Source organism: Diadema setosum, chromosome 6 (genome assembly GCF_964275005.1).
Source record: "Diadema setosum chromosome 6, eeDiaSeto1, whole genome shotgun sequence".
Classification (NCBI taxonomy): Eukaryota; Metazoa; Echinodermata; class Echinoidea; order Diadematoida; family Diadematidae; genus Diadema; species Diadema setosum.
In genome coordinates, this window is record NC_092690.1 from 8,249,928 (window position 1) to 8,394,106 (window position 144,179).

Consider the following 144,179-nt stretch of genomic DNA (forward strand, 5'->3'; position numbering starts at 1 on the left):
TCTCACCTTCTGCGGGAGTACTTGTGACCCGACCATGCGCACAGCTCAATGACAGATGGTGCGGAATGTGTCGAACTGTGAAGAGTTTTTTTTTTTTTTTTTTTTGAGTGCCAGGCCTCTTAGAATCTTCATACAGTGCAGTCGTGCAAAGGCTTATGAATATGGCATTCTTGCAGTGATTTTTTCCCCCTCTTTTTTTTCCCTTTTCCTCTCATTTTTGTGCTTGAATTGGACATTACTGTGACCGTGTGTAAGAAATATTCCCTGAAGTGTTGTGGCTAGTCAAGTAATTACAGAAAAGTTTTGTTCATATTTTTGGAAATATTAATTGCATACTTCTTTTTTTCTAAACTATATATATATATATCATATAAATGCTAATTAGGGTTCCATAATGATGATAAAAATAGTATTAAAAAAAAAAACAAGATGAAGACCTCCAGTCAAAATCGTATGATCTGAGGTAGTTTTTAAACTTATTACCTGAGTAATTTAGTGACCTTATTGCATTTGAATACTCATACACATGACTACGCGTGCCTATCAGTGACCAAGGCAGGGTAGGGGTTAAATTTCGGCATGGATGAAGCCCCTTTTTCATTCAGCCATCTATCAGTACTCCCGTCAACCTCTCTGGCGTAATTTACATTTCAGGAACTCAGTCATTTGTCATTCCCATTTTTTTTTCCCAAAGTGGTCGACTCGGACGGGGAACGCAATGCATTTTTTGACATATGCAAAATGCTGATTATCATAGTCGATTCAAATCAAAATCCTTAAATTGATAGAGGAACTTGATAGATAGGTATCATTTTTCTGTTAAAAATCAAATATTTCAATCTTCCAACAACTTCAAGTGTTCACGTTTTTACATGTCTGTCTTGTACGTTAGATTTATTTAGAAGAGTGCCATAAAAGCTGAATATGTTAAGTGAGTATATTTCATTACATAAATTCACTCATTTAGCATTGCTTAACTTGAAGTATGTGTGTAGGATAGGTACGTACGCGCACTTTGTTTGTTTGTTCGTCCGTCAGAATGGTGTCGTTATCAGGGAAAAAGAGTCAAATTTTGTGGGTTTCAAAGATGAATGATTGAGACCTTGCGTGCACGGAATGTCGTCATGGCAGTGTGGTTGCGGGACTGAGGCATTTAATTTCCTGGCGTGTCTGCATTGCTCTGCTACAGCAATGCGGACAACTTTGCTTGTTACTGTGTCTCAGTAGGCAGCTACTTTAGGTATCAAAACATAGGATTATATGCAAGCATAGAACTCTACATCCATGTATCTTTGTTTTTATCATTTGATGGTATCTACTCTTGTATGTATACAAAACTATCCACACACCCACACACACACACACACATACATACATTGTACATGCATCTATTTGTACTATGAAGGCTGTGAATACATAGACAGATAAATGTCATTTTCAAAGTTTTTAAAGTAAGGTTCTCATCGAATAGAAAAAAATCAAATATTTTCAATTGCACTGCACTCATTACAAACAATATTATTTTCTTAATCTTTGAGCAGCTTCAATCTCAAGTATCTTCCGTTGTTAGAAATGGATGTATTGGTTTTTGCATTTTACATCTTCATGTGCTTGTTTTCTGTATAATGCTGTGGAAATATAGCTCAGAGGGGTGTTTGAAGGTCGTCTTTAATGATTAAGTACGATTTGCCACGTTTCCGTTAATTGCCCCACCTCCCCCTCGCCTCGATCGGCATCTCATTAAGGATGTATCCTGCATTCCATGAACATGCCAGCGCACTGCAATTCCCGTCACCTAGCTACCTCGCATCCTCAGGGGTCCCTACTCCTTTAGGGTGCTCTTTACCCCCCCCCCCCCTCCCCCTCCCCCCCCCCCCAGTCATTTTGGTCTTCCAATGTCAAAATCTTCCTTCAAAAAAAGGAAAGGAAACCCCCCCGCAAAAAAAAAAAAAAAATATATAAAAGCAACTATAACGATAATAATGGTAGTAATATTGGTAATGATAATGATAATAATGCATTCCTCTCCATTTTCCATGAAGATTTCTGCGCCGGCTGGGAGGTATATAAAGGTTAACTACATTGGTGATCGCAGTCGAAATTGCTGTTTATGTCCCGTGTTCATGTAGGCATACGGTATGCATGCTTTGATGATTTTTTTTTCCCACCCATACTCATGTCATGTTGGAGGCATTAACCATTAATTTTACTGAGCCTCGTGTGGGGCGCCCCTACTTACAGGGATTCTAAACTACCTACTGTCTGAATGCCATTTTTTCCTGCTCAAGTTGCGCAGATATCGACTGCCTCGAACATTACAGGGTGTGTCCGCCACGTGAATGCCTGACGATATATTTGAATGTGAGTTTACGTTTTTATCCCGACAATGTGTTTCCATGCGGATGTTTCATTTGGTCGGTGTGACCTTTAAGTTAGTATAGAATATTTGTTTGTTTGTTTTTCTCTCTTTTTTCATTTCTCTTCCACATGGCAGGGAGAAATGCCCGAATATTGTGAATAAAGAAAATAATTACTGAAAAGAAAAGAAAAGAAAATGAAACGTATATGATATATCTAGCACAAATGGCAAAGATAGGTTAAGAAGGATTTCTGATAAAGATTCTTGCTTCTTGTTGTCAATAGTGTAACTTCCTTATCTTGATCTGATTTGGAACAAAATTTTCCCAATACGTTAAAGTATGGATTAGATAATAAAATTCCACATTTAAAGCTCTTTTTCATGCAACACGATACTGCTGCACTCACAGTGACAAACTGGGACCAAAATGAATATTTACTTGGCCTCGAGCTGGTGCATAAACAACAAGATAGACCGTAAAAGATTGCTTTGCAAGAGCAATTACTTCACCTTTTGTAACATTTACTATATCTTCTCCTTTCCTTAAAGGACAATTCAGAGCCCAAAATATTTTGATTAAAACAAAAATCAAAATTGCATGACTTTCCTAATCTTTGTGTCATTTTGATCAAATTTGCCCTTTTAAAATTCATTGTTATTTTTAGACTAACTTTTATCTGGTCCAGAATTGTTCTTTGTGTTAATATCTTACCCGCCTCTAGAATCCTCATAGATTTTATGCAGCACTGGACAAATTCCCATTGGCAACCCGTTGAGAGAAACTTCCAAATATAAAAATGCCATCAACTGGCAGTCCGTGGCCTTGAATAAAACACTGAGCTTTGGTTTGTGTGTATAAACCTGATAATGTATTTATGAGGTTTTTGAGAGAGAAAAACGGAGAAGTCTCCATTCCAAAAAGGTACGCATGCATCGGGCAGATGAAACAAAATCCTCTACAAACCTGACGAACGCATTAGCTGATTTTATGCCCCGAGTATTTTGCGAAAACTACAACAAACAATGTGCCGTTTCGGGCTCGTAAAACCTTAATGAGACACTCTCTTCACGTTCCGACTGCGCTCTTTTATCTTCTTCTTCGTAGTCATAGTACAACAAAATGCATTGAATTAACAAGGAAGAACAGAAAAAAAAGAAGAAAAACCCTAGAAAATGTGTAATGCAATATTACGGTTTCATTTACCACCGTTGCCATGGCAATAATTGAAAGAACACCTGCATCTTGTCTCGCATCCCACCAGAACATCAGGAGGGAAATGGGAACGGTCATCCGATCCTCCTCGTAGAACTACCGGGGGCGCTCTGGTACGAATTGGTGCCGGGACATTGTCGTCGCGTGCATTTTTCTTCCTTTCCTTTCCCCAGTTTCATCTTTTCCACGTTTTACTCAGTGTCGCCTCTCTTTTTTTCTCTGTATACTTCCTTCTTTATAATGCAGATTGTTTATAACTACAACTGTTGTTGAAGTAGATAACATTTTTTGCATACAAAGTGTTTGCATAGATTAACATAATGTAGTGAAAGATTGGTGGAAAAGAAAATACAAAACAAAAAGGAAAAAGAAACCAAATGCCAAAGGACCAGTCATTTTGGAGTAGGAGAGTGAAGACCGAGGTCACAGAGCAGAACATTTCCCTAGATGTATCATTTCTGGATGTTGCTGATGTTGTTAGTTGTTGAGATAGTGAATTCTTCTTTTGGTATCAGATGGGCTGCAAAGGAGATGGGTGTGGTTGCATCTTGCTGTCTTGGAGATGGTTGTGCTGGTGTTATTGGATGATGGTTGCTGCATATTTGGTTGTTACTCAAGGTCATAAAAGCACTTTCACCTCTCATTATAAATGGCAGCAGTGATCAAAGATTTTTTTGTAAAGTTAAACAGAGCTAAGAATTACTAAGGTGGGGAGAAATTGTGATTGGCATAAATTAACAAGTAGCAATTAATTAATAGTAATGAGGATCTAAAATTACTCCAAACTGCTTAATATTTGATGTATCCTGAACTAAATTTAAACTTAAAAAAAGACTTTGGGGAAACACATTCTAAGGTTTGCTGGCGTGTGCACTTCTCACCAGTGAACCTTCTGTTTCCAGTTTGCTTTGATAGATTGTGTATGAAGTCGTCAAGAGTGCAAATAACCAAAACAGCGTCACGGATGGGGTGGCGAGAGATCGGCCAGTCTGTCATCGCGGCTCAACGATCCGTGAACCGGAGAAGTGCCGAACGCCCTCAACCCAGCCCTCCCCGTATTCCCTAAACCCCCTCCTCCTCCTCCCCCCCCCCCAACCATCTCCTCAGCCGCACACACTCTCTCTCGATCTCCCTCGATATAAATACCCATGATGCTTCGCCAGGAAACTTTGCAGCCGAGACCCTAAACCCCTTGACCTGGGCCTCCGAATAATGCTTTGTCTTTTGCTGTGGATGTACGCATGAGTAATTTCTTTCCCCCCAATGTTTTATAAGGCATGGATTGGCACCCGCGAGACTTGAACAGGCGCAAAGTCGATTTTATTTCCTTGAATAGCGAGCCATGCTCTCTGGATGGGGCAGGAAAAAACTGTGGTTCATTCGCAAGTAGTACACCTTTCTATTTTCCGTGGCTGTCTGAAATCCATGCACTTCATTGCAGCTAAAAATGCTAAGCATCTTTTTTGGAATTCTTTTTTTTTCCAAAATAATGGAGGAATGTAATGATGGTTACAGTGACATCTTGAGTTAAATTCATGCGAAATAGTCTCAGGGCATTTGATAGAAAGTTGGTTATGTCTAGGAAAATGCTTGTTAGAAAGAAAGAGCAAAACATTTTGTACAGTTACAGATTTAATAATACTTAATTTGATATTTTTTGAAAAGGAAAACAGACATGTGCTAAAGTGCAACCAAAGTTAAGATGACAGGATGGAAATAATCTATCCAGTGACCAGGGTAATAATAGTCTACAAAGCACATTGAGATACTTAACAAGTGTGAAATGCACTATATAAAAAACAGCTATTATTATTATTATCATAAGATGACAAGATTGACTTGAAACAATAAGTTGCTCAATAACCAGTCACTTGATTTAATCTATGGAGTTTATTTTATGCAAAGTACATGTACCATAAACGCTGGTCAAGCTCTATTTTCCTTGAGGGTCCTGCGTGAACATGCACCAAAATGACATAGTATGACAAAAGTATATATATGAGTTTGATAACAGAGTAATGTACATAACATAACTTAGCATAACATTCAATTTCAATTTCAGTTCATTTCAATTGTGCTTTTATTTCCATGCAACCGAAAGGTAATCCAAATACTAAGTGTACATTAATGAATAATATGCTGTTAATAATTCATAAGCAGTGGAGATTATAAAGTTTTTTTATACACTATTATATGTGACTGAATGAATAGAAACATTGTATACTTTGCAATGGCAACCAAAATTAAATATATCGAAGGGAAAGAGTGATCTACAGAAAAGCGGAGCTGGTAAAACATGGATCACTCAAAAGACAAATTCCAAAGCCATGTTATATATCTACATCTTTATACTTACAGTTGGAGCATTTTGGGACAAATATATGACATGATGTACCCTAAAACAGCATGACATAATGCGAGGAAAAACAAAGAAATAGACATAAAACATATAACTTATGAATGCAACAGAACATTCGGTTTCAGTTATTGTTTTCTCCCTTCCTGCTATTGAAAAAAAAAAAGTTATACAACATCTGAATCAATCAATCTCAGGGGAAAGGGCCATCTATCTCCCGTTTTGTCAAGATTTTCTTTGTAAATACTTTTATTTTTCTTTCTCTTTTGCCAGTCACACTGATCAGTCACCCCTGGTCAGACTTTATCCATCGTTTCGAGGCAGCAAAATCACCTCCACCTTAGTCTCGAGTAGTCTGTTTTTCTTTCTTTATAGATCCGTTCGACGTGCACTTCAGCAATCACGCGAATATTCTTTGTCTCAGTTTTATCTTTCTTTTTAAGCACTTTTCTGAGTGGAAAATTTGAAGTGCTTAAGGCACTCCGCTCTTCAGTGTTTTGTTATTGACTTGCTATTTTTCCGAAATTAAACACACCACGCACACACACAAATAAAGAAAATATACATCTGAGAGGAGAACTAATATTGGGCAACCGCTCATCTGAATTCCGATAGTTGAAGTCTTCGAGTTCTTTTCGCACCGTTCTCTTGGGAATTGTGGTGAACTCGAGATAAGAACATAAGGCAAAGAAGTGGGGAAGAGAAAAGACATGAAAAAATAAAACAAAAGAACAAAACAGACAGCCAAATTCACTTAACCAAACATTGCTCAGTGCAAAGCAGTAACCCCCTAACCTAAATTCTTGTTAGTAGCACATCCGGCTTTTTTTGTGTGTGTTTGTGTGTGTGTGTGTGTTTGTGGGGTTCCTCTTCTGTTTTATGTTTTTGTATGTTTTTTTTGTGTTTTTTTTTTTTCAATTCGTATTGCTTTTTTTGGTTTGGGGGCAACAGTAGGGCGACGTTGTCTCTGTGGACCCTGCGAGAGCACAGTTTCTTGTCGTGTGAAGTATTTGCCAAACGGTGCAACACGCATGCTTTTAGCGATTCAAAAGCCATCCGCGAGGAGCGAACTTCGAGTGCCCGGCTGAGAGAGAAAGAGAACAGAGAGTGTAGCTGTGAAAGATAGGTATAGAAAAAAAGAAGAGAAAAGGCAGAGGAAGAGAAATAGAAATATAGACATAGCAATAGAAAGGGAGAGAGAGAGAGAAATCTCAACAGTGAGAGATAGGTATGAAGAGAAAAAAGAAGGAGAGAGATATATATAAAAAGTATGGACATGGCAAAAGAAAGGGAGAGAGAGAGAGATGAATTATAGACATAGAAATAGAAAAGGAGAGAGATGGGATGGGGGGGGGGGGGTTACGGGTAACAGTCCTCCAAATAAACAGGATCTGGGCCTGCGTGAGCAAATACTATGGGGTGGATGCGAATGGGGGGGGGGGGATGCATTGCTTGACGGCAGCAAAGTTTGGATGATATTTGATTAAGCACCGATTAATGTTACCGGCGAGGGTTCTGCAAACGGAAGAGAGGAACGGAGGAGGAGGCGATAGGGGTGAGGAGTGGAAAATAGAAACTTTTTGGAAGGTTACTGTTGTTGTTTTCTTGTTCTCTCTGTTGTGTTGGATATTGTTTGTTCTTCCTTCGGTCACGAAGAGAGAGCTGGGGTGGAGGGCGACGGGTTTGGTTCGTGCTATGATCAGATCTGATAATGGATTGTCAAGTGGCCCTTAAACATGTATAATGACTCCCGTCTAGTGCTCAGTCAATATACCATGATTATTTGCCGACTGTGGGTTAGTTTTGTGATAGTGTCACACGGACAAAACGTGGCATGTTAGGATTCCACAATATTTCTCTTAATGTTCCTGTATCTCTTTTTTTTTATGAGACTAGCAATTTGAGCATTTCTTGTCTGTTGGTGTTTTGTTATGTATTGTTTTCCTCTCTCCACCACTTTTGTTTGTGTGTGGTTTATTTGTTGTGTTATGTTTTAGTCCAGTTTCTTAATATTTGTTTTATTTTTTTCTTGATGGTTCTGGTTTGTTTTTGAAGTGGACCCTATCTTGGAAGGGATTCATAGTTGTTATTGGTGATGAAAAAAAGGCTTTAATTTGTTAAGATAATATGATATTATGAATGAGACTGAAGGTCAATATACAAAGTTAGTGGTTTCTCTAGCCATTTACAACATTCTATGGTAAAATTGGCTGCAGAGATCACACAAATATAGACCTCATTTTGCACTGTAACTCCTTTTGGAAAATGTTTACTGTTTTTGTTACCAAATATGATAGAAATCATGCATGGGCATTCACATAGTGTAATCCTTGCTGTTTCCTAGGTTCTAATTTCAGTTTCAACACTGAAAGACTCGCACAGTTTATCCTTGGATCCCCTCACTCTCATTTGCCAAGAGAGATGTTTGTTGAGGGGATGGGGGTAACGCTAGACCGATCGCTAATGAAATGCACACCTGTATGCGGCATGTACTGTAGGCGTTGCCTGTTAACGACCCGTAGGTATCGAGCACAACTCGTTCAGCGGAGCCCCCCCGAAAAAAACGCCAGGGCGCGCGTTCACTCGACGACCTGTCATTCACCGTAGCCGCGATAATTGAAGTTTGGGTGGCCAACTTAAAGCCCCCCTATCCCAGCCCCCCTCCAACCCCATCCAATTACTTCCACCATCACCAAACTCATCCTATTCCCCTCCCTGCTTCTCATGCCCCCTTCCCCTTTACCTCTTGCTTCTTCTTCTTCTTTTTTTTTTCTTCGGCGCACTTATGATCCCAGCACTCAAAGGAACTCCGTGCCCTCAGCTAAGACATGATCCAAACTCCAGCCCCGTGATCGGAAGCGATTGTCAAAACCTTGTCTTTCACACATTCCTCTCATCACCACCCTCAAATTCATCACGGACGATTCATCTCTCTTCTTCCTCCTCCTCCTTGATTCCGGTCCTCCAAGAGTCGTCAGCGGCTCATTTCTACCGCCGATGTAATCTTCTTTCCAATAATCCCCGTTTTTCCCCACCGATCAACGCACATTTTCAGCCGTTGTCGGCAGCTTTGGCATTAAGTTTATGTTCTTAGTCGTACAACAATAAAAAATAAAAGGTAAGAAAAAATAATATACGCAATTGTAATAACATTGCCTAATCAAATCAGCCTTGGCCGTAGACTAAATATCATTAATTCACCATTGCTGTGCCACGTACTTCTCATTGAAAACATTGCTCTCTGGTTGGTTGATTAAAAAGTCTCGTAAATCAACAAGGATTTGAAGTGTTCTTTTTCTTACTTTCTTAAAACAAAAAATATAAGAATTAAAACATTTAATAAACCTTTTCGAAGTTCTTTGATTAGTTCGCCTTATACTGTCACTTGTATTGTTTAGTTGCGTGTTCTTGTTGGTTTTAAATTTTCTTGATAATGTATAGCAAGTCAGCAAATTGCCCTTTGACCTTCCTAGCAGTTAGTATTTGAGCATCAGTCTCAGTTATTGTAAGTTGTCGTAAAGCGAGTATTTGAAATGACAGTCCCCACATGCTTTGTCAGATGCATCAAAGCATTATATTGCCACCAAAAAACAAAGTATTTGTGAAACATTCACAAGAATATCATCATATTAGCTGTTTTCCACCTCTGCAGAAGAAATTTCAAGTGACACTCAAGTTTCGCCCTCTTCTTTAAAGTATCTATCTGTTTAGCTTTCCGACAAACGAGGGCTTATTGTATATGAATACATATTTACGAGGATTTATGGACAGAAGGTGACAATCTGTGGACGACGCCGGTACTTGGAATTAATTTTTTTTGAGCACTGCTGTCCACTTGTCTTCAAGTATGCCATGAGTGTTTCTCCAAGCGATAAGGCGGTCCGTAGTCCTGTTGGCTGGATTTTGTGTTGTTTGTTGGTGGGATGATGAGATGGGGAAGGGTTGGGGGAGGGGTTGGGGGTGGGGAGGGGATGGGGTGGGAGAGATGAGCCCGGCAGCTTTTGGCGACCCGGTCTCCATTGATCGGTTTTGTGAGATGGAGGTGAAACGCAAACCGTGCCGAAGAGGTGAACCCTCAGTTCATTATTCATCTGATCTTTTTTTTCTCTCTCTCTTTCATTAGTCCTTCTCCTCCTCCTCCTCTTCCTCCTCCTCTTCCTCCTCCCCCCTTCCTCCTTCCAGTGGAGTGTTTTTCACTTCGGGGGCTCAGCCCGTCTTGGCCATTCATGCATCTCTAACAGGGCCAAGAAACTTTCGTTCTAATACAGTCACCTTTCCTCAAAATCAGTACTTGCCTCACCTGCCCTTTGCCCTTAGAAGATTAAAGAAATATATGAATGATAAGTAAGTGAATAAATGAATAGATAAATAAAGAATATGTGTATTTTGAAAGCTTCACTATCAGTTATAAACTGGAAAAGAAAAAAGTGGTAGCCAGTCATGAGAGAATCTCTGAAGGAATTTTTAATATGGGCAGGAAAATATTTGATTAAATTGTATCATATTTCTGTGGGGATGGGATATCTTAGTGTGCTGTGGTGTCATGTGTACAATGTCTAAGTTAAACTTGATGGAATGTCAAGCAGTGTGTGATAAATTGTCCTGTTTCAGGTTCATCAGAAGTGATCAACACACTGAATGCATTAAACACTGGTTTGTATGGTTCTAAAATGTTGCATTGATTGAAAAAAAAAAAAAAACAATGTAAGAGTTGGAGTTTACATTACATTATTTTTTGCCTGTCAATATACACCTTCTTCTTTTTTGCAGATTACAATCAGATTAGTCATAGATTCATACTAAAGAGAGGTAATTTTTATGATTATATAAAAACAAAAGAAATACTCAAAAGATGTGGTTCAGTTGGTGGAGTACCATAAGAGCATCTCTCATAGATGTCAATTTTTGCTGTTGCTGCAGGTAAAACTGTATCAGTGGTGACAGGTATGCTTGCCGGAAAATAATCATAAAGTGGTTCGTGAGGCGGGACCGTTTTGAACATCTGAATGCGGTGCTTTGTGAAGAAAAGTTTCTTCAGTCCGACTTTTTCTTTTCAAGGATTCGGCGGAGAGAGATTTCTAGGTGTGGAGACGAGACCTGCTACCTGGAAGATTCCGCGTCTTGTGGACCGAAGTCTCCCGGGGGAGCGGCGGTGAGCAGCGTGCGATCACACGGGCAAATACGCTGTCCCCTTTCAGCTCGGAGACCATATTTTCTCAGGGTCCCTCTTTTGTATTCCCTCACCCCTGGACCTAGAGTTAAAACAGTTTTTTTTTTTTTTTTTTTTTTGGGGGGGGGGGGAGATGGGAGGGGGAATTAAGAGACAGAAAAGAAGAAGATGAAGAAAAGAATAAGACATGACATTATCACGAGGGTGCAAGCTCTAGGGTGAAGGAAATCTTTACCGGAGCAGCGGTTTGGGGACGGAAAAAGAATATCGTCGATAACTTATTGCCCGGAAGATGGCCGGTTATCGAAACGGGAGCGAAAGTGGGTCAAGAGGTGAAGGATGTTAATAAGTGAATGCACAAAAAAAAAGTGAAAAGGAACAAGAAATTCTCATGAGACTTTAACGAAGGGATGGGGGAGAAAAAAAACAATGACAAAAAAAAAAGTTAATGTCTGTTTAAGAGGGTTACGAGCAACTACGTGGGCACATCTATTTTGCGTGAAATGTGGAACCTCGGCGCGATTGACGTCGTCTTCGTATGGCCGGAGTGCTGGCTTACAGTTGTTGTCTTTTTTTTCCTTTCTCTTTTTCTCGAAGATTAGTATGTCTGCCCCCTTCCGAGCCTTCTTGCTGTCTCATGTGACTTCTACCTGCGTCATCAAATGGGTTCAACTCAATCAGAATTTCCTATCATTGACCCGGAATCTCTGTTGTATCTATTATACATATTTCTCTGCTGTGCATTCTGAGCAAAAAGCAAGCAAATCGTTACCTCTAAATCTCAAATGAAAATTGTGCTGACCCATTGAGGATGGTTTGATTTTGCTACAACATGCATTTCCCATAGACACCTGCCAGAGCTTACTCGTGACTCGTCCTCAACGGGTTTTGATAAAAATAGTGTCGTATCGTTATGAAGAGTTTGTCCCTCATATACATTTTTTTTTTTTAATCTTACACAAAGGTTAGAGAGATTCTTATCCTGTTGAGGATAAACTGATTTTGCTATAACATGTACTTCCCATAAACACCTGCCTGAGTATACTGTAGACCAGTCTTCGATGAATTGACCATTACAAATAACTGAAGATGCATGTTGTTCTGACCAGGGGCTTGGAAAAGGTTACCTTTCCCAGCCGAGATAATAAAAAAAAAAGTTACAGCGCCCTCGCTTGGAGAGAAGTGATAGCATAGGCTAGGTTATACCAGGGAAAAGAACACAATATATTCATTTTTCCTTGAGCAACCTATAATATATTATGAATAATTGTTCAACACTTTGAAAAGCTGTAATTAATCGCAGTGATGATGCAATAAGTAGTTTCCTGTAGGATTGAGAATTTTTCTGACCCCATATGTTGTTCTTTGATGCAATTTCTATATCAGCAATATTTTTTTTCTATTCATATGTTTTATTAAATCAAATCAAAATCACATTTTTTATACACAATTGGCAACAATTTGAAAAAAGACAAGAGAAACATTTGGGATAATCATACACATAACAACTCTTAACCTATGGAGACACCAGGGTAACTACCTTCCATGGTGACTAAATGACACGTAATTATTATTTGAACTCAATATCAGCAATACTTTTCTTTCGTCTGAATGTTCCTTTAAATAGTTTTGCGTATGTAGATGTGGAGACTAACTCGAGAGACAAAAATCAAGCGAGTGAAATGAGATCATGTGATAGTACAATTTGTTGTATACACATTTACATACAGACAGAATAAATAGCTTATGACAATCCACTCATAAATGTATAGACATATAAATGACTACTCTAAAATTGGAAATTTATGCAGTGTTTGAATTTTGTCACATTTTTGCATAATCAGTAACTAGCGTGAAAATAAAATCATGCAAATATTTTTGCTTACCATGTGTTCGAGTAGTTGATGTCTATGATTCTGCGATATCAAAAATATATGCGAAACTTGTCTTACTCGGCCAAGCGGGAAAAATTACTGATGCAAAAAAATCCACTTTTCCAGTATCCCATGTACACACTGTATGTATGTATGTGTATAGTGTGCATACACAGGTATTTTGTGAATAAATCAAATCAAATCAAATCTGATAGTGCTATAAATTATTGGGCCAGAAGTGCAGAATGTCTACATCCAAGCAGTGAAGTTGTAGTTGTTTATTAGTAAAATACTAGAAAAATTGGGTGGGGGGGGGGGGGTGGTGATGGATGACAAGCACAGAGGATGATGTGCAAGTTTATAGTAAAATGTTGAAACACATGGAGAAGGATGGCTGAATGCATCGTATCAAACGCTCATTACGAGACGCGTGTGTACGATCAGTCTGACCTGCCTCATTTGGGCAGTGATGCCCGGCGTGTCGCCGACGGCAACCTGGCATTTCAAACGCTCATTTAAGCTGAGCTGAGTTCTGTATGTGTGTGTATGCATGACAGTGTAGTTTGAGGAGGGAATGCATTCTTTGTATATTTGTCTGATTGTTTTTTCCCCCTCTTTTATCCCTGTGTGGATAGTTTCATATCTTGGTAAGATTGCATTCATTTTTAAAGTAGATTTTGTGTGTTTTAGGTACTTTTAAATGCTGTTTGTTATTTTTGTCTTGTATTAGTTGTGAGGTAGTGCAGGCCTGCCTGGGTGTATCAATAAGAAATCTTGGCAAGTAGCTGAATGCTATGCCAAGTGGCGGTACATTGCATAGATAGAGACGTACTTGGATGGGGAACATGGAGAATTAATTATCACGGGCTAAAGTCCTATTGAGGGAGATTTTGGATCCGTTTGCTTCAATTTCTTGACTTATGACCTCCCCAAAATAGCATTCCAAACAGTGAGCCTAGAATATCATGTGTATTCCCAGTCATTGTCTATTATAAATGCTAAATGATTTATTCATTTTGTTTTCAAAATAACGCAAACCATCAAATTTAATTATCTAGGGTAGGCATCCATGTTAACAAAATGTCTGTTTCATGAAAAATTGCACAGCAATGAAACTCCAGTAGCTTTTATATGGAATGATAATCAAGCTAGTTGATTTTAATAGTGAAATATGTTATTTTATGTACATAATATATATCACTTTTGTATAATTTTAGTGAAACTTGCATCATTCTGTGTATCTTTTCTGCTCTAATCAGCTTATAAATAACAAATAATGTACATGGAATGGCTTTACACTGTGTGTTACTCAGTTAGCTGGTAAGAACTACTAAAAATGAATAAAGATATGCTTGTTTAATTAAAACCTTACTGTGCCTAGTTTATCCATCAGCACAGATATTTGGGAATGCTTTCTGCACTGATTGACACAGATATCTGGAAACTAATTGTCTATGAATAGAGATCATTTAATTCCCCCCTCGTCCCTATTGCATCACCATGGCCTTCCTGTTGGACTTAGGCACATTGCCTAACCTGGGTTGGTTTGCTAATGTAACCCATTGAGGACAGGCTAATTTTGCTACAACATGCTTTTCCCATAAACACCTGCCCGAGTATACTCGGGACTCGTCCTCAACGGGTTAACAACCAGGTCAAGTTTGGATGGGTTACTGAATACTGAAGAAAAAGGTTGGCAAGTTATCCTGTTAAGGATGAGCCGATTTTGCTGTAACACACGTTTCCCATAGACTCCTGCTGCAGTATACTCTTGACTAATCTTCAGTGGGTTAAAGTGAAGTGCCTAGGCACTAAAAAGGGGTTGAATTAACAGCTTCTTTTGTCTTGAAAAGCTGAGAATTCCTAGTATTGCTGCAGACTCCCTTTCCCATCGTGGTACTCACTCCAGGGCAAGCATCCTGCCCCGACTGCAAGAGGGTGAATCTACCATGGGTCCAACCTCACAGGTGGCTTTGGAGACTGCGTTGCCATGGCAACTCGCAACTTGGAGGCGAGTCTCCCGTCGGATATCGCGTTCCACTCTAAATTTGTGAGAAATCAAATTTTTGCGCGGCTGCGGCGGGCTCGCTGGGGAAATATATCGATTCCCCGATAGGTTGATTTGATTTTGTTGCTCTGAGAAAGTCAACAGAATTACTTGTTTTTATAGGAGCAGACAATTTTTTCCCATGCTCTCTCTCTCTCTCTCTCTCTCTCATCTCAACTGTCACTTTCTTCCCTTTTCTTTCTCACTTTTCATCATTTTAACCTCCTTTTCAGCACAGGAGCTAAATATATATATTTTTTTCAGATGTGTTGAATATTTTGTGTCATTTTTTGAAAGCTGCTGTAACAGAAACTGCTTGTTTTATGCACCAGTGAATGTAACCATGCATTTCAAAAGGCATTGATTTCATTTTGTATGTTTCAACCATTCATGATATTTGTATCGGAATTATTGATGGACCAGATTGTTTTCATCCCGTAGTCATTTTTGTCGTCAAGAAAATTCAGTTCCATTCCCCTCTACTGTTCTCATGTTTTGCACAGAGTTATATTTCTTGATGCTTTTTTGCAGGCATACAAATGATTTTTAAAAAAATGTGCAGAACTGTAGCTTTGGAAATCACAGATGATTTTTAACATGTCTGATAACTTGTTGCTTCTTTTGCATCAATATCATAATGATGCCACATGAAAAAAAAAGGCTTAATTCTCAGGAATTGTATTCCTTCTTCCCCCCCCCCCTTCTCCACAAACAACAGCCAACTACAGCAAGGGAGAACTGAGCAAAACGAAATTGATCGTTAGGTATATCACTTTCTCACTCCTTCGCCCCTCCCCCCCCCCCCCACCCCTGAGATTCTGCGGAAATGTGTGTGTAATGTCTTGATGGATAGCAGAAAATCTAATAATGCCACCACTGGACTGAACCGACAAAATGCTTCCGTCCCGGGGTATTCCAATCCTTTTGTAGATACATGGAGCAATTGCTGAATATTCATTAAGCTTCTAACGTGAAGAATAGTATACCCGTGTATCCATCTCTTTGGTGGCCACTGATCGGCGAAAGAAGGAAGTCGTGGACAGTGACAAATGACGAAAGAACAAATCTTGATTTCTGCTTTGGCGGCACTCCCGACGGAAAACCTTGCTCCCTGTCCGGCGAGACGTGTTCTTTTCTTGTAATGCCGGGGCAGACCCCGGTGAAACAAATCGACCACACAATCGGTGCAGAGGCTTTCCGTGATTGATCGCGGTGGGCTTTGGGACTTCACGTTTTTGTCGCCACGCCGGCACCGAGCCCCCTTTGCGGGAGGATTCGAGCTTCGGCAAACACGGTGCGCCAAGGAGAAGATTGAGGAGGAAAAAACTTTTTTTCTGGGGAGCGGAAATTACGAGAATTAAACTCCGGTCTCAAATGTCTCGGATATCGCCCGTGGTTTAAATTCTTTCTTGTTGTGCATTGAAAGGGAAGTATAGGCATCATGCGACTTCGTGCAACAAAATGGCCGATAAGTTGGTATCAATTGAGTATCTTGTTTTGCAACAGGGTTCAATAGAGGTAAACTCTAAGCTGTAATATGTAATACAGCTTGCCTATTACGGAGGGCATAGACCCACTGCAGTATCTCTCAGAAGTGTTAACTCGTTACTGAAGATGTTGTTACAAGATGTTGTTACATTGATCAACAACATTGAGAATTAATCTGCTCTTCAGGCTTTTGGGCTTTGGAGTACATCACTTCGACCAGCACAGTGTGTTTTACACAGGATAGGATGACCGTGTTATCAAAACTGTTTTCATGTAAGGACTTTTTTCTTTGGTGAACTCGATGAAATTTAGTAGGTTGCTTAGATCCTGTTCATCCTCTTCTTCAACGAACATTGCAAAAGTTGAACATCTTCCTCACATAAAGGCATGTTATGCAAGATTGTCTGACGAATCCACCAACAACACACTCTTGCCCGTTGCTAGTGGCATGCAATGTGACTTTAAAAGTTGCGCGCTAACGAGAAGGGTTATTCGGATCTCACTTTCTACTCGCAAATTTTCCACGGGCAAGAGATGAATATTTCACTGTCGAGAAGATAGCCGCCGAGAGGAACGAGTGCTGATCATACCAAGCCGTATCATGTTCTGTAGCTTTTAACATGGAAATCATGCTCAGATACATGGATCCCTGACCATGCTTCTAAACTTCAGATTAAAGCCACTGTCTACCATTGGGAGCAGTGATTAAAAAAAAAAAGAATGTTCAAATTATCGCATTTGATGCATATGCATAGTTCACTTGTATCACAAAACATCCTACCATATAGAAATGTTGCAATAAAGCCACAAATATAAGGAGATATCTGTAATTTTCTCAATAAACCATTACTGTTGCTGATTTATTCCAGAAATTATCTTAATAAAACTATTATTCACATTTTGTATGTTATTCAAGAATACTTAACATTGATTAGACTGATTAACATCAGTTAACTGGCTGTCCGTCTGTTCAAGCACGGCTTATAACGGCGGCCCTCTGCATCATATGTATATATTATATATTGTACTGTGAATTAAGTCATTATTGGCCATATAAACATTTTGTATGTTATTTAACGTTTCATTTGTCTTTACATACAAAATATGACATACTATGTAATATGTCAATAATTTGCAGAATTGTATTTGTGTAATTGAACCTGCCTTTGTTATTTTTGTTATTCTGAAAGAAAATATGAAATGCAGAAAATAAAATCTTTTCAAACAAACGTTTTAACAGTGGTTGTTTCTTACATATTAGAACTATTTTGAAGTATATTGTACTACACCTGTTTCGTTTTGTTTTTTTCATCTGCAAATGGTAGATAGTGGCTTTAAGATAGGAGAGTGTGTACTGTGCCAGAAGGTGCAGAAAGCATATTTTCTATTAAATCAAACATTGCTGACACAAGAATCATATTATTGTAATTCTTTTGGTCAAAATGGTCATCATTTTGACTGATAATGATAGTTTCCTGTGTAGAATCATGTTGCTGGTATCTTTTTTTCTGTCCCAAGCAATATTACATGTGATAATGTAAAGTTTCCGTTTCTCGTTCATAAAGTCTATGTTTTTAAATGTAAGTCTATGACTCATCACCTTTTTGTGTTGGAAACGTATGAAAGGTATTGGTAACGGACTTAACGGAAATGTTGCATGTAGACACACCTCACACACACACACATACATACACACAACACACACACACACACACACACACACACACACACACACACACACCGTGGCAGAAGGGGGAACGATGATCCCTTGATTGACGTGGACCAAGTCTGCCATCACGAAAGCCAGCCACTTTAATTTGTCATTAACAGCCTCGGAGAAGATCCAGGGAATCCGCCACTTCATCCACCTTCCGCATCCCGCAGAAAAGCACAGGATCAGATGGCTTACCCCCCTTCAACTGCACTCTCTCTCTCTCTCTATCTATACTATCTCTTCCTCTCTCTCTCCCTATCTCTCTCCCCCTCTCTCTCCCTCTATATATCTCTGTGTATATCCCTCTCCCTATCTATTTATTTATATTTCCCTCGCTCTATCTCTCCATCTCCCCATCTCTCCCCCTCTCTCTTCCTCTATATATTTCTCTATATACCTCTCTCTATCTCCGCATTTCTCCCACTCATTTCCTCTATATATCTCTCTATATACCTTTCTCAGTCTCTCTCTCTCTCCCACAATCTCTCCCTCTATACTCTCTATATACCCCTCTCCATCTCTCACAAAATCTCTTCCTCTATATATCTCTCCATATATCCCTTTGCCCATCTCTCTATATTAATCTATCTTTCCATCTCCTTTTCTCTCTCTCGTTCATTCTCTCTCTCTCTCTCTCTCTCTCTCTCTCTGATGGGGGACGTGGGATAGATGGGGGGATATTGGGAAAATGTGTGGCAACATGAATTGCAATGGATGGGACTGAGATCGTGAGTGATTGCTAGATCCTTCTTTAACACTGGGAATCAGTGTTTGATACATGTGATTTATTTTAATTTGTCACCATGCCATTGTGTCTCTGCACACTTTATCAGTAATGGTGATGAGCTGTATGAGGGGAAGAAAAAATGGTGTATGTTGGAACATTTTTTTTTTTGAGGGATATGGCAAGAATGATGGCTGTCTTGTTGAGAAGAGCATGCACTTGCTTCATGTTGCTTATCATCCATTTGTTCCACTCTCAGCTTTGTGAACACATGTTGTCTCTCGTACGGCCTTGTAAGTAAACAAATTGTCGCCTCATGCAAGAAGGACGCACATCACACCCCCTCCTGTAAGTACAATAAAAAAAAAAAACACACACCACCGGGTGCTGTTGCAAAAACCTTCGAATAACGGCGAGGGATCGGGCGCACAAGACAGGAAGACCGCGAGACAGTCGTTTCTATTCTCGGCAGATGCTTGTATTTGATTGCCATTTTCTGATCAGCCGTGATGAAGGCTGAGAGAGAGAACTGGGAGAGGCAGGGGTGAATGAAAGACGGGAATATGTCCCCGAGGCGCAGCGTCAAGGAATGCCATATACAGACGAGAGAGAGAGAGAGGGGGGAAAAACAAAAACTAAAACAACAACAACACACACACAAAGACAGTAATATTGGATTTCTTACGCTGTTGCCGATGACATTTTAAATGTAGCTTCTGTTGACTACTTTTTCTCGTAGAACATCAAAATACAAAGAGAAATATGTAGAGAGAAAGATGGACAAAGTAGAGGTTGGAATGTACAAGAGTATGAAAGAATAAAAACTAACTTTGGACAATAGAAGGTTGACATTCTCCTCTTCTTCTTCTTCAGACCTTGTAAAAACTGCATCGCTTGACATGAAACTCTTTATTTTCTGCGAGATGACATAAGAGGGTGTGTTCGCTCGGCGGGCGAATAATGAATCTTCCGGGAAACAGCTTGTCTCTTTTGACACACCCATTTCATTCAATGCTGTTTTTCATTCCGATGGGCCTCATGGCAATCATAAATTTCCATGTAACTCGCTGTCTCCTTTCATGCAATCTACCTATGAATATGTTCGCTGCTGCTTCTGCTTACAATGATTAAAAGTCATAATGGCAATGATAACAAATATAATCAAATTTATAGTAAAATAATATTCATGATATCAATGACACTTGTGGGGAAAAAAAGCGAAAGAATGGATAAACATTTCACATGAATTTGTTTCATCTATGAATGATAATGGAAATTTGAAATTGCACCAGCATCTATTGATTATTCCAATCTCTGAATTACTCTCATGATATGCTCTTTTTTAACTGCACAGCTAGTTGTTATGTCATGATAATGCTCATGAAAGTAAAAATTCATAAAACAGATAGTGGTCAGTCTCTGTACAATGGAACAAGATTTTGCCTTTGAGAAAAAAAAAGAACTGCAATAGGCATCTATCACTTATTCTTATCTCTAATTTAGTCTCATGGTACATAAGAACTGTCTTTTATAAGTGCAGGGCTAGTAGTTTAATCATGATAATGCTTAAGAAAATAAGAATTTATAAAGCAAATAGTGATTAGTCTTTGTAAATGGAGGAGGATTTTTGCATTTGAGAAAAAAAGACCAACAACATTTTTTTTTTTGTTTTTCTGCCAGCTCTTGGTGATATGGCTTGGACCCATCATAGTTTTATTTCATATTTTTGGAAATTCAGAAAATTAAGTTGTCATTCATACTTGTGTCGGATAAGGAAGCCTAGAGAGTCAAAATGTGTTTTGCCACTTCCCATCAAAGTTGTGATATTTTCTATACAGTAGCAAAAACCAGACTAGGTTAATTTGGATGGAATTGATTTTTGCATTAGATTATTGCAAATATGTCTCAGTCCTAAAGGTGATGACAGAGATGTTTTTTTGTAGATTGATTCAAATATTGACTCTACTTGCCAATTCATTATATCAGTAATGATCAAGTTTTGGATGCAATTTTTCACATCACAGCTACAGTTTGAACCAAGAACCTGAAATATGGCAAGTTCCAGCGATTTTGTTTTCAGCGAAATTGGTGTTTACCAGCAGTCGCTGCTTTTTGACGGGAGTCGTTCACATGACGGTAGAGAGATGTTGTCAGTCGTTTGGGGCAAGGGTTGATTCTATTCATTTATTTATTTTGTTATTCATTTTCTCACCCCGCGGGCATGTTTTCGTATCTGATGAAGACGCGGGTCGTGTTGTTAAGGAAAGCGATGAGAATCGGCTTAGCCGGGGCTCTCCCTCTCTCTTTCTCTGTATCATCCCCTCCCCCCCCCCCTCCAACCACCTTCCTTTCCAGCCCCCTTCATTGCCGATCGAGGGCACGGAGTGTCACATCTTGTTGGTTGCCATGGCAACCCCTCCAGGGCTCTCATTAATGGATACTTGAGTCGATGAAGGACAGAGTAGAGATCCTCAGAGGTTAGGAGGAAGAAAAGAGTGAGATGTCTCTCTTTTTTCTCTCTTTCTTATCTCTTTTTCTTTGCCATTCTCTCTTTTGCGTGCTCTCTCTCTCTCTGTCTCTCTATCCATCTATCTGTCTCTCTCTCTATCTCTCATTCTTTTTATTCTAGCTAGTTCTCCTGTTTCCATGTATCTCCATCTTATTGTGTAACTATCAAAAGAAAAAAAAGGGGAAACATATTTCAAAGAAGAGAGTATTTCTACCAAGGCTTTCTTTTTCACTGAAGCATTAAGGTGTCAGACTGCCCTATCTCTTTCTCATTACTACACATTTCATCAAATCTTTCTTAGTTGCTTCATAGTCTCTCTGTCTCTTCTTTTTTTTTTCTCTACATTCCCTCCTTTTTATCTGTTTATCTTCAACCTCCCTGATGTGGAAATCATGGCCATGTTTAGCTCCTAACTCGCTTTTTCTGTTTTGTTTTTACGTAACGGCATGTTTACGCCTTACTGACAAACAAGGTTGTGCAAGTTGTGTAACGTAGTTCCAGAGTAAACACGTTGCAGTGCCGGGTTTCATAATGCATGCAGCGTAAACTCACTGCGTACCAGATCCTGTTGGTTCGTGTGTGAAGCCTATGAGGATATGATGCATCACGCGTTACCCGGGGGTACCGTAGTACCCTAAGTAACCGGGTTGTGTAGCGCCACCTCACATCCACTCGAGGACAGCCAGAGAAAAATGCATGCACTGTATTTACGTGTACATAGTCATTCCCATGCCACTGCATGTTATACTATGCGTGCATGGAAGCTGCGATACCACTAGCGTGTGCTTTAGTTTAGTGCAGTGCATGCAGTGGCTAGCGCACGCTAGCTCCAGCACCAAAATAATTTCCTCTTTTTGGCACCCAGGGTACAACCTTTTTTTAAAAAAAAAATAATAATTCAACAAAATGGCTGATTTTCATTTGGTACCCCGGGATACCATTTATGTCATCATATCAGAAGCTTGTAGAGCATGGGTTAATTGAAGTGACCCTGATGGCCCCATGTCAAAAGAAAAAAAAAAAAGAAAAGAAGTCAGGGCAATATACATGCACACAAACAAACACACACACAGATATATACGGAGATATATTGGATTTAAATGCATTATTACCACATTTTTTACATCATTTGTGTATATTCTTTATATTGTATTTAAAAAAAAAAAAACCTTCACCAGACGAGTGTAAGAGAAATGGAAAAAATTTTATCACTTTGGATTATGTCAACTTTTTCTTTTCTTTTCTTTTTGATGATGGAAATAAGTAAACTATTGAATTGAATAGTAATGGTGATGATTACATTCATGTAGCACTTTACACACTATTTCAAAGCACATTTGGAATATAATGATAAAAATTGATAAAAATTGATAAAAAATTGATAAAAAATGATAAAAATTTGCATGTTACGTCACTTCTGACATTGGTATACTGTACTAAAACCTATGTTATATTTTTGGAGCCCACATCCTACAAGCTTTGCTTTTTAGTGGGTTCCTCATATTTACACACCAATTATATGTCCTTATACATTTGTGCATTATTGGTTCAAACTGACCATTGTGTGTAAAACATTTCTGCTTCAAATCAAATGGAATATAAAACTTGTATGAAATGTGGAATATGGAACATGAATTTAAAAAAACAATAAAAAAATAGCAGTAAAATGCATTTATAGCACATAATACACTTATTGCTGTTGCCTCTTTCATATGTCTATAAATTACAATATTACTGTAAGATATCTATTCAGCCCTTTTATTGATGATTTCTTTTGAGGGAGGATAATATTTCTCCAATTTACTCTGACAGCTGAAAGAGTATATTACTGTTTAATGCAGCACACAGCCCTTATTTCACAATCAGTGCAAACCTCCACGCAGCCATGTTGACTGTTGTTTTTGTCTCAATGGACACAAGTGACCTTTTCCAAAGTCACCCCTGCTCACTTTACGCTCAAGAGTAAGTCTTGAATTTGCCAAATCATGGCTATGTCGATGCTTGCTCCTAAGGAACCAGTAATGGTCAGAGCTACAGGGCACAAAGTTCCCACTGGGATCAATGACATTGGCCAGCAACCATGCCTTGCTTCAGAGCTGTGAGAAAATAGGAGATATTTGTTCTGTTTTCAGCTTGTGTTTTTGTCTTTATGTATTAATTTTTTATTAGTGCATTGGAGGTCCTAGATGTGAAGCTTTATGTGGAATTATCTCTACCAGGTTTTTGATGATATCTTTCTTCTTTTTCAGAAAATAATGCTGGTTTATCTTTTTTTTAATGTATATACCATTAGGATTCATGTATGAAAGTGTTGTCTTTATTTCGCCACATAAACACAATAAGTTGAATCGTATTAAATCAAGTTCACCAACTAACACAAACATTGAACCGTATCTTCACTAGTAAGCGTGTGCCAACAGGGATTATACCACATCAGCGTTCCACTCTGATATAAGCGTTCACGGGGAATGCAGCTTGCTGAGGGTTAACGTCAGAACTAATCAGCAGCGAGGCGTACACAGTCATGTGCATGTAGCTACGCCGAGCAAACATCCACGCAGGGTGCGTGATTTTCACACGCTTTCCAGAAAGCGGCCAGCGTTGCCCGCCCCATAATTGCATCTGCTCCATTTTTTCCTCATTTTTCTTTTTTTTAGTGACTTTTACAGCAAGCCAAGGGAATGTTCTACTGTGTTTTTGGTGGAGGACCACAGCTCTGCCGTTCATCTGGTTACCATGGTGATGACCTTCATATTTTAAGGGAGCGTGCCAGATCTGGATCAAAAGAAAACAAAATGCACAGCCATGTTTGTCTTTGCAAAAGTCTCCAAAATTCAGGCGAAGAAAAGAAAATCTATGTTCAATACATGCTTTGTGTGTATCATGTATGGTGTAGTATGGCATCATTACCCTTCTACAGTGAGATGAATGCGATCTTAACCCTTTGCATCCAAGATTGTTTTAAGTAATCATAGGCTTAATCCTTTCTATGCCAGGGCCTTTGGACAGTATGCTATGGGGTTTTCTGTGCCAACCAACACTCAATGCACACAAAGGCCCAAATTCACGAAGGTGGTACAAATGTAACCATGGTTTAAACCATGGACAAAAACCATGGAGCGCCAAGTGTCGCATGGAATATTTCGTTATGAAATCAGTCATTTCGTCGATGAAATGATTATTTTGTAACGAAATGACATTTTGTAACTAAATGAACATTTCGTCCACAAAATGATAATTTTGTTAACAAAACGGTCATTTTGTCGACAAAATTACCAATTTCATAACGAAATATTCTATGCGACACTTGGCACTCCATTGTTTTTGTCCATGGTTTAAAACATGGTTTCATTTGTACCACCTTTGTGAATTTGGGCCAAAGGGTTAATTGAATGCACACCCTGTACCCTTACCCCTTCCTTATCCACACATGCAAACATGCTGGTGTAATTGGAGTACAAGCTATATTGGCAAATCGAGAACTTATCCTTAACTCGTTCTGTACCAGGGACTTTGGAATGTGTGTACAGTGATATGTGATTTCTGTGTCAGCCAGCACTCAAAGCACGTGAAGGTTTAAATCTTCTTTTCCTGTCTTCTATGAACCACATGATGAGAAAATGCAGGTGTAGTAATATTGACTGCACCCTACCTTCCATGCATACACTGAAAAATATTGCACAGACAGCTTTTGAATGCACACTATCACATGCAGTACATGACTACTCCTTGGAAGAGAACAGACATTTTTGTTGAAAGTATTCAAAGCCTGTGCCATTACTTTCATCAAAGCATCCAAATGCACTGAGACACCTACTGTATCGTGAGTACCGTTTGCCGTGTGATTACGGATGGATAACAAGCTTTTGTCTTTTATTTGCTTGCTTGCGTATGTGTTTGTGTGTGTGTGTGTGTGTGTGTGTGTGTGTGTGTGTTTGTTTGTTTGTCTTCTTCTTCTTTTGTCTAGTTACGGCGATCTAGAAACGTGAAAGTCATTTCATGGGACTGCGCTTTCCCTTTCACAGCATGTTCCAGTCTCTTTTCAAACCATTTTTTTTCTTTAGCTGAAAGCAACGACGACGCTCCTAGAAACAACAACAACAGCAAAAATAATGCAATGATTAGTCTTTTGACAGAAGTCTGCGAGCCATGCAGCCGTGAGACCCCATACCAGTAAATTGTTGGCGCGTGGCGGATAGCAAATTAAGGGCGAGGAAATTCAGGGTAATTACCATGCACTTAGGATGAAGTCGTCATGGTAACCACACCTCTTAGCACAAGGAAGGCTGTCTGTTATTTGAATTTTTTTGTTCCAATCTTTTTTTTTCTCTCTATTTCGTTTTTTTTTTTTTATAAAGGAAAGTCTTGAAAGCAATATTATATTTTATTAATACTCTGAAATAAGAGCAGTTAAATTGAATATGATATGACACTATTGATGGTCTTACGAAGAAGTGACATAGATATAGGATATTTTTTTTTTCCTTTTTTAATGGAATGTCCTTGTTCTTGTGTCGATCCTCAGAATGCTACAATGTAGTCCTCGGCAACATGAGCATTTCCTTTATTTTCCCATATTGATGTTGTGTTTCTGTTATGTTTTCATATGAAGAGTTTGTTCGCAAAAACCGATAAGTCCATTTTTGAAGATTTTGAAGCACGGTCTCTGTCATAAAGTACAAAATAATACCTTTTAAATGATATATTGGTCACTACGTATAAAGGTACATTCTTTAAGTTATGGTCAAAAGAAGCAAAAATTGTCTTATTATTCTCTTTATTTTTCTTGACCTTTAATCGCAAATATCCCCATTTGGCAAATATGGACTTATCGGTTTTTGCGAACAAACTCTTCATATATTCCCTTTGGTGGGACAAATATGGACACAGTTTCTTGAAGAACAAGCAGACGTCTACTTATGTTACATTCCCGTAAATAAAGAAAGTGAGCAAGCAATTGTTATAATTACAAATTTCAATAAGAAAAGAAGAGCATGCTTAATTTACAGCCCTGAGATAAGATCAAAAAGTAACTAAATAGACACAAGACTAATGTTTTGACAAAGAAAAAAAGAATGTACACTGAACAGGCAAACCTTACATGTATGTTATATATTTATGCTTAAAGGGAAGCAACAACTTATGAAAATTTTAGCACCTAACATCCTGTAGATGAAGTTGTGCACATTTACCCTGTGAGGCAAACTTAGCTGCTGCTCTCATACATTCCTCCCATTGCATATTGTAAAACGGCAACAGCGATTGCTTATGTGCCTTTGGTGTTTTCCTCGATAGATGAACAGAGGCATAATACTGGAATCTCTAAATTGTGACTTTTTAAACCCTTGAGGATGAGGTTAAGCTCTCTTTGTCACCATTTGACTTGAGAATGAAGAGTTTTACAAATGATATTTTGCTTGACTCAAGAGTCTACCGTATCTCCTGTGAAACTATTCAAGGACAAAAAAGAAATCAAATGGTAAAAAGTTTGCAGCGCCGATTCTTCCGCCAGCTCACAGCGAGTCGCGAGTCGCGCCCCCCGTGTTTGACGGATAGGCAGAGTTTCTCGGAATAGGATCCAAAACGTTGTGTAAATTGCATCCCCTCCTACGCATCGCCGCCAATCATTCGTTGCTTTTCCCCCTCCGGGGGGAAATCTTTTAATGGGTCAGCAGAATGTGTCAAATTGGCACTCTTTTCCTTAATGGAGTCAAAATGTAAAACAAGCTCATACAGCTCACATAGCAAACACATTTCATTCTGGTACAGAGCCTCTTGTGAGGGAGGCCTTTTTCCACTCGATTCCCCCCTCTTTACAAACTCAACATCCTCTAATAAAGCTGTTAGATCAAAAACCTTGCATCCAAATGATGTTGAGATGTTTATTTATCATTTCCAGGAGAAAGAAAAAAAAATAAGGCTGGTTAACATTTCTGCTCCCCCCAAAGAGGATAATTCATGTGAATCGAGTCTGCCAGTCAGCTCGAGTCTTGTTAAATTAACCATTCCAGATCTTAGGCGGAGTGAGCAGAGAGATACACCTGTTTGTTTTGCGCACACTTGTTTCCTCGTAATTTGCGAGTTAGCGCCCCAATGATCTGTCCCGTATATGCCACTGTTGATTTTTCATCCATAGAAAAAAGGGAGGAGGAAAGATTAACCAATGCCAGATGACATCCGTCTGTCTGATCGGAGTGGAACTGGGTGAAAACGTAATAGGGCCAAGCACTGAACATCAAAGAACATCTGAGAATGATGGCATAGGGAAAGGGAAATCAAAATAAAGTACATTTAGCCCTGATCATGTCACAAATTACTCTTGCATTCTTCTAATTCAATTCAATTCAATAGTTTATTTTATTGCCATTAAAGAAAAAAAAAACATGATTCAAAGCAATGCAAGTTGTCAATTTAACTTTCATTCATCTGACAAGGACAGTTCATCAAACACAATATGACGTATATGCAAGAATGATTTTATAACAAGAACAATTCAATTCAATTTATTTCCATCAATAAAAGAAAATACATAATACATGAAGTTGAAAAGCAAATATTATACATACAGTCAATAATTCTTTCGTCATTTCGAATTTCTGGTGTGTAAAAAAGGGGGGGGCATTGTTTATTCACTGTTATTCACTGTTTATTCACTGTTGGCAATATGTCACAAGATTGGACTCTGTTTATGGTTGACTGGTTTTAAACATATGAAGAGTTTGTTTGCAAAAACCGATAAGTCCATATTTGCCAAATGGAGATATTTGCGATTAAAGGTCAAGAAAAATAAAGAGAAAAATAAGAAAATTTTTGCTTCTTTTGAACATAACTTAAAAAAATATACCTTTATATGTAGTGACCAATATATCATTTAAAAGGTATTATTTTGTACTTTATGACAGAGATCGTACGTCAAAATCTTAAAAAATGGACTTATCGGTTTTTGCAAACAAACCCTTCATATGTTGCCTTTTTTTCCTTCCTTGACTATAGTTAAATGAACCGAACTGAAGGCTTAAAATCTGTAATCTCAAATAAGATTGCTTGTTGTCTTGTGATGTTTGACTTAATTATATTGCTTGAAAGAGAGACTAATACCATTTTCCCTTGATCCAATTGTGCTGCACTTATTCATTATTTATTTGGTGGTTTTTTTTTTTTTTTCGTTTTTGTTTTTGTTTTTTCTTTGTTTTTCACATGAATAGATCTATCATGGATGCCTGGCAAAATCTGTCCTTAAAAACCTGCCCATCTCTTTCAAAGGGCTCATATTAATTTTCATCCCCAATCCTCCTCCTGTGATATCAGGCCATATTTCCTCGTTTTACCATCACTCTGCTCCCCGGCTGTCTCCCGGATGACACCACCCCATTCCTCATCCCAAATTTTCTCCGCTGGTCCCTGGCTCCGTGCGTCCCCGTTTTCTCTCCATGTCTGCATGCATGCACCCCCCTCCCCTCCCCTTCCCCCTTTCAATATTCTTTATCAAGGCAATTTTGACTTCCAGAATGACCCATGCATTCGGCTCCATTCGTCTCCACTGCGATCTCGTTCCAGATATCTGTCCACCTTTATATATCATTGGCAAAGAGACTTTCCCACTGAGTATGATGGTAATAAAGTGCTTGATATAAACCTTGGAATGAAATCATTCCTCAAGAGTTATAGCTCCCCTCTGCGACTTTCTATGCCTCATATATGCCTCTTCCAATTACTCAAGAACTGCATATTTTATTCCCGTACCTATCCTATAAGCATATATCTTACCAGAGGAATGTGGTACCTCATTATAAAGCTTCCATAGCAACATGGAGGAGAATTCAGAAAAGCTCGGATTTTTGTTGCTATGGAAATTGCAATTATCATGAATTACAGTTAAAGAAAGTCCTTCAGGCAGCATTTCCAAGTAGTAAGCTCTAGGAAGATGAATTTGGAAGGAAGTTCCTTCTGGCTTATAAATGATTTACGATAATTTTCTTTTGTCCTTTTTTTCCCCCCTTTTTTTTTCCACATGTTTTGCTGTTTTGGGAATTCCCCTGCCCCCTCCCACTCTTATTGTCAGTCTCGTTAAAGGTCTCCTATGATCAAGTAACAAATTATATTTTATTTGAGCTGTTTCTTGTTCATATCGTTTGCAGTTTTTCATACTCTCGTAATTGCAAAATCTGTAACAGATTATTAAATTTACCCACACTTTTATTAAAAGATTGAAGTCTTTGTTTCTGTCTCAAAATTGGATTTTTTTTTTTAATTTCTTTGTGACTTCATGCAGATTTTATAGATATGACTACCTCCTTCCGACCTTTCTTCAGTATCGTCGCCTGACAAACCAGAATGGTGCTGTGGCATTCTAAGATTTCATCATATATTATATACAAGATGAAACAATCAATTATCATGAAGTCAAGAGTTTATTGTTCCAAATATCCAAGTAAAGTAGTGCCCTTGTGTGTGTATGTTTGTTTGTTTATGTGTGTGTTTTTTTTGTGTGTTTTTTTTTTTTTACATTTTACTGAAAATTGAAATGGTTGATATTGACACCATGATGTAGAGGAGATCAAACTTTACAATGTTAAACCAATTACTCAATAATCCCCCGAATTGTGATAATGCCCTCCTGGTTCTCAGTCGATGATATATGTTATACCATAGAATTTAGAGTTGCCAATTTAATGAGAAAGAAAAAATAATGATTTATGCAGCCCACGGGATTCCTTTGGGACGTGATGAACTTGTATGTCAGTGCACATTAGGAGGAACATGGGGGAAGAACTCCATGGTATTAACCCTGGTCTTCTTAGTGGTGTATGGTATGTCAGACAGGTAGCCAAACACAACTCTATGAGGTTGCCACCCGACTGGAGTGGTTGCTATCTACCAAAGATGTGAACTCAGTCTCAGTATTTTTTTTTTCAGTGCTGACATATTATGTTGCCAGTCTGTTGCTCTCTGTAATGTCAAGTTGAGGATTAATGCTATCACTACAAGTGCAATGACAGTGAGATCTCATTTCTTTGTTTTGTATTTCTGCTTGTCATGTACAACACATCAACATTTTCATTCACTCATTTATTCAGTTATTTGTCCACTCCCAACAGAAACATATCAATATGAATTTTTACACTTAATAAGTATATTTGAAGAGTTTGTTCACAAAAACCGATAAGTCCATTTTTGAAGATTTTGAAGTACGGTCTCTGTCATAAAGTACAAAATAATACCTTTTAAATGATAGAATATTGGTCACTACATATAAAGGTACATTTTTGAAGTTATGGTCAAAAGAAGCAACAATTTTCTTATTATTCTCTTCATTTTTCTTGACCTTTAATCGCAAATATCTCCATTTGGCAAATATGGACTTATCGGTTTTTGTGAACAATCTCTTCATTTATTGTATTAACTTTGCAATATGCAATGAATTATTTCAAATTTCTAAAGCATTTTTTGATATACAAAAATGCTGGAAATTGAAAAGCTAAAAAAAGCAAATTTTATATCAATTTCTGTCTTATCATTAATATATTGATGGAGTGGGCAAATATTGCTTCACGGAATTTTCCCTTTTATTGCTATTTTCATGCCCAGAGTTAGTTAAACTGTGGAAACTATTCATTAAAGGACAGGAAGGGGACTCTATCAATGCATTCATTGTCACAAACCAGTGCATCTTTCTTTTTTGGTGAACTCTTGGCTGTGTGAGGAGGCGCGATCGAACGATCGGGGGGTGACGGCGGCGGAAGACGGTGCTGTTTAAAATTGACGGATGCAGGATGCCCCGGCCACCTGCACCTCTGTGTCTTTGCTGCAGGCAAGAGAGAAAAGAAAAAGGAAAGAAAAAAAAAGGGAAAGAAGAAGGGGGGTCGTTAGCATCGCATGAATCTGCGATTAGGCGAGCTAAGCATGCTGTGAAGGTCACCTGTAGTGCCCAGAAGGGAGGTACATGTACACATGTATATTGAGTACTGACAAACATTTGAGATATAACAGTTTTGAAAGGAACATGTTTTCACTTTGATGTATGCCTCTTTTTTTTATTTCACCTTGCTATTCTTGACTAACAAAGTGAAATTATCACATCTGACATATTGTTATTTATGTATAAAATGCTTTGTAACCTTTGGAAAAAGGTGCTATGAAAATGTCTCAATATATGTGTGTATGTTAAGTCACCAAAAAAAAAAAACCCCAGTGTATCCCATGTTTGGTTTTATGTAACTCAGCTCAGTTATGTTTGTTTCTTGCTTTTGTGAACACAAAGTGACAATAGGTTTAAGTCATTCAATCAGTCAATGTTAATGTATGCACGAGAGCCAATATTACATTTGACATGCTACATTGAATTTCGTGATACATGCCACTGGTAGACTTGACTGCTATCTTCAGCCTTTTTCCCTTAGCCATAGAAGAAAAAGCAAATTAAATTAATTTTGATATGACAGAAATATCTGTAGGGTACACTGTGGGAACTTAGGTGATCGCAGATTACACGGATCCGGAAGCTGCACAAACATTGGACATGGGCATCGATCCATGCAGCCCAGCTATGGTGGTAGGGGCGTCAAATAATTACTCTTCCCAGCCCCCAATTTAGGAGTCGCTTATTGCATTTCTGGCAGAATTTTACCGTCACAACCTGTTTGGAGCACGCAAAGTCGACTGAGAGTCAAGTTTAGGTATGTTGATCAACCCACACGCGTCACATTGCGAAAGCCTCGATTAAACAATTGTTACATGAGCAAACGGCTTGACTTGCGGAAGCTTGGAAATGAGGCGTTCATCCACTTGATTTTGTTGTTGTTCTTGTTGCGACTAGCAAAATCAATATATAAAGGAACGAAAGAAGATCTTACTTAACTCCCACAAGATCTCATTTTATGCCGCCTAGCAAAAAAAAAATGGAGGAATTTAGTCATCCGATCTCTCAGGGCACTTAATTGCCTCGTTGCCGTCATGCACATTGTCGCATTAAGGAAGGTAGAGAAGTGATGGCTTGATTAATGTTGAGCTGGAGTGTCTGTCTATGGTATGCTGCCTTCTGTAGTATCTACTCAATTTGAGGATCTCTTTTTCTTCTTCTTTTTTGTGAGAGACATTGGCAAAACTCCATAGGCTGTTTTCCAATTTTATGGCTTGTATGCCTAACATCACAAAAGGGAACTTTCCTTGTCCTAAGATATGTCATATTTTCCACCTGGCAAACATGTACTTGCTACTGTAAAACATGATACATTCGTGGCAGGAAGTTTTCGCGAATTGCCACTGGAGTTCAATGCGTATAGTGTAGACAAGAATCTTGGTATCCGTGAAATTTGAAGGCACGCAAACATTCCTCGTTTTGCATTGTTCAAAGTACGACACAAATAATGTGCCAACAAAGGATGGTGATAGCTGGTCTCATCTAACCAATGTCACCGAAGTGGCTTCGTCAGTATTACCACTGCTCTTCTGTTCAGTTTTCAGTTCAACTGACATTAATTTGAAGGCCCCTGCCATTGTTTCTACCCCCCCCCCCCACATTTTCATTTACCTATTTATACACCTGGGTTGAGAGGAACATTGTTGTTTAAAAAAAAATAAATAAATAAATAAATAAATGGAAAAAAATCTGTCTGAGGATGAATGCATCAGACAGGATTTGATCCTCAGACCTTATGTTTACAGATCCAGAGCCTCAACCACTGTACCACTGTGCTCCACTTAAAAGATTTGATCAAACCAAAATCAAATTTCATCCCAAATCCTGATATAAGCACCTTTTGGAAAGATATATGTGCTTATTCGAGAATAATATTCTAAGGAAAACTTGATTTGATTCTCTGATGGTGATATATCATGATTAATGTTCAATATTTTGAAGGAGAAAAAAAAATAGATATGTTTTATCTTCGACACCATATGGGCACACGAATGTTGCGCAGTGCCATATGCAGTTAATATGTGTGTTTATTATTGTTGGTGTTGGTGTTGTTGTTGTTGTTGTTGTTGTTGTTGTTGTTTTTGCTTGTTAGTATTGTCAATAGATTAATGATGATGACCTTTCCAAAGCTTAAGAGACATTATTTCAAGATTGGGTATGTTAACCCGTTGAGGACGAGCTGATCTTGCTATAACACATAATTGCCATTGACATCTTCCCGAGTATACTTGGGACTCATGGTCTTCAAGGGGTTGAGAAAGTCTCTACAGCACGATTTCATCCAGCTTTTTAGTTTGGCAATCGGAGCAGTGGTGATCTCTATTAATCTTTGTCTCTGAATGCTTACCATTATCTACAAATCACCATGACAATGAGGCACTGGCTGATGCGCCACAAAATAAGACATCGCAACCACGAATTGGCTTGTGATAATGATAGAGCGTGATTCTGTTTTTAGACGAACCTTCTCCTGGTTGAAGCTAACTAATCCATGATGAACAGACAGTGTCTCAAGATGGAGGACTTATGGGAGGTGTGACCTACGTGAATCCATCACCGTCATCAAAAAACATGGTTGCCACGGCAACAGTCGATGGTGGCATCGAATATATATATATATATATATATACATCAAGGACGAGATGTTGCTAATGAGCAGTTGCCCGCGACGACCTTTCCTCACCTCCACATCCTGTTTCTCCTCTGCGCTTGACGATGATGTCGATGCAGAATGGAAGGGGAAAATGTTGTTTTCCATTTCCCACTCTCGAACATCCAGCTTCGCAATCAATGGAAATCTGTTTCATTTTTATTTTCTCTTCTTTCTTTTTTTTTTTTTTCATTTTCTTTGACGAAGAAGATCGAATCGGAATTGGCCAGTAACGAGGAGGAGTGGTCCAGTAATGCAGGCGAAATTCGGAAGAAGAGAGTGCAATTAGATTACAATTGATATGTCCATTATCTTGGAAAGTGAGCTGGGTGAGCAGTATTGACAATATAACTCTCCTCTCTGTTCCATTTTTTTCTTTTCTTTTCTTTTCTTTTTCTGTCTTTGCCTCTCCCATTTCTCCTTTTAAATTGAGGTCGATCGTAAAAACAATGTAGATGTGACATACAAAAAGCAAAGGTTTGAGAGAGAGGACGAGGAGAGAGGAAAAAACATTTAACATGCTTGCCTGGTCGAATACACACACATCCTAAAATGGGTGCATAGCTCATACCTGGGCAAGAGAAAAACAAGGAAGTGCGGTATCCACCGACATCAATTGCAGTTAATGGGACTGTTAATTCAATTACAAACTGTTGAGCATTTCATTCTGTTAGTAAAGTACCGGAATAGTTTCCTCAGATATGAAATATACCATTAAATATTGTAAGAATGACTGGTGTTAATGATGACAATGATAATGATAAATTTTGTTATCATTATCTTTATTAAGATAGTAGTAGTAGTTGTAGTAGTAGTCGTTGTAGTGGTAGAAGTAGAAATAGTTGTAGTAGTAGTAGTAGTGGTAGAAGTAGCAGCAGCAGTATTGGTTTTGGTTGTGGTAGTACAACAAAAACCCAGCTTTGGTGTTTCAGAATAGTTCTGGAATGTGAGTTAGGGATAGAAACAACCAATGTAAAATTTTTAATCAGCATAACAAATGTAAGTATTGTTACATATACAAAATGTGAACAGTAGTTGATAATAAACCTGTTTCTAGAATAAACTGTCTACAGTTATGGTTTATTGAGAAAAATAGTGATATCTTCTCATATTTTAGAATTTATTGCAAAATTTGTATATATTAGGATGTTTTGTGATGCAACTGTCCTACACATATGCATCAAATGTCATAAGTCAAACATATTTACAATCACTGCTTCCAGTGGTAAACAGTAGGGTCCTACCCTTAATATCATTGTTTTGTAGTCATTGATACTGATAATGTCAGGAATATCCTTTTAGCCTCAGTTCACCCTACTGCTTCAAACTGTTTCAAAATCAAAGACCCCCCCCCCCTTTACAAGGTGAATTTTCCTGCACTGTTCCCAACCCCCCCCCCCCCCCATATTCACGCAGGCCAGAGTAAAAACTAGTATTCTTGCTTTCTTGATCCGGGGAAAGGGGTATTGTGTCATATGCCTTTCATCATGCCGTTGTTGATTAGTCTGGAAAACTCAGTTTGCGAATTTGAGTGTAAGGGCAGGTGCAGATAAAGGTCACAAATATTCCTTGCCGTATAGGCACTGCTCGTACAGACATAATATATGACTGAATACGCAGAAGTGAATAGACGGGACCAAGGAAATCAAGCCTGTTTTTAAAGATTTATATTACAGTTGACTTGCCCAACAGGTTATACATCTTTATAGCATGAACTTAAGTGCACAGTTTAAAGAATTTAAAATACTAAAGAAATATTGTTTAGGAAAAAGATTACAAGCATGTGAACTATTCTACAATAAGTCATATAAGAATTTTTTTTTTGCAAGATATATTTAATGTATTGAGGAAGTTTACAGGTACCCAAATACATGCATGTGTGTGTACATGTGTTTGTAATAGAAGCAAATCCATTGTGGTTGCTATCAGAGAAACTGCATTGTAATACTGCAACTACAGTATAAATTACCTGTAAACAATATTGATTAGCAAAAGTGGAAAAAAAAAGGAGAAGAAATAGATCAGAGCCCATAAAGCAGATCACAATATAATGCACCTAATATGTTCTTCCATTTCAGCAAATAAATGTGTTTCAAGTGAAACAGGTTGAATATAGCAGAAATAAGAGCAGACATGTACCTATAGGATTGTGGAGAGCGTGTAATCGTTAGAAATTTGATGAATCTGAAATCAGCAAGCGCTTGTTTAAAAAAAAGAAGAAAAAGAATCATAAGAATGCAAAAGTTGATGCAGATAAGAATCAATATCACGCAACAACAGCAGAGTATATATCATTTTCTTCACCGGCTTGCAGGAACAACATTTTGTGTTCTTTGTGTGCGGGAATTTGAGACACCCCTCGAAAGTGATGCGAGAGAGGAAAACGATGTGCCTCCCCCCCCCCCCCACCCAAAATAAAGAGGGGGGAAGAAAGGATACCCAAATTTTGTTAGCATCGATGCCACCGTACTAACACGTGTTGAACGGTTGCACGTGTGGACGACTTAATTCAATCGGCGTGGCTTCATACGATATTGATGACGGTGCCTGATTAGATTTAAACCGATGAGGAAAGTAGGAAAAGGTAGGAGGAGAAAAAAAAAAGAATAAAAGAAGAAAGGAAGCGGTACAGGCGGTGATGCTGGAAGCCTGCGCTCGTTCGCTGGCACCGTAACGATAGAGTCCAAAATAATTCTCTGGTTTCACATTGTAAGGCTGTTTGAAATGTGATTAGGGAGGCAAACTTGTTTTCTTTCTTCTTTCTCCGTCTCTTATTGTATGTCCGCATTTCTTTTTCTCCCACCTATTTGCCTCCCCCCCCCCTCCCCATCGCGTGTGGTTTTTTTGAAATGATTGTCATTTCCCAATTGTACTTAACTCAAGCCTGCCAAATGAAAATAGGCTGGCAAGAGTGGCGAAGTTTGATCAAGTAAATGCAAGTTAGGTAGAGTATACCCTGGACATGGCAACATTCGAAGCTGTTTCCATCGATTTTCTTTCACCCCTTCTGGCGCCTCTACTTCCATAAACAAGTTATCGTTCCGTTTGTGGGACAGAAAACAGTTTCTTGCGCAGCAGCGCTGGAATTGTTTCTGTCCTGTATTTGACCCCCCGACCACCACCACTTTTTAAAACTTTTCAAAAGTTTGACAACAAATGGAATCCTCGGGATATTTGCACCAGAAGTAAGTTTGGGGTTTACTTTGAAATTTGTCATACAACTTTCTCAGAAACGTATCCAAAGTGATCCTTTCACTTATTTTTTGTTTGTTTGTTTGTTTGTTTGTTTGTTTTGAGGGTTTAGGATTAACCTTCCACACATGTTTGTTTGTTTCTTGTGTATGTATGTATGTGTGTTTGTGTGTAGTTGTTGATATTTGTGTTTTGAAGGAGAGGTTAGTGTGTGTGTGTGTGTTATATGTGTGTATAATGTGATTGTGATAATTACAAATATGTTTTGCTTAGTTTTGTCAAACTAACAAAAGCCACATTTGTTGTCCTTTTTCTAATAGGATAGGGCCATGATCATCCAAGGGATAAGATTGTTTTGTTTTTTGGTGTGAACAGGCCCTTCAGTGTAGACAGACATGCTAATAAAATCACCACTTCCACCCATCAGTGGATTTCCCTAGAGTGTAGTTGGCATTTTTTTTTTTACATGGAATAGATAGACTAAAAAAGAGATTTTCCGGGATAGAATAGACAGTGGAAATAACTCAATCTCTGTTTTAGACTTCCAAATGAAATCGTCCTTTAGAGAATTGTGATATTTCCTTAAACCCCTACTCCTTTTCCTATTGTTACATTGACATTTTTTTTTTCGTTCACTTTTTTCTGTTCTCGATTTATGTGCAGGACAGCTTAAAAAAATCACAATATGCATTGTTCTTATTATGCTGGAATGTAGGGCATGTCGTTTTCTTGTGTTGCATATTTTTTTTTTTTTGATTGTGTGTTTGTTTGTTTGTTTTTTTCATTCATTCATTTGCAATCCCAAACAACATTCAAATAAGGTTTGGTAAACAGATTAACATCACACAGAGTTAATGGCATTTTTTTTTTCTTTTATTTTCTTTTGCTTGCATTTATTCTGCTTTTCAAGTCAAAACAAAATATAATTGAATTATAACAAGTTGACAAAAATATGTAATTACATGTAATACTACAGTATAATCATAGGATATTAAATAGTTGCATATAAAATCATAAAAGACAAAACATTTGATTCAACAAGGAAGGTTTTGGGGTTTTTTCTTTGTCAGAGATCAAATATTTCTGTATAACCTCTTCAAATTTAGTGAATGATCAGCGAGTAAAAACACATGTCTGCTGGCATGAAAATAAACCCTGCTTGTATACTCTTTGCCGACTTAGAGTAGAACAGCTTCCCCATTGCGTGCTCAAATTCCAGCACGTCCCAGGCATTTTACACCCTTTAATCTTCCGCCGCGGGAGGTAACTTCTCAGTATTTTCAAGGAGTCACCATTACATTTCCCATTCATAATTCCTGAGCCAGTCGGCGATGCCGATGATCTTTCCCACACGCATACCAACCCAACCCACCTCTCTTCCGTGAATAAACTACCAAAATCAGCTAACAAGTAGTCTAGGTATACACAAGGCACACATACCAGTTTGCACTGAATTTTAATCGTTCTTGTTATGACGAATTTCCAAAGTATTATCCCAAAGCATGATGGACAAGTTTCTTTGTGGTACTCTATCTGTTTCAACAAAGTTAAGCATACACTGAGGTTAGTCTATTCACCCAAACCTAGTTGCGTAAAAGAGTTACAAGACTACATTTTAGTGGTATAAAGCAATGATGTCTGAACTGCGAGAGACTACTCTGCGGTGTTAAATTCATCACAAATGAAGGGGAAGTCGGTAGTTACATCCCTCTGTTGATTTCGTTACAGCTGCATGCTTCATCGCTCAAAGATGATTTAATATCTGCGCTGTATTGAAAAACGAGAAAATGAAATAAGAATTATGTAGAAACCTAGCAAAAGGCTTTAAGGAAAAGGAAAGGGATATCAAAATGAATTGCGCAGAGTGTTTAAACGATATCACATTACACATCAGGAATCGGCAAAGCAATTTTCAGGCCAATCAGAAAATTGGCCCGCCAGAGTATCAGTCAGTAGGGTGCATTTACATGGAAATTACCATAGTGTTAGATATTGCGGTAATCTGTTGGTGTCATTTTCGTTGGCAAAATACCACGGTAATAGACGCTGGGGTAATTTACTCGGTACCGTTCTCATTCACAAAATACCATGGTATGTCTGGTTTACAAGCAATGTGCATGAATCATATCTCTAATGGAAAAAGACACAAAGTATGTCAGGTCATGTGAAAAATACAGGGCTGTACGATCAGTGGTATTTCATGATGCGATTCACGCTCAAATCTCGCATGCGTATTTTACGTGAGGTTTGAATTGCCTCCCAGAATATCATGGTATTTTGCCGTGTAGTTGTGTTCACATTCTTTTATTTCATCGTCAACGTGATGCTTAACATGGGTTCTGTAATGTGCTGTCAAATGTAGACATCGGTCGTCATTAGCAGTGACCCAGTCCACCATAACCTGTGAACAAGATAAATGCCTCTTTAGGTCGAGTTCAGACCCAATTTATTGGTCATTAACGATCCTTAAGAAGTGACAAGCAAATAAGCTACTGGGACCATTGACTAATTCTCCTGTTTGTTCTGTAATTACGCCAAGCCATCGGTAGGCAATTGGATACCCCAGAGTGCTGTTTGCTCTGCAAATAACTACCGGTAACGGTGATAAAAACTGGAGAATGCAGTTTACCGTGGAGGCTCCGTTCTCATCCAGTTATGAATATTAGTGTCAATTTCTGTGAAAGCGCACACTCCTTGCCCGTAACTAATGAAGAAACAAAATGGCGGAACCATAGTGAGAGATTAAAAGAGAGGGGGGAGGGGGGAAATAGAGATTAAGGGGGAAATGTCTACATTTGTTTAAAGCAATAAATATGGTAGTTTTTCATGGTGTTCATAAGCTCAAACTAAGCCTAAAATTGCAGTATGGAATGAATCCATGTTTCACTTCATCGGTATGGAACATTCATGGATCAAATCAGTTGCAGTCAGTGAGTGAGTATAGGTTGTGTTTGTCAGTCACGATGTATGGCTATACTTTGCCTGTAAGCAGTGCAAGGTGCATGAAAGAATGACACAAATAAGTGTAAGCCCCAGATACTATTCAGGATTCAACTGTTCGGACGGGTGGGGGGGGGGGGGTGGGGGAGGGAAGAGGAGGGGGGTGTTGGGGGTTAAAGATATCTATATCTTTAATGCGTCTACTTTCTGCAGTAGCTGAGGGTTCAATACTTCTTACAAGCAGATATGATGATGTCTATTAAGATGTGTCTTCATGATGTCTAAATTAATCCAACATGCAGCTTTTCTATCACCTGATAGCAGTAGAATTGTTTTTTTGTGTGTGTGTGTGGTTTTTTTTTTCTTTCTTTCTACAAAGCAATCAAGATCATGGTATCAAGTTTGAGTTGCATAAATGCTATTTTCTAAATACTTGTGTTTTTCTGTAAGATTATGCATTTATAGAAATAAATTATATGAATATGATTTAGTGAGGCTAAAATGTATGTTAAGAGTTTTATCTTAAAACAGGGTAAGCACCATGTTTTAATATTTTTTTTTAAGTAAGTGTGTCATCATGAAAGCAAAACAAAACTATTTCAGTAACACTTCACTTGTTACATAACAAAGAATATTCATAAAGATGCATAAAATATCCAACATTTTCTTATTAGTTTCTCTTTTTTTAAAAGCTTCAGTCGCAAATAACTTGTTTTTGCAATTGAACTCTTCATGTATATTTCCTTTCAGGATTTCACCGTGCTCTTACTGAAATTTTATCAATAACATCTGAGACAAAATCCCTATCTTGTGTTCATTTCAAATTTCCACAAAATTTAATCGGAAGAATACGCTTCAAGCTAGTATGTCTCATTTAACCATTACACTATAGCTGAAGACGAGGTTAGATGATAAGAAATGGATGTTCCAAGTTGTTCCTGTCACTGTTTATTTCCTTTGTATATATTGCCTAAGCCATCTACCGGGTTTCGCGTTAATGTTGCCTCGTGGATTCCGCATTCAATACAGGGGTACATCTTTCGCTCGAGTCGGCGTTTTGAACTGTGATAAAATTAAAGAACCTTTCTTTATGTGGTGTTTTTAAAACAGCTACCTATGTTTCTCTTTAAATTTGATTAACAAATATAAAGATTTAGTGAAGCAGTAGTAAAATTGGAGAGAGAAAATTGATGCAAAGTTTAATATTTCTTTGTATAGTGTGTATTTGAGTGTGTATGTATGTGTTCATGTTTATCAGATATTGTCTTGTTAATACACCTTGAGCATGTTTGTCGGTAATTGTACTATTCTGTTATATCATCATCAGTACTCTTGACATACACGAATATATTAAGCTTTAAACTTCTCAAATGTTTCATCCGGTGAATAACTGAACGTTAGAATCTTTAGATACAACATGGAATTACATGTCCTCACATAATGTGTGTTCTCGCTGCCAGCAGGTTTGAGTGACAGACATCAATCAAAGCCATGTCCAAGCCTGTGGACCTTATTGGGTGGACTATTGATATTTCACACATTTCCTTTAACCATTCCCCATTGGTAAATTTCAAAGTCAAAATTGTACTCTTGATAGACCCCATGCCTATAATTATGATCTATTGTTGTTGGACTTGATTCAAAGTGTTGGTGTACCATGTACATGCATTTTGCTGCTGATGTCACCATAATTGATTGACAGGTGTCAATCAATTGGAATTTGCATAACATTTACAGTAAGAATGGTGTAAACAGTTGGACCATTGATTTTTGGTAGATTTCACATACTTACTGGCAGACAGTAATTTACCATTTACACCTGTCTGTCTGGAATTTTAACCCTCAGTGTTCTGTTTTGTTTTGTTTTTGTTTTTGTTGTTGTTTAATTGATTATTTTAATTTTCGTTGACTTTTTAACTTTGCTATGTAGATGTAGGTATTCTAACCCTTTTTGTGTATGTGGATTTTTTTTATTGATTATTCTAATTTTAGTTGACTTTTCAACTTTGGAATTTAGAGGTAGACAGTTGTTTGTTTGTTTGTTTGTGTTTTTTTTCAGTGAACTCAAACTCAGCCAGATTTAGTAACAGAAATGTGGAACATTCTTTTTTGCATACATGTACAATGTAAATCTAGCTACAGAAAACAAGGATACTTTCTCCTTCTTTTGTATTTTTTGTGACATTCTAGATTTCCTTGTTATATGCAAACTGACAATCGAACATTCTATTGAATACACTCAACAGTATGGAGGTATGCCATAAGCAGAGGCCGAGGTTTTGATTCATCGATACGCGTCCTTATTTATTCCGCGTTGAATAAATTTTCGCCCCATGGAGGGGCTGCCTCGACAGCTGATGGGCCCCTTTAATGTATTAGGTATCTAGCGTTGACTCGGATTGATGCGAAGTAAAATGCGATTGATGCAGTCAGTAATCTCGGCGGTGTCGGGTTTCTTCCCACGGACTTGCGGCGGGTGCCGTGCTCCCGCGCTCCCCGCGCCGAATTTGCAGCGTGTTGATCACGCATTATGTGGAATTGTGACGGCATTTGAATGGGAGTAGAGGGATGTCGAGGGGCTACGAGGATTTGCCGAACAAGATGGAAGAAAGATTGAACGAGGGTGGGGGGGGGGGGGGAAATAGAGAGAGATATAAAGAGAGAGAAAGAGATAAGGAGAGAGGGACTGGGCAGTAAAACATACGAGATGAAGAGATTTTCGCTATCTATTCACAGCGATGGCTTGTCCAAATGCGGTCTGCGAGGCTTGGTGGTGTTGGGTTTCTCGACAGAAGAATTTACGGCACGGGGAAAAAGGGTGCCACGTTATGAGCGGTCTTAATGGCGAGGCCTAATCGGACAGTAAATACCAGTATGATTATGAGTTACGGCTACAGACACTGTCCGTTCAATCATTACCGTCAGGTCAATATTAGTCATATCATTACGAGGTTGGAGAACATATAGACTACTTTGCACTTCTCTCTCTCCTTCTCTCTCTCTCCATCTCTCACTCTTTCTCTCCTTTTAGTCTCTGTATTATATATGTGTGAACATATAAACATATACAGAGAGAGATAGACAGATAAAGATATAGAGATAGATGTGCACATATTTGCAGAGAGAGTATTCAAGATATGTGTATGTTTACTCAAATATATACATAGAGACAGGAAGAAAAGGAAGATAAATATATCTAAAATACTCATCTTCCATAATTTGCATTCTATTTACAGGGAGAGCATTCAAGATATGTGTTTTTATAATCAAGCAGATATAATATACATATGCATATATATAGAGAGAGAGAGAAAAGAGAGAAGATGAATATATCTAAAATAACCTTCTCCCATAAATTACATTTTATTTGCAGAGAGTGTGTTAAAGATATGTGCCAATACATGATCAAATGTATTTACTTTTAAAGAGAATTATGAAAATACATGTATTTGAAAGTATTCTTCCATATATTCCATTTCGTCTGTTGAGAATGAGAAGGGCTTTAAGTCTTCTCGAACACTATGGGTTTTGTGGTCACTTAACGCCCTTGTCATTCTCAACCGACGATTTCATTTGATATATAGAGGTATAGGATATAGATGAAGAATGTGAGAGATGGGGAGGGGTCTTTGGAGAGTCGTGATTTGGAGGGAAAAGAAAAATAAATCAAAATATAAGAAAAACAAGGGAGAAGACAGATATATGAAAGTGTCAATTAATGTCCAAAAGAATTATATGGAGTGGTTTTGATAACATTTTATATATGACTTAGTAAAACAATTGTGAAAACATTCAATAGCAAAATGCACTTCCAATTCCATGGGGGACAAAAATAGACAGTGTGTTTATTGGGAATAACCATGAATGTCACTTCATATCCACTGAAGATTGTCAGTTGATTCTGTGCTTGTATGTTTAACTTTCTCTCTCTCTGAAAGATAGATAGATATATAGATAGATAGATAGATAGATAGATGTTTGTTGGGAAAAAAGTGAAAATAACATGAATTGAATGTATTAAATGATGAAATTGAGAAATAACCATGAATGTCACTTCATATCCACTGAAGTTTGTCAGTTGATTCTGTGCTTGCATGTTTAATTTTCTCTCTCTGAAAGATAGATAGATGTTTGTTAGAAAAAGAGTGAAAATAACATGAACTGAATGTATTAAATGATGAAATTGAATGCTGATATAGTAGATAGACAAATAGATGGATAGATAGATAGATAAGATGGAGAGAGATATTGTGTGTAGAGATAAATATATAAAGATAGAAAGATATAAAGAGAAGGAAATAGATAAGTATGTATATATATGAAGAGTTTGTTTGCAAAAACCGATAAGTCCATTTTTTAAGATTTTGAAATACGGTCTCTGCCATAAAGTACAAAATAATACCTTTTAAATGATATATTGATCACTACTTATAAAGGTATATTTTTGAAGTTATGGTCAAAAGAAGCAAAAATTTTCTTATTATTCTCTTTGTTTTTCTTGACCTTTAATCGCAAATATTTCCATTTGACAAATATGGACTTATCGGTTTTTGCAAACAAACTCTTCATATATATATAATATATATATATATATATATATATATATAAACAAACTCTTCATATATATATAATATATATATATATATATATATATATATATATATATATATATATATATATATATATGAAGAGTTTGTTTGCAAAAACCGATAAGTCCATATTTGTCAAATGGAGATATTTGCGATTAAAGGTCAAGAAAAATAAAGAGAATAATAAGAAATTTTTTGCTTCTTTTGACCATAACTTCAAAAATGTACCTTTATTTGTAGTGACCAATATATCATTTAAAAGGTATTATTTTGGACTTTATGACAGAGACCGTACTTCAAAATCTTCAAAAATGGACTTATCGGTTTTTGCAAACAAACTCTTCATATATATATATATTCTTAGAGGGAGAGATAGATAGTAAGATAGAGATTGATTAGATATCTTTCTTTTCATAATTTTCTAAAGATTGCGGGTAAAGCCCCCAGAAGGGTTTGCTGAAAAAAAAAAAAAAACACAATAAGAATCATACATTCTACATTACTGATTTGTCGGTTTTATTTCCCCCACCAGGTTGGTTGCATTTTACCCAACTATAATACATACATTAATACTACAAATTACTTCAAATGGCTCTGTGCATGCACGATACTGTCCTCTTCTACATATCCCATATCTTATGTGTAAGAAAAGTGTTCATTTCGTGTTTCAACATCATCCATTACTCTATGCAAATTTTGTCTAAACCTCATCTTAAACCATCAGACACCAACATCCCCTCCAGACAATTCCATGCAATTAGAAACCACCTTATATTAGAGATAGCATATGTATATTCTAGCTTTACCGCAAATCTCAAAGTTTGTTTCTATTGCCACTTACAGCAAAAGCCAGTGCAAACTGATTACATGTTATCATGTGAGGAACATTGTATAACTCCCCCCCCCCCCCCCCCTCTCGTAAGTTGGGCGATATTCAGTCGAGGTGGCAACAGCGAACAATGCCGATGATCTAGAGTTCGGCATCTACTCTACATCGCTGCTAAACATCCACAAAGGATTCCACGGCCTTCTCCGCAGGGACCCCATTCAAAAGGAACACCTGGACTGTGAGCACCGTTTTCGGAGACAGTTTCGGCGCGTGCCGGCGTTAATGTACGATCGTACTGGTAAAAAAAAAAAAAAAAAAAAATGCCACGTCGGATGTAAGAAGGGGACAATCGGCAGCGGGGGCCCCTCGATAATTCCCTTTAAGACGAGACCACTTTGACGCAACTTGCAGAGTGTGAGGGAAGAAAGAGGGAAATGTGTTTTGGCGCTTATGAGACAGGTAAGGGGAAAAAATGAAAATGATGAAAAAATGATTAGAGTTACAGAGAATGTAGGAGCCATTCTTAGAGAAAGGTATAGCACATTCGATTTTGATTTTTTTTTTCAGTCGCCATGGACAACTTCCCCAAACTCGATCACTTCCATGTGCTGTGGTATATTTGATCATTATGAGCCTCTTGAATGCACAATTCTTGGATGTCATACAGTCAGGAATTAATGTTCATTTTGACACACATATTTTTGCCTGGCTCGCTGTCAATGTTTTCTGCCAGGCGATGAGTGAGTACAAACATTTTGTAGGTAAATTCATGTCGTGTTCAAGAGGCTGCGGTCTTGTCAGTCATTATATAACCAAGGAAACATCTTTGGAGTCTGTCCGCTTCTATTTGAAAAATGATGCACCTGTCAATTAGAGACAAACATTTTGTTGTGATCATGCCTTTTATTGAATTTATTCATTATTGAGCAGTAACAGACAACATGATGCAAACTGTGAGGTCACACACTGCCCCACAAATCAAAGTAATCGGTGTGAAAGCGTCAATCAAAATCACAGCACCATTCATAAGTCGGTTGTTACTATAGCAACACAAGGGCTAGGTACCACATGTCACATTGCAGTCATAATTGCATTACTGTTGCATTCTACACTGTTGATTGTTTTAGAGCATACACTGCAATAAACCTTAAATATCCTCCCCCGTTTGTTTTGGTTTACAGCATGAAAATGGCCAAAAAAGGGGTTCATATTCTAGATGAAATAAATTGTTATGTATGCATACATATACTTGTAAGGATTCAATTTGACTCATTCAAAAATCTGCTTTACTAGCAAGTAAAGAAAAGATTGTTTAATTCTGTAGCGGTGTATGCATGTGTGTATGTGAAAAGCATGAATACACAGACATTCACACTGCAAATGAAAGGGAAGGCAGTGGGAGAAAAAGAGAGGGAGAGAGAAATCTTGTTCAGATTTGTCAACAGAGGGCAGCATTTCCCAAAGGATACTGGATAACTCACTGTGCGAAGGCTGTGTATAAAGCAATGCAAAAACCAGCATTTTGTTTCATGTGTATCTCTGTGTGTTTGTCATGTCAGTGTATAAGTTTGGTTTTCATTCAGAGGTGGATTCAACTACTCCTATTTTTGTTTTTGACATTTTGTGGGTGACATACAAAATGGTGATTTATGCGGCTAATAAAGCAACAGCTAAATCATCATCTGAGCTTCGGATGACATGTTGGCAGTGGTTTGACTGTTTTATATTTAACCCTTGTTTACTGTACTTCCTTTGCTGTTTTGCACAGATGTTTAGAAAAATAATTGCCAGTGAATAGAGATTACTTCATCCTCCTAAACCCTATCGTGTTACCATGGCCCTTCCTGTTGGATCGGGCACATTACCACATCTGAGCAGGCTTCCTAATCTACAACAGGGTGAAGTTTGGTTGGATTACTGAATGTGTAAAAGCTGTGATTTCTTTTTAGTGGTGTGTGGAAATTGAAGAACATTCTACATTCTCTGTCTAGTTGTTTTATTGATTTGGATGAAAGTTTTCTTTTGCATATTGTACACATACAAAAGTATGTATGATGTTACAACACTCAATCAAGGGATGAATGTAATAATCCATATCAGTGATCACTTTAGTCAGGAATGATGTGCTCAAGGAAAGCTATTTGTCATGGAGCTTTTGTCTTCAGTGGAACTCAGTGAACATTTACTACTTGATTTTCATAGCAACTTTTGGAGACTCGATCAATAATTAGGAGTAGGCCCATACAGTATTACAGAAGGAAATTATAACAGAATAATGATTCCTCATTGAAAAAAAAAAAAACAACAACAACAACAAAAATGTTTACATGTTAGTGTGACAACTGCCATGGCAGCAGCATACATCAATGAAGGGAATGCACAGTACAGTATATAATGTCAATGACCACAACACTTGTGATGTGTTTGACACATGGTTGCGAGCCGTACGTCGCACTTCTCCGCTCTGGCAGCTCATTTGCTGGTTGTCTCATGTTGAACACAGGATGGCGCTCTTTGCATTCTGCCTCTGTGGAGGGTGAAGTGTGTGTGTGTGAAGGGCCTGGAAGATGTTGAGAGGGATTCGTGAGAGGAAGAGGATGGTTTGACCAATGGGAGAACATCAGTGATGATGAATTACAAGATGATGATGATGATGGTGATGATGGTGATGGTGATGGTGATGATGATGATGGTGATGGTGATGATGGTGATGATGGTGATGATGGTGATGGTGATGGTGATGGTGGTGATGGTGGTGATGGTGATGGTGGTGATGGTGATGATAATGATGGTGATGGTGATGATGGTGATGATGATGATGATGGTGATGGTGATGATGGTGATGATGGTGATGGTGATGATGGTGATGGTGATGATGGTGATGGTAATGATGGTGATGGTGATGATGGTGATGACGATGATGTGTGTTGTTGGTGGTAGTGATGATGATGATGATGATGTTGATGATGTTTGTTGATGGTGGTGGTGATGGTGATGTATATTGGTGTTGGTGGTGTTTGCAATGATAATGACTACGTTAATGATGATGGTGATGATGATGAGGATGATGATGATAATGATTGTGATTGTGATAATGAAGGTGATGATAAATACCAAGATGATCTAAACTTTGATTGAACGGATTGTGTTGATAAAAGATGTAATGATTGCTTTTGATGGTGATATTAATAGAACCCGTATTCATGATATGTTACATAATTATTTAATAAAAGTCATGAATGCAGTCTTTATCGTTTAGATCGTGATGACATTGTAAAATTAATAGTGATGAATATAAAGGGAAGATAATCCCTATGAATATTAATTTCTTCTGGATTCAGAAAGTAATATGCTTGTCTTATGTTGGTTAAATTATCATGTTTCTGTTTATTCTATGTTTTATGTGTGATCCACTAATCAAATTTGTTTGTTCTATTTTTCTCTTCTTCTCTTTCATAATCCGCCTTATCTTGTGGCTCTTCAATCATTACTCAACATAATCATCGACAGGTGAGTGAACGATACTTATACTGTGAAAGTTTTGTCTTATTATGGAGGATTATTCATGGTTGTTTAACCCATTGAGGACCGACTGATTTTGCTACAAGACCCATTTCCCATAGACACTTGCACGAGTATACTTGGGACTCGTCCTCAACGGGTTAATATTCATGTATTTTCCTTTCATCCTGTTGCAAGGTGCTGACGTGTGAGTGTAAGAAAATATTGGTGTGGGGAGAATTCTACCTTAGCAGTAACAATTCATGGCAAGCCTATGGAGAAGACTGTGGTGACTGTGAGATCTGTGATGTGGAATGAGTCTGGCGCCACCTTGTGACGAGATGCTGTAGAATGTGTTCTCCAGTTATCTGCTCCACTGATCGAACATAGCATGTTCGAATTCACCTCTAACAGGGATTCACCTTTAACATAGGGATTCACCGTTGCATAAAGATGTGTGTGTGTTTTGGCACCTGTGTGTTTTAGGCTGTGCTGTATATTTGCACTTTGTTGGCTTGTAAATATTTTTGGTTCTTGATTTTTATATGATATGTAAATTAAAAAAAAATACCTTAGAACACAAGTATTACACAGACTTTGCAAGAAGTGTAGTCACATAGAAAATTTGTAATTTCTAAATGAAGCATATTTTGTCTGTTTGTTTAGGTTGGGGAATTCTTTCTGCTCTTTTTTGTTTCCATATGTACACCAAAACCCCAAGTCAGAAACAACTCTCAAACAAAAGTTATTAAAATTTAGAGAAAAGACAGACTTACATTTCTAAGAATGTGTAGCCAATTTAAGAAGCAGTGAAAGAACTAGTGATCAAATAGACTTTGGAAAAAATCTGCATTCAAAACAAATACAATTTTTTGAACAACAAAGAGTTCCAATGAAATGACATGTTCATGTTACCTAATGTAACACTAAAAATAAATAGTGGAAATAGTGATAAAAATGTATAGCTCCAAACCACTTAAATGTTACTCTATAGGATCTGATGAGTTACAATATAGTCATTGGCATGCATACATCAATAAGGTCTCACATTATCTGCAAATACCACATGGTATCTGTCCATGATTGATTGTACTGTGGCCAGGTCCATAATTTCGTCAAGAACAGCTTTTTTGCCAAGAGGAGTGGAAGAGCGCCACCTAGTGGCAGGAGGCTGGATGCTCAGCTGGTGCTAAGCTTGCATGAGATGGTTCTACCAGGGAGGTTTCCTAGACCAGCTAAGAATATTCAAATGGAAGAGAACGAGTTTTTGTAGATCTTCATTTGATATAAAAGACAGCTTCTTACCTGCACTAAGGAGGTTATGTCTTTATCTGCGTTGATTCGTTTGTTTGTTTGTTTTTTTCTGTCTGTCTGCCTGTTTGTAAAATAACTTGAAAAGTTGTAAACAGATTTGGATGAAACTTTCAGGAATGATAATAAAATGTGAGTTCCCCCTTTTCTTGGGACCATTTTGTCTTATTTTACTTTTAGATATCTCAGCTGTTTCAAAACAGATTTTCGTCAAATATACTTTTAATTCCTCTTAGAATTTGATGCTCTTTGATGTTTTATATAAGTGGTTTTAATTATCTCGCAAAAAGTTGAAATTGGAATCCCCATCACAACCAAAACCCATCTCTTTAATATGAGGGAAGAAAGTCATGTATAAAATTTTAGCTCAAACCTTATCCAAATGCTGCACTGCATTATTGCACTTTTATCTCTGGACCTGCGGGGCAAATTGCATTTGTTGAGAGCGGTATCAGTTTGATGAGATCTGGGTGACATGTCTCAACATTAACTCATTTCTAAACTCTATTCTTTGTCCTGAAAGAGCATCACCTATTAGTAAATACAGTTTTCGCCATATCCATATATATTTTTGTTTTCCCTTTCCTCACAACTGTAGCACTACCGCTATGTTTTACCCTACATCTTCTTTTTCAGTTCCCAAATCTCTCTTTCAGTCCTTCCTTTTAATTCCTTAACCCGTCAAGGACGAGTCCCGAGTATACGGTAAAACGAGGAATGTTCGCGTGCATTTTAATTTTGCGAATTTTGCGAGAGCCAAGATTCGCGAAATTAAAATGCATGTGATAGTTCTTGTCTACACTACATGCATTGAATGTTAGAGGTAACTCACGAAAATTTCATGCCGCGAAAAAGGCCGTCGGCTCCAATTCGCGAAAATTTCATGCCGTGAAAATATTGTGTTTTACAGTACTCGGACAAGTGTCCATGGGAAATGTGTGTTGTAGCAAAATCAAACCGTCCTCAATGAGTTAACCTCACAACTACTCCAATGCACATCACTTCTTTCTACACAACTCATAATAGCTGCAGAAGAAAATACCTTTGTTGCACCTTTCCCCCCCTCCTTCATATTTTTTGTTCCCTTTAATTCCTTTCCTTTGGGCCAACTTTTTTCCAGAAGGTTAGGCCTTAATCTACCCACCCTGCCCCCATCTATTCCACATTGATCATTCATGCCTCTCTCTCTCCCTTCCAAGCCTAAACGATCCCACTAAGTTCACTTGCCCCCGAAGCAATGCCGGTGTATTCTGACGATACGATGCATGCAAAAAGTGCATGAACCGCCAAACAAGAGGGTGTTGTAGAAACCTTTGCTAAGTGCATGAAGAAACGCAGACCTGTTTCGACCAAAGTTCATGTTTGGTTTTTTTCTAATTCTATTTTCAACCCATTGAAGATAGACTGATTTTTCCTGTAACACACATTTCCCATTAAGCCCAGCCCAAGAATATTGGGACTTCAATGGGTTAAAGGCATAATTTACCATTTGCAGATGAAAGCATTAGTGCTTTAAAATAGTTCTAAAATGTGAGTTAGGGATAGAAACAACCACTGTCAAAATTTGAATCCGTATAATCGATGTTAAGTGTTGTTAAATACACAAAATGTGAACAATAGTTATAATAAAAATGTTTCCAGACTAAACCGTATACAGTTACGGTTTACTGAGAAAAACCCTGATATCTCCTTATATTTTAGGTTTTATTGCAAATATTTAATATGGTAGGATGTTTTATGATATAACAGACCTACACATATGCATCAAATGTGATATCTTGAACATTTTTGAAATCACTGCTCCCAAAGGTAAACTGGACCTTTAATGTTGCAATCCTCGGAGTGGCACCATTGATTGTAATTATATTTTAGCAAATATTACGCAAATTTCAACTTAATCACATTCAGAGCATAGATGAATAGAAGATTTTGTTTATCTTCGGCAGCATTACCAGGATTGAAAATCGGAACCTCCCGAATGTTATGTGTGAAGATCGATGTTCGCATGACATGAATCTTGTGTATTGTGAAGGGTGTGTAGGATGGTCTCAGACTATCAGCTAGAGTGCAATGCTGCCCTCTTGTGAGCATTTCTACACAGGGACCTTTGCATTGAATTTGCGTGTCTTTGTGTCCACCGAACTTCTCCCCTCACCCCTTTCTCTATCTTGGTTTTTTAACCGCCTTCTTCATCCTCTTTTCTTATTGATTTCTTTTTTCTTTTCTTTTTTTAGTACAGCTTTTCTCTCGATGAACGTTCTGTGTTGAGTTACAAACTTGCAGATTGTTTTTTTTTACTTGAATTTTCATGAATTTTAATTTCAAATTTTCTGTTTTCCCACCTAATTCTTTAATCTTGTAGCATTTGAAATGAAAGAACAGTTGATTTTTTGTCATCTTCATCACTGATCTCATAGTTCCTTTAATTTTTTTTTTCAGAATCTATGGATCTATACCATTGTCACTTCCTCTTTTACCATTGATGTGCTCAAGCACTTTGCTTTAACCCGTTGAGGACGAGTCCCGAGTATACTCGGCTGAGTATACTCGGACAAGTGTCTATGGGACATACGTGTTGTAGCAATATCAGTTTGCCTCAGCAGGTTAACTTGGCAAGCTTTTCATCAATTTTCAGAGATCCATCCAAACTTGACCTATCTGTTTATTTAGCAAGCTCACTCATGTGTAGCAATGTGCCTCAGCTTCAACAGAAAGGCCATGGTGAAATAAAAGGGAATGGATGGATTAGATAGTCTATATTTATTGACAATATCAATTTCCAGATATCTTTGCTAATCAGAGATGAAATCACTGCAGTGTGTGTGCCAATGGGCAAACAAAGTAAGGTTGAGAGTAGTTTGCTATGATTATTTCTCTCCATTTTCATTTTCTCATTCTCTCCCTCTTAACCCATTAGTCACTGAAACGCCCCGAACTGCCCATGTTATTAATCCCTAAAATACCTGAAACCACCCATCCATTTTATGCATTACCATGTTTGTTGTTTTCATATAGAATATATAACTTTTATAATTTGAAAAAGGTCAAAGTTCAACAAATGCAAGTCAGAATTACCTCCGTGAGACACTGGTCATTCTCTTGGTAAAGTCCTAGGTTTCATATAGAAACAACTTATAAGAGACAAAAGAAAACATAACTTTAAATAAACAAAAGAAAAGACATGCAAAGAGCTATTTTACATCATTCAGAAAGTTATTGAAATGAGAGTAATATTGCTGTACCTTTCAGGGAACAATAGGCCTTTATGTACAGAATATTCAAAGGCTAAAGACTTAATCTCTCCCTCTCTCTCTCTCTCTCTCCTTCTCTTTCTCTCTTTCTTAGTCTTCCTCTCCCCATGTCTCCTTACTGTTCCCCCATTTTTGCCTTTCTATCCCTCTTTCTGTCTGTCTCTTTGTCTGTCTGTCTCATCATTTTGTCTTCATGGTTACATAATTACCCTCCTCTTTCTTTTCCTTTAAAATTCATCTCCTCCGATTATCTCGAGAGGAAAAGATGTTAATGAAGCATTGTCTTTGGCGGGACGATGATTCAACTTCATCCGATATTAAAACTGACTCGTGCGCAAGCATTGTAGTCTCAATGTCAGCGGGATATGAATAAATTATTCCCCATCCATCAAAGACGGGCCTGCCTACCCCGCCACATCAGTGATGCAAGATGCAAGGCCCGTACGCAGCCTGGAAGAAGGAAATTAGTCTTACCCGTGGAGCAGACAGCCCACGATGTAACCCTTTAACTCTTTATGTGCCATGGTAGAAACCCCCTGTGTGCCACATTATTCTGAGACAACAACATCATCATGCTTTGGGAAAACATTTTGTTTTTCAAATCAGTGTAACTTTTATAGATTTTTGCCACCCTGGTCATGTAATAAGCACAGTTGTGGACAAAATGGCAAGCTTTGCTTTCATGTAAATTTTGTGACAGTCGTTTGATTGTTTTTCTTTCAAATGACCAGTATGATGGACTAGGCAATCATAAGGTCCCGGTTCAAGTCCCCAGGCTGTAATGCTCTAGACAACATCTGAAGGACAATGGCAATGGTGATGATTGTGGTGGAGCTGCCATTTTCGATGGTAGAGTTTACAGCTGTTGCATTATTCATCGTCTCTACTCCCAACAATAATCATAGTGATAATAATGATGATGATAAATGATAAAAATGATGATGATGATGATGATGATAATGATAAAATTATGACAGATGTATTGCATAGCATTGTATCTGCCTTAACTGGATGCTCAAAGCAAAGTGCCTCACAGAGCATAGGTAGAATGCGAGTGCAAACTAACGTCTTTGATGTCTGTGACATATATTAAAACAAACTAATACCTAAAGATAGAACAAATTAAAAAGAAACAAGCTATCTGATTAAAGGATGATTTAAGAAATATGATTTCATAGTGGATTTGGAAGTTTCCAAAGTTAGAAAATTTCTCGGATATACATATGCAGACAGTCCATTCCAAAGATATGATCCAGCATGTGCAAATAATCAATTCCCCCCCCCCTTCCCTTAGTTGATGGTACTTTAGAAAAATTAGTAAACCAGCTCCCTTGGGAATTTTCTTGTTTGTTATTTTCTCTTTTTTTACCATCACTATGACTGCATTATCACTTCATGAAATGCATCAATCAATATCAGTCATTGAGCACAACTTTTGATTGCAGTTCGTTAAACATTCATGGGTGGACCTATGACTCTTTCAGAGGCATCTTTGTCACCATCTCCATCAGTTTTAGTTAGTCATCTCCACAATGTGTTGCCACGGAAACCCCTCCTAAAGTTCCTACTACATCCAGCACGGTCTCTCATCCTAAACTTTCTTGAAACCTAAATGCTCTCTCTCACACTTTTTCTCCCAAACGTCTATCTATCCCTTTCTCTCTTCCATTTACCCATCCTCCCTCCTTTTCTCTGTTTATCTTTCTATCATAATCTTCTTTCTCTATCTCTCTTTCTCTGCAGCTTTATTAAACAATTAAAAAAGAAAATAAGGCAGGCTAAGAAAATTACTTTTGAACTTGGTTGAGTGAGAAAAACTTGGAAGAAGCAGAGGAGAAAAACCCGAGGAAGAGAATAAGTGAGCGAGAGAGAGAGAGAAAAAAAAAATTCTGCAGACAACGTCACATCACCTATCTCCTTGCTCTAGCCCGAGGGTACGTTTCCGGGGCCTGCACAATTGGTGAGAGAAGGCGCCTGGCAGGATTACACTTGCGCATGTTTTTTTCGTAGGGAGGCCCCACCGGCGTTGCGTTACGTTACCCGTTAGCGGGGGGCAGGGAGTAACGGCTGCACGCCAAAACAGGTGCCGGTGCCCTGTTGTACATGCGGCCTTAAAAATTCCCCTTAGCTTTTATACTTATTTGCCTACCCACAGTGTGAGACTTGACATGAAAAGTGATGAAATTGAAGAAAATTTAAGGAATACAAAATTAACTTTCCCTTTAACACTCACAGTGCAATGTTTGCCATGTGGCATGGTCGGAATCTTACAACTTCTGTCACATTGGCCTGGTGTCATCATGTTTTTTTGTGGGTCAGTCGTTTGCTCAAATATTTGATGGAACATCTGACACTTGCTACAGAAAGTCAATAATCTTGAATAAGCTATTTTGGTCTCGCAAGAGTCCTGCAAAAATGGAGCAAGAGAGATGCACCTTTGATGTCTTGAGTTTCTCCATTAGAATCAATAAAAGAGTTTGAATTAGCAAAATTTGTGGCTGCAAAATTAGCGGCCTATTTCAAGGTTAGCTGATGTGATTCTTTCAACAGTTACTGCTCTTATCTTCATCCTTTATTTCTTTTTCACCCTCTTCTTTCTGTTCTTCTTTTCATCCAGGATCCGCCCCCAGTTAGTTTCGTCATTCGTCAGTTCCTCCATCTACTCCTCTTGTTGCCCTCATTGCATTTCTTGTCTAGGCCTTGATCAGCAGATCCACTTTGTCTTTGCTTTTCTTTGAAAATTAAGTATCCGTACAATTCCTTTCAACAGATTACATCCAGGGTCGATATTGTCCAGAGCACATCAGAAGCTTGCTTTCTTTCTCTTTCAAAGAAAAAAGAAATATTGCCTTCTGTTCTCTGTTAAGTAGCTTTCCTTCACTATTACCCATATGACATTATTTCCCAAGTCCTTTTCTCTCCACACATTTCTGTCACACTCCCTCTTTCCTTTCCTCATTTAACCATCCCTATGTTTCCTTACTAATCATGTGTACTTTCTTGAGTTTTTGAGCAGTATCTCCTCCCCAACCCCCCCCCCCCCCCTCCATCTCTCTCTTTTCTTCCTCTCTCTCTCTCTCCCCATCTCTCTGGCAGTTTCATTCTAGCATCACCAGCCACCGACTTTGTTATGTTTTCTATCTCAATTCCCATCTCCATCTCAACTGTCGAGCCATCTCGTGTTCGCAACCCAACCTCGGCGTCTCTTCCATCCTCCTCCTCCTCCGCCTCCTCCTCCTCCTCCTCGATATCCCGTGGTGGAGACGGCACGAGCGTCTCTCCCAGATGACGCAAATAAAAAGAGAGAGAAAGAAAGAGGGGGGAAGAAAGTGAAGGTTTTAGAAACAAGGTAGGCAATGCAGTGAGGACTTTTGGCACCGGCAAACCAGTGCCTGATTGCCGGACGATTTCCGATCCATCGTCCTCGGGTCACTGACTGGGGTTGCCGTGCCAACGAGGAGATTTGACTCCGCATCTCCTTGATGGGGAAGATGGCAACACCTCCTTCATCTAATTTCATCGCTATCTCTCCCTCTCTCTTCCATCTCTCTCTCTCTCTCTCTCTTGCTCTCTCTGTCATCTCTCTCACTTTTTCTCTCCCTCTCTCTCTCTCTCTTTGTGTCTGCAGCAGTAGCATCCCCAAGTTTACTCCAACATCTCAAACGGAGACTTGACTGAAAGTTTTCTTGTTAAAGGAGATAACAAAACTTTATTCTGTCAAGGCATTGGCCCTCCCTTTCCCTGTTTTTCCCCTGTCTTCATCTCCCTCTCTCACTCATTTTCCCTCAACATCTATTTGAAACGGAAACTTACCTTATATCAAATCATTTACTGAAACTGTCATGGAGGAATTCACTTGTAGAAGTGATTCAAGGATAAGTCATCCAAGAGAAGAACATCTTGAATGTTTAATTTTTGGTCATGGTTTCTTCATCCTTCTGTGACGATAACATTGTAGCTTTCATTTAGAGCAACTTTATTGGACAGAACTCCTGCAAATCTCATCATCTATTAGATTTATATGTCCGTGAACATGAAAAATATGTCTGATTCTTTCTGTACAACTTTTACCATCTCTCTGTAATCTGTAAATTTATATGTCCTGTTGCTGCCACTTATCAGCATTGGTTTTTCCAAGATATTTTCCAAAGCACATCGCTGCACTGAACCTGCTCTTCTCAGCCCATACTGCCCCGCTCTCTCTCGTCCACGAAATTTCCCGCCCAATTGATCGTGAATAGTTGACTTAGCGTCGTTAATGTCCTGCCAGACCCTATCTTGTCTGCGAGTCACCTCACATTTTCCTTGTACTCCCGGGAAACTTTTTTTTAAATCTTTTTTTTTTCATCCATCACTCTCTTACTTTCTTCCTTCATGTCACACACAATTTTCCCCCCTCCAACCCTGTCTTCTCATTCGTAAACACCCCCTTTTGTGGGTAGATGCAGAAAGTGTGCATGCTTCGTAAAGAAAGAGAAAAGGAGAGAGGGGGCACAGAAGAAAGGAGAAAGACTTTGGCAGTTGCCCGCCGGGTCTCCGCTTGTCCTGTCAAGACGAGGGGGGAGCTCGCGAAAAAGGAGAGATGCATCTGCGAAACTTGCTCGGGCTCCGCCGTTTTCGCTTTCCGTCAACGACAGTGTGCTGGCATGCGGCGCAATCAGGTGGTGAAAAATGAGAGGAGTTTTGCGGGTGAAAAGAAGCAGAAGATGAAGGAAAGAGCAAAAAAAAGGAAGCATTAGAGAGAAGGGGGCAGATGATGGGAATGGTCGTAAAAAACAGGATGGAGGAACATTACGATTGTTTAAGCTGAAAATTGATACGCCTGTTATCGCGATGCATCACAATGCATCACCGTTTGCGTATGAGCCGTTTAGAGAAGATGATACGGAGGTTGCACATACCAAAATGAAAAGAGAGAAGAAGAAGGAGGGAAGAAAATGGCAGAGGGGAGGACTGAAAATTGTGATTAAGTTTAGCCGGAAGGTTGTGTTCAGAATCCAGGCGTAATCATTGAGGTACAGGTATCGCTTTTCACGGGCGAAGTGACGGCCCTTGATTTCTCAAGTGTGCTCATGTTTTTGGAGGCTTTTTTTTCTCTCCTCCCTCTCTCTCTTTTCTTTTTCCTTTCTTTCCTTTTTCTTCTCCTTCTGCGTGTCGTTGATGGTGGCGTTGATCTGTTTGAAATCGGGGGGCGCTGTGTGGGTGCGTGACAAATTACAGGCTCGGAGCTATTTGCTCGTCTCCACGGAAGGCAGCACTTAAATGCAGCTATTGCCGCCACCGTCATGTCCCGGCATTTTTCGGAGGTAGTCACTGGCCGTGAAAGGGGTGTCACATTACTCTTCCATGTCCATAATCATGGCCATTTATAAAGAGGTGTATATGGTTTCCAAAAAGAGAACGAAAAAAAAAAGATCAAACACAAAGCAACAGTTTCCTCCTCCATAAGTGAATAGACATGTGTTTACATTGATGGGTATCAGTACACTATCCTAATCATTCACCGCATCGGATTTCCAGCGCTCCGTTCCGGTGGACATGCGTACTGTTTGCATGAACTCAAATTCTCTTCCATGGTTATTACTATATGCACATTTTTTTTTTAAGTATGTTTACTGGACATTAATGCAAAGAGCACGATGGAATGGTTGATGACCGTCTTATTCAGGGGAATGGTGTCTTGCTCTTGTGAGCAAATCGAGCATCACTTTTTTTTTCCTCAAAACTTTTCATCATTTTTCAGTCTTGGCAGTTCGGATTTTGCATCACTCCCTTTATGGAGGACCTGTTCGAGGACCGGTCCCTCAGCATCCGATGAGGATTGGTCTCTCAATTTTCTGAGCAGTCCATCGGAAAGATGCTGTTTTCATCATCTTTTTTCAAGTCATTATTTCATTTTCATTATCATCTCGTAGGAAACATCTGTTTCATCATTACCTTCCTTCTATACCATCAGCATTACCAATATTGCTGATATCATCATAATGATCTCCATCATCATCAACATCACCTTCATCATCATCACCATCACCATCATCATCACATCATCACATCATCATCACATCAACTTCATCATCCTTATCATCATCACCATCACAGCATCATCATCATCATCATCATCATCATCATCATCACCATATCAACCTCATTGTCGTCAACATCATCATCTTTATCTCCATCAGTATTCACAACACCATAAGGAGCAATGTATTATTTTCCTACACTTTCTACCACCTATTTCTCTATTTTTTGGTTCTTTATATAGCAGTATTTATAGATAGTTGATACATAAAGGTGGGACAGTCTTAGCAAGATGTAGCCAGCTTTTTTTTGTTTTGTTTTGTGTGGTAAATCTTTCTCAATATTGATTTCTCATCAAAAGAATAATAATAAGGTCTTATTTACCCAGGGTAGCCTCTTCAGTGTTGCCACTGTTCTACCAGAGGGCCCTGCCATTATTATTACCCTAGCGTTGCCAGGTACCCATTTATACACCTGGATCGAGAGAGACATAGTGGGTTGAAACATCTTGTCCAAGGATGTAAGCACTGGGTGGGATTCGAACTCGGGTCCTCCGATCGGGAGTCGGGAGTCTTATCCACTACAGATGCCACACCGCCCCCATGACATTCAACAAGCGACTTTGAATCGTATCTTGTATATGATATCATTAAAATGATATATCAGTGGAACTCAGGGATTGATTCATGTCACAATTTTTCTTCTCCCATTAACCCATTGAAAACTAGTCCTGAGTATACTCAAACAGGTGTCTATGGGAAGTGTGTGTTGTGCAAAATCAGCCCATTCTCACCAGGTTAAAAGAATGATATTCAACAGGTGACACATATTGCATATGATATTGTTGAAATTACATCATATCAGTGAAATTCAAGGATTGGTCATTGTGTCTGTTTTCACGAGCTAAAAAAGCCACAATAGTGTGAACTATTAAAGACTTAATGTGCAAAGGCCATTTCTGTACATGCTCATGTGCTTGACTGCCTTTTTTTTTTGCATCCTTGATAAATCTAACAACCTTGGACAAAATTACAGCAGAAATTAAAGATGCTCATGAAACAAGGGCTATAGCTTCTCAGGGGGATTCAAAACCGAATTCTGTGCACGTACTTAGGGAAGACAACCATCCCAAGTTGGCCAATATATTCTTTAGTCCTAGCTTAATGTTGCATACCATGCATACACACGGTGACATTTTCCCAGGATTACAGTCTTGCATTGAACTCTGTATTCGATGGCATCCAGCGAATCTACGCCCGTACCCCCGTTCGCCCCCATTGAGAATCCCCGATGCTCGCAATTATGTGCAAATTTGACAAGGAAACAACAATATTCGCCACGACTGTTTTTCTTTCCGAATAGGCAATTTTCTGTAATTTGGCGCTCCCATCTCTCTCGTTCCGAAAGGTAGAAGCGACGGGGCCCCCGCTCAGCGTGAAAAATTTGTTTGTAGGGGCACAAGACAGATGGAGAGAGAGAGAGAGAGAGATGGAGCTTCTAAGGAGCTGGCACAACAGGAGCATTACCATCACAGTGAGTTCGGTCGGGATGGGAGGAAAATTGGAAGTTAATGGTTGCCATGGCGATGCAAAATGTACCCAGGTGGGGCTTAAACAGGTGTAGCATTCATCTTGAGATCGTGGATATCAACAAGTGTCGTTTTCACTCAATAATTCACTCCATTTTTTTTTCTCTATCTCTCTTTCTCTTTTCTTCTCTGTCTTGCTCTATAGTACCTGTTTGCATCTTTAGCTGCAACACAGTGAACCTCCTACCATATTTTGCCGAAATCGTTAATTTTATTTCCTCCGAAATCTGTTGTGACCCAAATAAGGGTGGTCCCGATCTTTCTATGCCTTGATATCATTCTTTTGATATTTTGCCAGACTCCTTTTATCTTCTAGGTGGTTTTTTTTTTATTATTATTATTGATATAAGCTGAAGAAAGGTTGTGCATCTTATTTCTTTGATAGAATGCTTAAAACGTTATGTTGCTTTGCATAGCACAGTCATGATAATACGTAGAACGAAAATTCAACTTTATTGACCCTTACCTCGCGTTACGTGCTTCATTTGCTGACAGGCACCCGAACTGGAGTGCTTATTTCGTCAATTGGCACAGACATGTTGAACCTGTTGCCAATGAATAGACGTTAACCTCATCCTCTTTAATAGTGCTGTTGTGTCAATATTTTGCATCTCCTCCTCGAGACATGAGGCCCATAGCTAGGAATATTTCATGATCCACATAGGGATTTTGCTGAAGGGAAGTCGCGGGATGGAGCTCTTATTGAAATTCCTATCCAATTTATCTTCAATGTTACAGCTGATATGCATTGAGTACAGTACTCTCCAAGCAGTGATTGTGGTGCTTCATCATGAATGCAGAGGATAATTTTTCGTGAGTCCTACGTAATTAGTAGCGCAGCGTGACTTGAGCTGCCGAAAATGTCAATATGCTACTCTCCGGAAATTCATTTTTCTTTCTCAATTTACGATCATTGACGTGAAGAATGCGACGTGTCTGTACGTCGCGCCGAAATGCGCGCGCCGAATTTTGCAAACGAACTCGGGACGGAAGAGTGAATGTGATTGTGTTTAGACCCTAATGAAGGTGTACCCATCTCTCAGTCTTGGCAAGACTCAGTCTTCCTATACCTTTGCCCTGCTGTGCTGCGCTACCACCAAATCTGTAGACCGCCACCATCCGCGTATCCAAAATTTGGAACTAATCATGTCTGCTGACATTTGCACTGGATGCTTTAAGGCCACCATACTCACTCATCCCCAGCTCTGCAAAACAAGGGAAGGGGGCGGAAGAACGACGAAAGAGAACGAAAGGGAGGGGGAAAAAAATAGAGGAGGAAAATAAAATGAGCTAAAGTCTCAGCCGGGGAAACGCTAATAGATTTCATTACTTAGAGGATAGTGACATGTATGTAGCGCTACCTTTCCTATTACTCTGCGTGAATTGAGCGTATTGGTGTAATTAATTCGGAAAATCAAGTTCCCTTTGGCTGCGGAATTGGACGCGATGGATCAGGATTGACAGTTATGGTGTTGTATGAAGAGCCAAAGGGGCAACTTCTTTTTTCCCCCTTTTTTTCTGTTGTTGGTTGTTTCTCTATCTCTTCTCTTCTTCCATTCTACTTGCAGGTCTCTTATTTTCATCTTCTTCTCTATTTTTTTTTCTCAATAAGTTCACGAGAAAGGACTGCTATAGAATTCCAGGGGATCCAGATATCCAATTTACAGGTTATTTTGTTGATTCTTTTTTTTTTTTAAGAGAGAAGGAGAGAAGCACCTTCACTGGAAGAGTGAGTCTTTACAATCCTACTGCTTCAATCTTTTTTTTTTCTTCTTCTTGTGTTTGGAAAAGAGTTGGCACTCACAGTTCAAAATGAGAAGAACATTTGCTGTGTCTGGTATCAAAGACGTAAGATTTGGTGATGAAACAGATTTGATAGTCAGCAAGAACTTTTGAAGTCTTTGGTTAGATTTCAAGGGTTAAAGGGATGGCACAGTATTGGCTGAGATGGGAATTCAGCCTTTAACTTTTTGCAAGATATTTAGAAATGACTTTGTGAAATGTTAAGAAGCCTACAATTTTGAGAGGAATTCAAATCCTATTTAATGAAATTGGTTTTGAAATGGCTGAGATATCCAAAAACAAAGTGAAACAAAGCAATCCTAATAAAAGGTGGGTCCCACCTTTTATTGGATTGCTTTATTTTGGATATTTCAACCATTTCAAAGCCAATTCTATTCAAATTAACTTTGAATTCCTCTTAGAATCATACGCTCTTTCATATTTCATAAGAAGTTTCTCATTGTCTCAAAAATCACCATCAAAAAACGTTGGAAACCTTACACCCCATCTCAATTGAAACTGTACCATTCCTTTAATCATGTAAATTCCTTACTGTTAGATTTGAAATCAGTTTTGTCAGCAAATTTGAAGTGCAGTTCTAAGAAACTTTGTAGATAGGCCTATATTGCAACTGATTGCAAATTACTTTACATTGACATGAATATATAGAGTCATTACTACTCAATTTGCTGCTACCAGTATGCTGATACACCACAAGGTAGTCTGTACTTTATCAGAAGAAGAAGTACTACTACTCCTACTGATTCTATTACTAAGTTATTACAACTACAACTTCTTCTGCTCCTGTTAGTACTACTACTACTACTACTGTCACTACAACTACTACTACAAGCACCACTACATCTACTGCGGTTACTTTTCATCCATGATACAGGAGTTTGTATTCTACATTTATTGTTTCTATTCTGAGAAAACTGCAGCTGTCTACTGGTTGAAAATCATCTTCCCTCGGTGTTTCGTGTATTGATAACAATAACAACGAACAGCATGCTCACCGATGCCCCGCCCCCTCGCTCCTGGGGGTCAAAGGGTCAACAAGGGTCAAGCTGTGAGGTCAGCGACCTCCTGCCGATTCTTCTTTTCCTCCCATGCAACTGCCCCGGGCATCGATCGGTCCTGATCCTGTGTCTCCGTGGAGACAAGGGGACATTAAGTGGTCAAATAAAGGTGTCATGGGTGGATGGAGACGATCATGACAGCTGCTACCGTTTGAATTCTTGTATCGGAAAGCTACCAAATATGTTATTTAGATAGATAGATAGTTACATGGATAGAAAGATAGAAATATAGGTAGATAAAAAGATAGATAGATAAAAAGATATATAGAAATATAGGTATATAGAAAGATAGATAAAAAGATAGATAGATGGATATAAAGATAGATAGAAATATAGGTAGATAGAAAGATAGATAGATAAAAAGATATATAGATAGATAAATAGATGGATATAAAGATAGATAGAAATATAGGTAGATAGAAATATAGGTAGATAGAAAGATAGATAAAAAGAAATATAGGTAGATAGAAAGATAGATAGATAAAAAGATAGATAGATAGATAGATAGATAGATATATAGATAGATATGTAGATATATAGAGAGATAGATAGAAAGATGGAGAGAAAGAGATACATATATATACATATATACATATATTTGCATGTACCATATATCTATTGGGAGAAAAAAAGAAAAAAAAAAGAATCATGCCAGGAGTTCAATCTTCCATAAAAATGATCAAATCGGTCAAAGATTCAAAAGCAAGTTTAAAAGCATTCTAGGAGTTATTAAATTTATGTGCCACATTTATACAAATTGACATTTCAGATAAGAAATCAAGACGGAAGTAATAAGAGTACTGATGTATTTTGTCTTTCAAGTGCATGACATACTCTCTAACAAAATACTCTCTAACAAATGTTTCCAAACAGGAGTAACTGACACCTATAGATGGAAAAGGAATTCAATGTGTGCTTTCTTTGATTTAATTACTTGCATTTACTTTTCTCAGCTTCTTTTTCGTCTTAAAATAGGCCATGAAGTTTGGAGCACATTGTGTTGGTAACAAAAGAATGCATGATCTCAAAATTCCCCCTGCCCTCATTGTTGGTAACGAAAGTGTGACCTCGCTGAAACCGAGAAAATCGGGTCCCGAACCCAGGATGAAAACAAAATCTTGCCAAGAGGGAGAGAGAGCTGTGAGAGGATTTTCAACAAATGGAAAGAAATGAGGAATATTGTCCTGGAATCGGGTGCAGCTGGGGCGGACGGGGATGATATATCCATTCCCCGCATCTTTCTTGTTGCTGTCGTTGTAATTAGTTCGAGGATGGAGGAACCGACCGCAACAAGACGGTTTTCACAAAATTCACTTTTGACTGACAATTTGGGAGCACGAGGGGATTCAGCGATAGTGGTCCAGTGATACCAGCGAAGTGAGAAAAAATTGACATTTGTACAGAGATACAGGTGCCTTGATCACGTTTCCTGAGCAGAAAAGACTTTCCTTTCTTTTTCCTTTTTTTTTTCCTCCTCTTTTTCTCCTCTGCATCCTTGGCAGAGGATGAAAATGTATCCAAACGAGTACTCTGCGATGTGTTTAGTAAGAAAGGATAACTTTCACACTTGTTGCCAAAAGAAAGGCCGGATCGAGATCGGAGAAACTGAATGAAGGGAGTACGAGGCAGCTTCGTGTCGATGCCCGGGTTAACCAGCAACAGTCGGCTAAACAGTATCCACTCTGCGCATTGCGGCATTCGAGATGGTCAGAAAGGAGTTTGGGACTCTTTTTTTTTTTCGGTTGCGGCTGTTTGAACAGTGTCAGCTGTGTTGTATCGTATGATCATGTGACCCAATTTTAGCACGTGGGATACAATTAGTCCCGTATGCTTCATCAGATATCCTTTCTTTTGATGCTTGTAATGATACAGTCTGTATTCACAATGTTTTTCAGACTGGTTCTGTCAGGTTATCCTACAAACCTTCAGAGTGTCCATGTCTTCCACTTGAGTTTTTCTTGCATCCCTATTTTCTTAATACCCCCCCCCCCCCAAGCCCACTTAAAGACTCTGTAGCATGGGGGTACCATGCATCGGGAAAGCTGGCCCGGCTCAGATATGTTTGAGAATCCCCGTAAACCAATTACAGCTTTATATCCCTGATCTCTGTAGGTAGGTCTTCATCAGCTCGAGCTTGAAGAATAGCCCGCTATTTCTGATCCAAATAATTAGCCCGATCAGATAATAGCCCGCTAATTTTGCAATAAAAACCGAAATAGCGCGCTATTCCGATCGGAAAATAAACCACCGAAATCTTGGACTTATTTGCAGAATAGCCCGCTAATTTGCAAAATAGCGTGCTAATCTTAATGCGTCTTCATCAGCTCGAGCTTAAACATCGGCACTGCATGCGCTGTGCACCACGCAGGAGCGTACACCATGTAGGCAGTCTGGTCGGAGTGTGTTGGTGCGGGTACCGTTCGTCTAAAGTGCGCATTGGCCAGCATCGGGCTTATGAACCCGACCATGCTTGAAGCTCGAACTAGTGAAGACACAATTGCACATTTCAGCTGACTTTGGCCTTATTTCTCTAATCCCCCATAAACGCGCTATTCTTCAAGCTCGAGCTGATGAAGACCCACCTAACCCACCCACCTAAGCAGCCGAAAAATCTTGACTGTAGTCGACAATTACCGATGAGCATATGCTTCAATGCACATATTCGTTGACCATTGCTATTTGTGGTTTGCGTCAATGTTCCCTGGTGGGCAGCGAATGAATCGGGCCAACAATGTATCCCCACTTTACCAGATCTTTAAAATTTCATACTCGAAAACACCATCTCCACCTCTCCTCAATCTCTCCATCAGAGCCCTTCTCCATTTACAGAATATGTTTCAAATTCCAATTTTGTATCTCTAAAAACACCTGACTTCTTGGCCCTATGTTCTCTATAGGGGGAAGGGAGCCTCCATCCACCCCCCTCCACCAACCAAAGACATCGGTTTCCCTGCCCCCGTTTCCATTCATCCAGCCCGCGTCACAAATCGCAGATATCGCTATCACATGCTATCTATTGTGTGCATCTCACCCGCTTTTTTTTTTCTGTTGGCGGCTCAGTTTCAGACGTACCAATTAATTCTCCCTCTGAAATCTACCACACACTAATTCCTCTCCTCTTTCCCTCTCTTTCTTTCTTTTCTCCTTCTCCTCATTTCTAAAGCATCCTTTCCAGGGGTGCGTGCCTTACCCCTATCCAATTCCTAGCTCCAGACGAACCTTCTCCCTTCTTCCCACTTTTGGCTTCAGGAGGGGTGATAATCCGTCACCCCTTTGCGACCCCCTTGCTTCCTGCGGACTTCCGGTATCCCTTTTCATTCGCCATGTGTGGCGACGATATATGAAATTCATAGAAGATCCCCAAAAAAGGGGGGAAAAGAAGAATTTCTCAGCCTTAACCTTTTGCTGATCGTCATCCGATCATCATATTTCCAATATCCGGAATGTCTGACCGTCGACTGCATCGAGGAGTCGCCGTACAGATGAGGGGATATAGAGTCCGGTCCATCTGGCAGGTGGAGATGAAGCCATTAGATAACAAGCCTCTTTGCTTGGCGGAACTATTCCCTTCTTGCGCTCTGACTTTTGCATTCATCATCCATTCTCTCCTCGTGGAGTCAATTTCAGAAAAACAGCGACAGAAGAAACTGCGTCTTAGATGGTGCAGTTAAGGAAAAGGGCAAGAAAGATTGCTTGGCGTTTGTCGAATCTTGCCAGAGTCTGTGAAAGTTTTAAAAAGTTGAAAACTCAAATTGTTCAAAATGACGATGACAATCATCTAAAATTGAGCAACATAGATACCCCTGGTATGTTAATTATGTATGCCTTTACCAGAGATTCTCCTGCATTGGCTTACCGGCACATATAAACTCCAATACTATGAATTTCAATCCAAGGAGATGTGAACATCCCCCCCCCCCCCATGCCATCACCTGTCTTGTGTCCATGGCAATAATGTGATCGGTCAAGGGGTAATGGGAGGACGTATGTGTGTGTGTGTGTGTGTGTGTGTGTGTGCGACCAGAAGACGCCTAATTTCATTCATGGTATTTTCATGTCATTTGATGAAGGGGGACATCAATCTATAGTCGACCAGCCAAGTACATGTTGAGTGACACTATGAATTCCCAAGAGTTAGCGCATCTCCACTAGCTTCACCAACTTAAACCTGTGCATTATTTGTTTTATAAGTTTGATCGAAAATGAACATTTTTTTTTGTGTGTACCTTTATTGGTGAATACCACAGTCAGCTACATGTGGAGCATGCTCCAAAGCCAAGATGTCTGAAGATGTTCATTCCAAACTCTTGATTCACGGACTACATACACGGACTAGAAGTTGTTTGCAGTAATCAGTGATTGAGAGCATAATACGCTTGTAACAGCTACTGAATGGAGTGTGCACTGCATAAGTATGCCTTACGACATCAGTGAGGCATGCAGTTATGCCTTTTCGGCAATGTGCCATAGGATAAGAAACCATGCTGTTATGCTTTTTTGTCGCATAGTTTATGCATGCCAGTGCATGTTAGTAAGAAAATAAAGAGTGCACACGTGACTCGTTTTAGCATTATTTTCTGATCAGCTACATTCTTGAACTCATTCTATAAAAGCTTTCATTCTAAACAAACACCGAACCCACCAACAAAAGTCTGGAGGACAGTGAACTGCCAGAAGTGATATCTCGTCATTCCTCTACATTCGCCCAACTTAAGCGGTATCTAACCCCAACCTCAAAAACAAAAACAAAAAACAAAAGACGAGAACAAAGGCAGACAAAACGGTGCCCACAGGCCATCCTTGTCGGTTAGAAATCATCCGGGAGACAAGAAGCGCCAGCCAGGAAGATAAAAATTCAAGCGGATGAGAGGCGTAGCTGAAATCATATCGCTGGGAGTTTTTTCGTCGCGGGATCCCTGGGAGGTTTTTTTTTTTTTGCGTTGATGGATAGGATGAGATGAAAGATGCGGAGATACCGGTATAAAGGGAAGAGAGGAGGATGGGGGAGAGAGAGATATCTTGAGATGAAAACTTGCAAGATGGGAAGAGCACGGAAACATCGCCTCTGCGTAATGTTTCAAAACTTAACTCCTCCTTTCTGTTTTCGCAGTAGCACTGGTAGCCGCAAGCCGTAATGTTTATCGGATTATCTAGCCGAGCGAAGGACATTACCCAGCACAATGTCTAAAAACTTCGTGACACCGGGGAAATTTATGCCATCATGTTTATCAGATGATCTTCCCAAAGTATAAGGCACTTTCATCAGAGATGGGAACGGATCTTTATAAGAAAATACATGAAAAATGATGCGGAATGCTTACATTCAAAATTTCTAAGTGAATATATATCATATGTGTATATATCAGTATAACCTTGATTTCTTTTTTGTTATTCACTAGTATTTTAGCCTGTCTTGAGGAGTTTTTAAAAGAAGTGCTACTCAAGGCAGGTGCAAAGGATTTCATGGTAGCAAATGCATGTACGGTGCACACCAGTTGATATGCAGCGATATGAGAAGTCAGATTTTGTAGAGTTAATACCAAGAAACTATGAGCATCAACTCGCTACAACAACTCTGTGTGCACATAGGGCATTGTCCGTAATACTTGTTAGTAACAACTCCAGTAATTACCCAGTTGTCCCTTTTGCTTTTGCTTTTGCTTTTGCTTTTGCTTTTGCTTTTGCTTTTGCTTTTGCATAAGTGGTGCAAAATGAAGAGTCCTTTTGGGAATGATTCATCTCTTGTATGGAAATGAATGAGTTTGTACAACCATAGATTTACCATGAGATTAATTTTGATTGCTTTCCCTCAATTTTTATTTCATCAGATATGAAACTTCAATCGCATTTCATATCAGTTTTAATACGAAGTCGTCTTGATAACGCGATGAGACATTCTTAGCAACATGATTAGACATCCTATTGTACTGAAGGTATTTGGCATTCTGCAATGGAAAAGTAAGTTGGCATCAGATGTCTTCTGTGCTTCAAGCGTACATGTATTCATGCTTGTTTTGAGCACTGCACATAGACTCAGTGCCAAACATGGAGAACCATACTGCAAGTAGCGAGTATCTTTTATAGTGTAGATATAGCTAAATGACACCATCTCCATCTTATGTGATATGCACAAAGAAGGAAGTGTCATTTTGGTAAGAGTTTATGGGTTCCTTCTGCGTAAATAGCTATTGCCATGGCAGTGATAGTCCATTTCATGCCAAGGGCCATTTGTAGTTTATAACCATAACACTACCTGATACAGTATCCAAAAGTTACAGTGAATATGATATCAGCCTAGGAAGGTAAATCCTGTATTTTCTATTTTAGGTTTGAAGAAATAAATTCAGTTGGGAGTTTTTTTTTTCTTCTCTTTCTTGTTGATATACACCTTCTCTATCTATCTCTCACTCTCTCTCTCTCACTCTCTCTCTCTCTCTCTCTCTCTCTTCTTGATAGTCTATGTTCTTCTTCTATCTACCTCACTCTTCTTGATATGTGCCCTGTCTGTCTCTCTCCTTGATAATAATGATATTATGTACCTTTTCTATCTATCTCTTTCTTCTTGATATGTTCCTTTTCTATCAATCTCTCTCTTTTTGATATGTTCCTTTTCTTTCTATCTCTCTCTGTTTGATATACACCTTTTCTATGATCTGTCTCACTGTATTTGATATGTGCCTTTTATATCTATCTCTCTCTCCTTGATATGTACCTTTTCTATCTATCTCTTCTTCTTGATATGTTCCTTTGCTTTCAATCTCTCTCTTTTTGATATGTTCCTTTTCTTTCTATCTCTCTCTCTTTTATATATGCCTTTTCTATCTGTCTCATTCTCTTTGATATGTGCCTTTTCTATCTATCTCTTTCTTCTTGATATGTGCCTTTTCTATCTATCTCTCTCTCTTCTTGATATGTCTTTTCTATATATCTCTCTCTTCTTGATATGTTCCTTTTCTGTCTCTTTTTCTTTCTCTCTCACTCTATTTCATCTTTGCACATTGTTGCTGTTTCCGTCTTTATTTCTTTCTTTTTGCTTTTTTGGTTTTGTTTTGCTCATATCAATTCAAAAGCCTAGACAGCAATGTGACACACTTTAGGGGTAATTGCTCATTTTCCCTTCTCCTCCTTTACACCTGTTCTCAAATTCGTTTATCTCACATTCGCCACATTTTATATCAAATTATCGACTCCTCTCAGGCAACTTTTCCCCCCTTACTCTTTTCAGGGGTTTTATTCTTCTTCTTTTTTTTGTTTCATTTGGGAGGAAATTTGTGCACACATTTGCCCTTTTTTCACTTTTGTGCTTGTTTGGGGAGTCTGTTGATTTTCGTTTTTGTTCCTCGTGCATTCTTACATTTATTCACATGCAATGAAAGCATTTTTTTTTCTTCAATGTATGACCCTCACATATTTGTGTAATATATTCACATACTTTTTCCACATACATATTCCCCCTTTCATTTCTGTGGATATTTTCTAAAGTGAAATTGTACCTTGATAATATTTCAGTTTTGAGCAATGACTTACTCATTGTGAACATCTTATCCAAATTATCTAATAGTATAGATCTGCCAATATTTGACAGTCAAATGAAAGATGAATGATAATGTTTTCCTTTGCTTTTGAAAGAGAACTAAAAAGTATCATGCCCACTATTTGAAAACTCTTCATAAAAGTTGCTCGTTGTGAGATTTTGTTTTATCTTTTCCAGTTAAAAATGATAGAATACAGAGAGAACACTCTCATGTAACTTATTTTGAAACATGACTAGATGTGCAATCGGTGGGAGATATTCAAAATGCAGCGAATACCAATATCTGAATATGAAACGGGAGCAGACACTGGCTACAGTCGTCTCTTCGGATGCCTGTTTGCCAGTAGTGGAGTCAACTTTGCCCTTTAGCGTAATAACTGCCGGCAGACACTGCACGATGGGCCTGCAGCGCTCCCTCCCTGCTACAACCGGCTGCGTCAAACCTGCTTTGTCTTCGGTTTTCATTACGTTCAAGATTAATAAACGGAATTCTCCATTTGGGAGAATCAATATTTCATCTCTAAGAAAGAAAGAAAAAATATGGCTCTTCGATACTCCCCCCCCCCTTCCTGAAGATAAAAAGTGACACTGGAAAAAAAGATGTCAAAAGAGAATAATCTTAAGAAAGAAAGATAGATATGAGAGAAAAATGTATGAAGATATCAGCGCCAACTTCAATTGAGGTAGTTTATCATTTTTTGCTCTATTCCTAGAAAAAAGAGAGAGAGAGAATGAGAAAAGAAGTGGATTGCAGATCTAAATCAGAATGCACCTGGTAGGTAGAGATGTCGTCAGAAATCTAGAACGTCAAGTTAACCATCTCATGTCTGATTTGTCGACCAGTTTGTCGCGTGGCGTAGCACCGAGGCCAACCATCCGTCTTGCGGTATTTGATGCATCGCGTTTCATTGAATGGGATATTCGTACGCATTCTGTGCACCAGTGCACAGTTTAACCCCCAAAATGCTCCTGTGTGCATTAACATCGAAAATAGCACAATATAGGGCTCAGTTTTTCCTGATCAGTTTTTGCATTTGTTTTACCCCCAAAATGCTACTATGCGCATTAATGTCAAAAATAGCACAATATAGGGCTGTTTTTCCTGATCAGGGTTTGCATTTGTATATGATATATGTATGTGTATATATGTTTTGGTATATATATATATATGTATTACTACATCACCATACTCTTCTGATACAGTCCCAGCTATCAGGGTAGAAAAAATTGCCTTGTAGTAGCAAGATTGGTTCACACAAAAAGGAAATTTGATATGTTGCTCAAATATGATTTTTTTTCTTCCCCACCTTCTCCAGTCTGATTTTCAAACACCGAGGGTTGTTCTGAATTTAATCTTGGTCTAATTCATTTTGGTTGTTCTCAATTCTGTGTGTGTATGTATGTATGTGTGTGTGTGTGTGCCTGTATGTGTGTCTCTGTCAGCACTTGACTCGACACTGGATCCATTTTCAGCGTCGACGTCGAAAGTTGGAGGTGGAATTCTGTTGCAGAAAGTAGCCCAGGTCGCGACGACGTGCGCCCCTCGCTCTGCTCTGACAGATGATATTTTTGCCTTCTGGTGGCACAAGATGCGAATCTGATTTTTAAAATGCTGGCATTTCGAAATGTCAGGGAGAATTAATCAGTTCTTATATGTCCCTTCTACGGTTTCATCTCTTTTGCAGTACCTCATTTCTCTCTCTGATTTTGCATTGTTGGTTTTTTGAATGCCATGTCTGAAATTTTCTGTTTGAGTTGCATCGAAAGCAACAGTGTATTCCTACCGTGACTTATTCTCATATGAAGGAAATCATAGTGTAGGAATAATCAAAGCTATTTATGAGACTTGTGTCTTATTTTTCAAATGCATCATTTATGCTCCCTGCCCACAAACATGTGGAAAGTCAGATCTATAACAGATCCATTCCTCAAATGAAAGCTAGTTAGATATTTAGTGAAACAAAGACAAATAAATGATTATCATTTTAGCAAGTGAAATTTCCTTGATTCCATGTAGCCTCTTTGAAGTCTGAACATCTGATTCTATTTCATTTATTCACTCAATGCATATGTGAAAATGTAGGTATATCATATCATTGTGACATTATTATTGCTAAGAATATGATAAGTTTGTTTGCAAAAACCGATAAATCCATTTTTGAAGATTTTGAAGTACGGTCTCCGTCATAAAGTACAAAATAATACCTTTTAAATGATATATTGGTCACTACATATAGAGGTACTTTTTTGAAGTTATGGTCAAAAGAAACAAAAATTTTCTTATTATTCTCTCTATTTTTCTTGACCTTTAATCGCAAATATCTCCATTTGGCAAGTATGGACTTATCGTTTTTTGCGAACAAACTCTTCATATATGTATATCTTATGTTTATGTGAGATATGTGAAATATAAATAAATATGATTTATATGTCATATGCTTACTATGAGTGGATTGTAGCATGATATTCTCAATATATTGGATATAATTCTCAATATATGCATTTTTTCTCTCTGTTGCATTTCATATCACCATGATCGAACATGGCCTGTTCTTCCAAACAACAGGTAAGTTTGTCCAAGTTATTTCACAAACCTCTTTTACTTTTGCAAGGAAAGGACTGAGAGTGATGCAGTGATGAATCCATTTATGTTACCATGGCGATGAATGGTAGGTGCTAACAACGTATAGTTGGAGATGGAATAACCTTCAACAAGTCATTTTCACAGTGCGCATGTAAACGAGTGTGATGTTACGTCAGTGTATGTCTGCATGCTTATGCCAGACTGCCGCGTTCACACTCGCATGCCATTCTCGGCCAACTGTTTGATTGCACATTGAAGTTTAGGGGCATGGAGTACATATCGCTCGTGTCATATGAAATACTAGTAGTACTACTTTTTTGGAGGGTCGTGGTTAGGGATAAATTTTCAAGAGGGCATCTTGTTATGGGAGATGGGCCTGGTTATTATTGCACTTACTCTTTCCTCAAACTTTTCAACATTGTTCAATTTGAATTCAGCAAAGTCACCCCAATTCTTGGTAGGTTTGGCAACTCAAGCCCGAGTGCAAACCATGTGAGAAAATATTTAATACTGCAGAACTTTTGTGTGATGAAGACAAAAACCAAAACCAAAACACATGATTAAAGGCATAATTTACCATTTGCAGATGAAACAAAAACCTAGCATTAGTGCTTCAAAATAGTTCCAAAATATGAGTTAGGGATAGAAACAACCACTGTAAAAATTTGAATCCCTATGATCGATGTTAAGTTTGTTAAATACACAAAATGTGAACAATAGTTATAATAAGAATGTTTCCAGACTAAACCGTCTACAGTTACGGTTTATTGAGAAAAACACTGATATCTCCTTATATTTTAGGCTTTATTGCGAAAATTTTATATGGTAGGATGTTTTGTGATGCAACAGACCTACACATATGCATAAAATGTGATATCTTGAACATTTTTGAAATCACTGCTCCCAAAGGTAAACTGGACCTTTAAAGGGGTTACACAAGTCCTAAATAGTGAAACCAGTTACCCCAGATGTGTTCGAATTGGAACACCGTGCTCATTAGGGAATATGCCAAACAACATGGAAGATACATCAATTTCTTTAACTGTATATTGAAAATGGCACCCAAATAAAAGCTGACACTGCAGGAAGGATATCCCTTGTCCTGGTGTCACAACTTTTCTCGGTATGGTAGAGGTTAAAGGGATTCCAACAAACACATGCCTGCAAGCTGCTGATGAAAAATATCAGCTATGGAACCAAAATTTGACAAATACCCGACCGTGTTTTCGTGGCCCACGAGAGCATGAAGCGAACGAAATGCCTGATATCGCGTAATCCCATTTCGTCGTGAGCAAGCCTGCATTAAATTGCGTGCTCCCCTCCCCCCAATCCCTCCCCTATAAAGTTTAAGCAGCTTTGTGGCTTGTAATCCAATTTCTTTGGGCTCCTTGTCAATGCCCCATAGCTACCATTTCTCGATAAATGCGTACTATGAGGCATGTTTACTCGACGAAGCCCATACATTCTGTGAAATGCTCTTTTCAAGGTGTGGATATCTTCTGAGTAGCTGTAGAAATGGCATCCTACTTTTGCTTGTTTGTTTGTTTGTCTGTTCTTGTTCGTTTGTTTGTTTGTGACATCTGTTCATCTGAACTAAGCCTGCTTTATATTTCTGTCATATAAAAAAGGACTTAGATTTTCACTATCGTGGAACAACAACAACAAAATATATATACACATATATGTCACACATTATGTTTATCTTTGCAGGTAAACAAAAAGACAGCTGAACTTTCAATAACATTGCTTGCCATTTTGATATTGTTAGGATGTTAGTATGAAAATGCAGCTTGAAAGAACCATGCATGATTTTTAGGAGTATGAATAGATAAAGAAAATAGAAGTGGTACTTTGGAAGGTGTCTGTGTATGCAGTTGTTGTTTGTTTAACTTTGGCGTTTTTGTTCAGTAGACAAAAAAAAGAAGAAGTTAGAGTTGAACCATGACAAACGTTGCATGGTATGATATTGGTGTGATCATTTAGGGAGATTCAGTCTTTGAGAACAAAGAACGGATGGATAGAAAAACGTCGGCAGAATAAATTGTCCCTGCCCAAAGTAGAATCCTGGACACATTAGATTTATGCGGCTGGTTCGTTGGAAACCACCATAGTCCGTTTGGTTTAATCCAGCAATACATTTCAGCCTCATGTTTTAGCGGTGGTTGAGTTCACATCCGTGCAAAAATCTGGTCCTCATCCCTTTCCTCAAAATGTTAGCATGTGTGCTTGTTTGTTCATGCAAGTGCAATAAGATTGACATGACAAAAATTACCATCTGAGGGTCATACAACTTGATTTTTTTTTATTGTTTGACTAAGCAATCTTATGTCGTCATGATTATGAATAATATTACTATCACTAAAAAAAAAAAATAATAACTGTGATACCTCAGGCTGTCAATAATTCTAGTGGAGTATAAGTGCATGAATATTGATAATTTGTGCAGTTCTGTTTATTTTTAGCCTATCCAACTTATCCCAGTCTTAGTCAATGGCAATTTTGATATTTACTGACTGAACTTCTATCTAGAATAAAATTGTGGACATTTCTTTGCACCATTCTCTCCCATCAAAATAAAATAAAACAAAATAGATGTAGAACAGAAAACACTGACAAAATGAATATTTGAAAACAAAATCAGTTTGGGGGGTTCTAATGCTTAGTGCAGATGTAAACATCCCTGTGATTTAGGTTAAAGCCCAAACAATTCTTTCCCCACGGCTGAAGAATCTTAAAAAATGGCGAGGGCTAAACTCATCCAGATGGTTATTGGAAATGGTATCCACATTCTCCTTTTTTTTTTTGTGCCCATCACTACACTGTCCCTTTATCGTATCCGTGGCAACCCTAATTGGGAGAAAATGAGGAATTACAGAAAGACAAAATTTTGAGGTCGATGGTGTATGTGTGTGTGCGTTTGGTTTCTTTCACTGCGGTTCCTACTCCTAAACCTCTCCTCTTTCTCTGCCGATAGTGGTGGACGAAAGAACAGGCCACTTACGTGGCAGATGGTCAAATCACCAGGTGATGAACGCAGGACGAAAGTGAAGCAATAATTCATGACCCTCGTATCCCAGTGGTAGAGTCTCAGCCTTCGTTCAAGGGGAGTTTATAAAGTAGCCTTTTTTATCTTTTTTTTTTGACATGTATCTATGTACAGATGGTTGAGATGTCTCTGTAGCTATACAGGCATGAACACCTAGCCTTTGTCATAGTCTTTTTCATCATTTTATTGTTTCTGGTGTTCACTTTGCATAAAGTGATTGCGCTGTAGCGCACAGCAGTCTTTAGATCATTAAAATCTTGTGTGATAGATGACTTTACATTCATAATAAATGATGGTGTAGTAGTCCTTGCAATGAATTTTAAGATTATTGCACACTTAAAAGTACTTTTTGCATAGTACAAAATTGTGAAAACTGACCATATAGACCATGAATTATAACTGGTTTGATGATTTATTGTACCACCTGTATACCCAGGATATCCAAAAACTTTAGTCCAACCTTTCAACATAACTATACAAGTACATTGTCTGAATATTTCATTCATTTTCTCAACAAGCTTTTTGTTTTCAAGTCATAGTAAATATTTAGTGTCTTTCTCACAAAGAGCATGTAAATGCTATCAATAAATAAATCAGAAACACCTTGTAACCAAACAACCCTCCTTCTTCAAAAAGGAGTGAGCAACAAAGATAATAATAATAATAAATATCATTTACAAAGTGCTTATTACAATGTTTCTAAGTGCTGAGCATCTCAAAGAAACAATTAGAAAAAAAGAAATTCAGTCATGGAGTACATACAAATTGTGATTTTTATTTAAGTTGACTAATTATATCTGTCATTCATACTGATTATAATACAGTGGTATGACGTCTTCAATTAGACCACTCTTGGTAGCACGAGGGTTTCTGCTAAAAATGTAGCGTTCAAGTAGAACACACTCCAAGCACAGTAATGTCAACTAAGATTTTTATGCATTAACATGAGCTTCATTTTTGTTTTTAAAAAAAGGCAAAATAGGAGTGAGGAGTGAAGGCACCAGTCCTCTATAACAAAATTCGAAAAAAAAAATGCACTATTGTTTTGTTTATGGTAATCTTTCTTTTTTTCAGAATGCATCAGAAACATTATCATCCTGGGTAGCGTCAGCTTTTATAGTTTGAGTTTTCTGTATTTTTGTTATTTTTTTTTTTTGGGGGGGGGGGGCTGGCCAAAGTTGGTAGCAAAGTTACTAAAACGTGCACTGCATCGAGCAAACAGCTACTACATTTGTTGGCATGGCGATATTTTTTCGGTGACTACATTCCTGTTCCGAAAATCGACTTTCCTTTCCCCCTTTTTCTCTGACTTTTTGGCCTCGTGCACAATTATTGACTTCCCTCAAGGTTTGCTGTGTAAAGAAAAGGTAAATGAATTGAATGAGAAAATGTATGAAATAGAAAAATAAAAACAAGAAGTCAACTTCAATCTAGGCAACAAAATTGATCTCCCCATTTTTGTTGGGGGACAAGCTATTTTAGGAAGGAAATGGAAAAAAAAAAAGAAGAACATGCGATTCCTTTCAGTCTTCGTGCGACTGAAAGAAATATCTTATATGTGCCATGGAAAGTGGAGGAGAGAGGGAGGAGAGAGAGAGAGAATTTTCACGTAATTTTCAAGGAAGAAATCAATATGTATTTGTGGCAAAAGTTTTGGCAGCTCCCAAGGAGAGAAGAAGGACAAGGTTAAAATGGTTTTCAGCATTTCAGGGGACATGGGAGAGAAAGATAGAGAGGGGAGAGATAAAAGAGAAACATATACATGTATAAGAGAGAGACATATAAAGATGGAGAGATAGGAGAGAAATATATAATATGTGTAAGAGAGAGATAAACGAAGAGGGAGAAATAGGAGAGAAATATATATATTTACAAGAGAGAGACATGAAGTGGGAGAGATAGGAGAGAAATAAAGTATATATATAATATATATATATGAAGAGTTTGTTCGCAAAAACCGATAAGTCCATATTTGCCAAATGGAGATATTTGTGATTAAAGGTTAAGAAAAATAAAGAGAATAATAAGAAAATGTTTGCTTCTTTTGACCATAACTTCAAAAATGTATTTTATATGTAGTGACCAATACATCATTTAAAAGGTATTATTTTGTACTTTATGACAGAGACCGTACTTCAAAATCTTCAAAAATGGACTTATCGGTTTTTGTAAACAAACTCTTCATATATAAGAGAGAGACATATGAAGAGGGAAAGAGAGAGATAGATATGTAGAAGAAGAGAGATGAGGAAGAGAAATATATAGAGTGAGAGAAAGAGAGAGTGAGAGAAAGAGAAGAGAAAGAGGGTAAGACAGTTGGGGCAACGGAGCAGAAAACTGGTAACAGCCTGCCTGACAAGTTTTCATCAATATGTTAGCATTTGTCATTACTGGAGCGGTCAATTGTGGGGGGCCCACTAACTCACAACAACAAAACAACGAGCATTACTACATGGCCTGAAAATGTGAACCAAGACATGCTGTAGAGCGTGACTTGATTTACAGAATGGAATCATATAATATGTTAATGTGTGGTATGTGTTTAAAGAAAGGCACAAACCAAATGTTAAAATATTTTGCAATTACTCGCTACTTTACTATAAAAATGATTGTATTATTTTCTGAACTTACACGAAAAGTGGCACAGTTTAATGCCAGCTGTGTTCGCAAAATGTGTGACATGTCCAGTCGTCATCTCATTTAATAACTGCTAAATATTTCACCCATTTAGCAAGTGCTCTAATTATTCATCAAGGGTTGGGAATAGGGAGTCAACAAACACAGTTGTTTTTGTAGCTGTTGCTTTTTATCCTTGATTTTGTAGGTTTTGATGTGCTGCGTCACACATTAACCATGCTACCCAAACCACCAGTTTGCAGATTTGTGGAAATTCATGCAAGTATTGTGCAATGGTGTTGGCATTCAAGAAGATACGACTTTGTAGTCTACCCTAATTCTTCAGCTTTGTTTTTTGTTTTGTTTTGTTTTTAATCAACCTATGTTTCCTTTTGAGGCGTTAAAGGGAGATTGCAGTGAATTATTCACTGCCTAGTAAAGTGTGAATTTTCTTCTCCATTTTGCGACTTTTTTGTGTTTATTTGTGCTATTTCGAAGAAATGATTATGCACGCAAAAAACACTTCTGTTTCAATTGCCTCTGTTTGCATGGGAAGTGCGTAATGGCGAGCATATTTGGGCCAGGAGAGGCACTTGTGTTGAGTGTCCTCTGAATCAATGTATCTCTCAGGCATGAGAAGAAACCTTTTGCTTCAGCGGCACAAGGGCACTAACGCATGTTTCACTTGCAGAGATTGAGCCTCACTTGACCAATACATAGAGCTGTGCTGGGATGTACAGAGATAGCAACTTTCTGCATATAAGCTTTGAGAGTACAAGGCATTACAAAGTTATACCAGATTTGCAAGAATATTAACCCGTTGAGGACAGTTTGATTTTGTAAGAGCACGCATTTCCCATAGACGTTTGCCTGAGTATACTCGGGACTCGCCTTCAACGGGTTAATATAATACATATTTGTATACGCACAATTGTAAATAGATAGGTAGATATATAGATAGATTGGTAGATACATTGATGCATGGGTAGTTAGAAGGATAGATAGATCCATAGATAGATAGATAGATAGATAAATAGATGAATAGATTAATAGATAGATATATAAATAGATAGAAAGAAAGATGACTGATACAAAGGTAACTTGTAGATGAATAGACAGAGATGTATATATGAATTGATAGATGTATATGTATGTATACAGTTATACACACATATTTGAATGTTCCCCAAATTTATGATGTATGTATGTATGTATGTACATATATATGTATGTATGTAGGTATGTATATATATATATATATATATATATATATATATATATATATATATATATATATATATATATATATGTCTGTCTTTATGTCTGTATTAGTCACCTGTCTGTTTTTCATCTCTCTTTCCCATCATATGTCTGCATGATTCTGGGCCAACTTTTTCCACCTGTATGTCTTTAGCATAATTGGACCATCAACAGGGCAGAAGAAAGAGGAATGGGGGGGGGGGGGGTACCGGCAGAAACGAAAATAGGGGAAGAAAAATACCCTGCGAAAACAGTCCTTCTCTTTATACAGTCTGAATCATTGACAGACTGCTCGGGACAGTCAAAACCGTGGGATTTGTTTTCGCAGCAACTTCTGCAACCTATCATTCCCGGCCATTTGGTGGGCCACTGATTGACGTTTTCATACAGCCCGCCCCGAATGTTCAGAATTCCGCACCATTCCCCCTCCTGTCTATTTATTTTCGTCGGGAAGGAGTGACGTTATTTACCAAAGGACGCACGAGGAGTGTCGATCGAATCTGAGCCTCCGATTGTCTCAGAACGACGTGATCGGAGATTCCATGCTGTGGAAACAGATGAATCTTTTCAATCACTTTGCACTGCGAGTTTGAAATCTACGAAATCTACCCCTTCCTTTCATATCATGTGTTTGTGGGTAAATCACGCAATTAGCCTTTACAGTGCTGTGTCTGCCAATTGGCATGCATTCTAGAGTGCTACCTTTGCTGCCGATTCGGACAGATGTCTGCAAATTACAAATTGTCAAAAAATAGAGTTTAACTAATCCCTCTAAATCCCTCTTTGTGCTCAGACATCAGACACTTGGGCTTAACTGTAGAGGGTGAAGTATAAAATGTTGTGAGCTCATAAGTAATGTCTTCTTAGCTCTGTAGACATTTCATTTTGTAAACCTTTTGTAATTTCCTTTTCGATTTTGTTTACATGTCATCCATTCACACCGTAAAATCTGAGATCAAACAGAGATGATGTGAATAGGTCCTAGCCATAAATAAGAGAGCTGATATATATATATACCATGCATGTTTCAACACTGCCCTAAAACAGTATTAACTCATATTGTTTCATAAACCAAATTTCTATGTTTTATTGTGTATCTTTTTTGCATAAATTTTGATTATCTATTGTTATCATTTCGTAAGGTAGACTGACCAAAAACAATGATAAATCGATAAAATAAAACATACGGACCATTTGCTGGTCATATATAATGTTTTGTTTCTGTTGTACAATGTTCAGAAGCCTATCAATTTGCTAAATTTGTGAGGGTTTTTTTTTTTTTTTTCCTGATTTCTGACCAAAGAGGGGGAAAAAAACTGAACTGAAAAGGATCCCCACAAGACTAGTAATAATCTGGAAGGAAGAATGAATCCACCGCCACTTTTGTCAGGGGTGCATACATATCCATCGACACCCAGAGGTGGCCAACGTTGCACCCCTCAGGGGCAGGTGAATCGGTATGCCCTCTCGAGTTGCTGGAGGAGTTTGCCTGGGAAAAAAAAAGGCTCTTCCAAGTTCATGGACCTTTTGAGTTATGACCAAGCAGCATCCACCACCACAAATTCACCGTCACCCTTTAAAGTCAAAACATTGTTTTGCAGAACACAGAGATATACTTTGTAAGAGTAGGATGAAGCGTGACTGTGAATGACTGATGTGATTGTTCATATATGCTCCTGTTTTGAGACGATTGCTATTGATGAAAATATGTCCTACATTTGTTGAAGATCATAGTATTATACACTAACAGAACAGCACAGCTGTGGATAATCAGAGCTCAAACAATTAATTTGACTTGTCAAGTTGAAAAATACCTTATCTCTTAACCCGTTGAGGATGGGCTGATTTTGCTACAACACGCATTTCCCATAGACGCTTGCCCAAGTATACTCGGAACTCATCCTCAATGGGTTGGATGATATTAAGTCAAACAATATTGCCTCTTATTCATCATGATAAAGACAGAAGGATTTGGAATTTAGATCGACAGTATAAAAGTCTTTTACCAGCCAACTCAGAAGTATGATTATGTACCCATTATATTAGGCATGGCATAGTGGTTTTGATTGTTTCAGTTGTACCAACAGTGTGTGAAGCAAGCAGATTTTAATTTGGTTCTATTGCAGCAAAACACTTCATTTGAGGATGGGGGGATGGCATTTTGTCAGATATTTTTTTGAGGCAAACTGTTATAAGCTACTGTAATCCTTGCATCTGATTAGCTGAGAACATATTGTCCGAGAAATGTATCGGACAGAATGCTTCATGAAATGCCACTTTGATCACCACCTTTGGAGAAATCTGCCTTCCTCCTTCACAATTTAACTGCCAAGGTCACAGAGACTGTTAGCAGGGCCCATTGGCATGGCAACGGCTGTGAGTAAACTTTTGACCAATGAGGGGAGGATTCACTGCTTGCAGGGTCCACCAAATGTGTCCCCAGTTGAACTGCCAGAAAGTGCAGGAACATGTCCAGTCGATATGTTTGCAAGTGTTTTCTCCATGATTTATCCTGAATGTGTGGGACAAAAGTCGAGAGAAACATCCCACCTGAAATATTGATGATGACTTTGAGCACTTGAACTACGGCCTCCATATTATGTGTCTAGTCCCCCCGATATCTCCTCCGATGGTGCCGATATTGCCCCCAAGGAGCGAGAAAGATGATCGGTGAAATTGTGTCCGATGTTGCAGCGAATGAGAGACGGTGATTTGATGTTTCTTTGCTGCCTCGCCAATTACAAAATTCTTACCTTGTCCTGGTATTTATGTTGTTTGATTGTTTGTTTGATTGTTTGTTTGTTTGTTTGTTTGTTTGCTTGTTTGTTTTAATTTCCTATGTATCCTGCCTGTCCTGTCTAGAATATCATAGGGTTCATGGATTCATATTAATAGTTAAAAAAATCATGACTTTAAAGTAAACATGACATTCTGTTGAAAGTTGCTGAGCAGCTTCGTCAAAACCCATCTGACACAGTACCAGGAGAATCATGGATCAAAGTGTGATTCTGCTATGAAACATTGTGCAAAGCTTGCTGCGACAATTTGACATGCAAGCACTTTATAGTGCTGGAAAAAAAAAAATGTTTTTTTGGTCGTTTGTTTGTGTGTTTTAGTTTAGATGTCACATGACTTCCATGACATCACACGTTTGGATTTTTCCCCACTGCTACACATGAAATGTGTAGCAAGCTATCTTACCAAGCCATACTTGTATGTATGAGACTGTCCGGCTCCTTACATCATTACATGCATCACAGAAACACAATTTTTCTAGTGTCATAACCTCCCTTTTTTTCCTGTACAATTTGAATGGAAATGCAAAACATTGAATTGATATTCCATGTTGCTGTATTAATTTTGCAGTGAGAATGGAGCCGTATGAGGTTTTAAGTTTTAAAGTGCTGAAATAGTTCCGTGTTGATGTTTTCATACTTCTTTTTTTCATGCTCCGACTGGATTGTTTTTCGTGAATTTCTTCATTAAATCTCTCCTCACACCATCTGTTCGAGATTCTGCATGGTAAACAGTGATGCCAAGGAAGGAAAGAAAAAGTCCAACACGCCAACCAAAAAAAAAAAAAAGAAGAAAAGGGTTTTTTACTTGTCCTCACCAATGACCCTTGGCCACTTTCACCCCCAAACTGGATGACCTGAAATTTAGCCTCACTTCCAGACTTTTTGGCTATTTCCCTCCCACAGCAATGCAACATAACCTATAATGTCTTGTCTATGAAATCATCACTCCTATAGAAGTTTCCCCCTTAATTATTAAAAGGCAAGTCCAACTTTTCTTCTTTTTTTTGGGGGGGGGGGTTCAAAAGCAGTATAAGTGCCAAGTTTAGCCTTGAAAGAAAGTAGGGACTTGGTTTTCAAGAAATTGATTTGGGGATTTGAATTTAAGTTTTCAACACTTTCTGTTTGAGTGGATATGAGAAAGACTACATGGATGTAAGGGGAAAAAAAAAGTGTTTCTTACAAAGTAACAAGAAGTGTTGGATGTGTCTTTGTTGCCGGCTTCAGTTCAATTCAAATTTTATTTCGTTTTTAGAAAAGAACATAAACATTTCACTTTCCTTGGTTTGATGAACTTCAAGTTTGATAAACTAGGAGTGTTCAAACTGTTCCACTTCTGAGGATATTTTTCATTCTTGCTGAATCTCCTGTTTCGCATTCATGTTCAGTTGATAAAATGAGTTGTACTTTCACATTAATATTAAGACACATCTCCATTGGACTGCATGCACACCAGGAACTAGCCTTTGCTCAAGCCTGTGTTGCATAACACCAACTAGTTCAGGCACATGAGTACATGCAGTAGAGGAGGAAAGCCACCAGTCCTGATGCTGGAAGTCAGACTATGGTACCCAGAGTCATTTGTCATGTAGCTGGTGAAAAATTTGCCACATGGCGAGACGAGCTATTGCAAACGTAGGAATTTCTGTCAACACATATTCTACCGGTAGGTGGCATTCGGTTGACACAGTGCACCTACAGGTGTTTAGGGGGCGGCAGAGGAGTCATTTCAGTCAATTTTATCCCCGAAAATGAGACTCCTGGGTTGGCGATGACTGTCCTTTACCCTTATCATCTGTCAAGGAAGAAAAGTGTATGACCCTTGTACGAGCGTCGTGCGTGGGTCGACACTCTACGCCCTCTTAGAAATCGATGTTCAACTTTTTTTTTGCGCATTGTATCTTTGTTTGATTTACATCTCTGTTTAATGTTTAACCTCTTTCTTTTTTGGGGGGTTGTTTCATTCACATCTGTGGCTAAAAAGGAAAATGACATCAATAGCCCCCCTCAGTCCTATTCGCTAGATACATAGCAGGCATTACAAACTTTTGACGTTGACCAAAAAAGTTCTACACATGGGGAGGCTTGCCTTGAAATTTTGAAGTACATCTGTACTGATGTTGGTAGTCTTCTTTGCTAGATTTTGATCCTGGGTGTAGCACCTTGGATCGGTCTCTGTGGATTGTAATAGAATGCCTCTCTGGAGGTTAATCTCTGCTTTACATAGCAGCACGTGGGCAAGCTCGCTTAACTCATTCTCTGTCAAACCAATGTTAGACAAAGTTAGTCTTCAGGAATGGGATTGAATGTCTTAAATACTCTGAAGACAAAAAAAAATCTCACAATCTGTGCTTGCATTTTGTCTTTTCACAGGTATATTATGCATAAATGTCATGATAGCAATGAAATATAAAAATGTATCTTAAACAAAACAAAAAAACAATAAAAATAATAGGGGGAGGCATAACCAAAAACTTAAGAATATGTTTGAATAAAAACCCCAGAAGTGATAAATACTAGACCTAGTCTGCATTCTCAGATCTTAATGGGGCATGCTACACCCAAATCAAAACACACAAATCTTATTCGTCTCACTGCAGAAGAACTTGACAGAGATGGGAAATAGAGGGCGGTATATACTGCCATGAAAGCCTATGGAACTCTATAGAAATTAGACAGTGAAGGTGATTGAGAATGAGTTTAGACAGGCAAAAGTCACCAGCATTTTACATTGTAAGTCAGTATGTATGTTCATTTTCATGATAGAGGTAAATTCTTTGATAAAACTTTTCCTTCCAGAACATCTCTGCCAGGTGCCATACCAAATTCCATGTGCCTCAAATTTTAGTGCAGCAAATTTGATTAGTTGAATGTATCAGTAAAACCAAAAAATTATCAAAGAGAGTGATGAAAAAGTGTTTAAATGTCGGAAAACATGATCCTACAGATATGTTTCTAATGTTGGTATTAAATTGTCAACTCAAACAGAACTTAGTGGAAATGTGAAGGTCATTGTGGGGGGGGGGGGGAAGGAGGCTTCTTACTGAGTATTTGCTATCTCATTATGCCAGGCCAGCCTTCAGCGCACATCTTCTAGGTCTGTCTGGGGAAGGCATGTCCGAAGCCTCCCGGGCATCTAGGTTCTGGTGGTGAGGCGGTCGTCGTGGTGACAAGGTCAGGGTCTGGTGCCGGTGAAGAGGGATTCACCTGTGGATTCCTCCAAGGGGTGCTTGATTGCTCCCCAGTCGCACCCCTCCTCTCTCTGCACACACATTCCATGACAACAAATCCTTCATCCCTCCAGAGGTTGTTTCCAAACACCTCATCAATTCTTCTCAGAAGTAAGGAGGGCATCCTTGTGACATTTCTTTCCTTACTTCTTCTTTCTCCTTTGCACTTTGCATATGTCCTTTTCTTCTTCTTCTTTTGAAAAGAGGGGAGAGTCTTCCACTTCCACTTCTGCTTCTTTCATCCATCTTCTTCATCTCCTTTTCTGTCTGTTTCTTTTTCTTCCTCCTCTTCTTCTGATTCTGCTTATCTTCCCTGTATTTTTCCTTTTCCTCATCTTCCACTTTCTCCTTATTTTAATAAGATTTCTTTCCCTGTTATATCTTGGGCTTATCAATCATCATGTTGTGTGTTAAAATTCTCCCCTTCATTTCATTCTTTAATAGGGTAAATCGTTTTCCAGTTCAAAACTTTCTGTTCCTTTTTCATTTTGTTCCTACTTTACTGCTTCTTATTTCTTTCTTTTTCTTCCTCACCATTTTTCTTTTCTTTTTTCCTTCATTTTGCCCATCACACTTTGTTTAACTTTGTTTTTGGATATCTTAGCCATTTCAAAATTGATTTTCATCATATAAAATTTGAATTCCTCTTAGAATCATGTAGGTACTACTCTTTAACATTTCATAAAATGGTTTCTAAGTATCCCGCAAAAAGTTAAAAGCTGAATCCTCACCACAACTAACACTATTCCATCCCTTTAATGCCACGATGACTTCAATTTTTGTGATCAGTGGCTGTTTGCTACAGTTGACTTTTATCGTTGTGCAAGCAGACAGGTAATACGACGAGTTGACAGCACCTTGTTGTTATCGTTTCCATCTTATCCGATTGTCCCTCTCTGGGCATACCGGGCATTTATGCGCGGTCAACCGTAGCGTTATGGGTCAAATGAATTGACACTCTAGGCGAAGGAAGTGGTGTGAGAAATTTGACGAGGGGGCAGTGTAATGACCTGACTGAAGTTACGAGCAAGAAGGAGATGGAGAGAGAGAAACAGAGAAGAAAAAAATCAAATCTGACAGGAATATATAGACCCGTTTACACTTAAAAGATTATCATGAATATGGGATACATGATTGCAGTGTGGTCACTCCATAATGAGATTTATGAAGAATTAACAAAACAAGAATAACGACATAATACAAGAGTAACTTCCTTGATGGTGTGTGAGGGTAGGGGGGTTGAGGAGTAAGATAAGGGTTTAAAAGCTTAAACTATTCCCTGGTTGATTAATTTTAAGCTGACCTTGTCACTTGGTTATTGAAATGACACAGTTTGTATTTTATTCATGTTTGTCAGTTCCATGAACTTCTGTCCCAACTTTGCTGCCGAAAACTCACATTACAACTCTTGGTAAAAATGCAGTTAACATAAAAAAGGTGTTCCACTTTACCTGCTAAGACAAGACTAGTGTTTATATCTGTGTGTGCTCAGTGTATAGTTTCCTTATTACTGGGGAATGAATTGCAGATGAAAAGTTTAAAGTAGATGATATCACATTCACATGGACATAACGTTTCCATCATTGCTAACATTTGTTTAACCTGTTGAGGACGAGTCCCGAGTATACTCGGGCAAGTGTCTATGGGAAATATGTGCTGTAGCAAAATCAGTCCGTCCTAAACGGGTTAACATTTCCCTGGTAGTTGTTATCTTGTTAATTTGATTGTGACAAATTCTACTTTTATAAGGAAGATGTATTGTGACATGGCAAATCAGATACAGTTGAACCTCTATTATCCGGCCTCCCTTTATCCGGATCTCTCTATTATCCGGACGCAATCTCGCCGTGATTTTTTTTAATAATTACGGGAACCATGAATTACATATTACTTCCAACATGATTAACATACATTGCATCAAATTTCCTTCCAAATTGCTTATCTTCAGACATTTCAACATCCCGAAACATCCCCAAATGTAACAATGAAAAGGTTGCAGTATACACATTACTACATGTGGTACTACAATGAGCTACATCAGTACATGTGTATGTATATGTACATGTATAAAGCATTGAGTCTCCCGTATCCGGCCAAATCCCTTATCTGGATGAGCCCCGGTCCCGACTTGTCCGGATACGAGAGATTCAACTGTAGTTAGTTCTCAAAAAAAATTTAGAATTCAACCACCATTTCAATCAGTCCACTTCTTAGTCACCTATTGTTCTCGATAAGAATAGTCTTAACCCGTTAAAGACTATTCCAGAGTGTACTTGGGCAGGTGTCTGTGGAAAATGCGTGTTAAAGCAAAATCAGCTCAGCGGGTTAAAGTGCAGGTCCAAATTCCAGGTTAGTTTCTTCTTTTTCAATAGTGTTCAAAGAATAGAAATCGAGCATTCAATCTTATTCACAAAGAATAACAGCATGATGAGAAAAAGAAAACTCTCTGCAAAATAGTAGTCTTCTTTTGTAAGTGTGAATAGGGTGTTTGTTGAGGAATCAATTTTGCAAGATAGAAGGAAAAGAGAGAGAGAGTGAGAGATATGGCATAATGACAAAATATGAGTGAAAGATATATGGGTAACATAGGAGGCTGAGATTTTATGCGAGTTCGTCCTCCCAAGACTTGTACTTCGCCTCTTCCATTTTTAAGAGCCGATGAATGAAGAGAAGGAACACAACGTCCCCACGCTGAGTTTTAAATGCTTTCTCTTTGCAACTGTGGCCATATTGTTTGTTTCAATTTCTGCCTTATTTACAACTCGAGAAATTGCGTGCCGACAGAAATCATATAATATGCCCTCACCCCTCTTGCCAGGAGTGGCGGAAATGGGAATCTCCCTTTGAATTTTCGTCAAGGGCAGTTACTTGGAAGAAATTTGTTTGTGAGTGCATTAGTGATCCAAGACAGGAGGATAAAAATGATATATTTATTTTTATGTGTGCCTTATATGTTTGTCATGATCTCGCAATACTGCTTTCATCATCTTTCTTTCTCTCTTTTTCTTTTCTCTTTCTCTTCCTCTCCTCCTCGTATCTTCAATCTGTTCCAATATTCTGTATGTGTGTTTCTTCTAAAATCACTGCTTCATTCTGGTTTCACCATTTTTCCATTTGCAGCACATTCAAACTATTATCAGATCACTTTCTGCAAAGAATTGAATTAAAATAATCTGGGTGTTCATGTGCTCTAGAAAAGTCGCATCTTTATTCACGAAACCCTCACCTGTATTTGAGATTTAACACAGACCTCATTTGAATCAAAGTTCATTTTAGTTGTAATTTTCTTTTTTCAGCAGATATTATCTCTCACTCTTTTGACTCCCCAATTCTTGGAGAGGGGAACAATATCCATGCATGCTTCACAAAATGTCTGTATTTTGCAGGAAAACACCACACCATTTTTTTGCGACCGAATACTGGCACTGGCCAGTGTAGCCAGAATGTCCGCAGCAAGCGGCAACGACCTAAAAAAAAAAATTCTGTGAACCGGAGTAAGTTAGATCAACGCTCTGGATTACATCACCAAATACCTCTTCTGCGATCTCGGCGCAGAGGATCAATAAAATGCCAGATTATGTTTAGACGATACAAACTGAGCAATCAGCGTGGCACTGTCGAAAAAAAAAAAAGGGAATCTACTATTTTTTTCCCCGATGAAGAAGATTAAGAAAAAAGAAGAGGGGAAAAAAAAAAGAGGTTTAAAAAAAGGAAAGCGAAACGGGATAAAGAAAGAAGCGTTATGTTTCCGGCAGTAATCAATGCAAGATTTCCAACATTTCTGCCACGGGGTGCAACTTAGTCGCCGAATATTGATCGCCGTGAAATCTACGCCGTGATAGTCTCACGTGCCGTGGCCTTTTTTCCTCACGACACAGAGGGAGGGAAAGTCCGTGGAAGAGTTTGGCGGCAAAATTTGGGATCATTTTCTTTTTCTCTCTGAAATAAATCACTCTGCGACATCACGGGAAGGTGGGGATATATAAAAGGAGTCCATTAATTTGATGAGGATTGATAACTGGTTTCGTAGCAAAACGGTTGTAAAAGAACTCGCTATGTTTTTTTTATCTGTGCGGCGCAGGAGAAAGACCAGCTACCGGACAATTTGGAGAGCTGCTGCGAGCCCGCGGGTTGGTGCTGAGTGAGTAACAATGGCTGGGGGGTAAATGCAACAGCTTCCTTATTAAACGGTTGCTCCTCGCATCGAACGATATCCACTCGATCAGCGGGACAAGACGGAAAATGAAGTGGATGATATATTGATGATGCAACCATTTCAACCATCGGCTTACTTTTATCGTTGTTTCCTGTTCCCTTTTCTTTTTCTCATTTTCTTTTTTCTTTTCCATCCTCCGCAATACCCCAAAGGGTGGAATCAATTTGAAGCTAGTAAAGCGTTTAAGGAAATTTGGGAATGAGCGGGACTACATGTATGTGATGATTAATATGCTCCGAGGTATCTTTGGCAGATGACATATTGCAAGACATTTTCCTTCATGTAATCGTGGCAGGTCATATACAGGTTTAACCGGAGGGGGTAGTTTAATATTTTTTTCTCTTTCCCAATATTTCACCCCACTAGATCTCAAGAGATACGACATGTCAATCATGTGTTCTTCGGCTGATTGTCAATATTTAATTTCAATCCTTTTCCCTTCTATATTCGTGGTCATGAACTTGTGTGAACTTTCATTATAAAAAAAAGAAAATGTCAACTCTGTGAAGGCATGAAAGTTGATATTCTGATCTACATATTATGCTGATGATACTGAAATTAACAAATCAAATCAAATGAAATAATAAAGTCATGTAGATGCAAGTAATATCCCAGACATGAGTTCAAATAAGATTGATCAAAATTATACATGATTCCATTGGTCAAGTAAAAAAAAAAAGTGACCTATTTGTCATTTGAGACAAAACTAGAGCTACAGCGTGTTAGCTCCAGGAATTTGTTTGTATTGTATGATTTGGTCATTTGATTGTGTGTAGTTGTCATCTTCTCTGTGTTCATTCGATTCGATGATGCTAATCCAGGCAGACTCCACATTTGTGGTATGTGTATTAGTATGACACATGATACTCTGTCCCATTATAGGTTTCAGCAGCGTACACCACCCCCAAAGGAATTTGAAAAGGGGGTGTATTAAAAAATATGCATAATGCTACAAACAGTCATTTCATTGCCAATGTAAACCAACCCCCCCCCCACCAACCTTCTTTCATCTGCCTTTTTGGATGGGTTGATTTTGATATGACTGATCGGAGGCGGTCAAACAAGCGCACGATTAACCCCGCTCGTTTGAGACTGTACAAAAGGAGGCTTTAGGACTCAGATGATCTCTAATTGACCGAGGTCACTTAACAGATTACCGGTGTAATTGACATTGATCCTTGCTATTTGCTGAAGAAATGAAGACAAGGAGAGAGAGAACGTGAGAAGGAAAGAAGGGGAAAGCTACGTTCAGGGAAGGGAGGACTGAAAGAAGATAGCAAAAGAGAAGGAGGGAAGGGGGGTAAAAGAGGAGATTGTATGTAAGGCAAGAATTCCGAATGCTGCACTTTTAGTATTATCAAGATATCTGCACTGTAGTAGACTGTAGTAGACATTCTGGAAGTTGTGAAACAGTATGTTTTACCCGTAATTCCTACATGGGGTAACGGGGGAGGGGGAGGGGGGGAGGTACAGGTGTCTTGCGGTGAGGCTACCGCAAGCCAGCCTAATATCCAGCAATTCATTTGATGTGGGGGCCCCTGTCACTCGCCTGGCTGACCGGCCTCGGGCTTGACCGACAGGGGTCAAACCAGACCTAAGAGGGAAAAGAGGGAAGATGAAGGGAGACAGATCGCATTATTACCCCTCCTCTTCACCTCTGTGTAATCATCCATGAGAATTCTCTCATCTGCTGTGCGTTTGTGTCCCCTTTGGGGTTCAGCGGGTTAATTGTACCCCACTGGGGTTATCATTTGAGCATTGATGTTAAACCTCTGAATGTTCTTTTCTGAAAAACTGGAAACCTGGGAATTACGAGAGCTTCCTGTTATGATGACATACTGTAGAAACCAGAATCATTTGCGACATAAAACTGCCACAAATTCAGTGGAGTTGATGACCTTTTTCATGGCTGAAACTTTCTTGAATTGCCACTGGCGTTCAGTGCAATGGGTAGACAAAAACTTTCACGTGCATTTTACTTTGGCGAATTTTGGCTCCTCACGAACTTTGCGAAAGTTCATGTATTAAAAAATGTTTGGTTTTAGAGTGTTCTTTCTCTCCTTATCTGTTTTGTGTTGTTTTGTTCCTTCTGACAAGCTCCATTATGCATTTAAGTTTGTTCAAGTTGTCTTCATTGATAGTGATAGCAGGATCATGAAAAGATCCTAATGGGAATGCAGATTGCATTCCTGGTACATGCAATCTTTATCGAAATTTGACTCGGCACTTCAGTGAAAGTACCAGTGCATCAAACAAATCAAATGAGAGGTAGGGAGAACATTCCATCGAGACCAGCAGACCAAGCTCAATTGAAGTGAATGACTTTCATGCACCGCAGTGCTCCCCTGAAAGCTGTGAAAAGCTACAGAAAAGAAGGAGACGCATCACTCCTGTGGCATGTGCAAGTGTCCTTTGAAGCATAAACACGATTCAGCGAGACGAAGGGGCACAATCTTGACACAAATTTGCGGATTACGCCCCCCTCGGCATATCTGCGTCATGATGTGGGCAGAGAAAGTTGCAGGCATCCATGGACCCAGGGGGGCAGAAGTTTACCTCTAAAGAACAAACCAAAATGTTGCCCTCAACCAAACTCAGTGAATGAATTCCTGTGGGGGAACCATACCAAATTTGCTTACTGTCAAAGTGGGCAGAAGATGCTTCGTTAACCTGTTGAACACTAGTCCTGAGTGTTCTCGAGCTAGGGTAAATGGGAAATGCGTGTTATGGGAAAATCAGTCCATGTTCAACAAGTTGATGTCATCCGCCAATACTGTTCCCGCCTGTATTCCTCGTGTGCAGTACTGGTAAAAGCATTGTTTTGATATATGACGTATCGTTCATCTGACGAATCGTTCATGTCTGAATGCTTTCATATCCATACATTGTATAGGTAGGTGGAGCTTTTGTTTGCAAACTTCCAAATGAATCTAGCACAATGTTAAAATAAAAAGTATACAAAGCGGTGCAAAGGCCTAATATCAATACGTCGTACACACTGTATATCCATATGTTATACGAATATGCGATAACTCGGTGTGTCTGAAAGCACAGCCAGCCAGCCATGTTTTGTCTGTTTGTTTGTTTGTTTGTTTGGAGGTTTGGAGGTTATCACCTGTCACATGTACAGCCTTTATCAGGGAATTTTGTTAAATCATTGGTTTTTTTTTATGTTTTCCGTCTCTCTCTTTGCTGTCGTAGGGTTTTTTTGTGTGTGGTTGTGTGTGTATGTGTGTGTCAACTTTTATAATCAAAGGTGGGATAAACATAAAAGCTTTCTGATAACTCTAGCTGTGATTGTTTAAGTGCGTGGGCAAATAAAGAACAGCGAAGGAGGGTGAAGAGCGAGGGCTGTAATATTATCCCTATGTCACAGCCTTGAGATTGCACGGTCTTAGTTACCTTACATCATCCCATAACGTCATATCACCCGATAAGATCCTGGGGCTGAGAAAAGGCAAAAGTGGATGATTGGACAATTTAGACAGTGATACCATCAGGAAGGCACTTTTAGAGTGTACATTTCTCCCCGTACAGTTTATAGATCACGTATATCTCTTCTTTGTTTCTCCATCCTGAACGCTATATACTTTCACGATTAAAATCAAAGCTAAGTGTACCGTAATCTCTCCATCATCTGATCTCATCTTGTTAGCTCAGATATCCTTCCATTCCAGGAAAATTCCACAAGTTTTGTTTTGTTGTTGTTGGTTTTTTTTTTTTTATTTATTGTTTACTATTGGCTGTACATGGTAACAGAATCCAATATTTCATTTTGTTTTGTTTTTTTTTTTCTCATAAGCATGTGCTTTGCTACCTTCTTAATTAAAAAACAAAAAATCAGAGAAACAAAATAGAAACACTCCATGATCCTGGTATTCTAGGCCATAGACCAAAGCATACATTTCTTTTTTCTTTTTCTTTTTTTTTTTTGGCAATGATACATGTTTGTCTACATGTCTCTTTGTTGTTGTTGTTGTTGTTGTTGTTGTTGTTGTTGTTGTTGTTGTTGTTGTTGTTGTTGTCCTTCTTTAATGTATTGAAAATATCCATAGGTACAACAGAGCAGATTAAAAAGTATATTGAATTGACCAGTGCCTGCTGTAACCTTTTGAAACCTTTCCTCACAGAAGCCCACATGAATATCTGAATTATAAATATCTTCAGCAAATCACCAGCCCTGTGAATATCTGGGAATGATTGAGGGAGGTTTAAGTTACAGTATCTGTTGCAGTATTCAATCTGCTGCTCTGTAAGATATTGCAGTTGTCCAGAGGGTCAGTACATGACCGACCCGGTTCCCATGAGCTGCAAGTTTAAACCATAAAGCCAAGGATCAGTTCTGAGTTGTGTCACAGTATTCGTGAAAATTCAAGGTGTATGGTCTCCTATAACTTCATAAAAGTTGTTGTTCTGATGTGGTATTGTTGTGAAGATAGTTCATGCTTAGCGTAGTAGACATACTTTGCTCAGGAATGCTTTCATATCTGACATCTGATTTAAGTTTAGTCCAGTGTATGTCATGTCTGTTTAAATTTGACGCTGAAGGTGGATTATTAGAAATAGTTGTGGTCATATTCCGTTGCCATGGCAACTTAATGATGTTGGGTATGAAAAGGACTTCACTGAGAAAACCAGAGATAAAAACCCCACTTCCAGAGCTATAGAACCATCAAGATTTGGCCGCCATCACATTTTTTTGCTCACCTCTCCCGGCTCTTAAGCCCTCATCCGCCACCTCTTCCCGGCTTCCGCATCCGATGAAGAGCGTTTTCCAGCTCTCCTCGAACTCAAGACGGAATATTGCGCCGATTGCCGGCAACAACGGATTCTGCGGTTGCCATTTGTCGACGATTGTTGCATTCATTGGAATCTGTAATTGCTGCATTATCATCGTCAAAGATCGGAAGCGAGAGAGATGTAATAAGAGAGAGAGAGAGAGAGAAAGAAGTGGAAGAGAAGAAAAGAGATGTATGAGATTGTTTAAAGAAAAAGATAAAAAACAGCAAAGGAACAAAGGAGAAAATAAAAGATAGAGGGTAGAAGAAGAGATTAAAGAAGAAGAATCAGAAGGAAGGAGGGAGAGGGAGAGAGAGCATGCACAACCAGAGGAATTTGGGAGGAAAGATAGAGAAGATATTTCTGTAAGTTACTTTGAGTGGACATGCCAATTCAATTCAGTTCAAATCATTTCAAATCATATCTTATTTCCAATATCACATTTTTTGTTGTTGATATAAGTTGAAGGAATACAAAAAGGTACAATGTACTACTAGAATATATAAACATATGAAGAGTTTGTTTGCAAAAACCGATAAGTCCATTTTTGAAGATTTTGAAGTACGATCTCTGTCATGAAGTACAGAATAATACCTTTTAAATGATATATTGGTCACTACATATAAAGGTATATTTTTGAAGTTATGGTCAAAAGAAGCAAAAATTTTCTTATGATTCTCTTTATTTTTCTTGACCTTTACTTGCAAATATCTCCATTTGGCAAATATGGACTTATCGGTTTTTGCAAACAAACTCTTCATATACATATGAAACTATTTGTTCAAAATAAATGTCTTGTTGCAAAAGAGAGGCACACATAAAAGACAAGCTTGTAACAATGTGGGCCATTCAGAAAATCAAACTTACAATAGAAAGATGCACAGACCAACGCAGAGAAGATGCTCAGGAAAACAAGGACATACTGTAGTATAAACAACAAGAGACAATGGAAGGAGAAGATAGGAGGGAAGAGGAAGGAAGGGAAGGAAAGAAGAAATGAAGGAAGGGATGACTCTTCCATTTAAATTCAGTATATCTCTCTCTCTATTGGATTTATTCCTGTTTGCCCTCAAAGTTTTCCTTCGCTGGCAAAATGATAGATGACGAAGTTAAGTGAGTAGAATTTCTGCTCGGGCTAAATTCAAATGCAGTAAACCATGGCGAGTTGTGTTTCACTTTCTTTTGTCTTTTCAACAGGTTACTTTTGATCAGTAGGTCTCTCTTCTTGAGATATGGATAAACTCTATTCTTATCATTCATGTTTTACCATCACTAGAAATATTTAACCCTTCATGGATGAACTGATTTTGCTGTAGCACACATTTCCCATTGACACCTGTCCGAGTATAAACAGGACTAATCTTCAATGGGTTAAGGAACTTTTCCTGACTTATTTGATCATCATTCTGTTGTGCTTTCTTATTAAGACAGGCAGAACCAATTTGTGCTAAAATGATCTTGAGAGGAATATTAGTACCAATCAACTTCAAATTCACATCTAAATTTTACTTTCATTTTTCGACAAGATACACTGTATACTATACACTTCTTTCTTTGTTTTGTTGTTGTAATAAAGGAATAATGTAAATGATGCATTGTGATATGGCCAGAGTATATACAACATTAACAAAACATTCTATAAAAAAAACACACATTTTATTATACAAAAAAATGGAGGGAACCACTACAAAGACTATTTGTTGTTATAATCATGACAATCACGAAAGTGGTAGCACTAGCATTCATGATTGTTTTGTTGTTTCTATTATGTTGTCATTATTATTTTTAGTATATTCCTTGTCATCCTTGACATTATTATAATTGTCTTAACCCTTTGAGGACGAGTCCTGAGTATACTCGGGCAGGTGTCTGTGGGAAATGCGTGTTGTAGCAAAATCAGTCCGTCCTCGACGGGTTAATCGAAGGGCAGACCTTGTCCCGTTAATCAAACAGCAGCATCAATTCCGATTTGAATAGGGTGATATTTCTTCGCAAACCAAAATAATAAATCACTGAACACTTCAGACGGCAGGCATGCTTGTGTATACGTCTTCCCAGAATGCCATGCAAATGAGGCTGTCTTCCTGTAGGGTTGTCGAGCGGTGCTGTCAACTTAAATGAAGAACGAAATTGCTTTGCTTTTCAAGGAACTGAAGATTAAATACAAATGAACAAACGCAAACATAGAAATGGCAAAAAAAAGTGTGCATTTTGAATGAGATTTGCTAAAAATACACAAAATTAGACAATAAAGCAAGCAAACACACACAGAAAAAAAAATGGTGTAGAAGAATAAGAAGAAAGTACAAATGAGGAATTAGTTGTTTAGGGGGAAGGCAGAAGAAACCTTATAATGTTTGAATGTAAATTTTTCACGCCCCAGCCATCGCTGGCGGTATTGAATAACCAATATCGGTTTTCTGAGGCGGTGAGAATTGCCCAATAGAGCTCCGCCTGCCTGGTTTGGTTAGGAGGCCCTTGTCTGAGGCTCTGCCGTTTCTGTTTCATCAAGATCGTCTCCTTTTTTTTCCAAAACCATCTCATCGAAGAGGGGGTCTGTGGGGGAATTATGCTTGTGATATATTCCCATGTTTCATGTTTTTGCAATCGAGTCCTAAAATTGGTATTTTGTTTCAGTCGTCTTTTGGGGATTGGAAAGTTGAATTTGACTTTCTTTGACATATCAATGCAACAATATCCTTTACATCAGCTTGCTGTTTTTCTAAATTATGATAACAATGTATCAACCAAAGACTTTACTTGTCTTGTTGTATAAAGGAATGCCTCAGCACATCAGTTTTGTTGCTGCTGCTGTTGTTGGTGGTGGTGGTGGTGTTGGTGGTGTTGGTGGGGGTGGTGGTTTTAGTGTTGGTATTGTTGGTGTTGGTGGTGGTGGTGGTGGTTCTGGTGTTGGTGTTGTTGGTGTTGTTGTTTTTGTTGTTGTTTTGTGATACCTAAGTGTAGAAGGACTGATGATGCGCGTAAATGCAGGCTGCATCCACCTGCTTTGAAGATCAGAATATCTACATTGTGCAAAGCAAAGTAAATTTATGCCGTGTGTAAAACTGATACTACAACTTCATATCTGGAAGTGATACAATTCATTTGTGGAGATTGCACACAATACGAAGGAGAACAGTTTAGATCATCATTTCAGGAAAAGATATTTGTGCCGAGCTGTCTTCAGCCATCAAGTCCATGAATGAACTTTTTAGTGGTTAAGTGCTATATTACTTCATTCCTCTTTTTCATCCTCTGTTCAAAAACCTTTGACTCCAAATCAAAATGAACTACTTTATACAAGACAGAATGACTATTGTATAATTTGCCAGGAGCGTACTTCAGATTTCTTGTGGAAATATTTGACAGAATTCACTCTTTTCTCCTCCTTATCTCTTTCCCTCTATAGCTTTCTCTTTTTTTCTGTCTTCTTTTTTTTTTTTCCTTTTCAAATTTGGAGATGGACACTCGCAAACCAAACAGCGTCATTATACGGTTTTGGGTCCCGGGTTACCGCGCCTCTTATACGGCAGACCTACTTATGGGGTCTGCCGATGAATGCCTGCACACATCTCAACCCAAACACCCAGCCATTTATAATGGAACGCTCTCTTTTTCGATTTTTCCGACGCCTCTTTCGAGGGCTGCCCATGTCACTCTACTCCCAAGTTTCTGCGACCAAATGAGAAAGAAGAGAGAGATAGAAGATGGAAAAAAAAGGGAGAAAAGAGTCCACCTTAATACTCTCTTCAGCAAGTGTTAATCACAGCATCGAGCGTTGTAATCGCTCACGAACCCCTCAACGCATCTGACTCGATAAAGATCTCATCTCTAGAAGAAAGAAAAAAAAAGCTTGGCAGACACGGCGGCGCCAGACGACAGCCCCAATGCAATATTCAAATCAGGCGCTGGGCCATTTAGCTGGGGAGTTCATCCGAACACCCCCCATTTTTGCACCGGCGCTGCACCTGATTTGAAAAAATCATGTCGCGTGTGTTTGAATGTCTGTCTGTGTGTGTGTGTGTGTGTGTGTTTGTGTTTGGACAATGATGTTTTCTCAGACAGTTAAGTTTCCAAAGTGTTTGCGAGAAGACATTGGGGAACATAAACACAGGTGATATTCAAATTAAATAAAGCTGCAATAAACAGCACTGCTGACAAAATGACTTAGTTCTTTATCTTGCATTTAAGAAAAAAGACAGAAACTTCCCCTAGTCCTACATACTCACTTTCACTTTTTGTTTTTTAGGTCGACAGCCTTTTTTTTTTCTCTCTCTCTCTTTTCTTGTTGCTAGCTCATTCTTTAAGATGTCAGATTATGCTTTGTTCTGGGACGTCACAAAAAAGAAACGATGCATTTGAGAAAGTGCACTGTTCACTACTCACATAAATGTGTGATGAGGGCTTGTCAAAGTATTGTTATAATAGTTCAGGTTTCTGTCTGCGTTGAGGAAAACGGATGGCTTACTGACGACACAAACTTAAATATTTACAAGTTTAAGGCACAAACATCTTGCCATTTTTTTTTTTGGCCACACTCTTTAATATACAAGTGTGAATTTTTGACAGTTCTTTCGAAAGAATCTTTTATTTTGATCCATTTCTGAGGTAATTTGCTCAGAAAGTAGGATTTGGAGTTGCAGGCACTTAGGATGGTATGATAAAGATTTTAATTGAGTTTCTACCATAAATGAGTATCATGTATTTGCATATAAAATAAATTTATTGAGGACATTACAAATGATGTCTAGCAAATTGAGAGAGCCTGTTTTTATACATGTTCATACAAAGGGAAGATAATACTGAGGACATTGCAGGCGGATTTTTTTTTTTAAATGTGCATGTTGTTAGAGTGATTATAGGAAATTTTCAGTTTCCTAATGTTTCAGAGTATTGCTCCATCAACCATGACAACATCATCATCATCACTAGATTGAACTGAACTGAATTAGAAATTCTTAAAGATATGCATATGTCTTTGTTTTCAGCTTTTTTTTTTTTTACAATGACTGAAAAGTGGTGTTCACATTGCTTACCTCTGAAAGACACCAGTAATCAGTATTCACGGCCAATAGATGTTCATGACCGAGATGAAAATGGTGATCAACGAAGCGTCCTAAAGGGGGAGGTACACTCGACACTCAAGTGGTCAATCCAATTGACCGGGCTCCCTCTTATTTGTTTTTTCCTTCATAGTGTCCTGTTCTTTTAAAGGATTGATACCTACCAATCCTTATTTTGTTTGTTTGTGTGTTTTTTCCTTAACGGTCTCGCCCAACGTGTTCTCACTCTGTCCGCTGCGGGCTGTGATGCGCAAGGTGCCGGGTCGGTCTTATCGTGGGTGACAGGTGCTAATTGAATAAAGCGTGCTAAGACGATGGGATGAGGGCGGATCAGGAGGAGGGGTCGCTCTTCGTTTGGGTTAATGGCATTAAGACTCACCTGGATGCATCTCGCATGGACGCTGAATGAGAAGTCCTCGTGCGCGTGACGTGTCGAGTTTGAAAAGGGTGCTTAGCATTTTGAATCAACATAAGTGTCATATCTCACACATCTTTCATTCTTCTCCTTACAACTTTGATAAGGGAAGTGCTCCACAAAATCTTCCATAACCTCACTCGGTCAAACTATCACAAGTTGAAATGAACTCATTGCCAGTTTGTGAAAAGATCATATGTGGGTTTTGTTTTGTTTTGGGTGTTGTTGTTGTTTTTTTTATGGTCAAAAATAGCAAATTATCTAGCATTTTAGTAATTTGGAAGAAGTGTTATCTTCTTCACAATCAGTCCAATGATACACTATATCAGCATGTGATAAAGTATTCTAAATATTGCTTCATCCTCCATATGTTACCATGGATACACATACAACTATGTTGTCTTTTTGATAGGGCACTGCATCAGGAAAGCTACAGATGCTGCCTTTTGCACGAGAGTACACCAAATATAACAAAAGTTGAAAAAAGTCGTGGGAGGGGGTAATGAACAGATAATTACTAAAGGATCAAAATGTTTTTGACAGGACCATCTTAAGAAAGTGCCACTGAATCTGAAGATGATTTGTTTGTTTTTCCATTTTGTGAGAATAAATAGCATCAAAGGATCAATGTTAACCCTTTTTGTATGCTCTGACTGCTATTTGGGATGAAAACCCCATAGCATTGTGCACAAGGTCCAAAGTTCCAGGCATAGAAAGGGAAAAACAAGAGAATGTTTGTCCCTCTTTGTCTTTGCAAAGATTTAGCCACTGAACTCACTGTGTGAGAGAGTTTCCCTCTTTTGACTCTGCGGGTAAAATTTAATTAGATACCAGGCGTGATGATTTAAAGTATAGTATTACTTTATCGAAAAGCATGGTGTTGATATCACAAGGCCTTGAAGATTTCAACCCATTGAGGACTGTTCGATTTTGCTACAACATATGCATTTCCCGTAGACACTTGCGCGAGTATACTCGGGACTCGTCTTCAACGGGTTAACATCATCCTGCTACCTTGAAGAGGACCTTTCCACTGTTCTAAAGCTTTGCCCTGAAGGCATCCCGGCAAAAGACGGATAGGTGTCAAGCTCTGATTCTCTTCGCTAATGATGGATGGGCAGACTGGAGCTAAAGACAAAAGCAGATTCACTCTGAAGTACAATTCATATCAAAGTTTAGAGATTCAATAATATGTCCAAGTTAAGAGATTTAGTTGTTGTAGGAAGTAGCATCCTAGCTATTGTCTGAAGCTGAGCATGCTCAAAGCATGTCAATATTTGGAATCCAGTCTGCATGCAGTAGTTTATCTACTCTTTTTATCTATCCCTTTTCTTTATGTTTCTCTCCATCTCTCTATGTCTCACCTCCTCTTTGAATATATTGTAAAATCAGAAATGTTTGCGTGCATTTTGATTTCACAAATTTTGCAAGAGCGAAGATTTGTGAAATTAAAATGCATATGAAAGTTCTTGTCTGCACTTTATGCTTCGAACGTCGGTGGCGATTCACAAAAATTTAATGCCGCGAAAAAGGCCGTCGGCTCCGATTCGAAAAAAATGTAATGCTGCGAAAATATATCATGCTTTACAGTAGATATCTATCTCCCCTCTCTTCCATCTACTTTCATCATAGCAACCACTCCTCTCTCACAGCCATCGCTACCATCTATTTCTCTGACACTCACACAGCATCAGCGGGATGCCCACCACTTCCACCAATCTCGGCTGGCATCACTCATTCTCATCCTGCGTAGACCACATGCCACACTGATGATGTGATTTTCCTCCTCCTCCTCCTCCTTTTCCTCTTATCATCCCCACCCTCCACTACCATTTAAATTCATTCATCAGCGGATGATCGTTTAGTGCATGTGACCTATCATCACAGAAAGCCCCAACAGAATTTCTAGTATTTCTAAATTGTCCAGACTTCAAGCTTTACAGTGGTATATAATCACTTCATTTGCAGTAAAACTCAACCAAAGAAATAGGGAGATTACAAGTGACCAGACAGATACAGTTATTAAAAAAAAAAGATGGCTTTTCAGTAATGATTCACTCAAGCATATAGAAGATGTAAATACTAATACAAAATAGGTCAATTCAAAATACCTTAGGGACATACCTCATAAAATCTAAAAGTTTCAAAGTTCAAAGCATGTCTACACTTCGGACCAGAGTTTGTTTAAGTTATAAGCTTTTGACCAAATCTGCAATGTATATTTTTTAAAGCAAAATCACCTTTTATTTCAGGGGTTTTCTCAGCTTAGATGTCTGTTTCTTCATTGGGGTAAAGTGGTGATGGGTCATGTTTGAGATGAAGAGCACTGGCTGTAGATTAACCTGTCTTTAGTAGCTCAACATGCTGACCTAGGAATATGAATATATCATAATTATCATAATATGTATATTTTTTTTTTCTTGCTACATAGCGCCTTTCTGGAGTACATGCAGAGAAGTTTGGAATATCAACATTGACAGCAAAATGTACCCAATCATATTCACCTTTCATGGCCCTCCTTTCTTCTGTCCATCCATCCCAGACAATCAGGCGATCCCCAATTAGGACATTCAGATTACAAGAACATCAGAAACGTATGCAGCAACTCTGAGAATTAAAGTTGTTTGTCTTCTCATGAAAACAGGATGCCTGCTTCCACTTTTCAATCTGTCTTTTCTCCCAAGCGCCAGGCTGGATGATGACAGTTTTCGTCTTTTCCAACCATGCCTCTTTCCCCGTCCTACCTTTTACCGCAGCTACATTTCTACCTGCTAATTTCCAACACCTGTGTTTTTGCAGTTAAATATTTTCCCCCACCTTGCGCCTGTCCATCCTCGCCCATCTCCGTAATTTGAAGGGATAATTCATCATGTGATGGGTGCCAGAGGAAAGAAAAAAAGAAAAGAAAACGAAAAGACAGAAAAAGGGAACATCACAGAGGAAGTAGGGAGGAAATTCTTGAAGTGTGGAAAGCTCTGTGTGAGGAGGAAAGTGAGTGGCACGGTTCCCTCTCCTCCACTTTATTGCTAATAGTCCCACCTGCTTCATTAGGCGTCGGCTCCAGTCAGGCCTGAAGCGGCAACCTTTTTTTTTTTCTTCTTCTTCTTTTCCTCCACGCGTGGATTAAAGTTTGTCTGCTGCTAAGTCGAGCAAGTCGTGGCACCATGTGCGAGTTGTCCCATGTGGTGCACTTTTTTTGTTTGGTTGGTCTAAGCTTTGATCAGCATTTCTGTTCGCATTTCCTTTCATCTGTCGTGTCATAAGCAATTAGATATCTCTCTTTGCAACACTATGATATTGCATTCGAATGTTCATAAGGATTTGAGTAATCCCCTTTCTGTGAATTTTTGCATAATCCAATTCATGAATCCACTTCGCAAACTCCCCATTCAGTGACTGGATTGAGGATATAGCGCAGGATTTTGAGGCCGAGTTTTACGCTTCCAAAGCGCCGCTGTCTTGGCTCTACGTGGAGCGAGGGAGGCTTATCTCAGAAGCCTGCGTTAAGACACCAACCTGTGTGTCCTCTCATCACCTTCATGCTCCAGAACATGTTCCAATGTGCTTGTGACTTGTATAAATCCCTAACTATAGAGTTTAGATATATTCTAACATTGTATAAGGCACAGCATGATAACAAAATGTGTTTTTTTTTTACATGCTTCTTTGGAAGATTCAAACACTTGCTATCTCAAAAATGGTGAAATATTCCAAAGTGATACAAAAATGAGATGGAAAATGAAACATAAAGGAAAGAATTTCACCTTTCATTGTGAAATTGTACATCGCAGACATGAAGAATGTACATAAGATAGGCAAAAGTAAAAATTCTTCATTCTACATTGTATCTATTTCATACAAATAAACTAAAACTTGATTTTTTTTTCTAATACTGGGAATAAAAACAAATGAATTGCGTCAAAAAAAAAACATTAACAAGAACACAAAAGCATGACAACTGTTAAAAGGAGACATACACTGTACAAAGGAATAAGGATATGTACGAAAAGCACTTTGCCATAGAGGCAATGGAAAGTGCACGCTTACTGAAAGATAAACAATAGAAACAAATGTGGAATTCCTGAAACTTTATGACAATGTCAAAACTGTTTCATGCTGTTGGATGTCAGATTTAAGTAAATGTAGATAAAATGGTAAATGTTGATACAATGAAGACTGATTAATAAAACTTAACACGTGAAGCGTAATCTTCTGAAGATGTGAACGAACTACTAGTACAACCTGTTAACCATCAACTCAAGTCACATGTATCTATTCTTCCTCATAATTATACTATTTATAGGCATTGCATAAGAAGAACTGTTGATGTGTAAGACATAACATTTAATGATTAACAGACGATGATACATTTCTAAAAATGAGTACAAAATGATAAGATAATAATTGTTTAATGTACATCATCACACTAGAGGCCTGGTTTGTTTTTTTGTTATGGTTTTTGTGGACGAATGGAAATAAATGTCAACTGTACTGAACTGAGTAAAACCATTAACAAGTAGATCTTGCCGGTCTTTAAGTGAGCAAATATACAACTCAATGGATTCCTTCTGAAGGTCTTTGATGATTGATAAGACATAATCAAAGAATGATAAAAATAATAATGATAATAAAATGCCTGTGTCGATTTTTGTAGGAAGAATGTGTATGAACATCTGTGTGTGAATATATGTCTGTCTGTCTGTTTGTCTGACTGTCTGTCTGTCTGTCTGTCTGTCTGTCTGTCTGTCTTTGTAGAACTGGAAGAGAGGAAGGTAAAGAAATGTAAATGTGTGCAGTTTCCTTTTTCAGGATAGAAAATAGAAATGTATGAAGCAGTGTTGTGCCAACACCCCACAATGCATAAAGTGGCATTATATTGTTCTGTATAATATATTATCAGTTTAAAAGCAGAAAAGCTTCTTTTTTTTTAAGAAAAAGAAAAAAAACACAGAAAGGCATCATGAATGACTTTTCATTGTCCATCTGAATGTCAATGAATGTACATCACTATCATTGTATAGGCCCCACATCAATTAGAGTTAGAATATGACCGTGCTGTTACAGGTGTAATGATTTTAGAGTAGTTTGTAACTGACTCATTTTGTTATCTCCCTTTTCCTTTTCTTGCATGAAATTTGCAACTGGACTGACCTGCCCGGACATCTTCTACTCTTGAACAGGTGAGCATTTATCAGTGGAATTATCAATCTTATTCATACTTGTGCTCTTTTCCTACTCTCCCCTCCCCTACCCTACCCTACCCTGTTCCTAATGTGTCCTGAAGACTACCCCCTCCCCCATTAGCATTCCAAAATAGGGTAGGTGTTTTTATAACTCTCACAGATACCTGTTAGTCATAGACTCAAGTGCCTCCCCCCTGGTCAGATGGAGAGGAGGGCATTTTTGTCTCCAATACCACTTTCATTGGTGCCTGTCAGTCCGGCATCTACCCCCCCCCCCCCCAACCACCACCATCACTACCTGCATCCCTACAAACCCCATCCCACCTCTGGTCTTTACCCAACCCCATCCTCGTCCCCATCTCCATCCACATCAACTTCCCCCGTCCCCACCCCACCGATCCCCACCCTTTCTCCCAATCCCAAAACACCAACCCATCTCCCTTTCCCCATCTCCCCCCCCCCCCCCATCCCCACCCCCACTACTAAAGAATCCTCCAGAGTAAAATTATGCAGGCATCTTCCTCGTATGTACAAATATGATTGTTTGTAATGACTTGCCCCATGGCTAGAGTTCGATATCCCCTTCTCCATAATTTCTCCCTCTCTTCTATTGTACCTCTTGAAAATAACTTGACAACCACTTTTTTCCTCTCCTGTCCTTTCAAAATATGAATGAATATCGTGTACCCAGCCACGCTTCTTATGCTAATTGTTAGTCTTAAGTTTCCAGGCTTCCTTCTTTTACAGAGGCGTAACCCTATCCGGTGGATGTGTTTAGTTTCCAGCGGCGGGGAAAATATGAATCCTCAAATGTTTGTATTTTGAATCATCTCCCCGTTGGCTCAGTGGTTGTCCCCCGGGGGCACTTACTGACAGGGTCAGTGAGCCAAGCTGCCCTGCGCAGCGTCCTTCTAGGAATGCACTTTCTAGCACCTCGCTCTGCTCAGCTCTAGAGTACAAACATTCAGCGCTCAGTTGAGTTGATGGTGACCGTGAATCATGATGATTAAACATGGTGATAAAATCAGATCATATGAAACAAGCTATGCTCCATTCTGTGATGTCTAGACTTTGCCCTTTTAAAAGGTTAAGCTTCGATTACAATTAGAATCATAACATCCTGTAAAGTCTGTTACACCGCTGCAGTATACACATGAGCATGACTCCCTGCCCAGATTGCTAAAGTGACCTACAGTAAGAAAATTCACAGAGAAATATATAAACTAAGTCATAAACTTTTCATCAATTTTGTGACCATTTATTTATCTTTTTTTGTTGTTGTTGTTGCCTACTTCAAAACAGGTTTCGGAAATGCTTTTGCCAACAGGGAATTACTACTACTGTAATCAAAGTACTCATCACAATTTACTGTCACAACGTAAACAGAAATGTCAAATGCTCTGACATAAAAAAATTTGCTTGTTTTTATCATTTGTATCATATATTTATTCATTGGGTAAAATAGCAATGGAATGATGGTATATTGTGGCTAGTCTGAAAGAAAACAAGAAGAATTTTCCAATCAGCCTAAAAGATATATTTACGCCTTGGGTCTGAATATCAGTCTTTAATCAAGACATTTGTGGAATTTGCATGCAGCAAATAGGACTATTGAAATGTGGGAGGAGGGATCCCGATCTTGATGTTGGGACAGGGAAAAACTACTCCAGAAGGATGGAACTGAGACTAGACGTGATGATTGTAACTGCCCCCTGTCAACAATCATCACACCTCGATTACAAATTGACAGGTTTTCGCCTCCGTCGCTCCCCCATCCAATAGCGGGGAATTCACGATCAATTTACACCAACTGTGGGGGCATCCAGTGATTACCAACAACAACCAGAAAGTGCCCGACATATTTATGCAAATTAGGAGAAAAAGAGTGAGAGAGATGGGGTGGGGGGGAGGGGGAGTATGGACGAGTTTGGCTGGGATGCGCTCTTTGGCTTTGCCGGGTCAAAAATGGTCCCGAACGCCTTGAAGGTATTCGCGACTAATGGAGTCATCATGATTTACATAAGTTCATCTTTCACGGCGTGGTTGCGAGACTGGCCACCAAAAGAAAAAGGGGACAAAAAGACGGTGATGAATTGAGTAGGGGAAATAAATACATAACATTGAAGAAGCACTTATAGTACCAGTCCATTTGCACTCTCGGCAAATTCCTTACAATTTTTTTCTTTTATCCATGTCGTTTAAGATGAGTCACAGGCACCAGATTCCACTCGATAAAATCAATTAAGACAAATGCGCCCAAAATTCGCACCGTTTCACCCCCAAATTATCGCCAAGGTGCACACGCATAGTAGATCAGTGGGATGCATAGCATTAATCGCAGGGAAAGAGGAGAGAGAGGGAAGGAGAAAGTGAGGTGATCTGGATGAAAGACAACAAAAATAGGGGAAGATTTTGAGGAATGGGGGTGGAAGAAACGGGGCACGTGAGTCACACCTTCTCTCCGAGACGGGGATGATCGCGGTGGGGGCGGACGGACGGAGACGCGGCGTCCGCGTATTCGTTTCTGTTGTCTCTCCTCAGAGTGGCGTGAGACGAAAAATTTAATGGGAGGGCAAACGAGATGATTCTTCAAAACTCAATCAGGAGGAAACGGAAGCGGGGAAAGGGTGGAGCACCTGTTGTCGCTTCATTGGGTCGACACTTGGAGACCAGTTTCCTCTTGCAGAAAAAAAAAAAAAAAGGAAGATGTTCATGACGTTCATCATCGTTTTCCCCAGATGCCTATCCCAGACAAATTAGAACACCTTTCTTTTTCTTTATTTCATTCACCTCTTTGTATATCTTGTGTATCGGAGACCTTTCTTCTCAGATTCTATCAGGTTATGGAACACCCTGCCAGAAAAAAAAAAAAATAGTCACCAACACCTCTGCAAACCTCTTCAAGCGGGAGGTGCAGAGCATCATGCCTCATTAATAGAGGAGCGTCATTTTTAGCTGCACGTAGTATGAATGAGAAATGTTTTCAAAGTCACTGTAAATACACCACACCAGACCTGCCAAATAGTATGACTATGCACCAGATGGTGGACTGCACTTTCCAAGAAGAAGAAAAAGGAAAAGGATATCTTCTCTTTGTTACTCCTTTGTTTTCTTTTTATATATGAAATAGTAATTTTTAACCCACTCCCTAAAAAAATCTAACATTTCCCCAGAGTTTGCATATGACCCAAGAGGTTTACATCAGCATTGATTATCGTCATCTATAGAAACAAACGTATGTACGCATGTCTGTTTGTATGAATAAAATGAACTAACTCCAGATAATTTGCTGAGATGAAATATAGTGCCAGGAAAAATTGTTGGATGATATCCATGCTCTTAAAGGGGAAAGTGTGTAATATTATGCCATAAAATGTTTTTTTTTTTCTCTTTGCCTTCATGTAAAAAGCAATTCTCAAGAAGGTTTCAAAAACAATTGTAAGACACTGACTCTCAGGTATTTTGGTTGCTTAGTTTTTCTCAAGTTTTAGCATTTTCATCATTTACACTATCACCTTTTTTTTCAAAAATAATTGTAAAAAAGTGACTGTCAGGTTTATGGTTGCTGAGTTTTTCTTATGTTTTAGCATTTTCATCACTTACACTATCACTTTTTTCCAATAAAGAGTAAATCAGAAACACTGCTTTTTATGCCAGATAGAGATGAAAATGATATTCAGCAGTTTGCACTTTTGGTATTCAGTATCTAAAGTGGTATCTATTCACAACCAAGCACTGGAGTCTGAACCACTGTACCTCAAGTCCGCACAACCACGGCAGAGTCAACACCCCATTGTGCCTGTGGCCGAGATAGGAAATTAAGTCGCTTTTTACGAGAACTGGAATACAGCGCTCGTTGGTATGCATGGCTGACCATTCGGGCTAGGAAGCTGGATGAACGGGCACACGCATTATTCGGGTCTCCCCGTTCGCCGTTCCACGTCCGCGGAGCGGCGCGTGAGTCAACCCCCGGACGGATGACTCAAAGGATGGGAGATACGGAGACGCAGAGTCGGTCACTACATACCTGCTGGACAAAATGCCCCTTCGTGGCTTCAGACTCCAGGTCGCCAGAATTCCCAATCAATGGCTAGGTTTTTGGTCAAGCCCAGCAACAGATGCGTCAGCGTGGCTTTGCACTCGATTTAACTTCGAAGGTCGTCTTGGAAGTACCTCTACTTTTTTCCTAACTCTCTAACACATTATTAAAAGACAGGTATTGAGGGTCTAATAACTGAATGTATCTTTAAGAATTCTAGGAGGAAGATGGCTTAACTCTTCCTATACCAGGTAGTTTGGACAGTGTGTACAATGTTATGGTGTTTTTTGTACTAATCGGAACTCAAAGCATGCACAGGATTAAGAACTGATGAAAGGAATCTATCATTCACAAGATTATTCTTTTACTGTAATTTTGTGTCTTATTGAGACAAGTTTGGGCTCTTCTCCTTTTTCTGGATTTGACGAAAATTATTTCATGCCTACCCTAAAGCTGATTTACGCCTGAAATCATGTTTGCTTGACTAGCAGCAGTCATCAAAGCTTTCAAATTACAGCAGTCAAACTGTATTGCTTCAGAGTTGATACATTTGGAGTAATGTATGCAACATCTTGATTGTTTTGTGTTTGTTTTTGTTTTTGGTTTTTTTTTCAGTGAGCCAAAGGAGTATTTGGTATTATAATTTGAGTTCATCAGTCAGCATAGCAATACATCAGTGGAAAATAGTTTCAAACTTGACAAAGTCTTAACAGAAATTCAGATCCTTATAGATGTTGTAAAGTTTACATCATAGGCCACAGGGAGAGACAGAAACAGACAGACAGGCAGACACACAAACAGACAGACAGACAGACAGGGAGACAGGGAGGAGAATAGCATGGAAGTTTTCAACCCTGACAGCTTTTCTTTATGCGTGGATAATGTTCATCTACAAAAATTAACTCTCTGTATTCTTGAGTAGATACAAATACAAAAAAAAAAAAGAGGACAAGACAAAAATGAAAGGGGTAATGCCAGATGTGGCAAGGATACTCGTGATGCAAGGATCCTCCCAGACGGAAACGAAACTCGGTCGATTCCGGTGTCGTGCAGTGGTGGCTTCTCCGGCCTGTTGCTTCGCGTTGCCAAATTGTGTTGACTCAACCTGCCCTCTGTGGTCCAGTCATGTGATTAGTCTGCCTCGAATCAAGGACGACGGGGGTTGATTTGGGAATTTAGCACAAAAAGAAAACAAGAATGAAGCTAGGGAGAAGTTTTAGGTGGAGAGGATAAGTGGGAAGGTATCAAGTTTTGGTTTTTGTTTCCTTTCTTTTAATCACTTTTCCTCTGGTTCACATTGCGGATGGTGGATGCCTACATATTAACCCTTGGTGTTCTTCCAGTGCCAATTGGCTCAGTAAACCCCATAGCCTTTTACACACTGTCCAAAGCCCCTCGCACAGAAAGGGTTCCCCCTTTTCAGCTACTTTTGTCATAGAATGGGGGCGCTGTGGCATAGTGGATTTAGACTCCCGACTCCCAATCGGAGGACCCGAGTTCAAATCCCGCCCAGTGCTTACATCCTTGGACAAGATGTTTTCACCCACCACTACCCTCTCAACCCTGGTGTATAAATGAGTACCTCGCAATGCTTGGGTAATAATAATGGCAGGGCCCTCTGGTAGAGCAGTGGCAACACTGAAGAGGCTTCCCTGGATAAATAAGACCCTATTTTTATCATTTTTAGCATTACCAAATTGTTGGCTTTCTCTGCCGATTAGTGTAAATGATCTGAGACAAGTTTATTTGATAGAAAATTTGAATCTGCTGGTTTTTTATCATCCATGCCTGGGCTTTATATAGGACTGGCATTTTATTCATGGTATCATCATAACTCCTTTTTGGGGGGGAGGGGGGAGGGGGTGGGAAGGGACGTACAGTGTTGTATTGATAGAATCTGAGTTGACCAGAAGATCACTGTGTAGCTCCTCATTGTTCAGAACAGCTGGCAGTTTATTCTTTGCAGTTTTATTCTTCTTTCTTGCCATTTTGTGCTGATTTTTAACACGTCCCTTGACTGATGGGTGCTCATTCAGTCGCATTCATCAAGGACCATGTCAACTTGTGACGCATTTCTCGAAAAGCCACGACAACTGAGCATTGCTCCGACAACAAGTCCCACAAAACATTACCATCTATTGCTTCATTCTCCATTGATCTCCAGAATCTCTTTATGGCTTCATTTGCTCGGTACTTTTTTTTTCTCTGTCGTGCGTGTGTGTGTCTGCATTTTTTTCCCTCTCCAATCCTATTCCCCCGGTCCCCTGAAACCCCCAACAATATTAGTCTTCTTGCGGCTCGTCGTGACGGAGGGCCGTGAAATGATTTTCGCGCCACGAATCGGGAGTGATTGGACCCAGGAGGGCCCGCCGTCACTCAAAGTTGCGCGGGGCCTCTCGCAATTGCGGCGGAGCGTGGCCGCCAAAAAAAAAAAAAAATGCTAGACCGCAATGATTCGGCCAGGCAAGCAGAGGAATGAATGGATGAGAGCGGAAAAGAGAGAGAGAGAGAAGGAGAAAAGGGGAGAGAGAAACTCAGGACTGTGGATGATGGGTTGGGATGCGTGACATGCTGGCAGGAATTTTCAGCGGTTTGCGTCCCGCGAGTCCTCCGTCCACCGGCTGCTCCCGATATCGCCTGACAAAATCCCGGCCAGAGTGATTGAACTGTTGTTGTTGTGCTGAAAGCTTCGTGCAAAATTAACGCCGGACTAACTGTGGAATTTATTAGAGCGTTCCAATATTGATGTCTTTGTAGTATGATATCCGAAAGTGACGTGTTTTCTCTCTCTCTCCCTCTCTCTCTCTCTGCGCATTTTCTTCTGATACCACCAACGATACATCCCTACTCGTTGAGAATGTTTTCACTGATGACTCACATTCCACAGCAGGTATTAACTACCCGCGGCTGAAATTTCGATGAAGCGGCTACATTTTTTTCTTCCTCTTCTTCTTCTTCTTCTCGAGTACATGGCTATGTCTCACATGGCACTATGTCAACACGGCAGTAGCTAATTATTGCACGCACTTCAAAACTTGTCAGTGCATAAGATGACGCGGCACCTGTGCATGTGTGGACTCGAATTATAATCTGTTGAGCGTTGGATTCTCTTGTGTATCTTCTTTGTTTCAACCAGACCTATGGTAGCTTTAAAACTCTAGTGCGGTAGGTCAGTTTTTAGACTTTGTCCAATATCTTTGTGATAGTCTTAAAAGAGTTAATCTCATTCAGGTCTCATAGAACATTTTTTTTCTATTTGTCATTCCATAAAGCAACCCATTCAATCTCGAGTGATTAACATAATGTGACTGATAACTCAATGTTGATATAAGTTTAAAGGTAGGGAATCCCATTTGCATGCCTTAAATGAAGAGTTGTATAAATACAGTGGTATGTTGAAGAGAGTATAATTTTAGAAACTCCCATAAAGTATTGAAAGTGGAAGGTAACATTCAGTACATTTTTATTGACCGTTAGATTTTGAATTGAATTTTTTTCGGGGCTCACCGTAAATTCCAGTACATCACTAGGCTACCTTTGCAGACCCATACACTGCATGTGTGTCCATCATGTATATTTTGTGAAGAAAGTTCATCAAAACTTACAAACATTTCTATATACATTCTTGCCACACACTCTATATGTTATTACATCAGCTCTTATACGTTTAGATTTGTGTTTACGGATAAAAAATACAGAAGACTGCAACAAAAAGGCTTAAGTGTGGCTGACACACAGAACTACTGAGTAGTTGACTTTTGTGCATTATTCAAATTGTAGATAACTGTTGACTTCCAAATTTCTCAGCAGTGGCCTAAACAAGTCCCCTGAGGTTCATATTTAATGTTTTGCTGCATTTTGGGAGGTCTGTAAAAGGTATCCCCTACCTTTAAATCTCCCCCCCCAAAAAAAAAAAAAAAAAAAAAAAATCATATTTTAACTCTGTCTATTTTTTCTGTTTTATTATTCGTTAAATAAGTTGAAGTACTTTGAAGTCGTGCTGAATGAACTTTGATTATTAGTAGGCAATAGCTCTTATTTTCATAGCAACAAAGAAAGTGGCTGGTAGAACAGTGTGGTGGCAAACAATGGGGTTTATCATCCCATTGGAATGATGTGAATACGGCATTTGACTTTTCAGCATTATGTAGCAGAAGAATGCCCCATTCATTCATTCATTCATTCATTCATTCATTCATTCATTCATTCATTCATTCATTCATTTCATTCATTCATCAAATTCATTCATTCATTCATTCATTTATTCATTCATTCATTCATTCATTCATTCATTCATTCATTCATTCATTCATGTTTTATTTTTATTTCCAAACAAATATACATTGGTTATACAAACGTCAAATTGATGGTACATGTGTATTCTTGTAACATATGACGCCACATGATCAGTAGAAATGCATCTTGTTTCATCGTGCTTGATGGAAATCTGTCAGAAGATATGCCACTACATGAAAAGGGGGGGGGGAGGAATAAAATAATTTCAGTTTCTTCTTGGTCTCTCCATTTTCCTCCTTTTCTCTTTTCTTCTTTTCTCCTTCTCTGTCTCTTACCCTCCCCCCCCTCCTTCACTTTCTTTGTCTCTTTCCAGAGTGATAGAGATACGTTGTGAGGTAATGTGTATTGTGTTTTCAGGTAACTTTACAAAGCTACTTAAAAGAATAAAAAAAAAGTTAGCCATAATTTGCGTGTGGATGCGATTCATTCTATGATATGACAAAAAAGTGCTGACTATTTTAGGGTTTTTCTCGTATGCCTGGCATCAGAGATCCGAGGAGTTTCCTTCAAAATTTTGTGAGAGGAAGCAAATATCAATCAAATGGTATTTTTAGGCACAGCTCGGGTTGACGTGCAGGATGTAAAAAACTTTTACTACCTTCTACTCTTCATTGACGCCTTCCCACCCAACCCCAACCCCTCAATTAAAAAAGAGTGGGAAGAAGAAGAAGAAGATGACAATGAAGAGAAAAGATCTAAAATGTTCCAGGTACCCCGAAACTTCACCACCTACTAATGCAGAGTGCACTTTCACTTGTTGTGGTGAACTTCGCCGAAAGTTCACAGAGGTAAAAGTCTCTCCCCTCCATCCTTCTCCTTTGATCTGTGCAAGAAAATAAAAGATAAAAGATCTTGCAATATGACTGTAAAAGTTTTGAGAGAGACACTGAAAGAGATAAAGAGTGCATCAGCAAGAGAAAGAGTTTTTCTCTTCTTTTTTTCCTTCAGCTAAAGTATTATGGGCAAATGGGGCTGATAGAGAAAGAAAAAAGAAATATAGAAAGAGAAGAGCAAAAGATATGAAATCGAGATAGAAAAAGAAATGAGTCGGGGAAAGACGGGGTTTACCGAATGATTCAACAGGACAAGGGAGTCACAGAGTAAATAGGAGTGGAGGATTTGCGCCCAAATTCCGCCCCTCCGTTAAATTGTTTTGGGATTTGCACGGGAAGTGCTTGAAAAGATTGGCAAAGGAGTCGGGGACACCACCGGAGGAAACCCGGGATGAGGAGAGAAGAGGTGACACACCAGGGGCGGGGCAGGGGCGAAGTCTAGGATGGAAAGAGGGGCGGGGATGGTGGAAGAAGGGAAAAGGAAGGGAGGGAGGGTTGGAAATGTTCATCAAAGATAGGATGCCCCTCTCTATGGATGATAGTGATAAAGGTTTTAACTGATTGGATGGGTTGCCAGAGGATACCTCTGGTCCTTACCCCTATCATTCCCATCTGCAACCTGTTAATAAACAATCTCAATGACATTTAATGATGGTGTTCCTGTAAGGGTTAAGTGGTTTCAAGAAATCAGGAGAACTTGATGCTTTGAGCAGACCAAGGACGGCTTGTGGAACAGAATTAAAAAGATTCCCGAAGATTGCAAATTTGATGTATTGAGAGATAAAGGACCGCATTCTGAGTTTCCAGTGGTTGAGGCAAAGGCTTGGTGGACCCATTTAGTCATTTATTCAATTCCCTTCCCTTTTAGAAAGATATGCCTTATTGCTTACAATTGCATGAATATCAGTATGTATAAATGCATGACAGTACAACTTGCAAAATGATGTTACATTATGAGGGGTATCTGATTTTTGTCATTCTTTTTTTTTTTTGTTTACTTTTCTAGGGAGTCTGTGGTATCTGACGTTGGTTGATCGCAATTAAGAGCAAAGGAAACCAAGAACTTTGCATGTGTTGTGATTTCAGAATTTGCCACTATATATGCCCTGTGGTACAAGGATGAATTTGAGATGCTGTGTAGTTGGCGGGAGTGTGCATTGTGGGCAGTCTTCGGGCAGTCTTGATAGGAGAGATGGATTGTATCGTGCATTCCTGGTAGATTCATTGCCTTTGTGTCTCCTGCTAAGCTATTTACGACCAGTGCTCTCCCCAAATCCCCTTTCCGTCTGCTACCATGATCCCGGAGGAATGGGGATGGTGGGAAGGGGGGGGGATGTTGTACCCCTCCTTTCTTACACATCTTCATGGCCAGGGACAACGTAAGCGATGTCCATTGTCTGCCGCATCCCGTCGCCACGGTGACTGTAGCTGATGACCCTCATGAAGAAAACATGGCAACATTGATAGGCCGGCAGAAAGGATGGGCTTCCCTCGCGGTGTGGTGTCCCTTTATTTTGTTTTCACGGTCGGAAAAGTCCGATGATGTCATCAAGGAGAAGTCGGTATGGCAAGGATGATTGTTCGGTGGTGGTAGTTGGGAGTAAGGCTGGTGAATAAGTAAGCCCTCTCTTCCCTAGAGGGTTTAGCTCCTGGAGTAGATGGAGGAATCCTCTCAACATCTCGATCTTTCTCACTCTCTATCTATCTATCTATATATCTATCTATCTATTATATCTGTCTATAGATATATATATCTATCTACCAATCTTTTTTCTCTTTTCACTCTGCAGAGAGAAAGATAGATAAAAAAAGAAAAAAAAAGGTACTCATAAATTGAACCCTTTGTTTGTCTCTCTCTGCTCATTTATCATCAGTCAGAATCCTATCCTATCAGAATCATATCATAAATACATATAGTAGATAGACAAAGAGATAGAGTCAAACATATGCACATATATGTTCATTTAATCATATGCATATTTACATATTGGCTACACATATATATGATATGATAGTAATATATAATTATGTGAGACAAAATGAGAAGGATGTTCAAATTCTCATCCTCTATCTCTCATACTCTCTCTTTAAACTCTTTTAATCCTCTCCGTTTCCATGGAGACAAGAGAGAGATGGTGTTTGGGAGGACACATACACATACACACACAGTCCCGCATCATCATCATCGGGGGAAGGAAGTTGCCGGGGGTGATGGATGGGAAATTGGAGGGTCTCCGGGGGGTCCTCCCCGGGAGGAGGAGGGGATGGGAGATGAAGTTGCTCCAGGAGATGATGACATCAGTTTAGTCATCATCAATGTCATCTTTCTGGAGGATAGAGATAGAGATGGTGGAATCTCGTTTCATCCGACATTTTTAAGACACCTGTGATTATGTTCAATTTCATTTTGTTTTGTTTTGTTTTTTCAATTTATTTCATACTTCTCATTTATCAATATTACATCAAAAATAAAACCACAAGATCTTCTACCTTGTCAGCAATATACAAAACAAACAAAAATATACAAACCTGATAATAACACTATTATTAATTACATTGATATCTGGTTGAAATTGAATGTGATGAGATTCATAATTTGCTTTTATTCCCAATCCGTCTCATGATATAAGAGAAACGTTTTGATATTCTTCTGTTTGTGTACGTTTGTTTAGAACAAGTCAGTTTATGAAATGTTGCCATATATACACACCCTCAATTCAAGCACATGCACACACACACAGCAGCACTATCCAAAACACATTTACTCTCCACACATGCTACTACTGGTATGTCGGGTGTGTAGAAGAAATACAGCACTTGCTGAAAAGGCAAGGTTCAACTTCTGCAAATAGAGCATCGAAGTACTATGCAAGCAAAGAAACAGACAGATCAACCTCGAAGGAAAAAAAAAGTTTGAGAAGAGAGCATTTAAACAAAATCAATATCATGGAAATTAGTATAGGCCTAAATAATTGTTTTCCTGACATGATATATACTGCAAAGCATGTTCTTTAAGCATTTATGTGCTCTGGCATTTAGCTTAACTTGTCAAGGTTTTCCAGCAGTATTTAGGAAGTATTTAACAGCATCCAAGCTGACCTACATTGTAGTTGTAAAGTTTGCAAAGCCCACACAGGTCTAGCAATGTTCTTCACTACAGCAGGAAGATCAGAGTGAGATAACAGGGATTGGGGGGGGGGGGGGGAATTAAGTAGTCTTTGTTAATTGGCAGTTAGTTTCCAGACATCCTTGCCAATCCTCAAGGAATCCAGTCCCAACATCCGTTCACATGAGCGAACAAAGCCTGGGAAGGGTCGACATGCACATTGTATGCTTCTGTGACGTGTATATGAGTATCATCATGTTGGGTCATATTTTTAGTCTCTTCAGTTTCATTTAAGTTTTTGATAGTAGCCTGAAATTCAAGAGTATGGGACTCTTAAATGATATAAACATAAACACTTGAAGATTTGCTAGAATATCTTGGGACTGTAGGTCTCACACTGTGGAAAACACTAAAGGCGTAGCAGTGTAAATGTAAATTATTGTAGAACTTGTGTATGTCTTAGAAAATCCTGATTGCCAGCTATGAATGTATTTTTTATTCTAAAAAATGTATTTAAAAAAAAGAAAAAAAAGTCCTGTTAGACACATTTTTTTCCTGGTGGAAATGCATTAGAAATCTCTTGACCTTTTACCAAGTAGCTCTACTGCATGATTTTTTTTTTAAATGCTATTCTGCACACTTTTTCCTTGCATTTAGTTTGCACCAACTGGTACTGACAGAGGCCGTAAAAGAGTGTGTCCGGCTACGTGCTCACATTCAAGCTAAAAAAAAAAAAAAATGAGAAAAAATAGGAGCGACATAAATCAATACCGTCCCATTTTTGTGGGGGGAGGGTACAAATGGATCCAAAGCAACAAAACTCAACTCGCCCCATTGCCGAATCACCGGCATGCCTCCGCGGCTGCCGCAGAATATCATTTAAACGTCATTAGCACGGACGGACCCTCGCGTGACCCAGTGGGGCAGCGAAAAAAAAAAAAGAGCAGCTTGCATGCTTTCCACCTCCCCCATCTCCCACAGTCCACATTTCTTTCTGTCTCACTCTCTACTTTCTCAAGATGTTGTACCCGTCCTTGTAGTCAGCATCCCGTTGGTTCCCTTCAACTTTTGTCAGTTTTTGCGAGGGAGGACGGTGGTGGGGGGGGGTGGGGTAGGGATGGGTACAACCACCGCCGCAAATCAATTTTCCTCCAGCCCTGCTAATGTAGGGGCAGCGATGCGCATTCCTGGTCTCGAGTGTTTGTCCATTTCCGACTGAAAAGTGAGACAAGCGAGCGTGGCCCTTGCTCACCCTCAACGACCGCCGCGGATCTAAATAGAAATGAAAGATAGAGCGAGAGAGAGGTTAAAGCAGAAAAAAAAGAAGAAAACTAAAAAGCCAGGAGACGAAAGTGGAATGTTGAGAGGAAGAGGAATAAGGGCAGGGACGGAAAACAACCGATAGAATCAGATCGACACGAAGCAACAGGTTCTCGGGATGCCTCCGACGCAGGAGGCTCCATTAGCAGCCATAACGTTAACCCCTTGAATCCTACAGTTCTGTGAACATGACATTGAATGTGTTCCACCACCTATTGCATGGAAATCAGATCCACTCTCCCATAGTTCTCTTCAAAACCCATCAAGTTATAACAGGATTTTACTGGGAAAATTTTCAACTTTTGATTGTCAAAATGGCAACTCAGACCTTCGGTGCATATTTCATGTCGGAGAAGAATCAGATGGAATCTGGCTAAACTTGTCAAATCTGTACAAAGTACTGTAAAACACGATATTTTTGCGGCATGAAACTTTTGCGAATTGGAGCCAACAGCCTTTTTTGCCGCATGAAATTTTCACGAGTTGCCTCTAACATTCAATGCATGTAGTGTAGACAAGAACTTTCGCATGCATTTTAATTTCGCGAATCTTGGCTCTCGCAAAATTTGCCAAATTGAAATGTACGTGAACATTCCTCGTTTTCCAGTAAGAGAGAAATTTATCAAAATATGCCAATTTGAGAGAGAGAGTGAAATGAGAACTGTAGCAAACAACAAAGATCTGGGCAAAACAAAATCAAATGTTTGTGTCCATTAATTCATGTTGGGATAATGGCTTCTTTGCTGTGACAAGAACAAGGGATTCCACCAAGAACTAGGAGCTTGATCCAAAGCAAAAAAGATCCAATCAGATGTAAGAGTTTGAATCTTATCAGAAGCAGAAGTTTGGACCAGAACTAAGAACTTTGATGTAAACTAGGACAGGGAACCAGAACTGGAAACCAGGTAGGAAAGAAAAACAAACAAACATACAAACAAACAAATAATCAAACAAACAATCAAAAAAAAAAGTAATTCTGACTAAACTCTATAGTATCAAGTACAATGGGAAACTCTATTGAGAAAAAAAAGCTCACTCTATGGCTATGACCTTTGACCACAATCATGAGCACCAGCCAAAGAATGTTTACCCGTTAAGGACGAGTCCCGAGAATACCTGGGCAGGTGTCTATGGGAAATGTGTGTTGTAGCAAAATCAGTCCGTCCTCAACGGGTTAAGGTGCTCTGACCAGAATTTTAAAAAAAAAAACCCAAACAAACAAACAAAAAAATGCACAGACCAGGCGATCCAACCAGAGCAAGGTGCATTTAGCTGACTGGAATGAACAATTAGATGTGTTGCAAATTATTCCTCTTTGCAACTTCAGAACCAGGGTGCTTGAAGCTGGCCTTTTTCAAACAAAATCTGCTGCCTCCAAGCTTGTAAGCAAAGGTTTTATTCTGTTTAAGATTATTATTGTTTTCTCTAGATATGTTTCAGTAAGTTGACAAGTGACTTCAAGATTTTGAAATGTTTTGAGAAGTGCTGCATCTTTCATTTCCTCAGCAGGTCGTGAAAGTTTCAGATGTTATGTACGCCACCTGTGATGGAGGAATTAGAATTTGAGGAAATTTGGGAGGAAATTACACGACGGTTTTCGACCTCAAAGTTCAAAAGAGACAAAGTTCACGCGCGGCTCTTCTCCTTCAGCGAAGACGACAAAATTTGGCATGAAAAGGGAAGGTGGAAGGGGGAGGAAAAGATTAAAAAAAAAACTGCAGTCTATGAAGGTGAGGATGAAGTACTCGCAATGAGCAGGAGTTGAACCCCGAGGGCAGCATACGCCGCATCGTCTTCTGCTGCATGTGTTGCTCAATCGATCAGGGCAGAGCCTTTGCTAAATCGTGCCGACTAAAGGCCGCGGTGGGCCGAGGGACATACCACAAAATCCAGGGGAGGGGAAATAGAAAATTGGCAGGGCGCAACAAGCCTCATGAAGAGAGCAAAGAAAAATAAAAAAAAGCTGACAGTGAAGACAAAACACGAGGTACAACGAGATCAGACTGGCTGAAAATGAAAAAAACAACAAGAATCAAAGAAGATGAAGAAGAGAAATCCCAGGACTTTTTGAATGAACGGCCAGAAATGTCAATTGGCTGCCGGTACCTTTCAGCGTTTCTGCGAATGAAAACAGGTGGAAAAAAAAGGAACAGCACACAGGGGTACGCGAGATCAGTGCCCTTTATTTTAATCAGCTGCAGTGTGAACTGCGCATGTGGCTGTACTAAATTTGCAGTCAATTGAGAATGTAATGTGCTTACATGATCAATAGTTCTTTCCAGTTAGTTTTGTTTTTTTGTATGACTATGAATCTCCCAATACTTTCCTAGCAAAGTATTTCATGTACTGCTTATTTGATGACTTTTCTTTGTGAAAAAAAGATGGAACTTCATTTGCCCCTCCTTATTTGTATGTTGTGTTCATGTGTTCTATAAAAGTTGTGCCATGGTGAAAGTCTTCTAATACTAATATTTATAAAGCTCATCAGGTTCCTTTAAAATATCAATCTTTAAACCATAGGAGGTTCCACAAATTGTGTTTGTTTTTCTTTGTCCGCAATAGAATTTTCACAATGTCTTTATTCATCTGTGCTGACTGCTACTAATGCTTTCTTCAGATCATTTTATCAGTTGTAAAGTGAAATGGAATTACAAGATACAAAGAATTGGTCAGTAAATATCAAACCAGATCCTAACTGCACAAGTGGGAAATCTTCTTCAATAATCACTGTTCTTATGTGCCATTTTTCAATTCAATTCAATAGTTTATTTATTTCCATCATCACAAAGAAAGAAAAGAAAAAGTTGACATAATCCAAAGTGATACAATTTTTTTTTTCATTTCTCTTACACTCGTCCGATAAAGGATTTTTTTCAATACAATATAAAGTATATTATACACGAATGGTGTCATAAAAAAGAAACAATGCACTTTGTCATGGCAACAAAAATAGTAAATAATCACAATGATGGAAAACAGTGTTCCACTAAAAAAGCCACGCTTGTAAAACGTGGAACACTGGAACAAAACAACAACAGCACCAATTTGTTATACCAAATAGACATATTCATTTAAATTCTTCTATATACTATTGTACATTTTACTAATTGATATAATGATGTTGATACTATGAACAATACTTACTAGGATTTTAGGATGCAATCGTATAAACTATATAACATATCACATTTGTGGCACAGACACTATGGGGCCAGGTGTGCCAGGAAAATTGAATGGAAAAAGATATGCAATCGGCCACAAAAAAACATAACGACGACAACAACAATAACACAATACACAGAAATAACAAAGATTTAAAAGATTCTTAACAGAAGTATAGAAAAATTCTTAACAGAAATATAAATGCTAGAGAAAAGTGTAAGAGTAGTATATAAATATGATTGCTACAGATTTTTGGAAGTAGGGCATCCTAGCTTAACATGTTGAGGACAAGTCCCAAGTATATTCGGGCAAGTGTCTATGGAAAATGCGTGTTGTATCAAAATCATCCCATCCCCAACGGGTCAACAACATATGATATCTACCTAAGATGTGAATGTAGCAAAGGCTTGCTTTATAGCAAGAAAAGAAGATTAAATGTCATTTTAATTCTTAAACAAAAGCTGATGCTTACCAGACAGTCTTCAAAGGTTATCTTGTCATGTAACAAAAATACCTGTTTTTTTTTTTTTTTTCCATAAATCACGTTTGGATGCCAGGAGGATGTACACCATGTGAAACGCATGCAACACTGGGTGTAAACCAACAAGTGTCAAATTGTGCACACAATATAGGCTGTTACACTGCAGAGCACTTGTGAAGCTGGATGCAAACACTGAGTGGTAGAAGCACTCAGTGTATACACACTAGGGTTTAAACATTGTAGAGTTTAGACAGCATAGAGTGTGAACAGTGTAGAGTGTAACACTGTAGGATGTAAACACAGGGTGTAATAGTGAAGAGTGTAAACACTGTTGAATGTAAACACCAGAGGATGTACAGGTGTAAGCAATGTACAGTCAATCGTTTTGGGGTATTAACGCCAAAGGGTGTAAACACTGTAGTGTACAGGCAATTTAAGGTGTATACACAATAAGATGTATAGATGTTTACACTCCTGACCCCCTGTTGATGGGAATATGGTGAGGCCTGAGTAATTGGCTAACCCTTTCAGTGTCATAGACTTTGGACAGTGTGTACAATGCTATGGAGTTTTTTGTGCCAATCAGCACTCAAAGCATGCAAAGGATTAAGTCAGAAATGAGCAGAACCCAAGAGGAACAGGAAAGGTGCTCAAACTCCAGAAATGGGTTGACTGCTAACCCCTTCTTGCTGAACATCGCGGGGGAGTTGGAAGAAAAGCGGGCTCCGTGAAGGGTGAACGGACAAGGCAGCGGGTGAAAATGTCAGAGCGTTAAAATCTACGGTCATTGCATAAGGCCACTTAACTCACAAATTAGACTTCTTTTTCTACTTTTTTTTTTAAATCACCAGGCAGCTGCTTTCTACTTAACACCCACGCAGAAGTATGTTTCCCCTTTTGTGTGAGCTATTGAATGAAGTATTTAACAAATTGCCATTCAGGTAACGAGGTATATCAGTCCCCTGTAGCTTCAATATTCCCTTTGCAAGTAAGAAATGAAAGCCTTATGTTTGACACTGAGTTGTCTTTTATCATAAATGTGTAGGTAATGAATGATTATGCATAGAGGTAGAAATTCAATTTCATTTTTGCAACATCTGAGTGGGATTAGCATTCTACATCAATTGCTGTAGTGCAACTGGCATGTTCTTCTTGATATGTGAACAGGAAATCTCTTCATCGATCATCGCTGATTGTAAAGTGTAATCATTTTAGTTTGATATCAGCATGCTTTTTCCCAGTTTTCTGAATCATTGCATGGACAAAACATTAGTATGCTGTGTAATTTATTTGCTTGTTTCTTTGTTGGATGTCTAGTCTAGAGATAATGGATATTTTTGCTAGTTGTTTCATATCATCCTAGTGAATTTGGCAAATGTGAAATGGCTTTGATATTTGGAGCCAAGTTCAACAAGAAATATAAAGACATGAATGTGAAACAGTCATGAAAATGCAAGTATCAGTTCAGTTGTCAGGCTGTGATGTCACTGAAGACGTTTTTCTTACGGTTACAAGAAAGCTCTGAAGATGCTGTACATAAAGCTCAAAAGCCTGTAATAGGGAAAATCGGCTGATGATGACAGATACATACATATATGTACTTCATATTGCTTTACTTTGACCTATCCGTTTAACATTTGCCATTTTGATGGTGATCAGAATCAACCCCTGCAGGAAAATAAAAAATAGTTCACCCGTTGATAAAATATTCAATATTGAACATACATTTCTCTGTTAGTCACAAGAATACCCAAGTCATCTGGATTTTTCTGCTTAGGTGCAGCCTCCTCGGTGCCATAATACCATCATCATACAATAGCCCCAAGATGTGTGGAGACCACCGGTCTGAGACTGCATCATTGTGGGGATGTTGCCATGGTGACAAGATGAGACCATTTTCTCCGCCATGCCCAGGAGCAATGGAGAAAACGTTCCTTGGGTCAAAAACACCCGCCATCACTGCTCCTAGCTCCCTCACTCTCTCTCTCTCTCTCCACCCCCTCCTTGCTTTCATCGTCATACAATGCCATCGCCATGGCGACAGGCAGTCTGTATCGTTGTGGTTGGTCCTATTAACCCTGTTTCTATGATAATCTGCATTGTTGGGGGTTTTAGAAGAATTAAGAAGCCCCCACTTCTTGAAAAGATGAAACGTCCACTTCAGACTACCGGCAGGCTGTCTGCTGCATGAATTTATGACTCACCTCAAGTGCACCATGAAAATAATCATCTTGGGGTCATAATTTTGCATTCATATGATAAAAGCTTGCATCTTTATCACAAGATGACTGGAAGATGTAAACAGCGACAGATGATTAAAACAATGAGAGAGAGGGTGCTGAGATCATGTTTATCATTTCTTAGTGAAATACTTCATAAGCAATTGTTTGGTTCAATTGCAAAATGCCGTGCGTGATGCAAGTGCTCAAAAGCATTCACCTTCACAAAATATATTTGGTTGTTTGGGTGACTTACAGACAAGGGTACTTTTCTTGACATAAAGAACCTCAAAGTTTCCTAGTAACCTGTTGAGGAAGAACTGATTTTGCTATAACACACATTTTCCATAGACACCTGTCAGAGTATACTTTGGACTTGTCTTCAACAATTTAACATAGGATAGTGTGTTCTGCAGCTATGAATGTCAAGCTGTTCAATGAGTCTGTCTTTCCCTTCTTGTAGAAATTGCAAATATAGATTGAAAAAAAATGATTATATCAATACATAATGACATCGTTCATTTACCCCTTGAAAGACAGACTGCATTTCACATTTACCCAGCCCTAAAATACCCGGGATTAGTCTTCAACAGGTAAACTTTCATATGTTGTGGATCTTACAGGCAATGAAAAAAATATTGAATGTGATGGTAAGCAATAATCTCTGTGAGTTGTTGTTTTTTGTCAACAGTCAATCATCAGACTATGAGCAGAGCTTGAATTTCATCCTGTCAGGATTCGAAGATTCTTGACCCGTTTTGAGAATGAAATTAGCAGACTCGTGGCACCGACCCCTATCTGTGATCATTATCATACAATGTGGGAAAGATTTTAGTCACCTCTTCCGCTTCAGATGTCACAAGAATTAAAGACACTATGGTACAATCGTGGATCGATTTGAGAGAAGCTAAAACTTTTGGGTGAATCTCAAAGAATCTTACTTTTTTGTTCCATTCAGTGATCACTTTCAACCAGAGTTTGTTAGAAGCATCAATTTTGTCACAATATTGGAGACGTTGTGAGCACGTAAGACCATACAAGTCAGATTTTTTCTTAAAAGTGGGAATACTGTTGAATGGTCATGTCTTCACCACTTTCTGTGCCTGGGACAATGGAAAGTGTGTACAAGACAATGAGAATTTGTCGTGGTAATCAGCACTCGAAGCACACACAGGGTTAGGGCAGGAAAACGTAGGTTCGAGCTCATTTAGCAACATGCTTGTTGTGAGCTTCCACTCACACCGGGATTCCTTGATTCATTTGTACATTTACTGCACCAGAGAATTATTATGCAGATGCAGCCCCTCTGCGATGGTGGCGCCAAAAGTCATTGAGTTCGCTCGTGGTCAGACACCACGTGGGAATCGCACTGGTGTTTCCTCCGCGCGGAAAGAAACCACGAGGGGCGGGAGTGGTCTAAAGTGGTGATGTGACTCAAGAGTGACCGGTGTCTCCACTCCGTGAGCTTTCCTCATTTCCCCGCCAACGATGGTGTGACAGTCAATGGCGCAGTGGCAGACAGCCCGTCTCTCTGTGTGCCAACGAGGGCGCTATATAGCCTCAAGGCAGCTCCAGTGGTCCCCATCCCCCCCCCCCCCACCTCATATCCTGAATCGTAACGAGAGCCGCGGCGAAAAACGCCATCACACATCGACGTAATCATATCATGTGTCATATTTAACTCCGGCTATTGATTGTGACACACACGGAGAAATACATACACCAAACCCTGTCCCATCCTCCCCCCCCCCCCCCAAGAAAAAGCAAAAGAAAACTTAAAGTAGGAAAACAGTCACCAACAAAAAAGGGACTCAAAATTTACATATAATTCTCAGTCTGCCATTAGGGAATTGGATCGTGCCTAATCCACACACTCGCTCAGTAATTTGGGACTAAAAAATTCATTTTGTATTCCTGAGCAGGGCAGCCTGGGACTGCATTGAGATTCACAGGTTTGTCAGGAGAATTTTTTTTCCCACTTCTTTTTCTTTCTTTCTTTTTTTCTCTTAGTCTCCCTGACGGAGTTACGTTTCATATCTGTCGCCAGCGTGGCACTTACGGTCGGCTGAAATCCGCTTCTCCGGCCTCTCGGTGTTGCTTTCTGGCGGAATCTGAAAATCGGTGCGATGCGAGCTGTCATAAAGATCGGGTTGGGTTGAGCTCTCGGCCGTGATGGTGCTGTGAAAATTGATTTCCTTCTCCTTGATTCTTCATTGAGAGTCATGTCTGCATCACCCTTCTTCATTGCTGTTGTCGATGTTGTTACCTATTTTGTTGTCGTCCTTCGGAAAGTCTGCGTTTGTGATGGATGGGACTGACGACTAACCTGTAGTTCAACAAATTCCTTAAACAGTGTAGCTGTCTTTCGCAAGGCCGCGTAAATGCTCTCAACCTTTTTCCTTCTCGTAAATAACTTGTAGAGACAGAACCACGTTCATGTGTGAATAATTTTATATTTACCACCAGGGGCTGTGTCTGAGAAGGGCATGCATCAAATCCAGTCACCATGGCAACAAGTCAACTGTTTCTATTTGACTGTTGCCAAATCAAGGAACTACCATGACTCACTGTGATTTCCAATTAGCAGGTAGACTACAATACATTACACAAATACAATATATGTGCACCATGGTCAGTGGACTGTTGATGTGGTGTACAGAACGTTGTTTACGATTCATGGATTCCTAAAAATTGATACGATAAAGATACAAGACCACAGCTTCTGTGGGAGCTCGTCGTCTTCGTCGTGAACCTGTTGTTCGACCCGCAATTTAGTCGAAGCCAGCTTTCCCTGGAGGATCGGTTGGACGAGATATTTGCTAGAATTGTCTCGGACAGACCAACGGTGAAGCATGTCACAGAGATGATAGGGTCATATGTAAAGAGAAACATTAGCCCAAAACCCGGAGGTTACAAACAAAAAAAGTGATTAAGTTGAGGCCGGCTACACCTGATTTGCATAAACTCCCAAAACCAAAGTGACTTCTATTCATGCCCTCGGTTACCCGATACTCCATTTGAATCGAATCTTCATTTACTCTTGAATCCCAAAGTAATCAATATTCATTGAAAAGTCCCCTAGACGGGGGATAGCTTACAAAAGGTGCATGACTAAAATGTACACAATTTCCAGACTTTTCACGAGTCAGTCTCCCCAAAAAGAAACAAAAAGAAGAAAAATTCCATCACTCTCTTGCTGGACATTGCTCTAGGTCTTGAAACAGACAAATATGAAAGGCTACTCTTGGTATGATTCCCGTAATCATCATCTCTCGAACTATTCTTCCGGTCTTGACTTTGCACGGTCTGCCGAAAGTCCTTCCCTCCGTCCTCGAGATTGGAGCGAAATGTATACGTTAACTCCAGAATGAGAAAACAGGAGAATTAAGGAACTGGGTGAAACGGCGTAAGAGATATGGCTCGCTCTCTCGCGCCCTTAGACTCGTTAAATTCTACCCCCGCCGAAGGAAACGGCGCAATCTGATGCGCCGCCTTCGATTGCGCCACCGAACACCGCCTTCGCTCCGTTGAGTGCACGGCTCTGCCCGTGCATCCATTCTCGCAAGATCGACAACTCTGCCGCCGTGTGACCTGCTCATTGTGGAGATAAACATGATCCAGAGCCTGGACTCTGCTCCCTCTAGCTTGGAGCCCTGGATAGAATTATGTGATTGATTAGGATCGCTTTCAGTCAGTGTGTCTGTCTGTCTGTCTGTCCATTTGTAGATGTGTCTGTAGTACGTGTCACACGAAGGAGGCCTCATCCTACTCTATTGAGAAGGGAAAAAGGCTCCTTTTTTTTCACAAACAATAACATCAGAGGTGACTGACACAAAAATATGAAAGTAAATTTGACTGTGATACTCTCTTCATGTAGTTGACGAGATGACAGAAACAGATTTTGTCGAGCAAAATTAAAAAATGAAAACAAAAAATATATATTCTCTTGAAATTACTCTGCCTTGTAGACCATGGTCCATGTATTGAGAAGGTATGAAGTTTTTCATGTGAATCACTGCTGCGGTAGGGTTTTTTTTATATACTCTCGCTCACACAGAAAAGGTTACGAAATCCATAATTTATCACAATCGTTGTAACGAGGTGTTTCGGTGCCTGCAGACGTGCGCCAATATCAATAGGTGGGACTGAAGTGCCAAAGCTGCCTGCAGGCTAGAATGGAAGAAATTTAATTGACAGTTGGTTTTCTTTGCAAGAAAGTGAGGGGTAGTACTTCTACCCCTGTGTGAACTCAAACTGTGTCTGTTTCCTTATTTTCTGTTCTTTTTTCTTCTTCTTTTTTTTCTCTTTTTTTCGCCGGTATCCAGTGATTCCTCAACACTTCCTGTAAGGAAATTGCTTTATGAAATATTTCTGATGCAACATCATTTCTCTTTCTGCCTTGCAGTCAGCTTAAAACCCAGCTGCTTATTTTCAGATACCTGCCTGCATGGTCTGACCTAGGACACTGCATTTGCATCCCTCCTCCTCCCCCCCCCCCCCCCCCCAAACTCCCGCCTGTTGACATTCTGTTTGCTATTACAGGTTATGAAGGTGTGTTCTGGTCATTCAAAACGAAAGGTTTATAGTAACAAGTCCTATCCAAGATCTGAAGCATCTATTTAATATAATCTGTTGTCCCGGAACAGATTCTGAGGATGTACATTGTAAAATCTATACAGAGAATCGGCAAAGGTTCAGTGGCAATCATCAAACCGCCGTCTGAATTCTCGCAACACCAGTTATTGACAAGACCTGCAGTTAATTAAACCAGGGGTACGACCATTAACCTCATTGTACTGGTTGGCACAAAAAAACTTGATAGACTTGTTAGCACTGTCCAAAGTACCTGGCACAGAAAAGGGAGTGAGGACCCCTTGTGCAGAGGGTTCAAGTCCCCCTAATCTTGTAGGAGGCTCCTAGCTGCTAGAAAGAAACTATGTCTTCGTGTCCTGACGAAAGAAAATGGAAGCCTGAATGATTTTGAGAGTTATTACTGCCTGCTGAGATGCATGTTACCACATAAGCATCTCACTGGTACCTCTTGGGAACCTCCCTAATTTCGATGTGTGGATGTCGGCAACCCTGCGTCAAATTTGGGAGGTCTTCTGTACACAGACACTCCTTGCTATTGACCTCACTACTTGAGTTCATTTTGCGTTTTTCATCCCGATGTAGGTTTTCTCATTATGCATTGATGTAGCACTTTTTTTTTTTTTGGGGGGGGGGGGATGGGGGGGTTCAGAGTAAAACATGAAATGAAAAGAAAAACTGGTATTCAATAATCTGTGCTAGATCTACATTTGAGGTAGTACTGACTAGAATACCACCTTATTGTACAGCAAACACATACACAAAGATTAGTAGAAAGATAAGAAGATTGACAAACATAGGCAAATAGATTGATAGGTACAACTGTACATAGATAGATAGATAGGTTTATAGAAAGATAAATAGATATTAGATGGATAGATAGATAAATAGATGGACAGATTAGATGCAAACTACTTTCAAGCGATATATGAGCAATAAGATAGCATATATTGGAAAACTCTTCAATTATCTATTTTGATGATAAAAGAAGAAACACACAATAGAATCTCCAGAGGGCGCTGGCATATATTTGTCCAGTTCCATCTGCTTCAGGGAAACAATTTCTCTCATCTTTCAGGGAGGGAAGAGAAAGACGATTCATTTGATATTGTCATCAGCAGTGTTCTATATGCATTAATTAAGTGTAACTTTGTGTTCTTTGAAAAATGAAAGTATGGTCTCAGTTGTTTTGTAGATTTGTCAAATAAAATAAAAAAATCCAGTGAAGTTCTTGTCACAGAGGAAGAGAGAATGATAGGGAGAAAGAGGTAAGAAGGAAAGAAATGTGTTTATAATGTGGATGTTTGAAGGAGAGCTACAGAAGTGTTTGGTGTATGTGTGAAGGGGGGGGGGGGGTGGAGGGTTACTGGGCGATTAGTGCCTGTCAGAAAACAAAATAGAGTTGCCCCGGCAAAGCTAACACGGCGCTTGTTTTCTCGAGTTTGCCAAAACGACTCTCGGGCGTTTTTTCGGGCACGTGTTTTTCCAGCTTTCGGCAGCCGAAAATCAGATTCCCATAATGCACCGGGCCAGGCGAGGAGCTTTCCAGTGCCATTGCTCTCGATCCGTGTGAGGCACATCTCTCGTTTCCCTCATCCTGGAGAGGTTTCTAACAGCTCCAACAGTTCCTCCTCGATGCCTTTTGTTTTCTAGAATTTCCAGCCCCTTGTGCGAGGCGACTAAATTACTTCTAGCCATTGTGTTGGTTTTACACCTCAATTTTTCCCGTCGGTCTTTTTTGCTTTTCTTATCTCAGCCGTCATCTCGACACTTTTGTTTCATTATTTTGTCTTTCCAATTAGGTTGAAAAGTGGGTGTTTGACTTGCTGTTTGTAGTGACAACCCTGTCAGTCATTCTGTCCAAGTTTTTTCTAGCAAATTCCAGTAACAAAATGTCACTGTCACCATACAAAAATGTAGCTAGCAATTCATTATATCATTCATGACTCATTGCTACATTTGTATTTAAAAATGTTATTGATATTGCTTTTATCTTATCAATTTTACGAATGCTATGTTCACATTTCATTTTCTACGTGTTTTATGCATGCTATTTTCACATAGAGGTATATTCATTACTTTGTGTTTGTTTTAACCTGTTGAGGGCAAGCCGATTTTGTTATAAAACATATATCCCACAGGCACCTGCCAGAGTATACTTGTGACTGGTCATCAAATGGATAATTTCTCTTTTGATTTCTTTATCCTCCTGTGTATGATTAGGTCTCTCTATACCTTTTCTGCACACCTCACCTCCCGTTCTATTTTCACTCTTTACTTCGGTCATTTTAGCTCTTGTTGTTTTCCTCATCCATTCTTTCACCTATCTCCCCATTCCAATAAGAAGAAAAACTGCAACTTTTGATCTTGCCAAACCATCTCTGGACTTCAGTGAAGACCAACCATGTATACCCCTTCTTGCTATTCAGCACCCACTGCTAATGCACCCCAGCCACTTAAAGAGAAAAACCTTCACAGGGAAATCTGCAGTAATTGAGCATTGATCCCCAGAAATGCCGATAAAATGCTCGATACCGGAGTTACATCTAGTTGATCGTCTCGATCGCATCTCATCCATGCAATCAATTATCGGTAAATCCTCTTCACGAGATTCCAGCGTGTTGCTCTTATTCTTTTTTTTTTCTTCTTATCGCAAAGAAGGTAAACACTACTTCCTTTCCCGTTTGCTCGCTTTGCTGCTTTTTCGTTCCCTTCCTAATGGGGGGACAATTTCTTCTCACCACTGATTACATGGAGATGGCCGATACCACATGCATTTAGACCACCGCAAAAACCAATCCGCAGAAGTATCTGCGGCTCCGCGCAAGTGAGAGAAAGTCATGCATTTGCATGAGTCCGCACGAGGGAGAGGCGCAAATGAGATCGGTGTAGCCTTCTTTTTTTTTTCTGCCACTTCAGCTCACCTCGCATCTCAGCCAGCCTGTCCGCAAACTAAACACTCTTCCCGATCTCTGCAAAACTTTCTCATGCACCACCTCGAATGTTATCTTAGATTGTCTTGTTGCATTTCGACGTTTGGTTAAGATATCAGCAAGTCTCACTCAGCCCCTATGTTTCTGGAAATGAATTCGCACAATCATTACTAGCAAACAATCAATGAAAATAGTTTATATATTTGTTTATATTTTCATGACTTGTGAATAATATGTTTGATATTGTCATACTTGTTTTTCTTTTATATACAAGTGCAGAAATTAAACTTCCTGAAAATGAAACTTACTGAAACTGAAAACATAAAGAGTGCTAATGCAGTACAAACCAATGAGCATCTAGCAAACAGTCGTAGACTATAGACCATGCATTGATATGCTAAGTGAGTCTTAAACAAACTAAAAAGAATATTATGTACTGAGTGCATATATTCTAGCGGCCATACAAATTAATGAGTTCAAAACCAAATAGTCATTGATTTAGATAATGCATTATTTTGATATGGTGCTGCACAATGTGAATAATTTGTCATTAATGTATGACATACTGTGGGAGCTGGACACCTTTAAATATTCTTTTACGGACAATTGACGCCAAATAATTGCTGTTTATCATCATCATCATCATCATCATCATCACAAAAGAATAATTTTAACCCCCCCCCCAAAAAAAAAAAAAAAACCTGCCACTTTATACAATGCACTCTCTAAATATGTTAGAAAGCAGAAAAAGAAGGACAACATGCGAGACTTTTCCTAAACAGTGGCCGTTTCCCGCTCCCCGCCCCTCGCATATTTTGCCCACCAGGCTGCGACGGCGCAAATTAAATAATAACACGAATTGACAAGAGCATGTGCTGCATATTTTGCGTCCAATCGTTATCCTATTTCCTACGAATCTACCTTACGGAGCTCATTCAATTTGTCCGCAATTATCTCGAGGCAAAACTTTAACAAGAGCCAATTGCTTTCTTCACCCTCGTCTTTTTCTTTTCATTATATATTTCCTCTTTTCCCTCTTTCTCATTCATTATGTCCAAACTCTGTTTTCCCTCTTGGCATTTCGGCAAAGTTTTTACTTTCTTCCAGAAATATTTGCATAGACTCGACAGAGAAAGCGACGCAGTGTGGGAGTGAGTTTGCACTGTTTTTTTGTTCAGTGCTTGTGTAATTGGTTATGGAGAAGTTGCTTCTCTGAGGTAAAGAGTGACTTTTATGACCCTGTACAAATAACCAGCAGGGATAAAAACTGACAATTTGAATCACATCAAAGCATCAAAAAAATAATAAATTGATGATTTCAGTTATCAATCAATTATTATCTTTTTCTCTTTTTTCGGGGGGGGGGGGTGCTCCTCTAGTCTGAAATTACTAACCCCTAATTTTCCCAAAGTTACATAACCCAAGATGAGCTGATTTTGCTATAGTATAACACATGTTTCCTACAGACACCTGCCTGAGTATACTCGGGACTAGTCTTCAGCATGTTAAGAGTTGCTACACACGTTTCTTTCTTATTACCGTCATTATATTCTTTCATTTCTTCAGAATATAGCCTTTGCAGTTTATCTCCATAGTGTCCTAAAGAAGCACAGAGTACATTGCATTTAATCTTAGCACTTACATTATAATTGTTTCTTCAAAAGGCCTAATATTGTGACAGAATAATAGCTGTTTCCATAGTACAATGTAGTAAAACCATAAAGTAGGACTTTACCTTGGTATTTCATATCATACTCAGTGTTGTACTAGAAACAAAAATGTAAATATATAAATTTGCTTGTGTATATGACTTCATTTTTTATACCACGTGAATAAGCATCAGTATCATCTTCATACTCACAGTCAGCCTGATTAACCCATTGAGGATGGGCTGATTTTGGTACAACACACATTTCCTACGGACCCCTGCCCAATATACTCAGGACTTGTCCTCAACGGGTTAAGAAACATGCTCAAAACACAGGATGACAGACCAAGTGGTAAAGAGTAGTGTTCACTTTTATACCGATGGTTCTTCGATGTCCCTGGATGGATTTGTTAAGTCATTTCTTACACAGAATTAAGGTTTTCGACAACTTTTGACGGAGCTTTGGGCAGATGATAAACACAAAACTGTTTTGACTCTGGGATTTGAAATGTTTTTCTGTAATGCTGAAAAAAGAAAAGAAAATGTGATTGCAAACGCATCTGAGCCATAAGTGCGTTTTTGTGGAGATGATTGAAATGTAAAATTATTTTGAAATGCATTTAGAGCTCGGACCTGCCCACGCCAACCACGGGTGCTGTTCGTTATTCCGAAGGTTCGATATTCCGAAGGTTTGTTATTCCGAAGGTTCGTTAATCCGAAACACACAAATTCCCTGTACCTATAGGTTCGTTAATCCGAAAATGAAAAAGGGTTCGTTAATCCGAACATTTGTGGTGTTATTCCGAAGATTTGTTAATCCGAATATGAAATTCGGAAAAACGAACCTTCGGAATAACGAATCTTCGGACTGACGAGCCTTCGGAATAACGAACCTTCGGAATAACGAGCTGTAACCGCCAACCACTGCCAACCACACATCTCTGCTCCTTGGGTCAAACTGCGCAATGTAATCTGCGCAGCGACATAGGGCCTACCGTGGTCCTGCGCTACGTCCAGAGTATTGTGAATGCCTCTAGGACCCGTACAAGAGAGAACGCATGCAATAAGTGTCCGCTATCTACTTTTGATTATCAAGCTTTATATTGTCAAGCTTTGTAAGGAAAATCATTCATGAGGTGGCTTCCTCTATTTGGATGTTGGATGTGTCACAAATGGACCGAATTATAAGAGTGTTGGCCCACGAAAACAGCCAAAACACCAGTGGAGTTCGCACTGTCTGCACTTTTGTTGCAGTCGTACAATGCGTTTGTTTGTTTTCCTTTCTGATTTCGTTCTCCTCCTTCAAGGTCTTGGGAAGGGGGGAGTGGATATTCGCAGACATCATTGGAAAAAGTGCAAAGGTGTCGCACTTGTTGTTGTCGTTGTTCAAAAAAAAAAAAGAGGGAAAGAGCTTAAAGGGAGGATTTAAAAGGTCAAAGTATTTTAATCAACCTTGCACTCTGTCCTTTTTTTATACATTTCTTTTTCTCTACCATTCTGAAAAACTTGAGTGGCAGAAACTTTGCAATTAATCGCAGAGAGTATGGAAGTAACGGTTCCCTCCATAATGTCGCAGTGTGGATTAACACTGCCTAGGGGAAAAGAGGGGATTGTTTTTGAGCAAAATGGGGTTAAGGGGGAGGAATTGAATTTTGTAGCCCATGAAAATGAGAGAGGTGCTTTCATTTTTGTTGTCGATTGTGAAAAACAGGAACTGAATTTTCGGTCCAGTTGGAGAAAAAGAAAGCCCCCTTTGCTAGTGAGCCAGATGAGCAAATCATAACATTTCATTTTTGCTGTGTAATGCTGCCTTTGCAGGACTTTTTGTTGTTGATAAGAGAGGCTTTGAAATAATGTGGATATATACCACAGCTTCTCTCCTGTCTCCTAAGTGTGATAATAAATGTGAACATTGTGTCTATTTCGTTTTTGTCTGTGCCCACTAGGCATTTTCACATCAGCCTAATGAAAATCTGAACTCGAGATCATTTCATGGTTGCAAATTAGCATGCTATTTCATTTCCAATTTACATAAACCCAAAGAGCTCATTCGATAGATGGACTTGCGCAAACAGCATAAGTAGAGTGTGCACCTTCAAAAAATTACCAGCGATTTTTTGTGCAGGTTCCCTCTTTCGGTCAGGTCACACACAGTAGGCATGATGGGATGTATGGCACTAATTTTTGCAAGTTTGCAAATCATCCCACTATTTTGAAAATTTTATGTGACTCAGATATAGGTGTGCCTGACATTGAAACTTTATTTCCCCCTGAAACACAGTTTTTGCTTCTTTTCCTTTAACCCATTCTTTGCCAGGGACTTTGGACAGTGTGTACAATGCTATGGGTTTTTCTGTGCCAATCGGCACTAAAGGCACACAAGAGGTTAAGGTACAAGTGTACAGAGAAATTGAAATTATTTTGTCACCTGCAGACAAAAATGTTGTTGTTTCCACTCAGAAATGCCAAGATTTGCATAATTACTTCAGGACAAATTCATGCTACAAATTGCAACAGTATGAAGGACAAAAGACTGAATATTCAATTTCGTACATGCATCAAATATAAAAAATGTTTATATTGTATTACGTGACATTTGTAGGAAATAGCCCTCTGGAAATGAAACATTGATGTGGCGCAAAGCATGCCTCACTTTGTATATTTGACTTTCACTTCGCAGTATCCCAACATTTGATCACTGGCATTCTGTCGGTCATTCCATGGCTTGTCAAGCTGCTTAGCGTTCGATGACTGAAAGAAAATCTCAAATACCTATTTTAACCATAAACCCTCTGTGTGCTTAAAGTGCCAAGTGTTACAGAAAACCTCATAGCATTATACCACACTGTCCAAAGTTCCCGGCACAGATGGGGTTAAAGCATTCCCTCAACTTGAAGCTCTATGATACCACCGCTGAGAAAAGTGGATGCCGTTTCCATTAAGCGACATTTTCCCCAGAGGTGTGTTTGGCTACTCGCTCGGATATCACAAAATCCTTTTTGTGGATGTCCCGGTGTAATCTGAAAATCTTCTTTCCGGATACAAACGAGCGAATTTCAACTCGGATTCATCACACGCTAATGTCGCTTTTTGCTTTACATTGAGTTTTTATTTTCATTCTTTCTTTCATCTGGTTTTTCGCCCCTCCCCTCAACATGCCCCCGTCTTCATTCCCCCTTTCTTACCCTTTAATAACTGGAGGGCCTGGCATGAATGGCATTTCAAATGCCCATGGAAACCCCCCCTCATCACTCGATACACTTGCCCTTCAGACATCGCTATTTGCTCCATTTACAACCGGGAACAAGACCCGGACGAAAAGGTGAGGACGATTCACAGAGAAGAAGAAGAAGAAGAAGAAGAAGAATCGTGGCAGCGGAGAAGGGGGTGGGGGTCCGTGGTTCCCCTTCACCCAACTTTTCCCACGGGAACTCGCTAGCATCGACACAAGAGGTCCCACTCCACCAATTATCCCAATTCGTCAAATTTACTCCGGCAGCTAACGGGCTGTATTTTGATTGGCCCCGGGCCAGCAAATGAACCCGGGCTGGTGTGTTTTCGTCCCCGTTTCTTTTCCCGTTACCCCCCTCCCCATTTTTTTTTTTCTTCTTTTCATCCTCTCATGTTCGTGCATCTATTTTTTCTCGCCCCTTTTCTGTTTCGCTTCACCCAAGTCCTTTTTATTTTAAACGTTTCTTTCATTTTGCTCCCAAACAACTCATTTTCTGAGTGACGGAATGTTATCACACCTTTCCTCGATTGGACAGATTTCTCAAGCATCCCGCGAAAGGGAACGGGTCTTCGCCGTCATTGAGGGAGAAACCGTTACGGCAAGAATTTAATTCCACTTTCCCTCCCATCATGTTCACAATTTGAAGCTCTCCTGCTTTCTCTCACTTATTCCCTTGTCATCTCATTACCTCTTTCGCATCACGCCGAGAGTGACTTTGCGCCCCCGATGCCTGCTTTGTGGGGGCTGCTTCATAAGTCAACAGTAGCTTGTAGATTGCTAAAACTGAAATGATAATGACATGAAAGTCATTGTGTGGGACAACAGTGATGTTTGTCAAAATACTGCTGGAAAATTTCATTCAGAGTTGTTAATTTTCGGTTTGTTCATCAGTTGGAAAATCATGTTAGAGTTTTCATCTTTGCATCATTTGTCTGTAATCTTTATTTTCTCTCTTCTTTTCTGCCTCTTGTGTCTTTCTCATTCCACTTTTTTTCTCTCTCTATCTCTTTATCTATCTCTTTATCTATTTATAGACAAAGAGAGAGAGAAACAGACAGAGGGAGAAAGAGATAAAAAGATGTTCTTCTCTGCTGTGTGGTTGGCCCATTCAAAGAAGTCATCCTCGGACTTCCATCTCTTCAACTCCCTTGACATGTTTAACAACTACCTTGGATGCAATCAACACTCTTGAAATCAGTTTAGGAATTCACAAAATACTGGTGTGCCTCATGGATTTTTTCCCCAGTTTGAAGATTTTTGCTTTCTTCAAAAAAATAAAAAATAAAAATTAAGATTTGACGGTCGTCCCATCTTTATTTGTTGTTCATAGGTCTTCCATCTTCTTTCTGTCTTGTTTTTTCCCCTTTTGCATCTTCCCATCCTAAAACTCTCCCCCCCCCCCCCCACCACCCACCTGTCTGATGGCCGGTCCTCGTACCCCGTCTTGAGGGTCCCGAAGATGCGTCAATTAATATCCCGGCCGCGTCATCGCCATCGTTGGCGGCAGGTGTATTCTGACACGTCCCCGTCTTCTGCCCCCCAAAGACGCGTAACTCGAGACGCGGGGGCAAAACGTTAGCAAGGAGTCAAAATCGAACCCAGACCGTCCGTGGCACGTCGCTCGGCCAGACATCGGGGCGCCGGACGCGAGTTGTTTGTCTTTCTCTGTTCTTGTAACTTCCAACACCCTCCCCACTCCCAGTCCCTTTCCCTGGAAGGGACAAATTTCAATTTTTAATTTTCTAAATAGTCACTTTGCTGTTGTCAAATGATCTTTGCTACTCGAATGTAATTATCATTGCATCTGAATGCCTGTAGGCGTGAAAGACACAGATGTGCAAGCTCGTGTTTGGTTTTTTCGCGTCAGCGAGGGCCAATTTGTGTGTTCGAGAGGGCGTCTGTTATCATAAGCGTATGAGTCAAAGTTTGTGAGATGCTCTTCCAAAATCCACTTCTTTGCGACTATTTAACGTCGGGTCACGGAATTCATTTATAGTCGAGAGAGTTAATCGCTCTCTTATTTTTCATTACTTTGAGGTTAGCAGAGTTCATTGCTGTAGCATTTCATTTTTATCTCTTCTCTCTTTTTCTCCTTTTCTATCTTCGTCACTTTGTCTGTATCTTTTCTCTCTTGTATTTTCCATTTCTCATCAATGCGCCGAAGACTATTATGTCCAGAAAAAAAGGTTCGGACCTAGATGTATTTTGAACTTCACCATAACATGCTTGTACAGATGACAAAATGGCAGACATGATTTCATTTTGAGTGATAATTCATATGCTCGAGATGAAGAATTTATTGCAGAAACTGTTTGACCAAAGTTCATAAGGAGCAGTCATTGTTTATATTACTGAATTGGAGATCAATGTGCAGGATGCGGGCAGAAAAGAAACAGGAACGCAAGTGATGAGCATGTATTTATTGCATCAATGCTGCAATCGTGACGTACACATTGTCCTTGAACCAAGACTAGTGATTTCGGTCTCGCATTCCTGCAAACTCAGTGTCAATCACCCCAAACTAACCACAAATTTATGCCCCATTACAGCCTCTTCCCCAATACATCTAACAATCAAAGGGTCACAAAAATCTAGGCACCAGTTTGATTGGCTCTGTTTCACATCCAAGATGGGATATCCCAAGTTTTGACCATTTCTGTCATTTTTTGTCAGTGGAAGATTTGACCTGCAGCATTCCTTTGGAGATTTTTATCGCAATAAAGTGTACAAAACAAAATATAAAACCAAATATAAAACTGTAGAAGTAGAATCAGTGAACTCAGTTATACTCTATGACATATATAAGTATTTAGCTACTGGTGATCTGTGTATCAGGGTGAAGTCAGTACAAATCATGTCAAAACATTCTCTTTCTGTCTTTCTTTTTTCAATTGTTGTGATGCAAATGCTTGTGGGTTTTCTTCTTCTATCAATAGGACGAGTTTCGGGTACAATGTTTGTTTCATTTTTTGTTTTATTTTGTTTTGTTTTGTTTTGTTTTAAAACAACTTTTGTCTCACATTCTGCATATAGTTTTTCAACTGTAGCAAATGTCTGATGTAACACTTGTGTGTTTCAGCGTATTTTTTTCTGTACCACCGTCTGCAATTCCTGGATAGAAATTCTTTGTTTCTTGCATCGTTGCATATTTCAGTATAGTTGTGATCGCGTGCGAACTGAAAGTTTTCTCCACCAAAGTTTTGCATCCCTTTCTCGTTGGCTCATGCCGTTGTTATTTCAGCAAGTGATAGTCCGTGATTCTCTCGGTGTTGCGTTTCCCCCGTCCGGAAGATGAGTGATAACAGGCAAATTCCTCGGTTTGATCTCTCTCCGCTACCGCATTCATCACTTCATGAACGAGAGGGCAAACAAAATGCATCATTGATTGCAACGGATACCATCCTAAATTGAACCCAGTGGTACGTTTTTCGGGGTTGCAACATTGCAGGCAGGAGGCCGAACTAAAAAATGTGTTCCATGTCTGTTTTCCAGCCACGGAATTGACAAGGACAACTACAAGGGGACTTATGGCTATAAAAATTCCATTCAGTCGCCGATTTCTCCCAGCGGTAGCCGCAAGACCGGAGTATCTGTCAGAAGTCAAAACCCATTTTGTCAGGAGAGGGGTTTGCCGGGGAAAGAGACCTGACGTACCTCGCCCCGGAGGGACGAAAACATACCGCTATATTTGTCACTAACCCTTGACCGTCATTTACTCTGAACACCCCTGAGATGGGTAGGAATAAGTTTGGGGGAGGAGTACGGGGGTTGGGACATTCTTTAAGGTATCTGTTGTGTATTTCTACCAGTTTTATACCAGTTTGGTTGACATGCAAAAGAGATCAATAATAGACATTTGGATATTTGAATATATGGGAAAAAAGGTGATGATGGTCTTGAAGATAATAGTGATGATCATGATGATGATGGTGATAACAAAGATGTTTCAATTTTCTTAAAGCTTTCACCATTATTTTGTTGAATTCATCCCTGAAGTTTTGTACACGAATGCAGATTGAACCTTTTAGAATCATAACTGGATTTTCACAAGCGAATTTTGAATTGCCTCCTCATATATTAGTTTTATGAGCTCTCATCTTAATTCAAACAGCCTTGATGCAAAGTTTATCTCCTTACTTTTGCACAATAAAAGATTGTGCTTTGAAGGTCTTTATTTGTAACAATGACCCACATATTTAGGCAGTAAAGTCCCAACCATTCTTTGATATTTCTCTCCTGACCTCTGTGAGTCTCAAACGATTAGTTTAGGGAAAAGAGGTCACTTTTTGGATACACTGGGCTAAACTCTGGGTCAGTTTCCATTCAGTTTCGAATCCCGGGATTAGTGTTGACATAACCCACTATCGGCAGGGCAGTCTAGAAATAACAAAGTTTGTCAAACGTAAAGCTTGAAATCATCAGAGTTGAAATTACTCAGGTTTTTGACACTCTACCCGACCATAGTGGCTCAAGGTACACAAATTTATGTAGGAAGTGAAATGCTTGAGAAGTGAATCCATGTGTATGGATAGAAATGCAGCGTTGCTAGAGGACCAACGGCATGGACCAACATTATTTCAAATATGTTGAACTGCATAATTTCGGGAAATTGTACACCAAATGTCAACCTTGTAAGAAGTGCAAATAAGCCAATGATTAAATAAGTTGATGATAATACAGTATCTTAATCATCTCTAAATAAACCCATTAAGGGCAAGCTCACATGCTATAGTATACATTTTCTAGAGACATCTATCCAAGTATACTTGTGACTAGTCTTCAATGGGTTAACCAAAAATAGCAATATTCAAAATTGTGCTCAGCTAGACTCACAGGTCCAAAAGAATCAAATTATGCAGCCAAAGAAAAACAGAAGTAGTCCAATTTTCTTTTATTCAATGCATTGTGTCCAATATATTAGAGATCTTCAAATAGTAGATATGACATCATCAAATTTGATCACATGACTAGAAAGAAAGAGAGAGATCTAGAGAGTTATGAAAAAAGAAAGAAAGAAAGAAATGTAAATGGAAAGCAGTAAACTCGCAGAAAAACACTCACATACCTTGCACAGAACTTTGAGCCTCAAAAGACAAACTTCAGACTTGTTTGTCATCGATATATCTGAATGGCACTGGACCAGGATGAAATATCAACTCCTAAGTACCATAGATTTTCATCTCACTTGTGTCAGCCACTTTTATACTGCATGGAAGATGGTATCAATGATACCCCTTGTTGCCAATTTGATCCAGCAATCAAGGCGATAGAGATCTGGGAAATTCATGCGCATCTTTTGAAACCTTGAGCATCTCAGCAAGGTGGAAGAAACTTATGCTTCGAGACTGTTGTCCAGCATTCGATCAGATCTGTTTAGAAATGGCAAAATGAATTTTCGATATGAAGTATTGTTATACGGAAAGCGATAGAGAACAGTGCAGTAAATACTTGAAATATGTTTTCCGTTTTCTTCCTCTCTGCTTTGAAACTCTT